This window comes from Hippoglossus hippoglossus, chromosome 4, assembly GCF_009819705.1.
Source record: "Hippoglossus hippoglossus isolate fHipHip1 chromosome 4, fHipHip1.pri, whole genome shotgun sequence".
In the NCBI taxonomy this organism is placed as follows: domain Eukaryota; kingdom Metazoa; phylum Chordata; class Actinopteri; order Pleuronectiformes; family Pleuronectidae; genus Hippoglossus; species Hippoglossus hippoglossus.
In genome coordinates this window covers 10,873,465-11,017,643 of record NC_047154.1, presented here as the reverse complement: position 1 = coordinate 11,017,643, position 144,179 = coordinate 10,873,465, and the positions used below count along the sequence as shown (strand labels likewise).

Sequence of the window (144,179 nt, the reverse complement as noted above, 5' to 3'; positions counted from 1 at the left end):
GGAGGCTAACTGAAGCCTCTCCACTTGTTTTACACCTCAAGAGGATCCTAATTGAGTTAAATCTCATTATTTATGGCCGGCTATGGAGACGGCAATCAGAGTGGCTGGTGTGTCTTTAAACAGATCATCCAGGAGCTGTGTCTGTTAATGCCAGCATGTGTCACATAAACACACACACACACACACACACACACACACATACACACACATACACACACACACACACACACACACACACACACACACACACACACACACACTGGTTGAGTTTCCATGATGCTCTCATGAGAAGATTTAGCGGTGGGAGGAGAAATGTTCTGTGGTCATTACCAGCTCCGCCACACTCATCAGTGTTGCACATGTAAGTGTTTGTCTCATGTGCATTTGAGAAAATAAGAGGAATCACATGGAGGCCTTTTAGCAGAAGACTAAATGCACCTGCAGATATAATATTGTAATAATTTAACATTTTCATAAAACAGTTAACAGATTTTTCTCTCATCTTTTATTTCTTCAGCTTTTAATGAATCCAGCTGATGCGGATCCAGAATATTCATTGCAAGCACCTACCTAGACCAGCAATTTCCCGTGTTATTAAAAGGCAGGGATATCGTTGATATGAAGATATGAAGTTTCATTGCTGGCTGATATGAGGATTATGAATGGCGTCAGAGGGCATGAGCTGGCCCTGTGTGGAGCCACTGTGCTGAGGGGTCTGCAGCTCTGCTCAGATACGATAGCAGAGGAGAAACTCCACGAGCAGTTCACATTAATGTCACACTGTTCTGGACTGCTAATAAAAAAAAGGACAGGGCTCACGATAAAAGCGGCATTTAGAGGAGAAAAGGGGAGAAATTAAGCAAGAAAGAAAACTATAGACGGAGTAAGAGGAGGAGACGGGAGTTAATAAATTTCAGACAAAAGAGAAAAGAGATATCACACAAAATGGCAGTGGAGAGAATTTGCAAAGGTTTTTGAGATGGTTGGGGTGAGGTGATGTAGAGCTGAATGCTGAAAGAGAGAGGAGAGGAGAAGGATGGTGTTTTGGGAGTATGGAAACCGCTCAACCGTATGCATTTCTATGTCGGCAATATACATGCAAATGACGGCATGCACGAGCAATATGAAATCAATGAGCAGAGATTTTTTATTTTCAGAGCCACATTATCCGGATTGATGCCGAGCTCCAGCCATCAACACACAGACGAGCACACAACAGTGGACGTTTAAGATGCATCCATATGTTTTTTCGTTTGAAAGTTTTTAAGCTAAAACGATCTCTGTTCACACAAGTTTTTGGGCTCCGTATCAGTTTTAATCCCTGTCCATACAAGTTGTTAGTTGCAGAATTGTAGCAGAATAGTCAGAATTTAAATGCAAAACAGCTAATACCAAAGAGAACAGGTTCAGCCACGCAAAACTGATTATCAATGTTGTGTTCTACACTCGCTTGTTTTCTTCTGGAAGAGGGTAATGCAATAGGAACTTGATGAGTCAGTGAAAGTTACGTCATGACCGAAAAGACAGAATCAGCAAGCTGTTGTGAGCGTCGGTGTCATCGATTCCGAACATGTCGGTTTGTGCGCCTCGATACTAAAAAGCAGCCCAGAGTAAAACGTGGCATGCAGCATTTTCAAACTTCTCCATTGTAGTGATCCAATTTCAAATGAAAACCTAATGTGAATTTAGCCTAAATCTTATATTCAGCAAGGGGGGGTTATGCACAAAAAACCTGACCCCCACCAATCTTCCTCATGGCAAACCCCAGTCTGTATTCATGACTGTAGAAAGGTGAAGTTGTTTTAACATGAAATTTGTGTCAACAGGCAGCATAGGAAAAGACATTAGATAAAAGGAGATGTAGAGCAGGGGTCAGACAAAAAACAGACAGATCCTCATGTCTGTAGGTACAGAAGCTAAAAAAAAAATGTCAGAAAAGAAGCTCCAAGAGAAGTAGTTATGTTTCCTGGTGCTGATCAGACTTCTGAAGGAGCAAAACCCACCTGAAGCAAATGTTTTTTTAGGACTTATCCTGTAGTCTGGATATGAAGAAAGCTGCAGGGTTTCAGTATGCCAGCTTAAAAATGCACAAGAAGAGATGAAAATAAAGTTTAGAGAAGAGAACAGATCTCCTCTATTCACTTCTATTCATAACAGTCACCCAGTGCGCTCTTTGTCTGTGTTACAAAGTGCGTAACATGGTAGTTTGCCATAGGATACATGCATGGATGCATTTAGGCTACTATATACATTGGTGAGTGTGGTGGTGGTCATGGGAAGGTGCTGCAGGACGGGGGTGTACAAGGCGTGGAGGGAAAAAATCGTTAACACTAAGACAAATCCTGGAGGCGCCATAGACTGTTTTTAAAGATATAGACTGTATATAAAGATGAATGACATGACAGCTCCCCAAAGGTGAAGCAAAGAGCGTCTCAATGGACCAAACTGGACGTGAACTGAGAAGTCAAAATACACATCAGATAAAAGACGGTTCAAATAGAGTTTCTGTGGTTACACTGTTCACTTCTTCATTTTAGCTTGGGTTTAATAAGTTATTTGATGCTACAAAAAGGGGGGGACACATCATGATTGATGACGGAGACTAACTCGTGATTTGCCCTGAGTTTGTGTCGACGGGACCTCGATACTGCGGCTCCATCCCCAGATCATTACTGTGCAGACTCTGGCTCAGAATGGCATCGTTCATATCTAGGATATTTTGGCTTCTGGTTTGTTGTGTGTGATTGTTTAAAGACGGAACCATCTAGTCATCACTGAGCCAGTGTTTTGACACAGCCCTGATATCCATCACATCCATACAAGTTCTTTGTCTCCAGAAGATGAATCCCCTTCACATTGTTGATCTCCTAACTTTTAACCGAGCACTATCATCAGGTCAAACTGTCAATTGTCCACATAATTTGCCTTATGACCAAATACAAATTCCCATCATCCCCATCTTCGCTTTGTGTTTCTAGTGCCTAATGCAATATGCTAATTCACCATGTTAAACCTAAACCTATTATACAGTAAAACTATCGTGTACAAAGTTCTATTTCAAACACGGGTATACCCACTGAATAAAGGCAATTGACTCACTTCCTATTGCCAGTAGAGAGTTTTTTCAGCTGTACAACATGTTCGAAATCACGAACGTGCCTGAAACTGAGCTCATCTCGCTGTCTCGCCTGTGTTGCATTTTGCATAACACGAAGAAAAACATCGCTGTTGTTCATCGCTATTAATGTGCCAAGGCCAGATGTTGAGTCTGCATCGCAATGTCGCACAGAAAAAGTCAGTTGTCATGTTTCCATCACTGCTGAACCAAGCTGGAGCCGATAAAAACATGTGTCTACTGCAGAGTCATTTGTATTCATTCCCATTGCAGACAAAAGCCAGATGGTAGAAGGTTTTTCTGAGCAGTGGAAAAGGGGCTTAAGATGGTGACCATTATACCTGCTGAACATCAGCATGCTAACATGTCACACATCCAGAACAGAAATGTGTGTGAGTGTGAAAAAAGGGGTTATATTTTGTATGGTCAGCATTTGCTGGCATGGCAACAACGTGCAGCGCAACCTGTGCTGCGAGGATGTAAATGGTTCCATGACAGTGTGTGACATGGCTTGTACAGTATATGAAGGGTCTGAGTGTGTGTGAGCGTGACTCCATAAACACAGGGGTGTTAGAACAGGAGTTTAAGAGGGCAGAGAGGTGTGGAAGACTGGGAGCCAGTGTAAATGTTTTTCTGAGAGTAGGAGCTGTAAAAGCATTAATGTGTGTGTGTGTGTGTGTGTGTGTGTGTGTGTGTGTGGCTACAGATCTACTGATCATATCTCTGCAAGTGAGCATCTCATTTTTGTATGTGTGGTAACCCGCATGTTCTCTTGTCTGCATTAGTACATACAGTTGTGCAGCAGGCGGCAGGGAGATTTATTGTTTCTCTCTATATCTGTGCATGTGAATTAGTTGCGTGCATGCATGTGTGTGCACGTCATTGTGAGAGAAGCTGGCAGCAGCCTCCTCTCTCTCCTCTTTTCTCCTGCAGTAATCAGTAAGAGTGGAGGCCCGGCCTTCTCTACCTCTCCCTGCCTGTGGTTTGTTCACATACCGTCTCAGCCGAGCGGGTAGGAATGTGTGTGTGTGTGTGCGAGTGTGTGTCTTACAAGTTGTGTGCATGGTAATGTGTTACTGCATCTTTGTGTGTGTGTGTGTGTGTGTGTGTGTGTGTGTGTGTGTGTGTGTGTGTGTGTGTGTGTGTGTGTGTGTGTGTGTGTGTGTGTGTGTGTGTGTGTGCGCGCGCGAGCTAGAGGGGACGAAGGAGAGGGAGAGATTTGGTGTGTTTGTGTGTAAGAACAGGGGGCGGGGGTTGAAGAGGCCCTGGAAGGGAGAAGACAGAAAACCTGAACGTAGTTGGTTGGCCTTTTCCCTGCAGTAAACAGCACATGATACACATGAATTCAAACCAGTCTACTGAGAAGTTCACACACATCATATAAACCTGACAAACATATGAATCAAACTGTAAAGTAGGTGGTTGAATGTTAGTCATAAGAAGGTTAATATCATAATAAAAAATATTGAAAACAGATCTGTTTTGTTTTGTGTTTGGGATTTGTTCATCAGAAAGTGAAGGAACGCACACACACAAACACAAACACCCGCACGCACTGTGAGCTGTGGTGTTTTGTAGTCAGATGAGGACAGAGGAAAGCATTAAAACGCTGCTTTGTACGCCTTGTCCCAGACAGTCTGGTCTTGGTGAGCCTCTGTGCTGTTTTCCAGGAATGGCCAAACACACACTCACACACACTTTCATGCAAAAACATATATTTCTCCCTTTGTCAAGCCACATGCACTTGCACACACACTAACACACACACACACATACCTTAACCCTCAAACAGCACTCTGAAGATGAAATGTCCTCACTCTGTAAGGTCTCAAACTGGTCCTCACAAAGATAGAGGTACAAGTAGACACACACACACTCTACTACAGAACTATCAAGTTCATTAATGAATTTCTGCTCCTGCATGAGGAACAACGCAGGGTTTATATTACAGCGGCTTGGCATGATCCCTCAGCTGATATAATCACGACGTGATGAGAGGTTGTGATGACACGTGAACAGAGAACATTCGGTGCCTCTTCAGAATATGTCACTGTTACGATAACCTACTTACCATGATGTCATGGCAATGATGCTTAGTTAGATTGTGCTGTACAATCCAACAGTAACAGATACGAAGAATAAGAAGTATATGTGTTTAAGTTACAAATGATTTATTCTACATTACACTCTTCAGAACAGTGATTCTATTGGTTATTCACTCTCTTAAAACTGATGAATCATTTGCAGCTGTTTTCAGACATGAACTCCTGAAATGTCCCGACAATTGGGTCCAGACATTGCTTTATATACATGAAGGGGGGATGGATGGAGAGATAGATGAAATTTTTTACAAGGGCCCCTCAAACAGTTTGGAAATCTCCCACCAGTCACCTTGTGCTCTGTTGCTGTCAGTGTTGAAGGTGAAGCTGAACTTTAATTTGTTACATTGGTGAAAGTCGTGGATAAAATTCTCAAAATATAATTAGTTTTTTTAAACTTGGGATGTTGCATCATTTGTCAGAAAATTTGTGTGCTGTCCACTGATCTTGGTGATTTCACTGAGTGTGGTCTGAAATTTAGCTGAAATATATATATATATATATATATATAAAAAAGCTGCTGCAATCATAACTCTTTGAAAACACATTAAATTTCAATGAGCACGCTAATTACTGCTGATCTCTGCAACCTTATGTGTGTCTGTCTCAAGTCTGTTCCTCCATTGTTTTTATATTTTTTACAACTAATAATCACAAAGCGATCCACGTGCCGTCTCTGTAATGGGATCGATTCACAGGCTGTTAATAAACTCAGTGGACAAACTCCTGAGATCTTGATAACATCCCAGATTTGCAGCTTTTATACAGAGTTGTTCATAACCACACAGGTTTAGGTTGGATTATCATAGTAAATGAGTATTAGTGTCAAATTGTCTGTGTTTTAGTTACGATGAGAGAAAGATCACAGAGTCTCTTGTACAGTAGAATTCATATGCAACAATGATCAAGCAGAAGAGCAGCACTTCTCGCTGCCCGAGTGCAGTGGCAGCAGGTCACCTGGAATGTGATGTCAAATCTATAATTCAGTGTAAAGCACGGCTGGAGTATCAGACGAGAGCTATGCACAAAGACGACAGGGGAGAGCAATGACAAGAGAGTCTGAGAGAAAAATTTAAAACTCTCGTGTTATATTAAAGATTCACTGTGTAGGAATTAGTGACATCTAATGGTGAAGGTGCATGTTGCAGCTGAATGCCCCTCCCCCCACCCTCCCCTTCAAAGCACGGAGAGAATCTATGGTGGCCTTAAGGTATCACAAATACTCAAAAGGCCATCTCCAGAATCTGTGCTTGATTTGGGCCACTGTAGAAATAACAGACTCCGTAGAAGAGGTCACATTTCCAAAGTAAATATAAAGGGTCTTGGGTAATGTAAACATAACAGTAAATTTAGCTGATTATTCATTAATGAAAACATCATTATGATTCAATCATTTTATATTCCATTTCTGCTAATAGAACCCTGTAACCCAACTCCAACACTGATCCTTTAAGTAAATTTCATTTATAATTATACAAAATCATTCAAAAAGGGAGTTAGCTCAGTTAGCTTTAAGATAGCAGCATTCTATAAACTGACAAGTTACGGAAGATAATTTAATATTGCTGGGGATAAAAATATGCACAATTAACACTGATAAATAACTATATGGGTTAATGGAGTAATTCATTTGGAAGAAAAAAAGACACCTACCCTCTCAAAGGAGGTAAAGCACCAAACGTTCTTGTACTGGGCAGGATTTCTATTGCAACAATACATCACCAGGTTAAAACCAACCTGTCTCACGATGGTCTAAACCCAGTGTGATCAATCCAACGCTGCTGAATTCAATGATTTCACAGTTTCACAATGATGTGAAGAGCGGACATCGAAGGACGCTGCCACAAGCCAGTTCTCCCTGTGGTAACTTTTCTGACAAGATAATGAACAAATGATTTATTGATTTTAGGGGGTTTTCACACCTTGTTCCAGACGGTCCATTGTTTCCATCTGATCTGGTTAGTTTTGGTTTCACATTCGCAAGTCAGGGAGCAGACTAAAGACTTGACATGCTTACTTCAACTTGAACTTTCAACTTTATTTGTCCCCAAAGTACAAGTTGTGTTTACAGCCAGGAAGTACGACACATAGGACATAAGAGAACATGGACATATAGCACAGTACGTCCTGGCGTCATCACCTACGTGGGCTGCGTCTACTAATACTTCACATTGATTGGTTTGTAGACAGCCGTGTGTCTGATGTCAGTTCGTCTATACTGTATTCAATACATTTTTGAACAAAGTGCGTATAAACAAGTATTCTTTCCAGTTAAATGAAGAAAAAGAAGTAGTCCATTGTGTTGATTTCATTGCCACTCTAATATCATTATTGTATTACTACCAGCAAAATGAGTGTCCTTGTTGTTCAAACGGATCATCAGAGGCAAAGACTGCAAGCAATCCTGCTTCTATTTCTTCTTCTATTGTTGAATTCTGTCTCAGCTTCCTGCAATAGGCCTGAAAGACCAAAATATCCCCCCAAAAACCTTTCACACTGCAAACAAACCGAACCATGGTTCAGTTTGATCTGGACCGAGACCTCCTCTGTTAGTCAGATTCCATTTTGCTCCATTGGTGCAGTCTGTTGTCTGAGGCACCTACGACACCTAAACTGAAAAGTCCGAAGGTCTGGGCCAAACAAGGGAGGTGTGAAAAGAACCATTAGTCTATTAGACTCGATTTACCTGGATTTGTTAGATTTGTATGGATTGGATTTTCTCTGGAGAAAGGCAAATAACTTGCAACAACGCGTTAGATTGGGAGCAGAATAAACCTTTTCCACAGCGGGTATTTTTTTAAATGTCATCTTACATAAAGCAAATGTGTAAATAATAAAATGAGTATGGCTGAATTCCATTTAGCTGCTTCAGTTTCAGGGTCCTGGTGCATACTGGCTCATTGTCACTCTCATTGACCCTCGATCCAAACAGAGCCACTGTAAATGTTGTCGGTAAAACCTGTGCTTTTCCTATAGTGATAAATCAAAATGTCTGCTGTGAAAAAGGCTAAAGTAAAGTGACTGTACATGTAATTTACTAACGTACAGTTTGGAGTTAACATGGATTTCCCTCCATGGCATAATTTTTGTTCTTACTGTATATAATTGGAACTTATCTAACCACCTTTTTATTGTTTGTACTATTTCTCCGGTTAATGATTACAGGACTTTAGTGATTCAGGCTCAGGTGCTTCTAGGCGCATCTGATCTCCCCAGCTCAACCCCCACTATACACACATGAGCAGTGCTGCATTCTGGGTATAAAACAACAAGGGACAGTACAATGTGCTCCCATCTCTCTGTCGTCTCTCGTCTTTTTGAGCTCATCCTAAGCCACTGCCCAGTCTAATTCCAGCCTGCGTCTCAGTGCCTGGGGAAAAAAAGGAAAACACAAAGTCATAAACACACCAGATTAGGTCAGAGTCTGTTTCATAACCACGCCATGACCTCTTTACTCTCCCTCTCTCTTTCTTTCTCTTTCCCTTCCTGTCTCTCTCACTCTTTCGTCTGTCCTCTCTTTTCTTTCTTCACATCCCCCTGCTTTCCACTTTTTTAGCCGACCAATCTGTCTTGTATTTGGCTTTGCTCTTTTCTTCCAATCGTCTCTATCCACCGCTCTTTTTATGTGCTCTTCACACTCTTTGCCCACTTCATAAGGTCCCACTGTACCTCGAAACTTCACAAGTCCCGTGCCTCTTGTATTTTCCCTTTTTCCATTTCTCAGTCTTTTCTTTTTATGTTTTCCTCGACCCACTCGCGCATAATTTATTTTCATTTTTCCAGGCTGCAGTCATCTCGAGTCTCTGCAGCACGATGGCTCAACATTGCAAAAAGACATTTCACGAGAGCAACTATACCCTAGTCAATATATAGATGACTTCCAGCAACCGTAAAGCAAATTGAAATAGCATTGTGGTTCAGTGTCATGGTGTACATGGGGAATGTTGTGGGTAAACTGTAAATTTTACACTTCCCTTGTTGTCTCTTTATGAAAATCCCTCTCCAGTAGCTTATCACACCCCCTAAGAATCTTATCTTAATCTTCCTCAAAATAAGATATTCAAACATTTCATCATGAAAATATTCCCCTCATGACGTTAAATGTACCACCAAACTTTGGAGCCTGTTTACAGCTACTGAGCTCCACCCATAAGTTGACAGGATTGGTTCCTTAGGTTTGTGACATCACAAACCCTAGCTGTTGGGATCTATATTTTTCACACTGGCATTTGTTTACTGCAGTGTTAAGGTGGAAATACTCAGCCATGATACTGACAGCTTAATTCCCTCGAAATATGTTTTTTATCATACAAATGGCACAAAGGGTTATGTTAATATCTTTAAATATTTGATTTTCACCGGCAGGGGACTTTAAATTCAAAGTAATTTTTTTTTGGTACAGTTTCTCAAATCAAGCATTTATGGGGGTTTTGGCGAAAACATTCTCTCACTTCCTTCATGAGGGTATTTGTCTGAGAAAGGCGAGTGTCAGAAGGTGGCTGAGGTGTACGGCAGAGCAACTGTCTCACAAGAGACTGATGTTTGCATCCTTCATCCTTTCTGTGGTTGGTTTAGGCAACAGAAGCACTTTGGTTGAAAGATGGTTAAAGATAATTAAGTATTCCCGGCCCTTAAACCCAATGGAATTTAGAAAGCGTCTTTGCTGGTTTTAGACTGACACAGCTGTAATTTTGCCGACCAGTATTCATTGTGCTTAAATTGCAAATGCAGCTTCTTCCATCTGAGCACCCATGGGTGAAAAGATATCTACCCCAAGCTTGAGATTGGTTAAAAAGGTTTTCTGAAAACTCCTCCTTTTACTTGTTCGTGCTTTCTTTTTGTCTTCCCTTGCACACTTATCCCTATTCCTTCTCAACATCTGGATTCAATCTCGGCACAAACGAGGGACATGCCCACTCCAACACGCGGCAATCTAACACAAATTATTGAAGAATGGCAAATGATTAAAATGTAAAAACACGTACAGACTGAGAATTCTACAAACTACTCCAATCACACACATTTCTAATTCAAGGCTTGACACGTCACTCAGAATGAACCAGACCAACCATCTGGAGCAATCGATGTGAGGGAATGAGGGATAAAACCATGGGAATAAAACCGTACAGCGTAGGCTAAGCTGGAATAAGACAGGTCAACTAATCTATATGTGGGCCAAAGGACAACATGTACTAAATCAACAGATTGAAAGGAGAATATTGGAACACACACCTGCAGAAACCACAGTGCTCCTCACTATTTAAGATCTTTTTAAAAAAAAATCTTTGTCACTATATCTAAACTCTATTTAAATGTAACACAAGAGCAGGGATGAGCAACATGGAGAAGTATGTATGCAATGTGCAGTGTATATTTCATATTATCATGAGCATATGTGGAATTTCACAATCGAGACCATCTGTATTGCATCATGTGTGCTGACTACTTGGCTACACTGGTAGATGTTTGACTACTGAGGGAAATGTATCGAGGAATTCTTGTGTGAATGTGTTTTTAAAGCTTGAGGAATGGACCTGGAATGATTTATCGGCCATAAAATTCATTGATCGCAGCTTTTCAGAAACAAGTAATCTGACAACAAACAGTGAGGACCGCTACGGGCATGTGCTCGGCCAAATATTCTGTAATCTGTTGTGGTAATTTAATTAGTCAAGAAAGAATGTGATTAATCAAATCAATTATATGGCACCATGAAACATAAATCATGTTTTCAGAGTCTCATTATCAACCTGGAGGTGGACGTGTGTGCGTGCGTGCGTGCAAACATATATGTGTGACAGTGAGAAAATGTGGATCTCCTTCCATTTAATCTGCAGAGGGTTGCAGCCTCAGTTTGTGTGTGTGTGTGTGTGTGTCTTTGTGTGTGTGTGGCTAGTGTTCACTAGAGACTCGCTGGAGAGGAGAAAGAGAGGGGATAAGCATTTGCAGGCTGCAATTATGGGTAATTTTCCAACAACAGCAAAATTAAAGCCCCGAAAACAAAACAAAGAGGGCAAATTTACTCCCTGGACGAGTCTGTCACTGATGCACAGACGACTGTTACACACACACACACACACACACAGCTTCAGGCAGCACCTACAAAACAAATATTGACAAGTGATGTTCGTCATGTTGTCGTGTCACTTTGGTTCATACAAAGACCCGGGCAGCTTCCTCATCTCTCTTTGGATCCAATGGGCCATGATGAGGAGGAACATTTCTCAGTTGCTATGGCACCACCATTGTGCCGTATACACACACATCCACATGTCCTCGTGTTTGTATAACAGGGGCATTGTTTTAATCAAACATATAGATTATGTGAAGTTCTAACAGGCTGAATACCTTGATCACGCATGTAGTGTATGAGCTACATAGATGTTTTTTCTTAAAACTGTTTATTAAAAAAATTGTATGCATTTCTGACACGTACATTTTAACGTGGTTATTGTCGTTGTCATGAGCTACTACTTCAGGGCTATGAAACAAGTAAAAAACACAACATTTACAAATGGTAAGCCCATGTGAATTGTTTTTGTTTCCATAAGTCAACATGAGGAGGGAAGATTTGTATAAAAAAAGTAGCCCAATTAAATATTATATATAATATGAAATATTTGGCCTTTAATGATGAGTCTATGAGCAAGTCAAGGATTGGCAGCGTATTCGGATTCATCCACAATGACAATAAGACTTAGAGAAACAGATTGTTGATAGTTGAAAAAAATAGAATTAGAAGCGAGTATATGGAGTTATAATGATATAAATGCCTGTGCTTTTTTTGTATTTGTCTTAATTGTATGCTTAAAAATGAATGATTGTTAACTTTGTTTATATTACGCTTCAATTTAATAATTTTCTACAATCATTTATTATCTTTATCTTTCTATATGGTATGGTAGACCCCAGGAGCACTTCTCATTTTTGTCAAACAGAAATACTAAAATAAGAGGCGGTACTGATTTATTGAACATTTTTCTGAGCTTTCTGGCTGATAACAAGGGTCTGTTACATCTGGAATTGACTGATGGAAGCAGAGTTTCCAGCTGTAAAACCAAATCATTGAGGTAAAAGACTAAAAAGCAGACATGAATTCTGAAAATATTCGGAGTTTGCCTTTTAATATATGAAGAGCGCAGCAGGACATTGTCTTATTCAGACACGTTTACAACAACAACATTTAGGCGAGGGGTGAGTAGAGCACGCAGGAGGCAGAAGAGAATCTATACATTCTGCTGCGGACACAGATGTCGGCCCTTCTCAACAAAAGCTCTTGAATATTGTTGACATCTTCTTGGTGTCTTCTACATGTATGGCACCTCTTTTTCATCCTGAGGTCTTTATGTTCTTTTTGAGGTTTCACTCGAAACACGATGCAAATTCCCATGTTGCTTTACGTAAGTTTGATCATTTGTGTTTAGTTCGCCGGTATTTGCATGTTCTCCACTGGAAGAGAAGAGAGGAAGAATACCGACTACAGCGTTGTACCTGAATCCATCGCCATCGTGCGAGTGTCCACATCTGGAGGTGCACACAGCTTTGATGACCTGCTAGCTAAGGTCGGTGCCAGGACCTGTTTCCGGTGAATGTCATTCTCAACGCTGATTGGCTTTGGCAAAAAGTGATTTTTTTCACTGGAGCAAGTGACGCAAATAGCGAGAATTTCGCATCTATTGCATCTTTACATTGACTTTGTATGTAATCTCATTGCGTGAAAATGTTGCTTCAGGTTTGGTGCAAACACAGAATTAATAAAGTCAACAAGTCCACTTACTCGCTGTAAATTCTCCAGACATTCTCCAGACTGTTTTCTCAAAAGGGCTCAGTTGGACATTTATTGAGACAATTTACTAGGGAGCAACTGACTCAGACATTTGCACACACATACAATTTCAGAATGTAATATTTCTTGATTTCTTTGGATCAAGCGTTGATATCAAAAACACAGATTAGTGGAGCCCCATGTGAGCGTTTGTTGTTGAAGACAGAGAAAGGTTCCAAACTGGTGTTCGGGTTGAAAACATTTAGTTAATAGTTTGTCTTCTAAGTGCTGTATAATTCTGTCTCAAGTTCTCCCCGCCGAGCTCAGAGAAAGAAGAGTAATAGAGGGTGAAGCCCGGTTGGTGTGACTCATCCTGTTCTGAGAATCACCAGAGCTGAAATTATAAGCTGGTATGCATATCAATGAGAACTGAGCTACCATGACACTCCCGATGAATTTTTCTCACAGCATGTATATTTTTCTCTCTGGTGTGGCTGTCGCACTTTGTTGGTGAGGGGGATGTCAGTGCAGGCTTTGTGTTAGTATTCTGACAGCGGTGTTTTCAGTGGAACATCCCTTTAATGCTACTTGTGTTTCCCAGAGAGAGGTGATGACGGACTGAGAGCAGTTTAGGTGCACAACAGAGGTTAATTAACTAAATCTCACAGTCACTGCACATCTCATTTCCTCTCCTCTCTTCTCCTTTCCTTTCCTTTCCTTTCCTTTCCTTTCCTCTCCACTCCTTTCCTCTTCTCTCCTTTCATTTCCTTCCCTCTCATTTCAGTTCACTCTCCTCATTTCCTTTCCTCTTCTCTCCTCTCCTTTCATTTCATTTCCCTTTCCTCTTCCCCTTTCCTTTCCTTTTCCTAACATTTAGTTTCCTTTCCCCTTTCCTTACATTTCCTGTCCCCTTCATTCTTGTCTTTCCCATTTTCCTTTCCCTTTCTGGTTTCATTTCTTTTCATTTAATTTCCTAAAATGTCCTTTCCTTACATTTCCTTTCCTTTCCTTTTCCCTAACATTTCCTCTCCTCTCCTTTTCTTGCCTATCCTAATTTCCTATCCATTCGTTTCCTTTCCTTCGTGCCGTGGGCCACTTTATGGCTGGTGTTGTTTTCTGATGACAGCAGAACGACTATCATTAAGAGCCAGCCAGTGTGTAGCCCTCAGCATAGTAATCCCATCAAAAGGAAACAGGGTAACAACCTCTGTCTAATCCTTCATTAGCCTAGCTCCTCCCCTCACATCCCAGCTCCCCCCTCTCCTCCGCCATAGCACCACTAATTAGCTTAGCACTAACGAGTCGCCAGAGGTAGCAATAGTTCATCTCAGCTGCTAGAACTCATGTTAAAGTTCAAAAACACTGCTGGAACAATGGTTCAAGTCTTTTACTCAGTGTCACGTACTCCCCAACAGGAGCTACATATCTTTTACACACGGCTGAGTTCAGCTGAGTAACGACATCATAAAAATTAAAGGCAATATTATGTCTTGTTATATTGATCTTTTCAAGTCGGTTTTCCAGACTCAATGTCAGCTGCTCAGTTGGAGGAAAAATGTTCATATATTTAGGTATCAACAAATTGCTAAATTACAATAGTTTAATGAAAAAGGCTTTAATAATTGCAAGGAGGTATTAAATTGCAGCCATGGATGCACCGTGGCTCTAGGGAGGTTAGCCTATCGTGTTTTGTACAGATATGCATGGTCCCCAGAGCACGACTCCCATGGGGGCCCACTAACGTTGGATGTTGGATCGACTTGCACCTCGCTTGCTTTTGAATCGCTGCATCCATCCATTGTGTGTTCTATTACATCTGCCACGTTATGCTTTTGTCTGTGTTTGTTTGTTAGCGAGAGTGGAATTGGTAAAAACTACTCAACGGATTTCCATGACATTTTGTGAAGGGGTGGAGCTGGACCCAAGGACAAAATGTTTGATCAATAATTGTTTTTAGCATAGAGAGTAAACATTTACATTGAAGGCATGTTTAAGGGACTGACATTTATGACTGTGTACAAAGTTGTGATCTAGTAAATCTTTATATGGTGTCATAAGGCGGCATGGGCTCTATTAAGTGCATTTCTGTTTTCAAAAGTAAAACAGCCTTTTAAGTTAGAGGGCAATAATGCATTATTTATTCATATAAATACTTTAGTGTATTAACTTTATATATATTTAGGTTTGGGAAGGCCATGCAGACTGGCCTGTCGGTCCACCCCTTTGAGTCCAGACTCAGTCCATCTCACAAAATACTGTTTGGCCATGATTACCATGACATTCTGTACAGATATGCATTGTCCCCAGAGGATGAATCCTATAGTCACTCACTGACCTTTCCTCAAGCACCACTACGAGGTTGATAAGGGTTTTGAGTCAAATTTTGGATGAACGTACATATGCTTGCTTTTGAATTACTGCATTCATTCATTGTGTTTTTCATTTTACATTCATTTGTGCTTTAAATGGAACCTGGGGAGTTCTTGCCAGTGATTAATTAGCCTGTAACTAGAAGCAACACATGCTTAACACATATTAACTCTGATACCATCAGTATGGCAAACAGTGAAGTTTAATGTATTGATAGAGAAGCCATACACTTGCACCCTGAGAACATACCGTTCAGTATGGCCCCAGCCACTCTGCAGTCTTTTTCTCTTACATGCATCACGCACAAAACACACACACACATATAGTCACACACACAAACAGGTTGGACTAGTCTCACGCCGTGAGTTGAGCAACTGAATGTGACAGATCTGATGAGAATGACTCAGGTGCTGCTGATGAAAAATTGACAGGCCTACATTTAAGTGTCGGGTCATATAGTGTTTAGTGTGTGTGTTCTTGTGTCAACACACACTCAGTCATGAGCATGAATAGAAAAGTGTAGGCGTTCACTCTGTTGTGCAGCAGAATGATGTTTTCATAGAACAAAAAAAAACCTACAGAAACACAACTTGTCAACAAATGAGTTCAGCTGAAGGGGAGAACAGTAAACTGAGCAGTAAAACACTTTCAGTGGCCGAGGTTCATCACAGAGAAAAATAATTATACTCTCACATTTATAATTATGAAGTTTAAAACTGCATTTAAACGACCATCTCATTGAAAAACATTACTGATTTATTATGTGCATATTCTTCAAAATATTCCCAAACCATAAACACTCTTGCATAAATAAATGTATTGTGAAACGTATTGAGATTTAAAAAGCTGGAATGTATTCTTTCTGTGTCCATCCCTCAGACTCGCGAAAACACCCCTGTTGAAAATGTCCCTATGTAAATGTAAAATTATTTTAAATGTTAATTACTATTAGTATTAAATGACAGAGTATTAGGGCCACATTAAAGAAAAAAAATCTGGACATTTTCAGAATAAACACATTTTTCTCTTTCTCTCGCTCAAATTCTATGATTTTATGACTTTATTCTCGTAATGTTACAATTTTTTTTCTTGTAATATAAAGACTTTATGATTTCTTATTCCTACTATGTGGCCCTGATACTCCGCTGTACTAATACACAAAATACGAATTTAGTAAATATTTCATTTTATTTTTGGTATATATTTTTCATGGAAAAGTCTGTGTCCTACCTTGAAAACCAGTGGCCCATAATTATATATATATTACCAATAATAAAGTGGTGATCTGCCAGTGTATCATCACAGCCTCCTTGCTCTACTCTATTGACCTCTGCTAACCCTCCCCTGTTATTTTAAATATGGATGAGAAAAGCATGAAGGTGGCCTGTACTGTGCAGACCCAACCTTTTAGCCTGCAGGTGTTCACACTATAAATTACTCCTCTAGTAACATACACGGGGAGGATCACATCCCTATACACTCATAAATCTCTCTCTGTGTGTCTTCCTGTCTGCGTCTCTTTCACTTTGTCGGGCGGAAGCCAGCTGATCTGTTCAATCACCCAGGAGCCCTGAGCCAGGACCCTGTAAAAAAGTGATTCACTCCATTTCAGCCCCTCCATACACCATTTGCCCTGTTTCTCTCATCCTGCCGCCCCTCTGTTTATGCTTCACCATTGTTGACCCAACACTGACGTGTGACATTGAAAGAGAGAGCATGAAAAGCAATTTTCTTGCATGGATAGTGCAGTTCATGTAACTTCAAAAAGGGTGCACACACACACACACACACACACACACACACACACACACACACACACACACACACACATACGGTCATTTATTTGCCAATGTCTTTACTTCTGTTATACAACTGTCACTTAAAGTAGTTTATTCTGGTTTGTTTTCTGAGACTTATCTCTTACTTTTGAGTCATTTTTAAAAATGTTGACAGTTGAAGAAGCCTAACAGGCACAAGGTGTCTGCTACCAGCGTCTTGTTTGCAACCAATGACCGACACCAACTTATTGATGATTCCAACGGGTTCAAAACTTCCGTACATGTCATTATTACACATGAGGTGCCTGATAGGTGAGTCAGGATGAGCCCAGAAAGAAAACCTGATAAGTAGGTCGAAGAGTTCCCTATTTAATCCTTATTTGGACAAAAAGAAAAAGGAAAAACACGATCTTTGTCCAAAAGGAATATGGTTAACAGTTACCCTATGTTCCCTATTGTTTCAGCCACTGACCCGTGAAGGCTGAGAAGTGACTGATGTCTGATTGTATTGTGTCGTTGCCCTTCATCTCCACTCAGTGTGGCCAGGAAATGTCGGGAAAACGGGCAATTATTTCTGATTTATCTACTTGGACAAATCCTGGCACGCTGAGCAAGAGCTGCGGAGTCTAGTCGAGGTTTGTGTCCTCATTATCGATACTCTCCATACTGTTGGTTTACTTCGAGCTCTGCCAAGACTTCCAGTTTGTTCTTGGGGTCCATGGTGCATGACTGATTTTGAGAGGCATGATTTTCAGTCATGTAAATGAGGTTCATGGGTGAGCAGCTCATTGAAGGGGGAGGTGCTGGCCTAATTTTGTCTGAGAATTAAAAGTAACTGGCCATTGGCGAAATCAATATATTGAGTGATGGTATGGGTTGGTCTCAATATTTAGTTTAAAACCCTTTACAACAAACAACACAGAATTATTACAACTGTCAAGTATCATGAACAAGCAAATTGCTTGTTAAAGTTTGAAACAGAAAAAACCGTAAAATAACTATAATGGCACTCAGACAGCACATTACCTCCGCCAAGGACCAACAATCCCCGTTTCAAACCACATTTAAATTCACTAGATCCTGATTTTTACTCTGCACCAAATTGCATTAACTCCTAGATATCAATAGAAATCAACGAAAATGTTAAAATTACACAATGCTAAAGCAAGGAAAAAATTACCGGATCCGCCCCCTATTCTAGACCTGCATTAAAATGTAATAAGACTGATACCACATCATTCCTCCAGGTTTCGTGGTATTCCGTCCAGCAGTTCTTGCATAATCCTTTCAACTAACTGACAAACGCAGATGAAAACACAACCTCCTTGGCAGAGGAAATAACTGTATCTGGCCCATACACACCTTGTACTGACATGCCAGACCACATTCGGAGGTTGTCTGGGCCACATGCGTCCACGTTCTTTTAGCAGTGTGAATGCAAATCCGTCCTGGGCCACATATGAAGGACCCCCTGCTCAGCTGACGTCCTCTGGGCCGCTGCAGTTTCACATTGAATCAAACTTATTTTTTTCTCTTCTCGTTGATTTGCTTGTGACCACCGCTACAATTTCAACACTGATCACCACATAACGATCGATATTTTCCTTTTTTATCAAATATTTACAGCACAGCTGCAGGAGTTCATTCATACTCTACTGACTTGTCTCTCCTCTCTTTCACACACACACACAGTCACATCAGACACACTTGTGTACTCAGACTGGGTAAAAACAACATGACTTGGTCTTCTTGAACAGAAATGACGTACGTGTTTGTTTTTATAGAGCGGGGAGGTGAGATCCGACCTCCAGACGGCTGTGGGGCCACATTTTAATGCCAGGTGTTAACTAACACACTTGTCCACTTGTGATAGGATCACAAAAACCACATGTTAATACCAGATGTGTACGAGTCAAACGGAATGTGATTTTGCCGTGATCACCAAACTCATTGTCAAGTTCAGGAAACTAATAAACGGCTGTATCAGAACGGCTGTATCAGAACTGTCAAATATCCATATCTATGTATCACACAAGGTGGTTGATGGCTTGATAAAGTTACCCCACATAGCTGCTTCTTTGGATTCAGATCAGGTCAACCTTTTGTGGTGATGTGGTCTCTGAAGTTCACAGAATTCGTTATCGTGTCCATGAAACCAGTTTGAGGGCTTTGCTTTGTTACGTGGTGGAAGTAGTCATTAGATGGTGGTAAATTGCGAAGGAATGCACACGTTCAGCAGCAACAGTCAGACAGGCTGTACTTAAATGATGATTGTTTGGTAATAAGGGGCCAAAAGTCTGACAAGAAAACATTTCCAGCATTATTACACCACCAGCAGCAGCCTGGACTGTTGACGCAAGGCAGGTTGGGTCCATGGATTCATTCTGCCATTGCCAAGTTCTGACTTTACCAAACCAGCTCATCTGATCCAACAGTCATGCCAGATTCACAGTCATACCTCTTAAACTCCAAATTTAGCGGGTATACACAGGTACTTCAAACAAGGGTAAAGCCCATAAAAAATGTATGTGTAATAAATGGCGCGTTAACCCGGGTGTCTGGTTTCCATCGCTGCTGATCAGAGCCGGAGCCGATAGAAACCTGTCATTTGACCCGGGAGTGGATGCTGATTGTATCCATTCACACTGCAGACAAAAGTCAGCAGAGTTTACATATTTCCGACATTAACTGAAGCTACTCACCAGCCGCATCATGTTGCACTGCTGCCATCACAGTTAATTCACTGAATAAGAAGATGTACAGGTGTTCATGATGAAATGCTCGCTGAGTGTGGGATAATGTTGTTCGTGAATTGTTTAAGCAGTTAGTATAAAGATAAATAACCACTTGTATTATGATGTAGATAATGAAAGTCATGCAACAACATAAATCAGTCAGTACAGACAGTTTTATTTGAAGACTTAACAACCGACAGCAAAAAGCTTTTCACACACAACAGTTTATTTTACTACCTTGAGAAGCTATTAGGCGGTTTATTGTTTGAGGAGCAGTTCGGTGTTGTGTTGTCTAAGTAGATACATAACTGAAATCAAGCTAAAGCAGTCGAAGATACTTAGAAAAGGAATAAAAGAGAGAGAGAATTGAAAATAAGATTAACCTGATTGTGAGGGGAACAGACTTAGAGACTAGCAGGAAGTAGATATGCAAGTGAAGAGATCCAATGACCCATATGAGTTTTAGATATGAAGGTCACTGTCTGCAGATCATAGAAGGAGAAGTGGTGATGAGGAATTGGAGCTTGAGGCTGGGTAAAGGTGAGTGTGTCAAGTTGTAGTTGGACTTAAGCTGCTCTCAGACACGCACTGAACTCCGCAGATCCTCCGTATTTTCTCCGGAGGAGGTGCATGTGTGAACGCAAATGTCCAAGTGAGACACTCCGCAGTTCTGTCTTTTTCTTCTTGTACTGTGTAATGCTGTCTCCATTTCCTGCAATTGGTCTGAAAGTCTGAAATATAAATATTAAAAAAAACATGGTTCAGTTTGAACCAACCCTACCTAGGTGTTTGCTCCTAGTGTGATAAACAGTGAGTTTAGGATGCACAATAAAACAATCTAATTTACAGAACATTTAAATAACAAGCATAAACTGGAGTCATGGTATGAGATCACTTGCCGAGACATGTTGACATTTTAGCCCATGAATATATTATGTTGTCATTGCATCAGCTGTGGCTCAGGAGCTGGAGCGGGTTGTCCACAAGCCAGAAGGTCAGTGGTTCTATCCCCGACTCTTTTAGTCAGACTCTTTTAGTCAGACAGCACTGAATAGTTATAACTACATAGTTACATGAGTATTCAATACTCCTGGGTTGGATCACACCCATCTTATGAACTCATTGAACTCTACACACCTATGATGCTGTTGCGTTGACAAAATCTTTCCACAGTCATAGATGCCTGCCAAAATACTCCAAAGTGCGTCTTTAGTATTTCCTGTTACAGTAGTTGTTTCCTGGAGCAGGTCTTACCACCATGACACAACCACTTAAACAGTCAGAAGGTGAAAACAAATACCCGCCATGTGGTAACTACAACGCTATTTTGACTAAACAGGAAGAACTGGATAAACCTGGATCGCCCACTACGCTGACTTATCGTGCTTGATCAGACAACTGAGTGACGATAAGTACCCAGAGATGTGAGCAGTGCTGAATGTCTGCTTGGTATGTCAGGGCCTTGCACATGAGAAGATAGCGTTTCCACAACGGTAGCTTTACTCAAATATCATATGGTGACTATCCGCACACTCCGGTGTGGCCGTTTGAACAATATGTCTTAGTAACCAGCTCTTTTGGAGCCTACCTGGCCCTGAATGTGGACACAGCCTTAGCGACCTCAGCATACTGAATGGAAGTAGGCTACAGTGTCACATTAATTTAAAGTTTCAGTGTGTAGAATTTAGTGACACCTAGTGTTGAAGTTGCATGTTGCAGCTGAATACCCCTCACCTCACCCTCCTCTTCCAAACATGAAGGAGAACCTGTGGTAGCCTTCAGTTGTCATAAAAACTCAAAAGGTGTTTAGTTTGTCTAGTTTGGGCTACTGTAAGAAAAACATGGCGTCCTCTGTAGAGAGGACCTGCTCCCGATGTAAATATAAAGTATTTAAATATAAAGGGCCCATTCAGGGGTAAAGAAAACAACAATTCGTACAATTTAGATGAAACACACTAGTGAAAACATTACTAGGGTTATTTTGTATTCAATTTCTGCCAATAGATCCCTTTCACCTAAATCTTACACACTGAACCTTTCAGTCAATAACAATCAGTTTTAAGAAGTGATTTATAAGGTGAGGAAGGTTAGTCTTAACGTCACATATAGATATATATGTAATTATGTGTGTGTATATATATATACAGCTGGTTGCTTCATTTTACCAGTTCACAGTGAAAGGAAAACTGAGAATTGGTCATTTTTCATGATTACATTACATTTCATTTGGCTGACACTTTTATCCAAAGCGACTTACAATAAGTGCATTCAACCATGAGGGTACAAACCCAGAACAAGAAGAATCAAGAAAGTACAATTTTCTTCAAGAAAGCCAAACTACAAAGTGCTATAGGTAAGTGCCATATAAGTACTATTAAATTGCTACTGAGCGGAGTGAATGGGCTGGGGTGTAAGGTTTGACCATGTCCTGGATATAGACTGGACCAGATCCATTCGCAGCATGGTATGCAAGTACCAATGCTTTGAAATGGATGCGGGCAGCCACTGGTAACCAGTGAAAGGAGCGGAGGAGCGGAGTAGTGTGCGAGAACTGAGGAAGGTTAAAGACCAGTCGTGCTGCTTCATTCTGGATGAGCTGCAGCGGTCGGATGGCACTAGCAGGTAGACCTGCCAGGAGGGAGTTACAATAGTCTAGGCGTGGGATGACTAGGGCCTGGACCAGAACCTGCACCGCCTTCTGAGTGAGAAGGGGACGTAGTCACCTGATGTTGTGCAGCATGTATCTACAGGAACGTGTTGTTGCAGCAATGTTGGCAGTAAGGAAGAGTTAACTGTCGAGTGTCACACCCAGGTTCTTAGCAGTCTGGGTGGGGGCTAACACGGAGTTGTCGAACGTAATAGTCAGGTCGTGGGTGGGAGAGCCTTTCCCTGGAAGGATGATACAGCAGACAGTGAATGATTCATATCAATAGCTGGTTAAAGCCTTGTGAAACACACTATTTTTAAAGTAAAGTTAACAGTCCTCTGACTCACTAAGGCCTTCTTTTAAAGACTTTTTCAGAGATCCTGTGCCAACAGTGACCACAGTGTTCATTGTGCTACTTAATCATCGGTGCGCTGGAGGAGCTGCAAGGGGCCATGACACACGAAAACTAAGACGGTCAAACAGCGGAGGGAAACAAAATGTAGACCTGAATGTGGTATATTTAAGTCTGCATTCTGCGTCACTGTGGTAGAGGCTGTTTACAGAGGAGCAGAATATAGATATGTGTGTGTGTGTCATTTCTTAATGTGCAAATATGTGTGTTCTTTTGAGACACTGTTTTTGTGTTTAGCAATAAATATGCATAGCACATCTACTGTTTGTACTTAGGCAAAATAGATGGCATTGCTGTTGAGCAAAACATCTATCATTTCTGCCTCTGATTAATAGTTGTCCTGGGGACGGCTGCTCTGCGGAGAGAGAGAAAGATGAAGTGAGGGATGAGAGGAAGAGAAAGCGAGTGAGAGCAGAAAACAGAGGCAGAGAAAGACTGAGAGAAGGAGAGGGAGAAGGACTCCTGCTGCCCAGGGGTCTGAAACGGTTTAACAGAGAAACAGAGAACTGAGATTTCTGAATATCTCCTGTTCTGTTGCAATAGTGTGTTCAAAAGTGTTTATGAATTAAATCTGTTAAAACAGTGGAGCCCTTGTACACAAATCTTAATGTTGTTCTACAGTTGTAGGCAGATTCATTTACTCCAAATGTCCCATTTTTTTCTCTGATTATACAATAATCTTGGAATGTAATTGGTTTTGCCTTAATGTACCTTCTACACTCTGTTGTCATATACTAATTTGATATCATAGGGTCACGTTGGCGATCATGCTCACTGGAATATGAGCATCATCGTGTAAATTGTTACAGGATTTCTCACATATTCATTAACAAGTCCTACAGACATGACAGTTTGTGATTGGCTCCCAGATTGACCCTATCCGGCGTTACAAACAGCCTTGACAAAAATGATTCAGCTGACTGTTTTGTGATCTGCCCCTGCTATGGTTAAGGCTGGGTTTGGTTCAAACACAAACATAACCCCTCCCAAGGTTGTTGTGTTGCAGTGGGTCCATTTGATGAAGGAAATCAAACCACTTGGTTTAGGTTATTACAAATTCACAGTTATGGTTCAGAGTCAACAACATTAAGAAAATAAAAAAAACAAATACTGATCTCGTTCGTCCAAATCACATGTTTTGTTGACTAACCTCTTCATCCACAAACAGGTATTGCGGCGTTAAAACCTTTCTTAAGGTACTACTGACATTATTTCCATAACCGCAGCTATTGTCTCCAATAAATAACTTTTAAATACTAATTTGTATCACAAAATAAGTTGTGAGAGAAATATAACACCACAGACATTAAGATTTATCAATAGAGGCTACATCCATACTACTACATTAAAACGATCTCTGGCCACACAACCGTTTTGGCTCGGTATCAGTTTTAATCCCCTTCCATACTAACATGCAAACGTATATCACATGACCACTGGGCATGTATATGCCGGTGTAAACAGGATTTGCTCGAACAGCAGCTCGTCTCCTACTCATGTAAGCAGTTGTATCATTGTAAAATGCAAAATTCAACTGCACAGCAGCAGTTGGCAAACCCGATAGGGTTAGCGACATTTGTAATTGATTCTCTATGTTGAGCTCCACACTGGTAACCGTGGCTGTTGCTGGTTGTTTTCTTCTGGAAGGGGGTCGTGTGACAGGAGCCTAACGAATCAGAGAAAACATTTGAATGTTGCGCATCACCAACAATTAGTGTCAATCAATCTGTTATCAAACATTGAACTTGGTGTTTCGCTGTAATGAGACGTGTCCTCTCTGAAAACATGCAACATAACACCCTGCACATTTATGTTTTAACAAAAGCAACAGTTATTAATGTGAGCTACATGGGTCATCAGGAAATATCTCATTGATCTGGGAGTATGAGCCCTTTTTGTTCTTTTGGTGTTTTACCACCTTATAACCAAAGTATTTGACTCAGGACTCAAACCCTGAATACAGCTTCTCAGCTTAGTAATAGTTCATAGACTGTAAAAATGTGAGTGAACATGGTCCAGATAGACATTACTTTTCTTTTAAAACTTTTTAACATATTAATGTAATAGTATATAACTCACACCTAACTTCTACGAGATGTAGCTGCCAAAAGAGATTCTTGTCAACAGAGCTGTAGGTCGATTTAGGACAAATTACCAATTTTACCGTCTATTTTCTATTTTTCTGAATTTTTTCAGTTTGTTCCTAATTTACTGTTTGTCTGTTTAGGTTATTATAAGTTTATTTTGTTTACCTTCAACTTTACCTTCTACTCCCTGTGGTATCACTTATTTGTTAATGTTGGTGCTTCCTCTATGTTCATGTTTATTGGAGTGTATATAAGCATCATCATGTAAATTGTCAGACAGTTCTCAAAGTGGAAATTGGTGGCTACAGGGTTGACCACACATTTATCAATGATGGCTATCTTCTATGTGCATTGCGCATATGTTGCACGTGTGTGTGTGTGTGTGTGTGTGTGTGTGTGTGTGTGTGTGTGTGTGTGTGTGTGTGTGTGTGTGTGTGTGTGAGCGTGCCATCTGCTCTGCTGATGAGACGGTTAAAGGCAAACAAAGGACACAAGGCAAATAATGTAAATAGCTTTCTTGGCTGTCTCTATGACACAAGTCACTGTTATTATCTGGAGTGTGTGTGCTTGCGTGTGTGCGTGCGTGCGCATGTAGGACTCTGTCTGTGCTATGCTAATAAGAAGCCACATGGATATGTAGGTCACGTCAACCTATTTTCTGCAAGACTTACACCCCCTTTCTGTGTAACACACATGTAGCGACGCACGCAAGCACACATGCAAAAAAAACACAACACAAACACACGAAATCCCACCTGACTTCTTAAAAACCCCAGTTTTTAGTTTGAGCCATTTAAGAGTGAAGATGAGGTAGAAGGAAAAGGAGTGAGAGGAAGTGATGCCACATTCCTGACACACACACACACACACACACACACACACACACACACACACACACACACACACACACACACACACACACACACATATTGACACATGCACACACTCGACAGAATGCTCTTCTCATATAACAAAAAAAGCCCTGGTGAGCATCTTGCTGAGCCTCCACCTCAGCGAGGAGCCTGCGGTGGCGTTCGCCGGGCATCCCATGGCATCGGCTCGGTTTTGATGTCACTAAGCTGAGTGAGCCGTCCCTGCTGCCTTCTTTTAGAATAAAATTGTTTTTTACAGTGCAGTTTCAAGCAGGAGCAGGGTTCATGTGTTAGACAGGCTTCTGTGAGTCTGTCTATGGAGATGTTTAAGAGTAAGGAAGAGCGGAGGAGAAGAGAAACCAAACAATAACCCCCCATCCTACTCTCCTGACAACACAGGCAGCTCTAAATTCATCATCCCACTGTGGCTATTCTGGGAACTTAAAAAACCCCAAGAAATTAGACAAACTTCATGCAGAGGTGTCTCCTGATCTTTTTCTCTGTGTGTCTCCCTCCCACCGTCTCTCTCTCTCTGCCAGTCAGCTGCTGTAGGTGTAAAGAACATTGAGAGTGGCTGTTTACTGTCTGTGTGGTATTATTCATATCTATGAGCCCTCCAGCAACCCCCCCCCCCCCCCTCCTCTGAGCACTGGCAGGATCACAATCCACTCGGCCCGCCCTCCCCTGAACACACACCTCCAGCTATCATGTCAGCCACTGTCCCCTTGTTGACCCCATCCTCGCATCACACGCAATTTAGCCAGGTTAGTCGAATTTTACACACAGCCGACAAATCCGTTTGGAACTAAACGCAACTGGCAACTTGTTAGTCTCACTCCGCTGCCACCAATCCTATTTCAGCATTTTTATACATCTTACCTCTCTGTTTACTGCAGATATTAATATGTGATCTGTCATTGTGAAGTGTCAAGACCCTGAATCTGAACTGCAGTGATTCCCCTAGAAATACGGTGAAATATTTAATGGGTGTAAAAGTTGCAGTTTTTATTTTTCCCCCTGTGCGACTGTTACTGGAGTGAAGGCTTGTGTTGTGTCGTGAAGCTCGGGGATTGAATGATGTTCATAATGGCACCAGTTCTCTCTTGTAGGGCACAGAGGAGCAGACAACCGTCTCTCTCTGATTCCCTGGTGTGACAACCCCCATTACCCGTCTGCTTAAACCCCATCCCCCCCCTGCCGCACACACACACACACACACACACACACACACAAGCCCTCGGGGCAGTGGGAGGTCACAGCGCTCTGTGCTTGCTGGCATTGGTGTGCGAGGGAGTGTGGGAGACATGCAGCAGAGACAAACTACTGAGATGCCAAATTTATGCACGCGCTAGTGTGGGCACGCATGCTGGCAAGCGTGCTCCTGTGCATGTTTTGGAACAGAGAATTAAAAAATGTGACAGGGCAGGGGGGAGCAGGGAAATTAAGGGTGGTATTAGAGAGAGGGGTTGTTAAACGGAGAGTGGGGATGGTAGAGGTGAAGGAGGAGGAGGCACTTGGCACGGTATGTTGTCACGGGTTCCATCGAGGCATGTTTTTGGCGTGGTGGCTGCCTTCATGCTGATGATGCAATTTCACCGCCTGCCTGCCAAGTCGCACGCGGCGCATGTTCCTCTGCTGCTGCCAAGGCCGAGGAACCTTATCGGAGTGCGGCTGCAGTTCGCCGTGGCCCCTCCAGGTCTAGCTTATGGGATGGGGGTACCACAAAGCCTGTTACAGAAACAGCTAGATGCCACTCTCACTTCCTCAGTCGCTCCGGGGTCGAACAGTGGCCCCAACGTCCTCCTCAGCACTGTCATGGTAATTTGACTCTGTCTGAGGAGGGCAAAGCCAATATGTTGTGGTGGTGGGGAAGCAGAGGATGGCAGGGTGATGCATGCAGGAGGGTGGTGCATCATGGATAATGGAAGAGAGAGAGAGAGTGAGCAGACAGGATGTAACCACATGTTTCAGTGTGGCTCTGTTGGGTCTGTAGTTGTTAGTGGTTCCCATCTAAAACTGAGCAGGAACTGGACTGATCCAAAGCAATTCTTCCTCCCAGTTATTAATAATGGGCATCAACTAGTGGTGACATTATAGCCATGTTCATCTGTGTTGTATCAGCTGGAATATATCAGTGCCGAGGGAATGAAAGCCAAGGCACGACTTTCTGTGTAGTGGCACATCTGGGCTTTGACAAACAAAAACTTTATTCATAAAAATTGTCTTTTTCATCTCAACCACACTTTAAATCAACCTTGTTTATTCTGTCAAACAACCAACCCAACTAACCGTCTCTCAGTGTCTCACTTCCTATACGCTTTCCGCTTCCTTTTCCATGTCCACACAGTATGACGGGATTACAGCCATGGAATATGGTCGTCAACACAACTCTCTCTTCCCTGATTGTGAGTGGATAGGGACTCTCACCCACACGTCCAAAAATGTGTTGCCTTCCTGTGTGTGACTGTGTGTGTGTGTGTGTGTGTGTGTGTGTGTGTGTGTGTGTGTGTGTGTGTGTGCACGGGCAGGCGTGTGTTCATGCATGTGCGTGTTAATGCTGCGGTGGGGCTGTGGCACTTCCCACAGGAGGAAAACACATGAGAGCGTTAACACCACCTCCCTCTCTCTCTCTTTCTTCCTCTCTCTCTCTCTCTCTCTCTCTCTCTCTCTCTCTCTCTCTTTCTGTTTCTGCCCTTCTCCCCAGCCTCTCTCACCCCCTCCCCTCTCTCTTCCTTTGGTTCTTAAAGGTACAGGGACAAAGCAATCAGGTAGAGAATACAAGTGAAGGAAAGAAACCACAGTTCATGCAACACACACCACTCTCTGCGCTGCACAGCGTGTTCGAGTTTAGATGATGATCTAAAGACAAACTCACTGTTCTGATCTGTGTGTGTGATCTTAAGGACCGTGATCGTGGTTTCTGTGTCTGTGCGATGTAAATGTTCTCATTTGCACAAGTCAGCAAGAGTCTGTCCACACAAAGAGACCGAACTGGACGGGTGTTACATGATCCGTATACATGCACCACGTGTGTGGAGCGTGTGCGTGTGCGTGCATGTGTGTGTGTGTGTGTGTGTGTGGGGGGGGGTGATATGTGTGTGTGTGTGTGTGTGTGTGACCGATTTTAAATAGACCCAATGGTTTGTCACCCAAAGCCCCACACTGTGATATCGGACCATCATTACCTCCACCAAAGAAGTTATGTTTACATCTGTGTTTGTTTGTTTGTTAGTTAGTTAGCAGGATTACGCAAAAAAAAAACACTGGATCGATCCCCACGAGACTTGGTGGAAGTATATGCATCAGGGAAAATACTGGATTATGGGCTGGATCCAGAAATTCATTTTTGTTAAATTCTATAGATATAATAGATTTTACTAATAGAACTAGTGCCACTATTTTTTTTTTAAATGACAGCTAAAGATTTGACCATGTTTCTCATGTCTCTTTCTGTTCCTACAGACATTAGCAGCTGCTTGTGATTAACACAGAAACACTGGTTCATTTCCAAGAGGCCACTGCACTGACGGTGCACACAGAGATGGTTGTAGTAAACCACTGTGTAGTTATTCTATATGAGAGGGCTTCACTCACCTCATCTCACTGCTGCTTGAAACTCCAAACCTGACCATCATTTCTTTATTTTATTTATCCCAGTGGTGGTAAGGCCTCATCTATCCCGGGTAGAAGGCTCCATTGATGGAGAGGTAGCTTTAGCTGCTGTTAAATCTGAGGTAATGGCACATACAAGTTGAAAAGAAAAATTGGAAAATGTAACACAGATGCGTTTCAGCCATTAAGGCTTTTGTGCTGTCAAACGCAATATGTTGAATAGTGTTTTTAAAGTTTGAAATGACTTTGAACGTTTTTACGAGGCGGCCTAAAGAGATGTAGGGGGATGGATTTTATTATTTCTTTCATGTGTGTCTCAACCGGTGTATGTGGAGGAAAGGCACGAAAATCCGCGAGTGCCAATGCGCTCCTTATTTCTTTGTCTCTAATTATGGGAGCGCTGTAGAGCACGGAGTCTTTCTTTATCGCAGCAGAGGCCCACAATAGCCGCTGGGTGTCAGATGCATGAAGCGAAGCGAAAGGGGGGGTGCATCGGGGCGGGTGCATCGGGGAGTTTGGGAATGGCACAGACGAACCTGGTGACCAAGTGGAATGATGCAAATCAAAGCAGACAAACAGACAGGAAGGCAGGCGGACAGACGTAAATACTGGTCGGTAGGCACGCAGATGGACGGACAGACAGACACACTAACAGACAGACAGGTTCATATTGGGGATAACAGAGTGAAGTTATGTAAGCAGTTGGCTTACGGCTTCAAAAATCTTTCACCAGCACTAGATGTTCATCCAGACTATTCTGTGCAGAGGGACATCATTTTTTATTGTTATGTCCACCAAGGAGTTTAAGTCTTTTTGTTGGTTTAAGCAAAAGTACTAACTAGAATGTGGTATGAGTCCGGGAAGAATCCCAAAACATTTTGGACCGTATCCGTATCTGTAGGCGGATCCAGGATTTTTTTTTTTTTTATCACTGTCTTTCACTGATCTCCCAGGAAATAATGTAAGAATCTTAATGAAAAAAAATCAGACATATTTTTTTAAGTAGTTGTGGGCAATTTGGTGCTGCATGAATACATGGAAGGGAAATGTTGGGTAGGGTTGGTTTAGGAAATCTGGTGCCAATCAGGAACCGGTTTCTCCTCAACCTATTGGTCCAAATCACAAGACAGATTACAGTGCCTCATTTCAGTTACAGACAACATAAACATCACCACGCGTGCCCAGTTAATGTGTTGAATTTCAACTTCCAATTTACCGTAGCAATAAAAGAATGCTGTATTATTATCTACCATTGTTTTGGTACTGTTTTAAAAGCATCGATTGACCACCGGTGTTGGAGAAAACCCAAATGATACCAAACCCTGCTGTTGAGGTATGCACTGTAACGTATGCCATTCTAGATACATACATTTAAATATATTCCCAGTGTCTTCTGTGAGCTTTGTAAAAATATGTAAATTTTGGAATTGAAATCTGTAAATATAATGTAAATGTCATGATGATGAAGCATCAAAACAAACGGAACCTATTTCTTCATGACATTTGACACCTATTCATTTGACAGACTGACAGCAGGGGTTGAATATGTTTCATCTTAACAATGGCTGAACAGTTTATTGATTGATGTCCCGACTCAGTTTCCTGTTTGAATTTCACACTTAAACAAATTAACAGCGATGACTTTGCCACATGAGCGATTTGAGCAACTCATTCATGCACATGAACTTCCTGCAAACTGTTGACCCAATCAGGGAGATAAAGAGGGGGGGGGGGGGGGGGGGGCAAAGAGGCATCTGAGTAAAGCCAGCCTCCCTCCAGGAATCCTCTTCACCACTGTGTATGTAAAAGTGCAATTTCTCTTCAATAAGTCAATGATGTCAAGGAGGAGGAAAGAGAAACGGCGAGTGAAAGGATGTGTGGCTGTGTGTTTTTCTTTTACTGGCCCTGGGAAGCTCCTCCACCAAACACACACGCACACACACACACAAACATTACCTACACATGCACACATGCAGGCCCCGGGGACGCCTCCCGAGGCAGGTGCAGAGAAATGGGCTGAGAAAGGCATCCATTCGCTTGGCAATGAATTATTCAACCTGTTATTAATTATAATTTGGCCTCACAAAGGCAGGGGCTGGGGGAATTCCTCTGTTGGTCTGGACCGTGGCTTATTGTGTTTTTCCTTCCCGTGCAGGCCCATGTCGGGGCGGAGCAGGGACCTGGTGGGGTTACTGGATGCCTGCACGTCTTATGTGGACCTTCGCTGCTGGTGCTGTTGCATAACATGAAGGGAAGACGCTGCATTCTGCAGAATGGCGGAGAGCAACAAGATTTGAACACACATTTCAGGTTGAAGAAAGTCAATGTGGTCGGTGGTTGCTCAGTGGTTTTACTTTTGCATTGTTTGCCTGAGTGAATGAAAGGCCACCCAACAGAGAGAAAAGATGGAGGAAACGGCTCCTGTTTCACTAAAGGTTCCTCCCAAAACTGATATGGGCTGTCCATGTAACAACACGTAATCATGTTTTCATATCTCTAACAATAATTCCTTTTGTTAACCTGACGCTGTGTAAGTACATACCAGTGATAGATATCCTTGTACAAGGTGTAGTACTTGAAATTTGACTTTTCTTGCACTTATCACATATCATCACTATTATTACTCTAGACCTTTGACGTCAAACCCGTATTACCTTATCAGATGGATTAACCTGTGGCATGTCGCCAGTATAAAAAATGTCTCTGTTGGTTGTCTTGACAACTTAGCTTCACTGTTTTCTAAATATTGTATCCAAGCACACATGTGAAAGCATAAAGCATTGTTGTAATGTTGAAGTGATTCAATTTCCCCCACAACTACTACATAATGATTCTATGTTTTCTAACCATTAACAAAATAAAAACTTAAACTCTAAACCGCATATATGAAATAAAACATATTCAGCCCCTGACTTATAGAGTTTCATTATTTTACTCTAAATTGCTGTTTGATTGATCAAGAATCTAGCCACTGATCAATACAATATCAAATACTTATACTTCAGACCACTGACTGTATATAAAGATGGACAAGGTGACCTCTACTTACAGTATAAGGGAAGCCAAAGTGTCTTGATCCCCTCCAGTGGCTGGCTGCAGTATAGGCCATAAACCCTGCCTCCTCTGTGTTAGTGGATGGGACATGGACCAAACTAAAAAGTCAAAGTACACGTCCATTATTTCAAACAGTCCATAGCAGGCCGAACCAAAATGAGATGGTCTTCTTATTGGGTCACCAGCTTGTCCCGCCTTTACAGTTGTTGCCTAGCAACAGAGCTCTGGACAAGAAAGTTCTTCGGTTGGTTAAAAACACTGAAAAGAGATTTTTTAAAGCATGTGTACTGTTAGCTGTTCGGTTGAATTCACACATTTAAAATTAATTCTTCTGTTGCCTCGCTTGCTGCCACCATTACGTATTTGAAAAACTGTGAATCGCAATGAATCATGGGATATGTTGGGCCAGGAAGGATCCACCTGGTGCAGCCTCCATTGCTCAGGGATAGAAGGACGCATTTGTCGGCTGCATTTGAAGGAGCCTTTGACTTCAACAGTCTAGTTGCACAGATGGTCTTCAAATGCAGCCTCTTAAGGAAACGGCCCCTGACTTGAGACTTTTTATGTATCATATACTGATCAGTGTGAACAGTAAACTAACCTGATGATTCAACATGCTATAGGTAATTAAAAGTCAAACACTACAAGCACGTTCTGCCTTTAGGCTGACACCAAACATAAATGTGTCTTATATTTAGGATCTAGCAGCTAATCTGAGATGCTCTTATATGAGCTGGTCCCATTCAATGATATGGAACGGCCGCTGTGCCACCTCCCTGCAGCTGTTTCCTTTTTTTTTTTAATTGGAGTCTGAGGTGTAAGAGCAGCAGGGAAAGCAGATTGCCTTCAGGTCACTGTGGTGTCAGAGTTGGAATGAGTAAGAATAACCAATCCCCTTTTAGCTGAAAAGAAATCAGCTCCAAAGATCTAATAATGACTGAGGCTTTGCGCATGATGTAAAATGTTGAGTTGAAGCTGTGCTCGAACTGTGGGGTGATCGTGTCAGAACACTGAGTCTGACTTGGCACCAGAGACGGCTGCTTAAGCCTCCTCTGTGATAACCAACAACGCCCTTGATTAACTCATCGCTTCTGGTTCCACATTCAACCTCTTCATTTTTGGATTGTTTGATAATCAGAGTCACTAAAGGTTGTGTGTCCTTTACTGCTCAGAAAGATGATTCAGGCTGCACTTGACCGGAATACAACAGTTGAAACAAATAATAATGAATAAAGCGCTGCATAAACAATGACCTGAGACACTGATTATCATCAGACAAACACCCACCAGTGGATGTTCAAAACAAGTTGTATCTGAAATTCTATTCTTAGTTTGACAGCACTTCTACCAGTGATGAATATTTCAAACATTTCTCAAGCAGCTTCAAGTGTCTGGTCTTTTCACATTAAGCATAGTTTCAGAGTTGATGAAAATGTGTTTTCCTGTGTCCATATGTACAGACAAACTCCAAGATCAGGGTCTGAGCTGTGTGTGTAACATGGGTTGTTTGATGAGCACCAGAGAGGAGACACAGATTGCCCTTGTGCAGGAAGGTCATGAAGTTAACTGTCACTATGATACATTATATCACATGTCATTTGGCGGACACTTTTATCCAAAGCGACTTACAATTAGTGCATTCAACATCTATGAGGGGCTATTTAGGGGTTCCGTATCTTGCCCAAGGACACATCGGCATGCAGATGGGGAAGACTGTGGATCGAACCCCAATCTTAATGCAATACTGAATAAGATTCCGCGAGAAGGTAAACAAGGAAGTGATGATGCACAACAAGCTGTTCTAATCTACAAAAATAATGGAAGAAGTTAATGATGCCATGGAAAGCACACGATAATGAAGCACAAAACATTACTCTCACTTGTTCTCGACAATGTAAAACATTGCACAAAAGGAAGCAGAGGTTCTGTTACACAGCACAAAGTACCTGCACTCATACAGACGTTCCTTATAGGTTGTTACCCAGCTGTCGTAGCATCTACAGGCACATTGCATAGACTGTATGGATGCGGCCTTATATCTGTATTCCATCAAATGAGCAGCAGAGGGCGACTCCACTCATTGCGAAAAGAAGTCAGTTTCTACCTAGGAAACATTCTCACAAAGTTTACGGTCTGAAGCGCTAGTTTCAAGTCGCCTTCAATACAGCATAATGTTCACTTTGTAAATTAAGGTCACATTTAGAATAAAATAGACAATAAAGCATGGTATGCATTGGGACGTGGATACCATTAAATTGACAGCCCCCCCCCCACTCCTCCAAATATGGTTACGATGGTTACCAAGATGGCTTTGGACAAATAGCCAAACTTGAGGCTTCAAAGCAGCTAACAAACCAATAGGTGACGTCAGGATGGGTTTCCACTTCCTACATTTCCTATTTGGGGCACATAGGAAAGTGGAGATAATGCAATTTTTATAAAATGATTTCTTACTATAAGATATGTGTACGGGAACAATGATGCACTTACATGTTAAACACACTTAAACTCGGAGAACGATTGTTGTTATGCTTGGCAAAAAAAAAAAAGGCATATGTGACAGCACAAACTCCATGTCCTGCATGAAAGTCAGATGTGCAGCTCATCCATCCACTAATGTCACACTCACCTTTACTTTCTGCTTTACTGTACGTGACATGCTTACTCCTGCAAAATGGCAGACACCATCTTAGGGAAAAATGTATTTGACTTATACTGAAACTGCTTTGATCTATAACGCAGCCCGCCACACGGGGGCGGAGTAGATGTTTTGGCTTCACTTATGCAAGGCTGTCATACCACCCATCTTGATATAAAGGATGGTGTCCATTTTCATTCCTCTTTACTTTACATTTCCCAACGTGGAGGAATTCCTCCACTCATGGCGGTGAAAAGTTTACAATGTCATCCATGTGATACCATGTCACATTTCACATTATTTAAAAGTTCTATATATTTTGTTAGTCTTTTTATTTATAGCTATTTGTGATAAAGTTTATAATTAAAATACCCGCCGATACAGCGATATCAGCCCCCTAAAATCGGTCAGGTAATATTTTTTACCCCACCAACTGAAGAAGTATTTCTCGTGGCCATGCTACGCTGTGAAATAACTGTTCGTTCTTTGACATGGCAACATATACCGCTTTTATTAAGCTCATAAGATATATTCGATATTTTAAATTCATGGAAAAAAGCCATGTGTTAACACATCACAGCACAACACAATATGGACACAGCATTTCCACTCATCGTCAACATGTATGTAACATGTTAAAACGACGGCGGTGTCCTCATTGGTGTGAGAGTATCATGAGTCAAACTCCTGGAATTTAAATTATTTCTTAAGGAGGAAAAACAAGTATTTTAACCGGCCTCCCGAAAAAGGAGCTGGGGCCTGTACCCAGCATGCCTTTCTTCATCTCCCCTCCCTCTATTCTTTCCTCATGTTTCTGAGGTCAGCAAACAAGAAGTGTGCGTTCCCCTTTAAGAAGCCCCCTCCGTTTGCACAGCGGCGGGAGGAGGAGCGGGTCTGCGGAACAGCGGCTGAGGAGGAAAAAAAAAAAAAGAAAAAAAAAAATCCAACAGCGGACGGTTTCAAGTCCCCCCCCGATAGAAACTGTGCCTGATTTGTGGCCAATGTTGGAGATGTAAAAAAAAAAAGAGAGAGAGAGAGAGAGAGAGAAGAGCGAGAGAGAGGGAGGGAGGGAGAGAGGGAAGGAGGAGGAGGAGGAGGAGGGAGTGAGAGAGGGAGGGGAGGTGAGGGGAGGAGAGGAGGGGTGGGGGGCAGGAAAAACACTAAAGGGGTAGCTATGGAGATGGAGCGTTTTCCTGGCTGCTTTCTTTGACAGGTGTTGAGTGGGACAAAAGTCTTAAAACAGAATCCAGCATGTACGCCAAAGGTAAAGGAGCCGTCGTCCCTTCCGACAGCCAAGCGCGAGAAAAGTAAGTGAGACCCGGACACACGGACCGGACTTTTTCCTTTTCTCCTTCTTTCACCTGCTTTTCTTTATCACTATCATTATTTGTATTATTGTTGTTAGAGTTGTTATCATCAGGCGAGATCATCATCGTGCGCGAGAGCGAGCGAGCGAGGAGGGGAGGCAACTTTCTGAAGTAGCTAGTGTAATTTAAAAAACAGCGTAGTGTACGAAAAGTGCGCTCCTGCGTGCGCTTTACCCCCCAACACTCCTCCTCCTCCTCCTCTCCTTCGACCACCTTAAAGGTGCGACTCTTAAACTTTTCTTTAAATTTTATATCTACCTCTTCATTGCACTTTTTTTGTGTGCACGGGATATCCACGCCAACACGCTGCGTTCGCGCAACAACGTGTTTTATTGTGCAGCAAAAGTGCTGCGTTTACATGAGGAGATAAAAGAAGAAGAAGAAGAAGAAGAAGGAGAAGGAGAAGAAGAAGAAGCAGGAGCGCCTTTTCCTTTTTCACTCCGGGTGAAACATGTCTCTGTGGGGGTGTCTGTGCTCGGCTGTGGCTGCTCTCGCTCCGAGGAAACTTTAGGGAGGTGAAGCTGCTGGATGGTTGGATCATCCCGTGTACATGTGTGTTTTTTAAAATTTTTGTTAGAAATAGAAAGTGGCAGCTGTACTCCGGAGATGCTCCTGTGTAATTTTTGAGGCGTTGTTGTTGTCAGCGGTGAGGGGGTAAAAGTTTTGTCCCAGTCGACAGTCCTGCAGCAGCAGCAGTGATGGTGCTAAAGTTTGTAGCATCCACTCGCCACGAAGGAGACTCATGCTGCTCCGAACATTATTCTGTTACTCATTATTCTTATTATCAAAATCCGGTCATGAATGTATAGGTTAGTGTGCGTGGAAATATCTGCAAACATGGCTGTGATGCGATTCGCAACATAATGGAGCAAAAATGCTTTATTTATATCTTAATTAAATTTAGCTAAATATTATATTGGTGTTGTATTTAGTTTTCAAAAGCATTTGTGGTGCATGCATCCTCGCTTTTTTAAAAATTATTATTAAAAAACCCTTCTAAATATCCCTCTCCCCCCCCATAGACCCCTTCCCACGCCTGCTCTTTTATTTCAATGCTGTCCTGATCATTTCTGTGTGGGACCATCCAGAGCTGGACCTCCTTTGCATCCCAGCACCACCGATCAGCACAGTCTATTATCATCGGTAGCTATTTTTAAAAGCATGAAAACGGTCTGAGGTGAGAGGAGTGAGCAGGAATCCCTGCTGGGATGAAGTAGTGATCTGAAAAAACACTGTCAGGTCCTGGGAGGCTGTGTGCGTGTTACACAGCACCTCATACATCTGTAATAGAAAACCAAATTTCTTTAGAGACTATTGCATTTGTTTTTTCTGATGCATTGCTGTGTCACATTCAATTGATTAAGCTTTGGAGACACGTTGGCTCGCTTATTTGCTTAGTGTAAGCCTCCTCAAATAGGACTTTGTACACGTGTAGTGCCACCAGCATTTAATTTCACCCTGAAATCACATCAGTTTATTGGAAAATTGAGCAGCTCTCCGTGTGTTTGCGTCTGCTGCGTTGAGGTGGAGTGTGGGGGGGGGGGGTGAATCCTAAATGAAAACAGTCCCATGTGGCTTTATGAACAGCAGGCAGCGTGACCTTTGAACCGGCGTATGATGCTTTAATATTGCATATGAACCGCAAGCACGCACGTCGATCTGCTCTTACACCTGTTTGTGTGCCTTGGCTTCATCGCTCAGTTTACGACACATTGAAATGAAATGTGTTCTTTAAACACTGTGGGGGTTTTTTTTACATTTTTTTTTGTTGTTGCCCTTGCTTGTTCAGGGAGTATGGATTATGTGCCATGTGTTATTCGGAGAGAACTCAGTGCACAGTGTATTCCAAATGATAGTGTAGGAGGATGATTAAATAAATAAATACAATTCATTAACTCATAAGAAATACAAGTCTTTTGAGAGGTGGAAATGATGAATACGTCTGTGCTGAGGCTGCTCATCTTGAATTTAGCCTTTTCCAGTTTGTTTGCATCAGAAGCTCCACAGTAAACATCATTTTGTTTATTGTATTTAAAACTGTGTATATATTTAGCAATTAGCTTGTGTGTATCGCTCTCTGTGTCTGTGTGTCACAGGCTGATAGTCATTGTCCAGGCGTAATGGCCGATGCTTGCCCTCTCCCCCTCACCTGTCCTGTCACCCTAACCTGCCCCGCAGGGCCAACACATGTTTCCTTGTAAACGTGGAGTTCACGACAGCTGCCTCAATGCATCACTGAATGAGCTCATATTCATATTTACATATTCATACGGCTCTTTACATATTCACATATTGAACAGAGGGTGCCCCGGATGGACCTGTATCCAATCTCTTGTGCTCAGAGGGCTGATAATCGAGTCGTATACTTAATTGAATTAACAATAAATTAGTAGCGTGACCTGTATATCTGTCTCTCTCGGTTTCATAAAGTATATTTGGAATCAGTTCTGGAGAGAAAATACTTACAACACTGTGTTGGAATCAAGTGTCACACTGTTTTTATACATAAAACTTGTTGAACGAAAAGAATAAATGAAAAACTGGTGAAAAAGGTAATTTGTCCTCGTTTGGTACATGAATGCATGATGATTTTTATGAACTGCTTCTTTGTGTAGTTTCTTCAATGAAGTTTGGTTGTATTAATAGTAACATTTGACAGTGCTGTATAATTTCATTCTAAACACACTTCAGACGGCGAGGGCTTGCAGAACGTGTTTCCTAACGCCACACTTATTAGTTAGCAGTCGGGTGTCGTCGTGAGTGACAGCAGCAGCTGAGGGGTTTCAGGGAAAGTGGGTGACAACCTCAATCTGGAGGCTTTGGAACAGCCAAATATACAGTATATATATTATTAATGATAATAATAAAAAACAATTCGTTTTCTGAAAGATCTGACAGCTGTAGTTTACTTAACGTATTGCAATGTTGTCAGTGTTTCAGGTGAACTCCTGTTGCAATCCTCCCCATAAAACCATAGGAAACAAAGCTACGTTTTTTTCCTTGTTATAAAGCTGTTGCCTTAATACATGTGACCTGCTGTGCACAGGTGTGCAGCTTTCGACTCTGAATCCTCCAAAAGTAAAAACCCTGTAGAACAACACATCCTTCTGTGGCACTGACCACTTAAGTTAGCCGCCACCTGAATGCTGTACAGCTGTTCTCAGGTTTAGTATACAAAATGTTCCAACATGCCGGCTCAAGTGTGTATTTAAGCTTACGACATTGGACAAATGTGTGCGCACTGTGTTTTCTTTACATTTTCTGTAAAAACCTTGAAACAAAAACTTGAATCACACCTGTTCAGAAGCACAACATAGAGGTGTCACACGTACGTTTTGCATTATGTGGATTCTTCCACACAGCCAAGGCCTCGCCATACAAATGGAATCGAGCCGCCTGCTCTCGCTGCTGTAAGATCACAGGTTTCAAACATGAGGGGGGAGTAAAGTTTTTCCTTTTCACATCCTTGAGAAGCATTATTGTGAATAAATATTGAGTTAAAAAAAAGAAAGAAAACATGCTAATAATAATTATGCAGATAGAGGAGAACCTGGTGCCCTTATGACCAAAGAAATTAATTACTCTTCACATTTTCTTACCAGTGTTTTATAACATTTAATTTGAACAGGGGTAACACAGCAGGTTTAATATTAATGTGACCGTATTATTTAGTCACTGGAACCTCTTTGAAATGTGCACTGATGAATCTGGCTTCTTAATTAAATGTGCCATTCACAGAAATATTTCATTCATGATCAAACATCTCATTTTTTAAAAGCATGTTCAATAGTTTCTAAAATAATCCTGCTCCACACGTTTGTTTTCTAATTCCCTCTTGTTTGTTTGCAGACATGTTTTATGAGTATTTCTTGATTTTCTGGGGAGGGAAAGAAACTTCAAGTGTAAAGTTAATCAGTTTGTTTTGAACATGGGCTTCTTTACATCCTCTGCTCCTCCTCTGGCTCCGCCCACGTGTTTACATGCAGTCTAATGGGGATCTTCAGCTCTGAATGCATGGTTTTGATTCTACACAGATGGCACTGCCATCTGCATTTTAGTCTTTTGATGGGAGCATAAAGGGCTGTGCACTAACATAGACAGGAACACTGCACTAAAAGTAAAGAAACCCCTGATTTAGCCCCGGCACCCTTTGGCTCACTGTGCTCTTCATTCAGACATGTCAACAGTTAATTAATGTTGCCTTTCGTCAGCCGCTTTGGGTGCATCCGCACAAATTTGGTAGTTTTCTCACTTGAAATAAGGAGACAGTCTAAATATTGAGGCTACGTGCCTGAAGTTGTTAATCAGTCTGGTTAGAGAGCAAAAGTGTGTGTGTCTTTTATTAGAACACAAAGAAAAGTATGTGTCTCAACAGACAACAGATAAGAAGGACTTCACGTTGTTCTCTTTGGACACATTCTCCCTGGTACATTACATCACATGCACTGAAGCTCAGACATTTTCCAGAATTTTTATAAAGGGGCTGTGTGAGAATGCAAATATCCGAGTCAATTTTGCCAGAAAGTTTCTGGAACTTGGAAAAAATGTAGGGGATATGTCTGAGTGAGGCCACGTGAGAATACAGCAGGACAATGTCCAAATTCACAGTGGATGCAAAATTGTAATAATACAAATATGTCAGGATGAAAAAGAGTGTGGCCCATACATGTAGAAGACAGTGCCGTCATGTCCTGCCTCCTGCCCTGTCCAGACACCGCCCTCACCTGAATGTTCTACATATCTTCCTGTTGTTGTGAACACGTCTGATAATCTCCTGCTGTTTTCTCCAAATGTGAACGTCAAACTCCAGGAGAATGTCCAGACCCAATTTTCTGGACACTTTCCTTTTCATGTCTGTAAAACGGTTACTGTAAATTGTTGTCCTGGTTGACTGCTGTGGCGATAACAGAAGTATGTCAGCTATGTCACTATAATCTCTTATCACACGTCAGAATAAATCTCTCTGCTTTGCCTCCTCCTCTTAAATAAAAGTGTATTTGTGAGTGAAAATCAACAAGTTATTGTTATTATTTGAAGTGCGAGGTCAGAGTATATTTACAGGTGAGTCAATAGGTAACGTCTCAGTCGAGCACATGTGAGAGGAGTGTTTGTGTGTGTGTGTGTGTGTGTGTGTGTGACCGTGTGTGTGTGTGTGTGTGTGTGTGTGTGTGTGTGTGTGTGTGTGTGTGTGTGTGACCATGTGTGGATTAACCCGTGGCTAAAGCCATGCATGTTTACTTGCTCATAGACACTGATTTGTTTTGACAAAGGAACTGCCATAACAAAGCCAAGCAAATATAGACAGTGTGTGCAGTGGGAATAAGCTTTAGTGCAACAGCTTCACAGCATCACAGGCGTCTCGAAGAGACACCCAACCTTTCATTCACCTCCGAGTGATACATCATTACGTTCACACCTGTTCACCGCCACTGTGTCAGTTCTATACTGCTTTTATAAGGTGTCCATAAATATTTGATATCCAGGAAAGAGAGCATTTTCTGTTTATACTCTGCGTGTTACGTTAAGGACGCCACTGAATCCATAAATTATGCATGGTATGTATCTTCATTCTTCTCTGAAAAGGCATAGATTGTATATGAAAGCAGACACGGTGACGGGCACAGCTTAATCCTCTGCCATCACTTCCTCCGCGCATACCTTACCTCACCCTGCTCCTGCTCCCGCTCCTGAATTATTGAAGCCAAGACATGAAAGTTAATTTGCTAACTGTCTGTGCTTTAGCTGGCTAAACTCGGCTGAGAGGCCCATCGTCTCTGGAGGCGGGTGAAAGAAAAGGGGGAGGCTGGATGGGGCAGCCCGGGGCGAAATGTCAGGTGCGTTTCCTGGGGACGAGGCGATGGGAGAGAGCGCCTTGATGTGTGGACATGGAGCAAAGTGCTAGTTAGGCCACATGAGGTTAGAGGAGAAGATCAGAAATGGTGTGGTAGATTTTTTTTACAGCCTCAGCTACAGAAAAGGCAGGATAACCGCTGCAAATGATCCTGTAGCTTAAGAGCGGGAGCGTGAGAAACAGACAGAAACAGATGCACCGCTCGGCTTTGTGGTCTTTTAAATGTAAACTCACACACCAGCTTTACATCACCAGCCTTGATATCCAGTCAGCGCTCAAAGCAAAGGTCAAACGCTCTTCCTCCCACTCATCTGTGTCATTTGCTCCATTCTCCGTTATTGTTAAATTTGCGGACGCCCAAGGAAGGAGAGAGTGAACTGTGTACGAGAGGAAATGTGAGATGTGAGGTGCATGGACGGCCGTGCGGTTGTGGTTTGCCTTCTTGTAAGCATCTCATCTTTTATTCCTGAGTGACACGTGTAGCGAGCGCAGGGCTGGCGGGGGGGGAAGGAATTCAGGTTTACAGTGTCCGCAGAGGGAAACGCCGCAGCCGTGACCTCCAGTTTCCCTCTGACACAGCTCTCCTGCTCTGAACATTCACCTCCATGTCTCCTTTATCTACCTGCCCTTCCTCGGGTTCTGCTCTATCAGCTTGCAAAAGAGGAAAAAGTCTCCTCCTCAGCCAAGTTACACTTACTGCTTCTGACAGAGTAACAAAAGGTGTCCCCTGAAGCCTGGATTGAATGAGTGTTTTTAAATAATGCATTGCAGCTGGGGCAGGTGCCCATCGCTAGGGCATAGAGCCCCTCAGATCACGCCAGGCTCTGCCATGAAAATTTCATTGCCGCAGTGCTCATGGGAATCTCTGTTCGATGCTGTACAGTGTGGACAGGGCGTATAGGAGCTGACGCCTGCCGCAGGGTATTTCACAGTTGTTGTTTTTTTTACATTTTACACCAACGGACTCCCCATTTTACGCAGAGTCTGGGAAAACTTAAACGCCCCTTAACTCTTCAGGGTGGAAAACGGAGGTAAATATTTACGTCAGCGTTACAGTAACAATGAAACAAGGAAAAAAAGACAAATCTTCAAATGAAGAAATGCTACATCCAGCCTCATTTCTGCAGTTTCAGTTTGATTTACTCACTAAAATACAGGAAAATACCGCTGCCAACATCCTGACGAGAGACCAGAGGACCTGTGGACACCGCAATTATTACCATGTGCTCACAGCTTTTAAGTTTATGAGCACCAGCGGAATATATGTGGACGTCTTTTGTCCTGGGTTTTGTCCCTCAGGCAAGAGGCTGCTTTAACTTCTGCCAAGAGTTTGTCGGGGCCCGAGAGAAACTCTGCAGCCACTACTTCACTACTCCTATAGGTTTTTCAGTTTAAAAAAAACAAAGTTCTTTCTATTTTCATTCACAATTAACAGTATTTAAAAGCACTAACATTGGACATCAGCAGTAATGGACAGCTACTGTTTGTTGGATACTGTTAGTTATTAGCCTTCTTATGAAAAACACATCAACCTATTTGATACTAATATGTTTTATTTTGGAAAAGTAGGAAAACTGCTTTTCTTATTTGGTTTGGAAGAAAATCCTCTGACATCACTTCTGAAGCAAAACTTTTGCAAATATCAACTTCATTACACACTGATCAGTTTCACTTGTTGATACCAGGACAACTGCTCTTTTTGAGATCAATATTAATCACAAGTATGTTATCTTTTTGTTGGTTTGTTTGTTAGTTAGCAGGATTACACAAAAACTACGGGACAGTTTACGACAAAACGTGGTGGCAGGTTGAAGTATGGTCAGGGAAGAACCTATTAAATGTATGTGGATGCAGATCAGGGGGCAGATCCAGGAATTCCTTTTCACATTCATTGTGAAATAGGGCTTTTTCAATGTTTTCTGAGTGCTGAGTTTGTTTGTCTGATTGTCTATTAGCAGTATTAGTCAAAAAAGTCTATTTCCATGAAACTTTGTGCAGGAGTCGGGCATGACCGAAGGAAGACTTTGTGTCGTACCTGGAGACGAGTGTGTGTGGATGATTGCTGGTTGTGTGGTCTGTCCAGTCTCCATTCAATTGCTTCTTTGTGCTGTCTCTCTTGTCAGAACTAATGTGAGTGAGGGGTCCGTGTGTGTCTCTCTGCGGGTTCAGTAACTGAGCCGTTGATTATTTTGTTGTAGACACAAAGAAGGGAACAATATGTCGTGAAGTAGTTCTTCAGTTCAGTCACTTCTTGTATTTTCGATCTCTTGTCTCTTGTTTACCAGAGTTAACAAGGAGACAGACATGAGAAGTAACAAGGTCCAGAGTCCTGTACTCTGTATGGGACCCGAACCGTTACCTGTCCTTATCTCCAAGTCAAATCCAGACCTGTTAACATACGACCCCTGTCCCGGCCCGTCACCCGTTATTAAACACACATACAAAGTCTCTCACATCAAATGAGTTACAGCTGCCTTGCCCTCCTGTTCTGGTTGTCGATTTGTGAATTTTCTCACCCACTGCCCACCCACGTTTAGTTCAATTTTACCATTACCTATGAATTTATATTGATATATGTTTTTACCTGTTATTCAACTTTCGTACCTGACTCTATCAAGGTCCCCAGTCAATAAATATCATACTGATTGAGAAGGAGATTGAGTGATTGTGATTCATCAGACTCAAAACAATCTTTTCTAAGCTTCCTGTTATTTTGCTTCTTCAGTTAAAGAAACCGGCCTTTGTTCAGTCTGAGCTACAGTGGGTTAAGGGAATAGTTCAACATTTGGGAAATACAAGTAGATTTCTTGCAACAGAGTTAGATAAGTATATTGAAAATCAACATTTTCATATCTTTGAAGCTATGGGCGAAAGCTATCTTAGCTTAGCATAAAGACTGGATATGAGGGGAAACGGCTAGCCTGGATCTATCCAAATGTGACATCATCACTTTACCAGCTCATCTAAAGTTTATGAATTATCATGTTGGATCTTGTTTGTTTAATCTGCACAAAACTGAAGTGTAGGAATGATCAGGCAGATATCGCTTGGCAGCAGTGACTGCATGGAGTCTTGTCATCTTGTTGCCATGACAACCAGACTTTTACCTGCTACGCGAAAACGAATGAATGAATTTTACTCTGAGTGCCTTACTCTTCAGATTTATTCATAGAGAAAGTTGTGTGTTTTATTCTTGGTCCAAATTTCGGAGAGAAATGGCAGAGTCAAAAATTTGTGTGACCTGTTTCATAATATAAGGAAATCAATACAAATTATTAGTATTATTAGCTATAGATAAGTATGATTTGTTGTCGTTATGTGTTAATTGTTAAACTTTTCAGATTAATTTCTGCTTTTTATCTAAAGTTTTCACTGTTATACTCTTTCAACTGTTTTGGGTAGAATGCAGAATAAAGAGATAAATATATACAGCATATTTTCACTGTCTACACACATCAAATGACTCCTTGGCATATAAAAGGTTTGTTTGTATAAGCTCATTGAGAGTCAACACCAAACTGCCCTTTGCGTCTTGTAGCAGCTATAGTTCTGTTGTTGTTATAGCATGTGGTTGACTCCCAGCAGTTTTCACTAACACCTTAGTTTACTGTATATGAGCCGTATTCGAGGTTGATGGACCAAGTCAGAGATAAAATGTGAGTATTTGTCAGAGCGTGAGATTTATGGGACGCTCAACTGTTCCTCTGTGTCTGCTTTTTATTTTGCAAGTTATCTGTAAAACCTCGATGAGCTGAAAATGTTTATTTTTCAGCCATTTTTCCCCGTCTGCGTCTGATGCATGAATAAGCATCAACCCCTTCAATAACAGGAATCCGGCGCGCAGCGCGGCAATACCTGAGAGTCCAACTTCAGCCACATCAGAGGATGTCTCTCGTCTCCTCTTCTCTCCGTGTTTCTCTCGGTGTCTACGCTGTTTTGTTTTCAGCCTCGGTGCCTCAACAGCACAGTTTCCTAAAACCACAGGGATATGGCCGAGTGCCACCGAGGCTCTTTAGCTCAGAGCTGCAGAGCTTTACATCACACGTTTACAACCCCTCCGCAGTGAATATGATCTTCATACTGTAAAATCTTGTTTATCCAAGCTCCGTCTCAGATGACAGAGTGATGATTTTCAGCCAGGCGAGCACATTTGCTGGACTCGAGTTGGTGGGTAACGTGGAATGAAACGAGCGCGACACCTTTAGGGAAAGACAGAGAGCGTTAATTGTGGAATAATCTTTCAAATGAGCACTGTTAAGGTTGGATCACATGAACTAAACTATGTAGACTCATAAATATCCTGTTTTCACGAACATATGAACTTTACAAAAGGGGTTAGGTTCGTTTCTGAATCAGCAGGAAGAGCTCTGTGTTTTATATAATCTGTCCAGGAAGCAAAGATCCCTGCAGTGACCAGCTGAGATCAGGTGTTTTACCTTTAAAGGTGCAAACTGGACGATGCATTAATTTAGAAGATGAAAAGCAGATCTGTCCGATGTGCTGTCTGAATGATGATGAATGGGTTTCATTTTGTTTCCTATTTCTTTTAGGTCTGTGTTTACATAGCACTTTTCTAGTCTTGATGATGACTCAAAGTGCTTTACAGTACAGTTTATTTTTGCCATTCACCCATTCTGACACACAGTTATACAGTGCATCTATGTGCAGAACATCACTCATACACTGACCAACCCAGCCGCCCCTACTACCGGTGTAATGCTCTGTTTTTAAGAGGAAAATTATTTTTTTACATATGGACGTGCAAAGACTGAGTCGGTTGTTTACATGTGAAACATATAAATCAGCCAGTTATCTGGAGAAAACCCGGGAGAAGAGGAAAAAGCTCATTATCGAGTCAATTTATTTTTAATGAGATAGTTCTGTGAATGCATTTGGAATTTCTTTCGATTTTTCCATCTTTCTTTTGTGGATCTTCTCTTTTTCTTTTCTTTTTTCACATGCTTTGTATTTATAAGAAGAAGATTTATGTGTTCGTAAATTAGGGGATGTCTTTTAATCCCCAAAAGTGTGGAGCCAAATGCATTGGCATGAAACATAAATAAAAAAAATACTCGTATGTAAGTTATCCAGAGTGACGTGAGAAGATCTGAGGAGGAAGTGGAATATAAAGATGTGATATGATAAATACGGAATATAAAGATGTGATTCTGAACACTGAACACTGACCCCTGCCCCTCTCTCTCTCTCTTCTTGTTTTGCAGGTTAGCTTTATATGTGTACGAGTATTTGCTGCATGTCGGCGCACAGAAATCAGCACAGACCTTCCTGTCAGAGGTAAGAAGTTCTTTCAGTCTGACCTCCTGTTCATGAAGGACGAGTGATTCCCCCTCTATTGTATGAGCAGGGCTGGAAATCACATTATAGGTTGTTGTGAGTTCAAGCAGCTGTTGAATAATATCACCACAAGCTGAGAACTGTAACAGTGTTTTTTTACAGTGGCTGAACAACAACAGTGTTTATTAATTTGGGACAATGTAAACATGCCATCGTTTGGGCTACTTAATGTGATTAGCCGCCCCTTGTTATAAGCTCTAATTTGTAATCATAAACTCTGTATAATTACAGCAGTTTGACATATTGTAAGCATGTGTTGCTGTTCGCTTTCCGCTGTGACATTTAGAAAAAACGAAGCCAGTCCCTGCTAAGTTAAATCGAATGCACCTTCAGTGTCTGAAACTATTCCAAACATGTCCATTTGTCCCAGGTCTGCTGGACTTATTAGTCTCCTATCAGGGCCCTGAACCGTCCAAGACGTGCAAGCTCTAATGTGTTGCATCCTCTTCCTTAATGGACATCCTCTCTGCTAATGGTCCCACGTCCAGGCCTTCCCCCTGTACAACACCTCCCCTCCCCACTGGCTTTATTCAGCTCCACTTAATACAATCCCCAACACTGAGAAAGGGCTGTAATGGCAGGCGCGGGCAGGTCTATATCATTCAACATTAATACTGAAGTCATTCATCTGCCTTTTCATCAGGTGAGCTCAGTGCAGAAGCCGCTTTCAGACATGCACCGAAGACCCCACATTTTTACAGACATGTGAGAATACAGCAGGAAATGTTGAAGACGTTTCTAACACATGACAGATGCAAACAAATAAATAATAATATTACTCTCTCAGGATGAAAAAGACAATGAGATTCCAGAACGTTTGGCGATAAGGGCCGACCGTTGTCGATGTGCTGTAAACAAAAACACGTGATATCCCTGGTAGAATTCACTCACCAACATACAGCTTTTCCTGGTTTTGTAGAAATAAAGTTCAGAGCACTGATTAGATTATACAGAGATTTTACAAGAATAGTTTGACATTTTGTAAAATATGTTTATTTGCTCTTTAGCTGAGAGTTTTAATCATTTAAAAACTTTGGGTTTGGGTTGACTTGAAAAGCCTTTGGATTCTTGCAGGAATGAGACAGACAAAATAACTCAGAAAGAACAGAAACTTGCTTTAAATCACACTTCCGGCATCAATCAGACACAATCAGACAGGAATCGTTTTGCCTTTGCTTTTAGCGCACAGGCAGGCAGGCAGTCAGGCATTGCTGCTGGAAACCAGCCCAGCTGCCAACAACCAGGAGTGGACGTCTAAAATATGAAGCAGAGATAGGGGAGCAGCACAGTGAGATAAAGTGGTCGTGCTGCCGAGAGCCTCGCTGATTTCAGAGCCTTTGTGGGTGAATCTTCTCCCTGAGATTGAGTGTTAGTGGTGAGCTGTTGGAAAGGAGTGAAGCTCCGGGTCGCACACCCACTCATAGATCCACACACACTTAGTCTGACTCAAACAGGAATTAAAACAACATCTACGCCGACAGGGATTAAAATAACACACACACACACAAACCGTCCGTGTCCACAAGGCAGGCATGCGAAGACCGAAAAGTCCCTTTGACACTATACTTGTCTCAGATGTAGCCCAATGGTTGTGTTTATTTCAACCACAGCTTCATTTTGAACCCGTTGTCTTATATGGTCAAAATCCGTGGACTCGGATTAGAGCGACAGTAACGGGTACATCCGAGCAAACACTGCAGCTTGACCTTTGACCCTTTCGCCTTCATGTGCCTCTAGCTGTAGGCTTTAGAGTGTCGAGGGGATTCCTCATGAGTATTTGAAGAAAGTTTGCAAACGGACAGATTCATTAAACTCATCTACATCAGCTCATTGTTGTGCGGCTTCTCGTGAATTACACAAGACCTGATCGCCCTCCTCTCGCTTTGATTTTTTTTCTGCTTTGATCATCACCTCTTTTTCCCTCAGTTCCCTCTCTGTACATCCTCCTCTTATACGTCCTCTCTGCTCAGGGGCTCCTTGTTTTCCTCCTCATTTTTCCGCTCCTTTCTTCTCACTGCAGTGACCAAGAGTGCTCCGTACATTTTACTTAGACCGTCCTGTAAAAAACAAACCTCTGTGCAAGCAGCTTATTACGACCCATAGTTATGTTTTATTACAAGGCAACCTCTAGTAAATTAGCCCCATAGTAACTGACAGGAGGTAAAGTGGAGTTGTGGTCGGTGATGACAAAAACGATGGGATGCTTACACACTTTTCAGCCAAACCTTTGAACATCCTTTTCGCTCCTGGTATTCTCCTATAGGTCATATCCGTGGGTTGGGACGACAAACTAATATAGACATGATGATCTCATACAAGAAAATAAAGTAAACATCTGTACCAATTTTACATCACATACTGTATGGGCCATGAAGACAAAAATTTTAAACTGACAATAAATAAAACACACATGTCAAAACACAACAGTAGGGTACACTAAATCAGGCGGAAACATCTCACAGTTAACAGGAGAGGATAGCCAAGATCACGTTGAACATATATAATATATTTTTTAAACCGATAATAAACAGTTGCAACATAGTTCCATTCTTTCATATGATTTACTCCGGCTCTGTATTGGTGAGCCTGTTTTCTGTATTTGCAGTTTGTTTGTTTCTTAATCCAACAAATGTTATTAACGGGTTGAAGATGTTTTCAACAGCTGCAGTGCATTCAGCTCTCTCAGCATCAGAATGTTTACATGTTTGTACATCTGTCTTAGTGAGGACCCTCATTGGCATAATGCAATACCTTAACCATTAAAACTAAATGCCGAACCCTTACCTAAAACTAATTCAAACACACACACACTTTTATAGTATAGACACCCCACACTTCTGTCCCCGAGAGGACTGCCACTCCATGCTCTCCTGCACAGTGCAGCACTCAGCTCTTTAGCAGCATTAAATCAACAGGCCTACACCCACATACGGCACATCACATCACTTTAAACTGCACTGGGGAGATCTATAGAATAGACACTTTAATAGAAATCTGAGGCCTGGATCTCTTTTTCTATATATATATTTAGAAATAGAGAAATCTTGCTGCTCTCATGCTGTCCTCAGCAGACTCTGGTGAATCATCTCTCAGACTGACTGCACTGAATCTGTGTGTACTGTGTACTGTGTTCCGTGTGTGCGTGTGTGTGTCGAGTCACGTTAGTAGTAGTGTGTGAAGCAGGCAGCAGGTCTGCTATCTCTCACTGGATCTTATCTCAGTGTCCAGATACAGGCAGGAGCTCTGCTGGTTTGTGAGGGCGATGGAGAGGGCCGCTGCTTCAAGACAGTCACACTGTCTTATCCACAAACTTGGCTCTGCACTTCACTGCACCGCGCTGCCCGACGGCCTATTTCTCTGTCTGACTATTGCTGTCTGTCTAAAGTTGGGGGGACGGTTGAGCAAAATGATTACATTATGCATAAAACATGCTGCGGTGTCTTAATTTTTCATTTCCTTCCTCCGTCTTCTGCCCTCAACCCCTTCTCCCTCCATCCCGCTTCTTTTCTTACAGATCCGATGGGAGAAGAACATCACACTTGGGGAACCACCAGGATTTTTACATTCATGGTGGTGGTATGTATACATTGATCCTCTCTCTCTCTTTTTCCTTTACATGACCACACACACACACACACACACACGCACATGCATGTTTTTTCAACAGCTCACATTCATACTGGAGAAGTACACTTGATGGTCTGAAAGAATGTGAAGGGGTGGAGAGGCACAATAATTGCAGGGAATGCTAAGTGTATCATCTCACACGTGTTTAAGTGCTGTACTCCTGGCCTCCCTCTGATTGACAAGTGAGCTAACTTCCTTTTGCTCTGTTATTTAAACAGTAAAGAAAATCTCACATTGATGTGTGCACTGTCCAGTCAAAGTCAAAATCAGGGTTTTAAAAAGTTTTAAATCTCAACACATGCACTGCAAACCTGAACTTGTCGAGACAGTGCCCAGAGGAGCTGTGGGTGTGAACGCAAATGCCACTGTCAGGCCATTGTCCAGAGAATATACAGAGGCTACATTCAAACTAATGTGTTTTCTATTTTAAAATGGCTTTTTAAAACCAAAAATAAACTCTGTCCACAGAAGTGTTAAGTGCACATCAGTAATTATCCCCGTCTATACCAACACCTGAAAAAAGAGATTTTCCAATACTTATACCAGCATTGGAAAAGCCTCAGATTCTGCCAAAAATACCAAGTCGGGCATCTGCAGACTTCTTTTTAAGTTTTTTAGTTACACCTTGATGAAACTGCAATTTTCTGTTGCCAGAAATCCATTCTTCTTCACTGCTCCAAAACAGCAGTTGTTCTGTCCTGCCACAGTGCATTCTTAAATTAAAATGTAGTAGTCTGGATGAAGCCGGGGAGTTTGTCTGTATTTGTAAATTGGCACCATTTAAAGCATTCTGAATGACTAATTACCAATTCTTCTTTGCCCTGTGCCTATGGTTGTACTGAAGAAAACCTCAGTTAAAACGTAAAGACTCTCAACCAATATCTGGAGAAATACGTAGCGTCTCTTCTCTATGATTTCTAAGAGGATTTATGGGGATTAATATTTGCGATGGACATCAGAGATAGTGACTCTCTCAAAGTGTAAGTCACATTGGATCTAAAGATGTGTGTTTCATGTGCGACTGAATTGTGATGATAAGGAGCGGCAGTTTTGATGTAAATTGCAGCTCTGAGGTTTTTAATGTAACTTAATTGCAGCTTGAAACATCTGCACCACTGTAAAGTTTTTGAGACTCTTTTAAACCTGATGCTCCTTTGACTCTGATGTGGGTTTTCCGTCGTTCCCTTCAGCATCGACATTCAAATCAGATCTGTTAATGCTAGACACAAATACAAAGCAGTGTTTTCTATCCTGCTGGAAGAATGACGTCAGTGGGCTTATTGCCTGATACATACACTGTTTTTCTCCATGTGTGAATAAGAGGGAAGGGGAACACCCAAATGTAGGATTCCCCCCGTTTTTCTTGTTGTCAGGCCAAGAACTAGAAAAAATCCAACTGGAAGTCAAAGAGAGGGGAGCAGAAAGGCGAGAAGGAGAAAGCTGGGCAGCTGGGAAGGATGGAGACAAAGAGACAAACAGGCAGGCAGACAGGGAGGCTGAGACGCTGAATCCTTAGCAAGGCAAAAGCATGAGAGGCAACGAGAGCCGGGATAAGAGGTTTGACAGGGCCCGCTTTGTTTGTCATTCATGCTATCCCCCTCATCCGCAAAACCCCCTGGCTGGCCCTGTGTAATAAACCCGGACATGCGGCTTCGCTCATTCATCCTCTGTGGCCTCAGCATGTGTTGTAATTGTGCAGCCTGTTGACACAGTTCATAATGGTCCTTTAAGAGCCTGGCTTCTTTCAACCTGACAGCTCTCAATTGGACAGCTACCAGTAATACTGACAGAATGACATACACAAACATACAGCGGCGTGTACGTCTGCTCTCGTCTCCTACCCAAAACCTCGGGGAGTGTGTTTGTGTGTGTGTGTGACAGAGAGAGAGAGAGAGAGAGAGAGAGAGTGTTTGAAATTGAAAGGGAAACCATTCTCGCTCGTAGTGTGACTTCTGACTGTATTGATGTACCGTATTTCAGCAGAGAGTGGGAGATGACCTTGTGTGTGTGTGTGTGTGTGTGTGTGTGTGTGTGTGTGTGTGTGTGTGTGTGTGTGTGTGTGTGTGTGTGTGTGTGTGTGTGTGTGTGTGTGTGTGTGTGTGTGTGTGTGTGTGTGTGTGTGTGTGTGTGTGTGTGTCAGTTGGAGAGCAGGCTGATGATTAGCCAGACTGAGCAGGGCAGGGCTCCAGTGTAGTATGACCTAGCTGAGGGGCGTCTGTCTGGGCCCATGCAGCACGTGGACGGGAAGACTCACTGGGGGGGAGTGGGGTCTGGGGGTCGGCTGGGAGGAGCGGTCCTCTGTCCACCCCTATGCCACCCAGCAACCCACCCCCACCGCCCCCCTTTCAACCTCCAGCCTCCCCCAAAACAAAAGCTCCAGATGGTAGGAAAGCCACCAACCTCCCTCGTCCCTCACCCTTTTTCGCTCCCCCCCTCCCTCAACCTTTGTCTGGAGGCCTGTCCCTTTGTTTGCGGAAGAGAGAGACCCCCGAACGGATTAACTCTTTGCATTCCAGCTTTCTTTTGTGTTAAACAGCCTAAATGTAAGACCCCGACCCCTCCACACCCCCCCCCCCCCCCCCCCAGCCCCACCACCCCTCCTCAGCACCTCACTTGGGGTTTTTCTTCTCCCCTCCTGTCTCTGCCTCTGCGGCTGCTTCCTGTAGGACGCCGTTGGTAGGTGGTGGAGGGGGTCTCCAGAACAAGACCGTGGCTGTAAGGGGGGGAGGGGGAGGCAGGCTGGCGGTGGGGGTCACTCATCCACATCTGTTGTTATGGGTGGAGGGATAAAGAAAGGGCTCAGCGAGGACTGCAGGTGTTGATTGTGTCATTAGCTCCCTCTCTATTGGCTGCTGCTAGTTGTCTCCTTATCCCAAAAATCGATTGCCTTAACCAGTTTTCACTGGATGGCCGATGAATCCTCAGCACCCCCACCCCCATCACGGGAAAACATTAACGCGCACATGAAAACCTCAGCACAACAACAGTATGTGGAGGGATCCTCCTCTGTGTGATAGCCTCTGGCTGAAATTCTTGTTTGTGAGGGGGAAAGAAAACAGTGAGAGTGCAACCACCCTCCGCTCCTAAATGTCTGGACTGCTCTTTGTAAACACAGGCATCAGACTCTTCTCCACCCTTCTCCTTCTCCTTCTCTTCTCCTCGTCTAATTTTCCTTCTTTCTTCACGTCATATCATTCAGATCATAAATACGAGCGGCCGAGTTGGAAAAACCATTCACATCTGCCTCCTAATTGTAAATCAGAGTCGGAGACGTTGGGGATTTCTGACAGAGACGATATTTCCCACTTGGTGAGAGGGAGGACAGTGTCAACAACATTGACTATAAATATAATCCAACATTAATACAAATACAGTCCGCTCTGCTGATTCAAAAAGAGCGATACACTGACTGTACCTGGTTTCTGTTGTTAACGAAAATTTATACAAATGTACTTAATACACATGCATAAAAAATTTAAATGGTTCATTTAGACTTATTCTCTGGTGTGACTTCAAGGCTTGCAGTGGACATGGTATCTTGGATTAGTGCTTTCAAAATTCGAGTCTGAACCAAATTAACAGGTGTGAAAGGTTCCTCCAAACCATTGTCTGGACCAACGGACCAAAGTTTAGAACCATGGTTCAGTTCATTTAACAGTGTTGGATAGTTCGGATTTCGAACGAATGCGGGAAACACTGATCTTCATTTCAGATGATATAATGTTCAAACAATGAGTGCGTTCCTTTGGCCCATTCGTACTTGTGTTGAGTACTGAAGGTTGTGATGGTGGTAATGCAATAATGATAATACATTGGCAACGAAGTTATCAAAATGAACTAGTTCATTAATTTTCTCCATTTATAATGTTATTATTTTTAAAAAATGCGCTAATGCTGATACAACAGCTGAAATGATGACACATTGATGTCAGGTGCCCAAACCAACCAATGTCAAGTATAGGTCGACACAGCGAATGTATGTGATGATGATAGGATGTATAGGATAGTTCACCCAAAAATGAAAATTCACTCATTATCCACTCACCGCTATGCCGATGGAGGGGTGGGTGAAGTGTTTGAGTCCACAAAACACTTTTGGAGTTTCAGCATAGTGCATAGCGGCGAGAGCTTGTGCGATGTGTGCGCGTGAACGAACACGGCTCTGAAGGAGAGTAACAGTGGACATTTAGGCTGAAAACATGGTGTAAATTAGTTATTTGCATGTCGTGCTTACGGACACTTGGAAGACACCACAGGAGCAGTATGGAGGCATTTTATGTTTTTTTCTGTTGTTTTTTTACGTTTGAAGAATCAGTCCCCAGTTACTTCAATTGTATTGGATTTGGCTGCAACACTGTTTACCCCTGAAACTCAAAAAGTGTTTTGTTGACTCAAACACTTCACCCACCCCATCCATCCTCATAGTGGTGAGTAGATAATGATTGAATTTAAATTTTTGGATGAAATGTTCACAAAGAATGATCATTGGACTTTTATGTGTGAAAATGCTCTCAGTCTTTAGGTGTACACCAATATCCTAATGCAGACATCAGGTACTTTCTGAAATGGCAGACACCAAACAACTGTAAGTGGTTGAGTTTAGAATGAATCAGACTCGTTTAAATCGCCAGTCTTGGCTGTGTAGTTTCAGATAAGAATCTTTTCAACTTAGAGCTGTTGATGTGATTAATGGGTTAGTTTGCAAACACAGAATTCAACACGCAGAGTTCAACGAGAGATTTTACTTGGTCGACCACAAGCCCTCTTGTCACATTGATTGAGGGAGTGGACACCCTGAATGAAAGTCAGCTGCTGTGTTGCACCTTTATGTCACCTCTGGGATGCGGCAGGGTTTGTAGTCAGTCATGAGCCCAGAGAAGATGGTGCAGGTTTCTTTGCAGAAACAACACACGTTAACTCAAGATGCCAGCACTGCCTACGCTGGAATTAATTTTCCTCTCCCACTTTCTGGCTGTCCAGAAAGTCTCTCATGTGCAGTGTACCTGAGAGCAGGAGTACACTCCACCTGTATTATACACACGGTACAACTTCCTTTTTTTGTTTGTTAAGCCGTTCATCTTCTTGCAATGACAGTTGCTGTATTTATTAGCCACAGTCCAAAGGGAGTGTTCCTGATTTACATGGCACAGTGATGTTGTTGTCTCCTCCTGCTCGCTGAACGCACTGCTGCTACCAGGAGAATAGCTGCTACTTGAGTCAAGGTAATAAAGACAACTGGAAGGGTTGTGCTTCTCCGCCTCCGCTCTGTGATTGCAGCATTTTGTCCCATTAAGAAGAGTCTGTTCTGATAAGACGGGGGAAGACGGCACGGTGGGCCTCTCGGTAACTTTATTTTTCGGACTCTGGTTCTTTCACTGATGCTCTGCGAGCCCCCTCCTTATCTACATTCGTCTCCATATCTGTCTTAATTTCTATTTCTTCTCTCTTCTGACCGACTTACAGGCTGGTTAGATGTACGACCAGACACACGCGCAGGATTATCTTGTAGACCTGCCATCAGCAGCCTGTCTTTTCCGTCCCTTTGTTTACTCTCCTTATTATAATGGAAAAGCACATTGTAACCACTGGCTTTGTCAAACCACAGTTAATTGCAAATAATTATCATGATGACATTTAAATTTAGTAATTGTCTTCTTCTGGACGGCTGGACGCTAATCCTTCCCTCTTCTGTTCTGGATACAAAGTGCGTGTTTGTGTGTGTGTGATTGCGTGTGTGTGTGTGTGTGTGTGTGTGTGTTCTGACAGTGCAAGCTCGTGTTTCTTTTAGCCTTTTTTCTCATTTGAGTGGATACAAAAAAAATACTTTGCACGACTCTGAGCTGAGATTTAAATCCCTCCTGTGACCACTCAAAGTAAGAGCAGTTAAAAGTTTCCCTCTTTATGGAGTTGTGTGGCTCAAATACCACCAGTTACTCCACATAATACCATAAAGAGCTTCCCATGATGAGGAGATTAGATGGAAACGATTAGATAATTGGATAGAAAATTTACTGTGTGCAGAGAACAAGATTTCCCGCAGATTGCTGCTGCTAATTAACCGCGTTTGTTGACTTCCCAGATCTTTTCTGAAGATTAATCTGAAAAGGAAGCGACAACAACTCTGTCACAGGCTTTCCCTCTTAAAGTGGGTGGGACCTGCGCTAACAATGGTCACATCCAGATTTTGACGAACAACACATGAGATGTTACAGTAGAACAGATAATTTCCCCCCTGACTTCATCCGGACCCTGAAAATTTAGTTTGAAAATCTGTGTCCCTATTCAAACGTGGTGTTAATGTCCATCCTGAGACATCTAATCACGAGTGTTTAATTAGTCTGTTCATACCTGGAATTAAAATGTTTCCTGAATGTGTGTCCTGTGACCTATTGTGATTGGATATCACTTGCCTGCTCTATATGCAAATAAACAGGGCCACCATTTCTGTCCACGAAGACCAAATTATGTTTTTACCAGGTTTAACATTTATATCCAATGACATTGTGTCTGTTTTGTAAGTGTGAGCGAGAGATAAAGGAAGCTTGCAGAGATAGGAGGGGCTGAATGAATCAATGAGCCGCACCCAGATCTACTCTGAAGAAAGATTGTACTCGTTTGAAAATCATCATGTGGTGCTCCGTGTTGATATTGTAGCGGTGAGCACAAACAAATCAAGTATTGTCACTGAGAAGCGTAAAAACACATTTAATTCATAGTGGAACTGTAGCGGGTCAGAGAACATCAGCTGAGTAGGCGGCCAAGGACGCATTTGTACGGCAGCCGAGACGATTCACACAAGAGAATTAATAGAAAACACGAATGCAAAAGCCGCACAACAGAAACAAAACAAAAACGAAAATGACAAGCAAAGACAAGTATTACAATTTGATGCTTGTCTATTTCAGGTGTTGCGGTACAGGTGCGTTCTTCCTTTTTGGGTGCTCCAAGCATGTTTACCGTAAAACCTCAAATAGACAAACATCACATTTTAAGCAGCGACTGGCTTGTCAGGGTTGCACACTTCTGTTGTGATTGTGTTTCCGCTGTTTGACTTTTGTAGTTGTGCCTTGGCTTCTGCGGTTGTGTTGTGGCGCTTGTAGTTGTATTGTTGCTCTTGCATTTGTGTTTTCCATTAATACGCTTGTGTGTGACTTCTCGGCCAACATAACATGGGTTTAAGCAGAGAAAAGAATGTGGTCCCATGTGTCCCAGACCACCCCTGAATGTGGTTGGAGTGATCGGATCTGAGGGTGCGTTCAGAAAGCATTTGAGTGCGCTCAGACCTGATCTTGTGATTGGATCACTCAAGGGTCTGTGATTAATTAATATTATAGAATTACATTTTGCTCTTGAATGAGTCACCTGTTGACACCTGGCGGCCTGTTTCATTTCCCTTTCGTCACACTCTAACTCCATGCAGAAACATGCATCCTATGTCATCCACCTAAAATAATATCAGAATAATGAAAGTCTTTAGTCCCGCCCACCTGCGATGCTGCCTCCGATTATGCAGAGAGACACAGAATGAGATTTCCCTCCGCGGCTCAGACGCAGGTCAGCTGTTCAAATCGCAATATATTTCAGATGTATGGGGCCAGGAGATGTTAGATCACCTTGCTCCCCCCCCTGTTCCCACACCTGGTTGTGTGTTTTCGTAACAAACTGTAACCTGCGTCCCGTTTCATTTCCCTGAGAGCTGATTGGATTTGCGATGGTTGTGCCTTCTCGCCGTCGTCGCTCCTCTGACGGAGCGGCAATCTCTTTAGTACCATCCGATAGATATGATAATGTACACAGGCTTTATTGTCAAGTGACAGAAGGGCAGCACAAAACACACACACACACGCCATATGTTTTCTGCGCCATCTTTGCCCTCCTTGTCTAGAGGGGACCCCAGGGCTCCCGTCGAGGCCTCGGGGCACCAACTCTGTCTTTTAATCTTTAAATACTTTAATAACACATTTCTATTTGAGCTCATGTGCTTTGAGAGGTTGGCGCTGTGAGCTGCTGGGTTGTAATTTATTGTTCTTTTTATTTTCACATTTATTGTCGCACTCTTGTTTCCTTGATGCCCAAAAAGGGAGAGTGTACATCAGCGATCACCAGTGTTTTATAATAACCGTATTTAGGGGATAATAACATTAAACCGTGAAATCAAACATTTAATTGTGAAGGGGAAATGACCGACATTTGACAAGGGGGCTACTGAGCCATTCTCTGACAGTTCTGGGCAATCAGCTAATATTTTCTGCTCCATTTCGCAGACTGTCATATCAAGTATCACGGCTGCTCCCAACATCAGCACAAAGAATGCATGTACCAGTTTATTTGCACCTTTAAATGGCAGCAAGAATTTCGTCTCATGAATTCAGCAGTTTGCTTTTTTTTTTGTATGCTGCCCATGAAATCAATAATCTCGAAGAAGGAGAAGTCCTTAATGTGGACTGGCTTACCAGGTACTTAATTTCAGTGCAGTAATTAAGGGCCTGTTTGGAGTGGGACCTAGTGGCCCCTGCTGCCCTGGAGGAGTGGGGGATTGGTCTAATTAACCAATATGAGTATGGCTGATTGGGCAGTAAGTAACATAATCACAGCTGATTGGTCAATAACCTGCAGGTCAGCGGGGCCGGCTGAGAGGAACATTTGGGGACAGCTCCTTCCTGAGCTCCAGGCTTCAGGCTGGGCTGTACAGTGGAGTCTGCACTTAATGTGACTGGAGGAGCTTCTGGGTTTTACACTGTTTTAAAAAAAAATCTCACTACTTTGTGGAAATGTGTTAAAAACAGTAAGTTAAGAGTGTTTCCTTGTGTATTTCAAGCTGAAAAGGTAAAGGCAAGGCAGTTTTATTTATTAACTACATCACGTAGTTTCAAGGTGCTTTACAGATCATCAAAAGAAATTAAAATAAATTTTAAATCAGAAAGCACAATTGTCAAGCAAAAAACTGAGATTTATTTACAAAAAAAGGAGTAATACATTGTGCAAAACAATAAATTCAAAATAAAATATAATACAATGATGGTATGACCTTAGATTTTGTAAAATAGTTTAAAAAAATCAGTGGTTCCTGCTTTTTGATGTCTTATGAAATACTGAGGGGTTTATGGACAAAACAAGCAATTTAATGATGTAATCTTAGTGTTTTGGAGGCAGCATGGTTGACAGTGGTTAGCAGTGTTGCCTCATAGCAAAAGGTTCCAGGTTTGAGTCCCAGCTTGGGACTACAAATTATGTGTTGCAGGCCTTGTTTTTGTGTTTTTAGATCAGATAATTCCCAATTTATATAATAATTTTGCTAATTTGTGTGTTTTATGAAGTAAAGAAGCTTCATGCATGGTCTTACGTTGAAGACATTTATTACATTTGTACATCAAACTTCTGTTTTGCTCTCAACAGACTTTTCCAAACTTATAAAGTCAAATAAAGTGGTTGTGCTGCTGCTTATGTTAAGATGCCATTAACCTCAGCTGTCACATTTGTACTTGGACTTGATAAATAAAACTTAAGAATGAAACTGACACGAGTCTCTTAGTGTGTCATTATTCACTTCAGTTTGGTCCCTCAATGATTCTTATCATCATCATTCACAAAAGCTCTTCACGTGAACAATGAGAAATTCTTATAAATGTTGTTTAATGTTTGTTAAAGGAACAAAAATATGTGTTTTTATTACCTCGAAATATACTGTATATAAAAAGAATGATATCTTTTATTTCTACCATTTTCATATCACTACTGAAACATTCCAAACACAACCTGCTTCAGCTGACTGTGCAGATTTGTTCATCATTTCACACAGGCACTCAGAGCACTCAACACAAACTTATCTCCATCAGATATTTGCAACCTTGTCCACAACAGAAACACAAGAACCAGGTGATGTGTGTTTGGATCTTGCAGCAAAGTGTCTAACCAATGTCGCTCTGTCGTCCTGTGTGCACAGTGTATTCTGGGATCTGTACTGCGCTGCCCCGGACCGGAGGGAGACATGCGAACATTCCAGCGAGGCCAAGGCTTTCCATGACTATGTGAGTGAACTTAACCAACCCTTGGGTTGTGTGCGAGGGACGCAAATACACACACACACACACACACACACACACACACACACACACACACACACACACACACACACACACACACACACACACACACACACACACACACACACACACACACACACACACACACACACACACACACACACACACACACACACAACCACACAACCACACGCTTTCACACGTGGTTACGAGCGTATGCGAGCACACCAAGAGTGTGTGGGACGTTTCTGACTGTGATAATGCTGCTGGTTCTTGTTTTGACATGTTTCTTACTGTCTGCGTGTCTGCTGCTGCAGCCTCTGGTTGAGGTGGGACAGTCTCTGAGGTAAACATCTGAAATAGCCTGCTTTTAAAAATGCAGCATCTATGACCACCAGTTCTATATTTTATGGCGAAGCCCATTGACTTCCATGTTTAAACTTTTAACGTCTGACAGAGCTCTTCATGCCATTCTTCCTCGTTTCACACAATCCATCTTGGTTGCTTCCCTCGACTCAGCTGCCGGCCGCACTTCCTCAAACGCCGACCCCCTGACCCCTCAGCCAAATTGTCAGTGTGGGGTGAAAGGTCGCGGTGCTGCCTGGCTATTTATTGGTCCACTCACTGTTTCTGTAAAGGTCAAAGCACATAAAGCAGCTGGCTGATAACATGAGCACATTAACACACACACATTCGCACACAACGCATACAAACACACACACACACACACACAGGACACTTTTGGAGCTGGGCAAGCTTTGCTGGTTGTGGCTGCAGGGGCTGGACGGGGTGATGAAAGGTAATAGTCTGCAGACCCCTTGACCCTCTCATCTTCTGAAGGGCTGAAGTAGTCGATCAGTAACCTACTACACACACACACACACACACACACACACACACACACACACGCACCAGAGCTGGCTGATGGCTGGCTGTGAGAATAGAGTCTTTGTTGGCTTTCATTATTGCAAATGACCATATTGATGTGAACATGACCCTCGCAGACCTTACCTTAATATGTTTTAGAATTGATTTATATCCTTTACTATGTTAAATACTGTGTATGTATTACATTGTTTGATTCTTCTATTAACTCAGTCCTGCAGCATCACTGTAAAATACAGAATTTAACTGCAGCAGTTAGCAAAGACAACAGAGTAATAACACTTGTATTAGATTATCCATGTTGGGTTCTACACATGTAGCCGAGGCTAATGCTGGTTGTTTTCTTTCGGGAGGGGGTCATGTGAAACGAGCCTGACCAATCAGCAAAGGCTAAGTTGTGACCTAAAAGACGCAATCAGCAAGCGGTTGTGAGTGTCCATATAACTGTTTACAAACTTCTTCAGACGTATCGGTAGAGTCGTTATGATTTCAAATGAAAACATGGTAATGTGGATGTAATCTGTAGCAACGGCGGATGGACCATCCATGTAAGTCGATCATGACAAAGGCAATGACAGCTGATTCCCGGGGTTCTGCATGCTAAGTCGAGCTTCACTGAACCTTGAATTAAACAGGTGGACAGCTCTTTGTGCAGCAGTGGGGGTGCAGCTGCAGGGTTCTGTGGGCTGAGTCCAGCAGCAGGTCTTTACTCGCTGCGCCTCAATTACTGCAGGTCACTTTTACAGTTCCAGAAACAAAGCTGCAACCAGCATCGCCACAGTCCGAGCAAATAGCCCATTCCAAAGGTAGGTTTCGAATCTACCTAGCACTGCAGTACCTTTTAAAGAAAGGTTACTGGGACAGGAAGTTGACTGGACAGGCCGCTCCAGCTACTAGATGATGGTTCCACCTGGGCAGAAGTGAAAGCTGAAATAGATTAAAGTTGCTATTCTTACCATTCCATCATTTCATTCAGGCTCTTTTAGCCCGTAGCCACTCGCCCATTCAGTTGAACCCTCTTATGAGGTTTGACAGCAAAAGTGTGAGCACTTGTCAGCCGTACAGATTACATTTGTTGTGCATGTACTACGCACATGTGTGTGTGTGTGTGGGCACGTGTTGATGTGTGTGTCTCCGTTCCGTACCTCCCTCTGTGTGTGTGAGTATGTTGGACAACCATAAGATTAATTACATGGTTAATTAAACCTAGTAGTTAATTAAATCTGACAACTGTGTCTAATTAATCTAAATGCCATATAATTTCCTACACCTTTCTCCAGAGGTAGGCCAGCTGGATACCTGCGTGTCAGCTCTTTAACAGCTCCGCTCTGACAGGTCTGGTCAATGTAAGGCTGTGGGAGGGTTTTTCAAGCTGCAAACTCTTGCCACTGTTAAAGACGCGTTTTAAAAGTCCATATGTTTCAGCCTGTGGCGACGTAAATCAGTCGGGAGCACTAATTCTAATGGGGTGTTAATGAAATGAACTCCAATTGCAGTGCGATATTTGAAGTGTGGGAGTAATGGGAGGCTACGAGGTGTTTTTTTTTTTTTAACAGACAAACACATGACTTTGTTCTGGGCCAATGATTCAGAAAGTGTGGTTTGACCTGGCTTTGAGCTGGCACCAGTTCAGAGAGCGAGCTGTCAGACGAGGGCGGATTTGTTGTTGACGCATCAGGAAAGAAATCTGAAGAAGACTTTCACTTTTGACTCCCTTTATATTGTTTTAAGATTTAAAAAATCCCTTTCTTTTCATTCTTTATTGACGCTTTTTGAGTTCTTACACTGAGTCAAATATTCAAATCAAACACTTCAGATATTTCAGTTGTCTGGTGCATCATTTTTATACAACTCAAACTCGTATGCTCTCTTTTTGGAAAATTTGGGATTTCCACTAGACTTTAAAATGAAGTCTTTCTAAACAGTGTTTGGCTACACTACAAGGAATAGTATAAAATGTTCTTTCTTTGATTTGGTCTGTTGGTGATTATAAATGTTGGAACTTCAGATTCAACCCAAAACCAGAGTCAATACCGCAATGTGTGTGCGTGCACAGAGGGTGTGGCCGGGACTAAGACGAGGTAAAATGCAGGACTAGGTGTGAGTGAGCACATGTGCTGTTAGGACTGTTACTGTGTGTGAGTGTGTGTGTGTGTGTGTGTGTTTGTGCGACAGTAGAAGGAGAGAGAGTGTCAGGGTCAAAGTGTGTGATTCCCCGGGGGATGAGGGGTCTGTCTGTCTCTGATTAACTGTGGCTCCTCGGTCCCCGCAGACCGACGGCCCGATCAAGTCTCTATCACGGCCCCTAGCTGATAACGGCTCCCTCATTCCCCCGAGTCTCCCCGGATCACAGAGTGAAAAACAACACGGCTCCCAGGAGTCACACACACTCCGCTTTGCGTGCTGCTCAGCAGGAATAGCGAAAGAGGAATCTACGAAAGATAAACCAGGATTCTTTCGTTTAGACTTTATTTAATTTTTTACATAATTTATATTTTTTCTCTAGTATCTATGCCGTCAGTTTATTGTGGATAACTGCTGTAAAATTAATTTGAAAGAAAAACAGTTTGCTTATTTGTTTCCTGGAACTAATTAGGTTGCTAGGCAACATTGAGCCGGAGTCGAGTCTTAGTTACAGATTTGGTTTGGCTTGGCTCAGTTTGGCTCAATTTGGCCCAGATTGAAGGCAGCTCTTACTCAGCCCTGTCCTACTGGCCCTGTTTGAGAGCGATGATGTAGACTTTGTGGACTCTCCAGTTTGGGGAAGATAATGGAATATAATGTGCTAATCCTCAGATCTGGGGACTGGTTGACAGCTAATCCAGGGGAATGTGGTGGGATTGGAGCCCTGGCCGCACTCCCAGAACTGGAGGTCTCTGACTGGCTGGATTGCTGGTTGGCTTCACCCCTGGATGGTGAATCTGCTATCATAGCCAGGCATAAAAAAAAACTCGCACATGCCGACACATTTGTGTGCATATCACACACCCACACTTGTATGCAAATGAGCGGCTCCCTCTCAGAGAGATGATACTGTATCATAAAGAGACGGAACAGCCTGAAGTCTTGTACCTCTGTAAAGTAATTTAAGTTGCCTTTCTTGTCGTCTTAATTGTCTGAGTTGTGTTTCTGTCCTTCCTCTTCACATTGCCGTTTAATCATGTTTATTCCCTAAAAGAGATCTGCACATCTCATAGTCGTCTTGTCTGCGGGAATGTGGATGTTCCTCAAAAGAGCACTTTGTTGAGGGAACGTGTTTGATTTGAAGAGCACGGCACATCTTTATTATCTCAATATGAATGATTAAGAGACTTGAGCTTTGGGAGGAAGAAAGAATACATATTGCACACACACACACACACAAACACACACAAACACACACAAACGCATTCTTTAAATTTAAGGAGATATAAGAATGAGACTGTTTTCTCTGTGTCTCCTTCTCTCTCTCTCTTTCTCTCTCTCTCAAACACACACACACACACACACACACACACACACACACACACACACACACACACACACACACACACACACACACACACACACACACACACACACACACACACAATCACCCTTGCAATCACAGACAAACAGTCTTTCAGGAAGTGATACACTCCGGCCTTGTTGTCGCAGACATTTTGCTTCGCCCCAGTCAGAGGTCGCAACCCTGAACATCTGCGTTTCATGCCAACCCGGGTTCACTGCCTGCGGAGTGTCACAGATTTAGTGCCACAAGTGCGTCATTCATCGCAGTGCTTCACTGACTCCCCTCAGCTCTCGGCTCACTGATGACAACTGTCACGGCGGTGGCTGAGATGGAGGAGTCAAACATGGGCATCTGACATTTTCTATAGAAAGTCGCACCTTATCCAAAAATAGCACGTTAACAAAGAGAAAAACCAAATGGATGTTTTTGTGAATTGAAACATTCTTTGCATTAGTGTCTTAAATGGGAACTAATGATTCTCAATAATTTAGTGCAATTTACCCATCACAGTTTCCCTAAGACCAGTATAGCAAATCTAAAAATGTCTTGTTAGTCCAAAACCAAATTATATTAATTTACTGTCATCCTCGCATTTGAGAAGCTGCAACAAGCAAACGTTTGTCACCTTTGCCTGATAAATGACTCAAATAATTAATCGATTATCAAAACAGATGCTAATTAAATTTTGGTCTAATTGTTTGAGCTGTGAATCTATTAACCCACTTAAATATATAATGAAAAATAAGTGTTGCAGCTTTAATCTGATGTGTTCCCAGCATGCAGTGCATAGACCATAGATGGACGGAGGTGCACTGTTGGCTGTTGCCCGGGGATTCTTTGAGAGGGTTAAACATTTGTTCGTTTGGACCACAGTAACAGGTGGCACGAGGGGAGGAGCCGCGCTCTGTAAACAACCACTGATGGCCGAGCCTTTGTCTGGACCCTCGTGTGTGATTTCCTCTATGTTTTCCATTCTCTACAACTCTCTGCGTCGCCATACCAGGTGCTCACTCGTCTAATTTAAGGCCACACGTCTGCCGGAACCCTTCCTTCCCTCTCACGACCGTCTTTGTCTCTGTCCTTTTTCAAATTTTTTTTTGCAAAGACTGAATTTACTCATCCTGCACAGTTTCTCCTGCTTCAATTCCTCTCAGGTCTTTTTCACCACCAACAACCCCCCTCACTCCACTCCCCCTGCCGCTCTTTCTTTCCTTTCCTCCCCTCCGTTCCACGCTCTTACTCCCCCCCCCCCCCCCCCCTCTCTTTGCCTCCCTCCCTCCCTCCCTCCCCCTCTCTCTAGAGGAGATTGATTGGGTAATCTGGCTGGGTGCCAGCGGTGCCCGCTTTCTTGCTCGGGGGAAGGAGAAAAGCGGGGGCGACATGACGACATGCAGGAATAATAATAACATCCATAAAATAGGCAGAGTAGGTATGGATGGAGGGATGAGGTGAGAAAGAGAGAGTGAAAGAGAGAGAGAGTGAAAGAGAGAGCGAGAGCTGGGGAATGGAGTTGGCGTTGGCACGGCGATATCTTCTTCATACAGATTTTTCTGGCCTCTTTCAGTAAACGTAGCCTACACACACACACACACATGGCGTGCCTAAACATTTAGCGTCTCCATTTCTGTCCGTCTCTATCTGTCTTCCCATCTTTCTGTCCTCCCTCCCTCCCACCACCACCTCCGTTTGCACCCGTGTCGTCTTTTAATATCAAACAGCGTGTGGAGTGCAGACTGCAGGCAGATGGGCGTCGAGCGAGAGGACGCTGTCTTTGTGTGCCGTTTGTTTACCGTTGTTGCCGTCTAAATGAAAAAGGCCAGTAGGCTCCTCTGTCTGTGTATACCTTTCCTGTATCTGAGGGAAGCAACAAAGCCTGAAAGTGCTGCCCTCAAGCTGTGTGTGTGTGTGTGTGTGAGACTGGAGGTCTGGAAGTGACAGAAGCAGGAGGATCAAATATTGTTTATGATTCCTCTCCTCGCAGGTTCATTCTGGGCAAGCTTAAACTGTGCTGTGGTTTTAGCATTTGATCTCATGTGGAGCACGGGCTCCTGGATCTGTGTCTGACAGAGACAGACATGGAGACGGACAGATGGAGACAACAAACCGGGGACAGAGTCAGAAAGACGAGTGACAGCGGGAAGAAGGAAAGTGGGGGAGACGGCAAGCAAGAGGGAGTTAAGGAAGGAGGGAGGGAGGGAGATGTGTCGGTGTGCAGGAAGAAAGAGGTGTCTGAAGACACTGGGGACTTTTTTTGAAGTCTGCGCTTTTCATAGTTTATCTTAGTTTTGGTTCTCGCTCTGCGTTTGCGTCCTGCTAGCCGGAGCAGGGAAAATGCCACAAATTCGCCAGTGCAAAGTTATTGCAGAAGTCAAACCCTGCAGCGTTCACTTTCCCTCTTTGCATGCAGATTTCCAACCCAGTCCCATTTAATTTCCCTAACCCAGTTACCCATGAATGCCCTCTCCTTTGCAACATCATCATCCATAACATTTAAACCAATGCCTTAAATGAATACTACATTCTGGGAAATAGTGGCATCTCCTTGGGGCATTTGTTCGTCTCCCTCGGCGAAAACTATGAGAAAGCTGGCAATTTTATTTCAGCTTAGCCATTTTCAGGAAATTATGGTTCAATAATTAGAAAAACTAAACAAAAACAACCTTCATCACTTGTTTGCCTCAACTGTAACTGGTTTACTGTGGAGGATTGAAGTGAGCAATTTGTCGGGGGTTAGAAGTTCGAGGGCGACCTTCCATGCCAGAGGTGTTTATGTCTGTTGTCTGTGGTCTTTCTCCTGCCAAGCTCATGTCTCCTGACTGGGCACACACACACACACACACACACACACACACACACACACACACACACTCTCTCTCTCTCTCTCTCTCTCTCTCTCTCTCTCTCTCTCTCTCTCACCATCTTTGAAGTTCCCCAGTGACTCCCAAACCACATCCACTTATCCATTTATCTATTGTGTAAAAAAGACCCTGTCCTGCACAACACAGCATAAATTACTGCAATTATGATCCTTCTGCTGTGTTTGCGTTTACTTGAATGGAACTTTCCTCTGGCAACCTGTGCTGACTTGGTGTTTTCCTAACTCTGTGTCCCACGTTCAGGTGGTGAGGGCAGAGCAGCCTGGTAAAGGTTAACACTTTTGAAGTAGCACTTTAGTGAGTATTTCACTGTTTCACGCTGTAAGTTTTTTTCCCTTCAAAGTGAAGCGACGCTGCTCATCTCCTTTTCCAGCTGTGGTGCTCCCTGCTCTGTCCTCCCAGAGCCGGGCTCGGAGCAGCACTCCATTACTGCCGCTCCTCATTAGGTCTAAAACTGTGACGATGGTTACAGGGATTGTCAGGCGGGTCCCAGGGAGTGAAACCTATCTTTAAACATACACTCCCGTTGGTTAAATCAGGCAGCTGAGGAGCCATTTCCTACTTCTTCGCCCAAGTCCGTAAATTAGATCAGCTCACACTGGAGCTGTGGTGGATGTTACACAAGAAAAGTTAGATTTTTAAGTCAAGCTTGATTGCTCGCTGTTGTGTAGGTCCACACGTGCACATTAACTGTCAGCAGGGGAACTGTGTAAAAGTGTGTGACACTGTGTAATTATTGATTAAATGAGATTCAAAATATTTGATATTTAAGTCACAAAAAAAACCCCCACACATCTGTATATGTTTGATCCTGAGTTGTGTCTGCAGCTGTTCCTTTATGCAAGAGTCTAAACCATCACTCATTGCTTTGAATGCACAGTCATAACTGAAGGCTCCTCAACTCTTCTCTCTATATAACATATTTATACACCAACAAACCATTTAGATTGTTTCCTTGTCGCTATCACTTACATGGCCTTGAGACATGTATGAATTTCTCTTGACTCTTGTGTGTCTTGTGTAAGGTGACATTCAGTTTCCCCTTTGAGGGATTGATAAAGTATCTTGTATCGTACGATACCGTATCATATCTTACCTTACCTTACTGTATCGTATCGTCACGTACTGTACAGGGCTAGAGGATGTTTGTTTTATGCTTGTATTTAAATACAATACAACTAATCATATCAAAAATAGAGATTATCAGTTTTAGGAATAGTTTGTTCAAATCAGATAAAAAGATAATAAAGACAAATACATTTTGTGTGGTAACTTTACTTTCACTTCGCTTAGTGTGGAGCTGCTTTTCACCTTTTGCAGTTTCATCCTCCATAACAATCCTTTTTCTGTAAGTCACTCCTGCCTTTTCCCTTTTTCCCAGATGTTTTTGTCCACTCTAATAATCTTTCTCCTTCTCTCTCTCACACACACACACACACACACACGCGCGCGCGCTGTCCTGCCCTCTCTAATTCGCCCCTGCTTCTCTTTGTGGCACTGGTTAGGCTTGTAGCTGGCAGACGTTTCAGCCTGGCACAGTGTTCCTGGCACAGCGTGTGTGTGTGTGCTGTCTGCGGTACAGCTCTGCCAGTCCACCAGTCTCAAGTACCAGCTGGGCACCCAAACTCTCCACCAAAATAAACTGGCCACGCTACCATTGAGCCCATGGGTGGAAGCGTGTGTGCATGAGAGTGCGATTGCTCGTGTTTATGTGTGCACGCACAGGTACATGTCTGCGTGCGCTTGTGTGCTGCTGATCGGACACCACGCTTATTAAGTCCCATTGAAGCGAGTGGTGAAACAAACACGGTCTTTCCTCAGATGAATGCCTGAGATGTTCGCCGGTCTCAACTTTGCATTACACTGAAGCCCTCCCTGCTAGGATTAAGGACTAAAACAATTACAAAGACTTATTTGCAATTTAAATTCTCCTAAATGCAGACCTAATCCCCGTTTTCCAAAGGCAGCAATACTGAGAGGCAGAATAAATGTGTGAGAGAGATCCAATTCAAGCCTCTGCTGGGGTTTCTGTTGCTAAAATAACACTTTAAGTTATAGGGGGGGGGATAATGAATGTGCTTTGAGCTGGTTGAGTTATATTTGGAGAACAGTTTGTTTCTTGTGTTTGCAATGACAGGATGAACACACAGAATCAGCAGGGGAGTCAATTATTTTCACATCATTTGTATGAAGAGATGGACACACATCTTTCAAAATGTTATATGATGTGCATGTGTGTGTATTTACATATTCACATGTGGGTGCGTTAAGGTGTCCTGATGGCGGGGGCCACAATGAGCGTGCTTTACTGCTGCCCAGGGTATATTTACCGACAGTGACTTTAATGCAGTGTAATGATTATTTTTATTCCAGGTACTTTGGCAGCCCGCTCGCTCTGAGTGGAATGACTCCCCATTGGCTCACTGATTACCTCTGTGACTGCTGCCACACCTGGCTCCTTCAGCTCTCCTCTCTCTCCAACATTACACCTTCACAACGTCCTCCCCTTTCATTACAGCACCTTGATCAGGCCGTCCCTCTCTCTCAGTATTTACCCATCTTCTAAATTCAACAATGGGCTCTACCTTCAGTTTGTTTGGTCTTACTCCTCCTGCATCATCTCTTCATCTCTTCTTTGCCCTCCATCACTCCATCAGTTACCTAGTTTAGTGCAGTGATTTCAACCTGCCGACCTTATCTACCTTTGCACCTTCATAAGTCGCCTTTCTCACAGCCTGCTCAAGGCTGTTGTGTGTAAAAGATACACCATTACGCCTTAATGCCTGCCGGGGAGATAGCATAGACTGTATTTAAAAATGGAGGTACACTTAGGGTCTGAAAATTAAAGAAATTTGAAATGCCTGAAACCTGTTTCCTGCAGAGGGCGACTCCACAGGTGGCAAAACAAAGTCAGTTTCTATAGAAATCTACGAGAAAATTTGTGAACATTTTCCCAAGGAGTTTATGTTCTTAATCGCTTGATTCAAGTCTTCTTGAATATGGCATGATGTTCATTCGGTGCAGGTGTAGGTGGGCGTGCATTGTGTCAGGCTCATCAATATACATGTATCAAACCAAAACTTCACGCCAACAAAGCAGATTTCAAAACAATCAAAATCACTTTTTGCTAATTCCTTTGTAAACCTCTGCAAGAGTTACCGTAAAACCTTAAAACCTGCTCAAAGTGCCCTCCCTCAGTGTAAACCTTTTTTTACTTAAATTACTTTGCTAAGAAGAAACACTGCCGATCACCTGAGGGCCAGTCGAAATCCAATGTTTCAAATCAACATGTTTTAATCGTCTCAAGTTCTGGAAAAGAACGAACCCAATTAAAATCAGCATCTTCCTCTGACGCTTTCTCCGTTTTACTGGGATTTCTCTCAAGGCTCCTGATCCATGTGCTTGTCCTGCTCACTTGGTTCCTTTTGCCATCCACCCTCTTATATTTTCCACTCATGGATGAAGAAAACTCACATCATTATATTCGGACTACTGTTAGCCGTAACGAGATTTAAGCTTGTTCTCCTACTAGTGCAGGTTACACCTAATCAAGAATGCGTCTAATGAGGTCAGTCATTAATATCATTCCTCTGAAGATCTCTAAAAACTGCTGACTATTGACTATTAGGAAGGAGTAATAAGTTAATAACTGATGCTGCACTTCTTAACACGTCTTTCACTGACATACAAATGAACGATAAGCGTTGTGGCTTTAAACCGGTTGCTAACTCTAAAACTCTAAGTAGAAGAGCTAGTGCTCTGTACACCTGAGCAGCCAGTGGCCAGGAACACTGTGATTCCTATGGAGAGGATTTGTGTTTGAACCTGTGTTATCAAGAAGCTGCTCAAGACAATGGGCGTTGTTGTGGAACAGTGTGTTTTACTAAAAACTTAATAAAAAATGGATGCATTCATCTACAGTATAAAGACAGTTATTGTCTTCATAGAAATAATTCTCTGTAATAGAAGATAGATGGTGTATTAACAAGGAGTTTGTTGTTGAAACAGACTGTGAATAGTTTGTGTTCACATCACTGTTCATGCCTCTCTCTTGGCCAGGGTCACAGGCAGAGTTTATCTTTTGTGTATTAGACAATAGAGCTATAAATAGTTGTGTTTATGTATCAGAATATCTGTGTGTGCTCGTGCGTATGTGACTGTTTGATGTTTTTCCCCTGAGCGAGCTGCAACGCGGCTATTAACCAACACTTAAGGTCAGCGCCGGGTCAGAGGCTGCCCCCGCTGCCGCTTACGGTTAATTCTTCTGAGAGGAGCGGAAAATCCCCAAAATCCACATCGTGTACTCGGTAACAATTGTAACGTGTGAACTTCCAACCTCAAGTCCGCTGTCTGGTTGTAAGCCTTCAGATAGAGTATTTATATCTCTTATGATTAAGTTCAGTGTATAAATAGGGAAATCCGGTTCATCACTGACTGGATGTTTGGGCCTATTTAAGTTTGACTGTATGTTCACGTGTGCATCCAACAAGAAAGAACTAAACGTCACACAGTGTTTGTGCACATGCTCACATACAGTTCCTGTGTGACTCCTGTTATGTGTCCTGTCTGCGCCGCTTGATCTGGTTTTATTACATCAGATCTTTTCTTGTAAAAGTGACATTTGGAATAGAGAGATCCACTACACTGCGCTGCACTCTGAAAAGGTCAGCTTTCACTGAAGGAGTGTGTGCGACCAGCCGTCACTCTGCGAGGGTGAGAGAGGGAAGAGAGAGAGAGGTCTCTTCTGAACGGTCGGACCAGTTCAGTTTGGTTAGATAGACCCCTGCTTAGTTGGCAGGGGTTGGGTGATGGTTTGAGTTTCTTCCTCTCAGTTCTGGACTGAGTTGTTCTCTTCTGGGCTGGATTGTTCTGCTGGATGCTGTAATCTCCTCAGTGCATGGCCAGATTACCGTCTGCTCCATATTGTGCGGTGGCGGGCTGTGGGATGGAGGGATGGCAGGAGGAGGGGAGAGAAGGGACAGAGGGAGGGATGGAGGAGGTTTTGCTCTGATCTGCTGCTACATAAGGAAGATTACCTTTTTATTAATGTATCCATCTGGACGTTTACTATATTTGGTTGTTTGTTCAGTGTGCTTGTTTGCGTCTAAGAACATTATGTTTTAACCTTATGAGATTTCAATCTCAATAAATCAAAGCTGAGATTAGACATATGTGTTATTTCCCAAGAGTTGTCAACCCAATGACTGAATCGCACTGTAATACAATTATGATTAGATATACTGTACATATACACAGTATGTATTCCCTTTGTGGGTAATATCGTAAATTCATTGTGCTATTTATCCAGAATATTATTATTTTTCTTAAATGGAATGATTTTCAGTAAAGAAAAATGAAGAAATTTGAGTATTCATTGTGCCCCCTCCCTTCCCCACCACCCCCCCTCCACACGTCTTCCTCTCCATCTCTTTCTGTCTCCTGTGCACTCCGTGCAGAAATGATTTCCATTCCTGCTGAATTAATGAGGTTCTGCTGAACTGAGAAAAGGCAAGGGGAGTGTACACACACACACACACACACACACACACACACACACACACACACACACACACACACACACACACACACACACACACACACACACACACACACACACACACACACACACACACAGACGGAAGCAGGGAGACACACGCACACACTGGCACATTCTACTACAGCCATATTTAAGGATACAGACTCACATTTGCACACTGTGATTCACTGAAGCTTGGCCACTTTTTGCCATTTCAGAGCACAAACACTATTTTGTTTCAGAGTAAATTTCAGGAAATGCAGACAAAGATTTGGCAAAACAATCAAAAAGCTCAACCGATTCGGAGGCTCAACAAAATCCACATGCAACTGGTGTATGTTCAAGTGCGCACAACACACACACACACACAAATATAACACACATAAACGTAAACATGCAGCCTCATGAGTCAAACCCCATAGCTGGGCCCAGTCGCCATGGTAACACGCTGCTGTGTGTATTAAACACTACAGTGGTTTGGGACTGCTGAAGGTTGTTAAACACATCCCAAACCCCAACGCAATCCTCACACACACATTTATTCACACACACATAAATGTTTATCTATATGTGTGTCAATTAATGACATTGCCTGTCTACTTGGACCAAAGTCTGTCTGTCTGTCTGTGGAGAAACCAACTGCACTTTGTTCCTGATTCTCATTTTTGTCAATTTCAATACACAGATTCCACATGTGAATATGCAGAATCTGTAGGCTACTGGTTTCTGTTTCTAGTTTGACCAATCACGTTTGAGAAGGCTTTGGTTGCCCACAGGTAAACAGCCATCGTGTCAGGCCATGCATTGGCTATCGGCTTTTTAATTTATCTGCAGAAAAAACACCTACAAGATGGGTTTTACGTGGATAAAACCTGTGTAATAAAAGAAACCAGTCGCACTGAAGAAAGAAGAAACAGTGTAGGGAGAACAGAAGACGTCTTGGCCCAAATATCAACTGTCTACACCAGAACACCCCAAAATATTGGCCGTTGCCCCCAAGCGGCTGCTGTTTTTACCTTTGGGCTCCGAGATTTTATTTTTCATTAACTAAAGAACTCGCACAACAATCAGGTGAACACCCAAACCAGTCACAAAGCTCGAAGTCTTCTTCGTGGATCGCACAGACACACACAGTCGAAACGCACGTGAAGGAGCACATAGTCAAAAGGACGTAATTGCGGTGCAAGTGGCTGTTGTTATGTGCCAACTTGCGCGCCACTTGAAAGCTCCATCAAGGATTGAATGAACAAAGAGAGGAGCAGAAAGCAACCGCTGATTCTGGTGAGGCTCTTCCTAGTTGAGCTGATTTTTTATTTTTTATTTTTGCTAAAGCAACACTAATGTGCAGAGTTTTCAGGTGTGTGTGAGGAAGAGGCGTGAACACGTAGATACACAGAGATACAGCCTGAAACAAGTGAGAGCCTTCAGACAACACTATCTGTACACAAACTGAGCTTTCTTTATTTCCGTGTTATTTGCTTTTTCTGTCTTTCTTGCTTGCTTTCTTCATTAAATGCACATGATCAGGCACATTCAGGCGCACACCCACACACACACACACACACACACACACCCACACACACACCTCTCCTTATCCCCGCTCTCTGCTGTCTCAGTGTTTTTCTTTCCCATTTATCATCACTGAAGCAAAGGAACCGATTCCAATTTCATGTGTTTTCATTCCATCCCTCTATTTGCTTATTTCTTCACCCCCCCCCTCTCTATTTTGATCTCAGGCAACCAGTCAGCAGTCAATAATCTGTTAAATAGTATTGATCGCCACCATTTAGTTTCCTGGCCAGCTACTTAGGTTGTAAAGCTGATCAATGGCTCTGAATGGGAACCACCTAGATAGCGGATTGACTGCTGGGACACGCGCTGCAATCATATCATTTGTCTTCATTTGCTGTTCAATTATTTGTTGTAATAGCTGCTGTCAAAAGCAGCCCCATGCTGGCCCACGACGGCACGCAGAGCCTCAAACTGTAGAGGCTGCGCACGCATGCTCGACTTGCTACGCTCACCTTGACTCTGTGCGACCCCCCCCGCCACCGTCGCTCGCTCGCACTGCTGCTGTCTGACGGCAGAGGAAAGGCATTTTATAGTAAACAGCGTGAGAGGAACAGTATCACATGTCGAAATAAGTATAGGAGTGTGTTCCTGTGTTTGTGTGCGCTTGTGTGTGGGGGCTGCTGGACTTTTAAGTGAGTGTGTGTGACTTGTGAGTGCATGCAGATGGTGCCCATGCCTGGATGTGTAGGAGTCTGACCCAGACTGGACTTCCTGTGCCCAAGAGCACCTTCCTGAAATCATCAATCACTTCTCGTGGGACACGGACACAGCAGTGGGTGTCCACGTGTGCGTTTGTGTGTGTGTGAGAGACGGCAAAATCTGTGCCCTTAATTGGGCCAAAAGCTGATTTTGCGGCCTGTGGTTAAGGTTAGGGTTAGGTTAAGGGTTAGACTCAGGGTTTCGGTTAGAGTGGTTATGGTTAGGGTTAGGCTCCAGGAAATGAATGGAAGTCTATGTAATGTCTCTAGAAGTGACCTGAGTCATCAAAGTTTCCTCTTCACTTTGTATCATTAGAAACATTTCTGAACTGTGACAGAAATATAAGACCGTGTTGAGAGTGTTTAAGTGAACGCCAGTGGTCAGCAGATAGAGCCCAACAGATTTTTGATATATCAGCTGATATATATTTAAAAAAGAAAAAAATGGCAATGAAGCCTAAGATGCCGTTATGAAAGCCTTATGAAATAAGTACAGATAGAACGAAAACACTCATACAACCAAGTATATCGCACTTGAATTAAGAAAATTCACATGAATATTAACATCATTCTTTATTTTGTAAAGTAAAACTTTTCATATTGCTACATATCAGCAAACATAAATGCTGATACTGAAATATCTGTTAAAGGCTCGTATCATGATTATATCAGCCAGATCAGTCGGGCTCTTCTCAACATTTTCTGTAGAAGGAACCTCAACAACATTTGGATGCAGTTAGAAAATTCTGATTAAAAACGTTAATAAAAATGATCGAATTTTCCTCTGAATATTTTAATATGCCTCCTTGTAAAATGAAAACATCAATATCAGATGCTCATGAGAAGCCACATTTCAAGTTTAAGTGTTTTTCTGATAATATAAAACAAGTAAATGCAAATGTGTCTTAGTGGTTGTGAATCTAGAACTAGAAATATGTTGATGTGCATTTTTTTCCTCATAAATTAATGTGAAAATAATAGTTTTAGCTTTGGTTATACGAGCCCATGTATTTGAGTTTTCAGTCTAATTTAAATATGAAGATGTCCTCCTGGAGATTTGTATCAATAGGTCGCCACACTGCCGACTGGGCCTGGTCAGCCTTTTGTTTTTTTATTAGGCTGCTACAGGGGGGGTGGACATACCACAGTCCTTCATTTACATCCACCCTGACTTATCTGGCGTCAACTTCCCTCCAACTTTTCCTTTTTCTACTGTACCTCTCTATCTCTTTCTTAGCCTCTCCTCCTCCTCCTTTTGCCTCCCCTGGTTTTATTGGAGTAGGAGTGTCCCCCCCTCCCCCGCTTATTTGAAATGGCCTGCTCATATATCATAGTCTTTCCTTACAGGATATCCTCCCTCTTCCTGTCTCTCCCTTCTCTTTCTCCCTCTTTCTTTCCCTCTCTCATCACCCCCTCCTCTGTCAGCTGGGGGGAGGAATACCTGTTAACTCTATTTCTTTTCAGCACTTCAACACTCTTCCCATAATCCCAGAGGACGCACTCCCACGCATCACACACACACACACACACACATAGACTCGGATGTCTGCACTTTACAGCATGGAGGAGCTCAGCCTCACATGATTTAGAGTTGGTTTGGTTAATTAGATATCAGTGGTGATGTTGATCGTTACATTTACACAAAGTCATTAAATCCTCTTACTAAACTTAATTTTGTTAGGGAGATGAGACTTAAAGGTGCAGTAAGTGAAGTTGATGTTTGAATTTAAAAAGTGTATCCCGCCCTTCAGTGCTTCTACAGAGGCTCTGCCATCCAAAAATTCATGTTCATCTTTACAAATGCTACACAACGGCTGGGCTAGATGACCACAAGTGAAATGTGGTGTTTTACACAACTAATAAATACTCATTCTCATAGCTAAAGAAAAACAAACATTAGCTATAATATAAAATAACTATAGAGGGCTGCTGGGTAATAAAACAATATCAATAATTTGTAATAATCAATATCAGCTGATATCAACTGAACATTTTTATCTGGATGTAAGTTTTGGCCTTATCGCCCAGCACTAAAACAGCATACACACAAACAGAGCATCCAAAACTCAACCGAGCAAACCTCCTCCATAGAGGAGATGGCTGTAGGTTTGTAGCTAAGGTAACCTACATTTAGGTTATCTTAGGAATTATGTTTCCGACCAAATAGCAAACTTGTGTTTTACATTTAGAGCAAACAATAAGATAGCTGTGACAGTTGCTGCAGAGAGGACATAGCCAGTCCACCACCTGAGGACAGCGATACTTGTACCCCTCCTGCTACTACAGCTTATGTTACCAACCTACAGAGCAGCAGAAATAGAGCAACCTCCACATCCATCTGGCATCTGCATCACACTGGCCGTTGGGCAAAGAAGGACAAATCCCAGTGGGCAGCCATATCAGTGGACCATCAAAAAAATCCATAAAGATTTTACCTGCCCCATCAGTCTCTTCACTGGCCCACTCTTTGTGCCTGTCATTCAGGTTGAGCATGAGAGGCTGTTGCCAATCACAACCAAGTTCCAACCCCTCCAGTCCAGTTCCAGTAGGAGTTCCTCCCAGTCTATAGTTGATATAGTATCATATACTACATACACTTAACTTGAAGTATACTTAATGAGTATACTAAATGCACTGTGCATACTCAGTGCATTTACATGCAATTGGACTGTGACTAGGAAATGGCACCACTGTGGTTATTGAATCTGCCATGTACCAAATTGACTTGTTTATCTTATTTGCATTAGGGTCATAATTACATTATAACCTGATTAACATGGCTTGGATGCTCATTGAGACGTTCATCAGTGTCTCAAATGACTCCTGGCATGTGTTCAGCTTTCTTTGTTTTCTCTTGTTGCTCTGAATCTGCACAAACACAATTTTCACAGTTCAATACAAAGTGTTAAAGGTTTGAAAAAAAGAGCATCAAGGTGAGTGGTGGCTGAATGATGAAACGTTTTTTTCTATTATGGATATTTTCCTATTATTCACACCGTATGAAAGGGTTTGCTTGTAAGTGATGAACCTACAGACATGGCTGTATTAACCTTCGAGGGGTTTCATTGGATAAATATTTGTTGATGGGCCCCTGTTGACCCCACTATAGTCTTGTTATTTCCCCAGGCACCTGCAAACCAACCAGTGCTGTTGAGCTGATATAAGTAGTCGATTCATTGAATAGATGATTGACAGAAAATTATCTGGCAACAAGTTTATTATAATGAATGGATTTCTAACAATTTCTCTATTCTTAAATTTCTCAAGACATTGCTTTATGACGATAAACTCAGTTTTGAATTGTTGTCAATGTTGTTTTTCATCATTTTCTATTCACTGTAAATTTCCTTTTGTGTTAATAATAAAATATAATTGCTGCTTGCTTTAGGATTTCTGTGTGTTTGTCTTGGCACAGAAAAATATAAGTAATTTGATAAAACACAACATGAGCCCAATATAAACTAAAACAACTGATGCGTCACATCACGGAGGATAGAAAACCTGTTGATATTGTTCTACAATTGTCCACATTCAGCGACATTTACAATCTTTCAAGCCCTGAGTTTTGGTGCCTCTGGGTGGTTGCCCATTTCAGAATAAGATGACGGCTATGTATGGAATGGCCGTGAGGGATCCTGTGTTATTTCCTACAAATTTCCTACAATCCATTACATGAATACGAGGGCGCATTTCAACAAAGTGTCCTGTTTGGTTCATTTTATTCGTCCTTCATCACCACCTCTCGTGACACCGTTTATTTCGCTGTCATTCGTTCTTAATATCTTTCCTTTATGAGATTTATTATTCCCTTCCTCCTCTTCCTACTCCTTCTAATTCAGCCCTGTACTGCCACGTCTCTCTCTCTCTCCCTCTTCTCCTGCTTTCTTTCCTTTTTTTCTCTCTCTGCACCTTGTTTTTCTCTCGCCGTGCCCTTGTTGTCATTTAGCTACTTCACCCAGCTCTGCCCTCCCTCTCCTCTCTCTCCCTCCTCTCCCTTGGTCTGTCCTCCTCCTCCTCTATCTCACATTTTCTCTCCCCATCTCTTTCTCTCTCTCTCCATCCTTCTGCCCTTTTACTACCCCCCCCCCCCCCCCTCACCCACCCCTCCCTCTCTCTCTCCCTCTCTCTTTGGTTGAGGACAAGGAGGTGAAAGCCAAGCGGATTACAGTGGCAGTTTAATCTGGCTGACCCACCAAGGGATTGCTCTCTACTTTGCTGTGAGGCTGCGGAGCTGGAGGGCAGTGGGACTGGGTGGGTGTGTGTGTGTGGGTGTGTTGAGGGGAAGAGGGGAGAGGAAGGGGAAGGGCACCAGGTTGTAGGGTGGGGGGGTTCGGGGGGGCATTAAAAGGAGGGAAGGGAGAGGAAGAGAAGGAAGAGGGAGGTGAAAGCATGGGAGCGGTTGAATTTGGAGAATTTTTTCCTGTTTGTGTTGAGTGGAGCTGAACTGCTCTCCAGGACAGGACTGTTTGTGCACACACACGTACACATGTTTATGTGTGTGTGTGTGTGTGTGTGTGGGTGTGACTGTGTGAAACCCGAGGTGGGGGAAGGGCTTCGGTTGTTATTAAGAGATGGAATATTAATGCTACTTTGCCTCTAAATTCTTTCCATCTGTCATCAAGTTGTCCTCAGTGTGTGTGTGTGTGTGTGTGTGTGTCTGTGTGCGTGTGCGTGCCTGTCTTAGTCTATGAATAGCTACTCTTCAGATATTAACAGACAATTAGTCTGTTCTGCGTTTCAAAGACAAATTAGAAAAAAGAACGTCCTTGGTTTGATTTTTGCTTTTCTTTATTCTGAAAACATCAAAATCTCATTTTACTCCATCTCGTCAAAGTCCTTCAAAATCACGCAGCTTTCATCCGCAGTTAACGCCCCGACTGAGGTCGCGCCAAATTTATCAGTTCAACGAGCGCCGCACCAGATTCTGTCTCCGTCGGCTGCAGGTCATTCGTGTTTGGTCTTTACTGCTATTTTTAATCTCTTGAAATTTGAACATGAAGAGGGAGGATAATGCGGTGATTAACAGTAGGGGTGCACACAAGGACTTTGGTTTGGTTTCAGTGGTGGGGTGGTGACACATGAAGTTCTCAAATAAAATCAAAACAAATAAAAACCCTGAAAACAAGTGTGTGTTGTTATATACATACAAATATATATGTAGAGATGGTGTGAATACTGGGTTATGAAATTGGTTATCAGGCGATTCAAATTAAGGTCAGACTCATAAACGAAATATAAATGCTAGGGCTATAGAAATCTACTATTAACTTTAAATCACATGGTTAACAGGGCTTAACGATAAATATTGTTTTTGCATTTTTTCCAAGTGTTTTCCTTAATAGCCTGTTCTATATGATATGTTCTATTTGACAATACAAAAATATTGATTAAAGGACAAGAATGACATATTTGCAGATGTGTCCCGGTCCTTTTTCTGCAGTCTACCTCCACCAATCACTGGCTGGGACAGTAGCCTCTATTGGAAACTGAGACACAATAGTTGCTCTGTTTCTTGTACAATAAGACAATCTCGTGTTTAGGGTTTTTAGTGAATAAACTGAAAAAGCTGAAGTTTTTGAAGCAGGACACATCTACATATCCACTCATGCTCCTGTGTTGCTACATGCAGAATCCCTCTAGTTTTTAACCACTGGACTTTGTTGAAGAGCACACACATTCTCTCCTGGGTTTGCAAACCTCCTGGGCCCATTTTGGAGGCACCTTTTCACAATAAGAATAACATAATTAAACGTATTTCAGTTTGGTTGTTGATAGGTTGATTGGTCATGCCAAAGAAATCATTTAGAGGTGTTTTGGTCCAATAGAGGCTCATTTAGTTGAGACAGTTCATTGACTGTGAGCAAAATGTGATGTTCCAGTCAAGAGGTTTGGCCTTGAGCAAACAGGATGTGGATTGTCAGAACACAGTGTGAACACAGTTTAGGCATGAAGTGCCTTAACCTGTGCATCAGAAAAGCCAGAAAAAAGTCCACTCAGAGTAAAGTTGGACACCAGCCTTAAGCCTGAATTATGAAACAACTCGGACAGTGTTGTGCCGTTTGAATGTCCTAAATGGCTTGTTGTACAGTGCTGAACGCAGCATGGGGGTCTGAGGCAGGCTGTGTCTGCAGCTCTGTTTGCCTCCACAATGCCTTTCATGTCCCTCATATCAGCCTCCCTTTCATCAGTCCACCCCCGCTGTGCCGTTTCGGAGGAGGGGTCCAGTCGGCGAGCTGGATTAGCTTCCAACTGGTGCTTGTCCACATTCTGATTCTGAAGGGGGGGGGGGCTTAACCAGCCTCGCCTCAGAAAAAGACGAGAGGAAGGAACAGGAGGGAGGGAGAGCAGGAGAGGAGAGGGGCTCCTGTAGGGTGGGGGGGCTCCTCTTCAGTTGTTTACCTTGCAATTAATGGGCTGGATTGTCCTGTGAACGGTAAGAAAAAGTCAAGTGTGTAGACTACAGAGCAATAGGCCACCATTGATACAGATACAGGAACTGACAGGGTTCATTGTACAGTAGGGAAGACCCAGGGTGCTGCTCCACACCTGCGCTGTTGGCATAGTTATGTATGCTCGTACACACACACACACACACACACACACACACACACATGGTATAGCATTAAAATGTATAAAAGCGAACCCCCATGCTGAGAGAGTGTCATGGCCAAGGCACAGACAATGGCATCGACCAATCAGCAACAGATCCACCCTAGAGGTAAATGATCTAGACTGTGTGTCTGCATGTGTGTGTGAGTGTGTGTGTTGGGGGGGTTCAATGGCACAGTGGTTAACACAGGCCCTCCGAGCTGCTGTCATCGTTGCACCACCCTGTGACATGGCGGCAGCCCGGGGACCTTTTTTTAGGCCACACCAGGTGCAAGTGTGTTTGGGGCTGGTTACATGATCTTGGATGAATGTGTGTGTGTGTGTGTGTGTGTGTGTGTGTGTGTGTGTGTGTGTGTGTGTGTGTGTGTGTGTGTGTGTGTGTGTGTGTGTGTGTGTGTGTGTGTGTGTGTGTGTGTGTGTGTGTGTGTGTGTGTGTGTGTCTGTTTTGGGCATATAAAGAGCTGTGTGCTGGGTCAGGCCTGTGTGTGTCTGCGTGCTGGACTCCAGGAAAGGTCAGAGATTGGGTGGAGGTGCCAGGAATAGGAGTGTGAGATGCCTGGGTGTCTACAGGGTCATGTGAGACATACACACACATAAACACACGCACAAGCACACACATGCACGCAAGGCCTTCAAACCCGAAGACACAGCAGGACAAAGGCTGGTCAAAGCAGAGCAGTTTTCTCGTCCTCCCTCCTCCATCTCCTTCTCCTCCTCCTCTACTCTGTCTCTTACGTCTATCCCCAGCACTCTCCTCTTCTCTCCTCTCCTCTCCTCTCCTCACGTAAACACAATGCTGCTTTCTGGATCTGGGATGCCTGAGGGATAGAGCACAGACAGGAGCCCCGTCACCATGACAACAGCTTCTCTGAGCTGCCTGACACCCAGACACCATTGGCTGAGGGCTGTTGGGGGAGGGGGAAGTGGAGAGAGAGAGAGAGCGCGAGCAAGAGAGGGAGAGAGCAAGAGAGAAGCTTGAGTAAGTTAAGCAAGGGGTAGAAAGAGAATAAGGCGGGGGGGCAGCATAGAGAAAAGGAGATAACGGAGGCAAACGACTCCTCATTTCTCCTTGTGGGGCTGTGCAGCCCGTTCGTCTTGGCGTGCAGGTTTGATACAAAGAGCAGAGGAAGAGGGGGGGAGAAGGAGGTGGGAGAGAGGACAGAGAGGAGGGGGGGGGGGGGGGGGGGGGGGGGTGAGGAAGAGCAGGAGGCCAGTGTGTTTTAAAGGCTGTAGAAGCATGTGTGTAAATTACCTTCTCAGGGTCGTATAATTATGCTGCTGGTCCTGGTTGTGTGTAAATGTGTGCACACATCTTTGTGCTTCTTGTGCAACCATGCTCTGTGCATATGTGGCTCCATGTTAGAGAACCCCATAAGCCAGAGTCTTCACTTCCAGTTCATATCAGTCTTGTCCTCGGGCTAATCTCAAATCATATTAAAATGGCTTTACACATACTAAACCCCTTCCCTTATGACCATGTTGAATTAAAGCTTGGGTTTGCGGCTTCTGGGTCATGACATGAGTACTAATATTCTTGAGCAGTTTGTTTACTACTAAACAAGACAAGAGTCCTATTTTACACCTGGTGAAAAGACCACGCCACGCACAATACAAGGGTCTTTGCAAGTTGCAGATGGATGCAGTTGTCATTTTTCCATCCACATTGTTAAAATAACAAATGCACTTCCAACCCAGCCTCGCAGCGAGCTGCGACATCAGACATTACGAAATCTTAACCCGAATCAGCTCAAAACTCATCATCATGTCCAGTGTCTTTAACTGAAATGATTTCCTGATATATATATTTTATTGAATATACATGCTTGGAAAATCCTCTGTGGAGGGAGAACTCCCTTTTCTGAGGAGAAAGATACAAAACTTCTTTAAAGAGAAACAAGGGAGAAGAAAACAGAATGTAGGGCAGAGAAATAAAAATAAGGTGGGGCAAAAAGAAATAAAACTTCCTTTTCGGTGATGAAGAGCAGATGAGGTCTTTGTAATGACGTTTTGCCTAAGAGGCTACAGCACTACCGCGCTAACAAGCTAACTTGTAAGTTAAAACCATTAACATGTTTTATAAATTCCCAAGTTATTAATAATGAAATATAATCTGGTTCTTTGCTCTGATTTGAACCAGAAAGGCGAAACATAGCAGCCAATATTTTATCCTTTCCCGTTTGATGGTAAAAGCATTAGAATTAAAGACGTCCTGGTCCAGACTGAAAGCGAGAGAGACGCTGATGTGGCTTCAATATTTCCCAGTGTTTGCACGCTGTACCTGCAGAAAGGCTGTGAAATGCAATGCACCATGTTTATGTGCAGCTTGGCAGCCTGCCGGCACGGCTCACAGGGGGGGCCGGCAAATGAAGAGTGTGTGCGTTTTGGAGCAGAGAGAGGGGATTGTGTGTCTCTGTGTGTGTGTGTGTGTGTGTGTGTGTGTGTGTGTGTGTGTGTGTGTGTGTGTGTGTGTGTGTGTGTGTGTGTGTGTGTGTGTGTGTGTGTGTGTGTGTGTGTGTGTGTGTGTGTGTGTGTGTGTGTGTGTGTGTGTGTGTATGCGTGTACAAGGCCTTTCTGACATTCTGTGATCACTGGCATATTGAGACTAATCATTGAAGAGGGTTAGCATGTGTCTCCATGAATATGAGCTTGAACACTGCTTGCTGTTTGTGTGTGTTTTTGTACTTGTACTTCTATCTGTGCAGGGACCAGTTTGAGTTGAAAACCTGATGGAATGAGGACATTTTGGGAAAGAGGACATTTTAACCTTAGACTCCAACAGTTTTAGTCTTAGTGTTTGGGTTAGGGGTTTGGAATTATGTCCTCATGAAGACGTGTTTGTGAGCACGTGTGTGCGTGTATGTGTGTGAGTACAAGTCCAGCAAAATGGATACACGAACACGTGTGCATGCAAAGCCTGAGACATTTATGCCCCCGTGTGAGTTGTGGTCCCACATGCACACGCACGCACACACACACACACACACACACACACACACACACACACACACACACACACACACACACACACACACACACACACACACACACAGAGAGGGAGGGGGAGAGCAGTGAATGAAAGGAGGTTGTTTCTAAATCAGAACCAGAAGTTGAGACTTAGATTGATGGAGTGTGTGTGTGTGTGTGTGTGTGTGTGTGTGTGTGTGTGTGTGTGTGTGTGTGTGTGTGTGTGTGTGTGTGTGTGTGTGTGTGTGTGTGTGTGTGTGTGTGTGTGTGTGTGTGTTCGCATTTGTGTGCGTGCGTGTTGCAGCGCAGCACAGTCTGGTCTGGTCTCTCTGTGGGGATGAGGAGGTGAGGGGAGGAAGGAGGGAGTCGGTCTTGGCTGGGGTTGGGGGGGGTAAAGAGGGATGTGTTGCGTTCAGTATGTTAGAGAAAAGAACCCCCTCTGCCTGAAAACAGGAGTGAACAGTAAGCATTTTTCACCTCTGCTGTTCATCCTTTCTACTGACTGGAGAACTGGACCAACACAAAGAGCCGAGGCACCATCTCTCCATTTTCTCCCGCTCTCTCTTTCTCCATGCTTCCCTTTTTTACGTGCTCTGTTTCCCTCCGTCTTGCTCTCCTCTGTGTGTTGCTATCTTTCCCAGCCTTTATCTCCATGTTTCAGTCTGTGTGTGTGTGCGCGTGTGCCTGTCGTCCCCTCTATGGCTCTCTCTCTGCGTGCCAGTGCTGTGCTGTGCTGCCTGAGACGATGCTGGGGATATTTCTGTCAGCCTCTATTTATTTATTGATGGCGATGCTGGTGAGACTCCGCCTGCCTAGTGCCTACATGCTTGCTTGTGTGAAGAGAAAGCGAGGTGCTCTCTGGACATTTTTTCTACCTCCTCCTTCGTTCCCTCCGCCAGTGTAAATATTTGTCCACCTCCGTCCTAATGACAGTGCGTGGACGACCCAGGAAGTGTTGGCTCTTTGAACTCTGTACAGCCCGGATGTTGAACTTGCTGCTCTGCGCTCTCTGTCTTGTCTCGTGCTGAGGATGAAAGGCCAGTGTCACCGTAATGGAAGTTTAAATCATCCCTGAAAGAGCAGCTCCCCCGACGCCGCTGTCTCCGACGACAACCTATCGGCTCTGCTGCCTGGCAACCAAAGTAGTTCCTGGAAGCAAGAATGCAAATAGAGCACATTTAATGTCAGATCTCATTTTATGTCGGGGCCCTGTTGAACTCTGGGAACCTGTTGACTGGTGGTCCAGAGGCCAGGGGGTCCTACCATGGTAGTTTATCTCCCAGTGTGTCTGCGAGAATGGACAGACGGGGGGAGTGAGGTGCGATGGCAGGGAGGGATGAGGCAGGTATGGTCATCGATCTTCCGATAGATGGGTTGCCCTTCTGTTCTATCCAACCTGGAATCTAAAGCTGGCAATGTGAGCAAAATGAGGAGAATTGGAAAATGTCCCACTAACTTCTCGTTGTTGTGACCCAAAGCGTTGCCCTCCTTGGTTGAGTTAGATATGATGTCTGATGAGGGTAAAGCTGTGAACAGGATGCCATTGTCTTTGGCTTGTTACTGAAGAGGAGACTGCTTTACAAGTCCTATCCCTCTGTTTACATTCATTCTGTCATAGATTCCTCAACTTTCTCTCTGTCGTCTTCTCCGTCAACATTGACTGTGTCCATCAGAAACGGGAGAGAGAAAACACAAGTAGCAGTTCTTCCCACCTCCCTCTTGTCTCCGTAGCTACTATAACCCTCATGTGTGCTTACACTTTTGAGGAGGTGCTAGTCAGCCATGGTGCAGCCTTAAGCAAATCTGATGCCAAACAACCCTCAATACTAACTACTAACTATAAATCCAGCTTCAGGGGAAGCACAGACTGGAAAATACTTTGATGTCATATTAACATTATTTCACGATGATCAAACCTTTTGTTCACACCACAAATTAGTTTGATTCATGTGCATATTAAACCAGATTATTTTTATAGTATTTTATAGTATAGTATCGTATTTTTATTACACTTTTAAAATCAGCTGACAGAACTGTGATATATAGGGCTTTGGACGCAGATTTCTGTCCAAACCCGGAGAAAACGAACCAAGGCATGTCGAGTTCGGGTCGAACTCGACACGCATTCTGTTTTTTGTTTCCTGAACCCGACCCGAACCCGGGTTGGGTATCCACACCACTGTGCTAGTGTTTTTTTTATCGCTGGATGTTATTCACACAGTTTGCAGCTATTTTTACTTCGACAGTTATTTTAACAAAATGAAGCTGTCAGAAAAATGTCACATCTCCTACTTTAAATAACAACTACAGGGATTCCTGTGTTTTTTTTAGTAGAGACAGGAGAGACAACCTTCACTAACTATGATACAACATTAATGCAACTTTATGACACAAAAGATCAAACTTCCAATAAAAAGAGCAGTGGCCCTGTTTCGACAGCAAAGAGTGAGGCTGTTAAAGACGTCAGTTTGACTTGACTAATGCTTTGACAGTTTTCTGGGGGAAACCCTGGAATAAGAGGTTGATATAAAGGTTTTTTCTCCCTCCTGGCTGATCATGTTTATGGTTCATTTGATGTGACATGAAGGTAGCATAAGTTCACACCAGAAGAACTAAAGTAATAGCAATAAAAGTCTGTTTTTCCCTCCTTCTCTGTCTTGGTCTTTTTTCCTTGTGTTACTGGAAGGTCCCTCTCTGTCCCATTTCCCCATATCAGCCTTTATCAGTGCCAGTACTCCCTTTCTCTTACACCTACTCCCTTATTTTGCTTCTCTCTCTCTCTCTCTCTCTCTCTCTCTCTCTCTCTCTCTCTCTCTCTCTCTCTCTCTCTTTTCCTCCTGCTTTTCTTTCTCAATTTTCTCTCCTCCTCGCCATGCCCCGGGGCCTTCAAAGTCTCGGCAAGTCCCACAGACTGTCCATTGTCTTGGGAATGTGGTTTGCTGTCTCCCCTCACCTCCTCCACCTCGTCTTCCTCCTCCTCCTCCTCCTGTTGGGCAGGAGACAGGGTTAGGTGCTGTTTGGCTCCTGGGTCCTCGAGGCCACTGGGTTTAAGGCTGGTACCTGACTAACACCAGGACCAGCTGAATGGACTAAACTTGGCTTTTAGAAATCTGAAAAGTGTTTTGAGAGGACAGATGCTACTTAACATGTCTATATGTCAACTGTGGCAAGCATGTTCAATCTAATGTGCTTATTCTGAGCGGCTTTGTACGCTGGGGCGTGGAATCGCTGGATTTAAATGTAAAAATGTTTTGGTGTGCATGCGTGTAATTGTGCATTTTTTGTAGTATGGGTTAGTGAAGAAGACTTTAAATTTAGGTTTGAATCCGGATCAGGGGATAGATAGAGGATTTTTTTTTCACTTGCATTAACATTGCACTTTCTCAGAGAAAAATGTAGATCGATAGTGAACTTAATGTGGTTTCATAAGGTATGCAGTCTACTGAGTTTTTTACTCAGATGCATAAAATCGGACCCTTTTCAATTGTGAAAATGCAGGCATCTCTGTTAAAAGTTGTGTTCACTGACATGAAAGTTATTATTTTGATTTCTGGGCACTGTAACGCAGTGCACTTGTAAAAGCTTCATGTGAATCTCTATATTTATCAAAGTAATTAAATCGCATCAGTCATGACTTTGAGGTGGACATGGTTCACATGGTGGTGCCACTGGGATACAAAATGGAAATTGGTAGTGTGGGTGAGTGTGTCTCACATGCCCAACCCCCAAATGTCTGGCACTCAGGAGGACTGTTCCTATGAGAATGCCTCTTCCTGCCTGGCTTGACACACACACACACACACACACACACACACACACACACAGACACACAGACACACAGACAGACAGACAGACAGACAGACAGACAGACAGACAGACGCACACATACACTGAAATAGAAATAGGGTGAGTGGATCAGACTGGCGTGAGATGGTTTTAAATGTCTGGTCTGTTGCTGTTGTTCGCTAAACTAGAGTGTCACACACACACACACTGGGCTCAGAGTGGAAGGGGTGAGAATCTGGACTGAATGTCAAATGTGCAGGCGTTCATCTATTGTTACAGTAGCACAGAATAAAAATCACTTTTGGCTGTGACTGGACTTTTTATTCCCTCCAGCACGGTGTTTACTCAGCTCATTTTCAATATTACCACATTCTGCAGGATAATATATGGTAATTCTTTAACTGCTAAAGACGTCTGGCTACAGCTTTGAGGTCCTCCACGTTGCTTCAGGCACTATGGAATGTGTGCATCCCGGCTGAAACTCATCCGCCTGCTCACTCCCTTTTTTTTATGTTCACAGTAGACGGCACCACCACTTCCCTCTCCTTTTCATCTTGCACCTTCTCTGCTCTGCAGAAATAAAATCCAGTTGTGTGAGCATAACACGAGAAAAAGAGAGACAGAGACAAAAAAAAAGAAGTGAGCGGGAGAATATGAAAGAATGCCAAAGAATAAGGGGGAGGTAGATATTGCTAACAAGGTTGCCAGAGACTCTTTTCATTTTTAATAGTCCCGTAGGAGGTCTGGCTGATAAAGTGTTATGTTATATTATTAAATCTTGGCAAAGTTTGAGCTGCAGCAGATTCCAACAGTAGCAAGTGTGAAAGTGAGTCTGTAGGTTTGTCAAACTGCAGTAAAACTATTGGGCAGCATCTTTCCGCCAGCACAGATACATGTGCTGTTTAAGACTTAATGTAGGAGACATGTTGAAAAAGGTTTACAACTTTAATATCTAAGTAAATCCTAAATAACTGGCTCATAGAGACACTTTCACTGATTCCTGACAGTGTGTCATGCTATGGTGCAAAACTACTGAACACAGAACATATCATCACTGACGGGATGTGACCTGGAGACATTGTAATTACGTGGTCAGTGTCTTTGCAGGCGCTCGGGCAGAAAGCAGCGTTTCATTTTGCAACATGACGTCACACTGATGTCAAAAGCCCCTTTCAAATGACTGTGACAGCTGTGAGGTTTTCACGCTGGGCTTAAGTCTGTCTGATCACAGCCAGAAATACAACCACAGGTCATATGGATGTCCCCAACGTGACATGTTTTATGTCCACAGACATGTATTGATTGATTATTGCCATTCAACATCTTATTCTATGTCATTGTTTATATTTTTAACATATAGAATTGACAAACGTGTCCAAACCTACAACAAATGAATATAAACAGATATGGGGATGTCAGCAGGTATACTCGCAATTTCGGAAAGGAGCTTAGCGGGTGTTAATCTCCGAGCAGTCTCCGGTCCGTTCTGAGGACATGCCCAAGCTATTGTTTGCACCGACGTTGGATCTGTGGCACCGCACTCCGACTCTTAGTGTTTCATTTGAGATCTTCTTGGCCAGAAGATGCTATACAGTTCATACGCACTGTGTACGTCAGTGTGTGTATGTGTGCACCCGAATCATGTGTTTAAAGGTAAATTCCACTGTTGGGTCCTATTGCTGGTATTAACCATCAGTGTGAGATGTTCTGTGTATTCTGTGTATTTTGTTTGGGTGGGTGATGAATTGTTTATATTATTTACGTACCTTTTTTGGTATCTTTCCCACAACTTCTCCCAGGATTAAACATTATTCCGTCCCCAGCTGTGAACCTGTTGCTTTCCTGTTGTGGGTTTTATACGTGTAGGTGGAAAGAGTGAAAGTGACAATGAAAGCCGCGGAGGAGGTTGAGGTTTTGTAGCTGCAAACAGTGGGCATCTCGCCTGGTTGGCAAAAATGCAACATGTCGTGTGGTGGCATTGCATGAGCAGAAGTGATGTGTGGTTCCTTTATAATGGACTTCTGCCTGTGGGATTGTTACGTTTGCTCTTTGATTCTGTGGCACTAACTTGAGAACACGTTATGTTTCCACCTTTCCTAAAAAGCAATGGAATACATGTAGAAATCCCATTTAGCTTGTCTGAAGTGTTTAAGGGTGACTCTGTGTGTGTTTGTGTGCCGTCACCTGTGAAGTGGCCTTTCAGTGGATGATCTACCCGCTCCGTCCTGATCTGCAGCCCTCTCTGACCTGCAGAGCGCTGTGGTGACTGAAGCCCTGCTGGAGACAGATCCCACTTCTTGATTCAGTGAATAAGAGCCGCGGTGGCATGACACCAGCCATCTATTTCAGAGGACAAGAGGGAGATGGAGCATGATAAAATCACATCACCCTCTTCTATCCACCTCCCCCACTCCCATCCATCTCTCAGACAAACACACCTTTTATTCTTCTACTGTATTGTCCACATTAGGTTTTGTCTCAAAGCTCTTAGCTTTTTATTATTCCCTAATTAGCAGCATTAATAACCTTCAATTAGGCATATAGCTCTGAGTGCATGTACAACACTGGGTGTGTGTCTGTGAGTGTGCATGTGTGTGTTTGTGTGTGGACCATCATCATCATCATGACACCCTGTCCTCTGGTTCTCTTGTGGCTTTCCACCCAACACCAACTGCCTAATGAGGGAGTGAAAGGCCACGGGTAGGGGGGCCACATATCTGTGTGTGTATGTGCACTCGTGTTAGTGTGTGTGTGTGTGTGTGTGTGTGTGTGTGTGTGTGTGTGTAATTAAAGAGCAGTGCCAGCAGGGGGGACCTGTGTTAGAAAGGGTCACCAGAGCGAGCAGCAGGCCATCGCCAACCTTCGGTCATTAACCACCGACACCGCCAATAAAAGCTTTTGGGATGTGTGTGTGTGTGTGTGTGTGTGTGTATGTCAGGAGGCCAGCTACTACATTAGTTTACATCAGTGTGCTATTTACAGTTTATGCATGTTTGTGTCACTTTTGTTGACTTGTTTACACAATTTCTCAGAACCAAATTCAACCCTAGTAAATTTACAACGAAACAAACAAATTTGTTTCAACAAATGTCTAAAAAGCAAAGATTTTCCATTTAACAAAACTGTAAAATCTTCAGAAGCTGAAATATATTATGTAGACACAACATTTGGCACCGTGGCCTAATAAATGACTTGATTAATTATGTTGGATAAGTTAGTTGAACAATTGCTCTTTTACACCTAAATTAGGAGTTTCTCGTTTCTGTTTTCTTTCCCCCGCTGAGTCATATTCGACGTCATGAATGAGCCCGAAGCTGAGAAGCTCTCACGTCGCTAGTGTAGCATTTTGCACGATACAAAGAAAAAACTTAATGGGCATCATATTGTTGTGGAGAAAAAAATGCAGCCTCAGCAACAAGAAGAAGAAATTAGCACGTTCACCCAGATGTTTCCATCACTGCCGATCTGAGCCGGAGTTGCTAAAAACTAGGGCTGTAAAAATTCTCGTGCCAAAATCGAAATCACGGTCCAGACGTCCACGGTTTCAGTTCACGATACGCAAAGATGGAACCGCGGCACGTCTCCCTGTCCAACCCCACACGCTGCCACAGCAGCCGATGCAGCCTGTTGCGTTTGTTCGTATGTTTTTCCATTCACACTCCGATCACAACCCCGGGAACCACAACCCCTCGTAATCTGAACCGACACACAGAAGTGACTAGTAGCTGCAGAGCAATGAGTGAGTGTGGAGGTCGGAGAGGATTCTTCAGTTTTACCTTTAAAGAAGTGCGTTGTAAAGTCTACGCCTCGTCTCTAAAGTCAGAGTCAGGAGGAAATCATCAGGTGGATTGTTTATTCCTTATGGATTTTCACTGGAGCTGCCAGCCAGTTTATGCCCGACTGACTGACCAATCTGACCATCGATGGAACCCTGTGTCCTGCACATATTGTATATAGGAACGCTGTTGTTCTTGTAGCGACACAGAAGCTTCTCCTTCTGTTTACTGTCCTGAGTTGTTGGTTTATGAAGATTTTGTGGTAAAACCCGGAACAGATTATTTTTGTTGCATCTGTTTTTCGTTGTTTGAACAGGTTTGAACTGAACTGTGTTGGTCTTGTGGGGGAGACTGAAGCAGACTTTGTAAATATACAGATTGAACTCTGGACGTTGAGACTGTGGGAGACACGCGCACACACACACCCCTTCACAATCTTTCCTATTCTTTGATTTTTTTGTTTTCGTAGTTTTATGTGAAGCAAAGTCCAACATGTTCATAAGCCTCTATACTGTACAAAATGTTGGGGTTTTAATAAAACCCAGAAATGTTTTTGTGTGCAGTTTATTTATTTCAGTGTATTTGTCTGTAATGTGTTGCGTCAGCCCACAGCAGTCGACAAGCTGAGTTGTCTGTGCTTCTGCATGTGGTTCTTTTCATCTCAGAGCAGTTTCATGTGTCTGCTCCTGTGTGCATGTTTACTATATGTGCACAAGTGTTTTTGTTTCCCCGTCTTCACTCAGGAATGTGCTATCTTTGCTGTTAGGTCCTCTGTGTAAATTGCCATAGGCTGATTGGTTGGCCTAAGAGGCAGCAGCGGGAGTTACGGCAGGTGCTCTGCGGCGGCAGAGGGGGAGAGGCAGGGCGACATCCCCCAGCCACAGTGCCTCTCCTCTGGGCTTCCAGCTCATAGCGGTGCCTGGGTAGCTGAGAGGAAGCTCCAGGGGCCCTGATGCTGGGAGGAGATAATTTGTAGGGGGAGGAGGGAAATGTGTATGTGTGTGTGTGTGTTTGTTTGGGTTTGTGCGTGTTCTGTGGGGGGATCCCAAGCAGATTTGTTTACTGGTAATTAATTCACCTGATTGACATAACAGCTGCCACACAGCGGTGTGTGTGTGTGTGTGTGTGTGTGTATAAAGTATGTACAGTACATTCCCAAGCATACTCACAGTGTGTATTGGCATGAGTGTGTGTGTGTGTGTGTTTGTGTGTGTGTGTGTGTGCATGCATGTGTGTCTGTGTGTGTATATGAAATATGTACATTCCTGCATAGTGACAATGTATATTGGGGTGCATGCATTTGTGTGTGTGTGTGTGTGTGTGTGTATGAAGTATGTACAGTACATTCCTGCATAGTCACAATGTATATTGGGGTGCATGACTCTATGCGTATGTATCTGCCATTCAAGGCATTTCCATGTGGCAGGTTTGGGAGTCAGGTTCCTGGCAGAGCAGCCACGCTGCTCTCCGTCCTCCATCGATTAGACCTGTCTGTCGGCCGGCAGGCCTGCTTACACACTCCTGCCTCTCTGCTAATCTTTATAGAGTTGACTTCACTGACAGAGTTATTGGAGCACTTGAAGCTGAGGGGAGAGGAGGAGAAGGAGGGCTGTGACAGAGGGACAAACGAGGGAGTTGGGAGGCGAGGGCGATGACAGTCAGGAGAGGCGTGGAGTGGAATTCCTGGTTTGGTTTTGGAAAATCCAGAGATGTGTGAGGCACTGCAGGCCTGATGAAACAGTTTATCTGCAAATCAGCCCAGAGAAACTGCATGTTTAGACACACAATGGAGTATTCATTCATGCATGAACACGTTTCATGGTTATACCTTTACAGACCACATGTGTGTGTTTTAACAGAAGAATCAGTCTTCTTACTGAATGAGCCTCACTCTTTCTCTGTAGCCCTCGCACATCAAGGACAAGTTCTTTACATCAACAGCTTCAACCCGTCTGCTTTTCAGCAGTAATCACAGTTTGTGCTTTGTTGTGCAGCTGTGGAGCAGACGGAGAGAAAAAGAGAGAATAAAGCAGAAATAAACAGAAGAAAGAGACACACATGTGAATAATGTACGCTCCTGAAAGAGATGGACAGGACCGTGTGTGTGTGTGTAAGGACTTGTTTTGTCTCTTTAGGACTTTTTAAAGCATAAACACTGACCTTGTCAGGACCATTTGACCTCATGGGGACCAGAGCCCAGTCCTAATGAGAAACAACTTCATTTCTGAGCTCCTGGTTAAAGTTCGGGCTAAGATGTTAATTGTCTGTTAGGGTTAGGCATGAATTGGTCATGGTTAAGTTAGGTTTTAAAACTTTAAAACAAGTGCACATGTATGTGTAACAATACCCTATATAGACTCTTAATTTAGCCAAATTTGGTGAATTAAGAAGTGAAGATGTAAGAGAACATTTTGAAGTACTGATGATTCAGGAGGAAGAGGAGCATTGATTTTTGTCAAATGTCCTGGGTTTGTGTTTCTGTCCCAGACTGAGCCCTTCGCTCTCTCTCTCTCTCTCTCTCTCTCTCTCTCTCTCTCTCTCTCTCTCTCTCTCTCTCTCTCTCTCTCTCTCTCTCTCTCTCTCTCTATCTCTCTCTCACACACATACACACACACACACACACATCCTTATACTCAGTGAGGACACTCGTTGGCATAATGCATGCACTCGCCCCTTACCCCTAACCTCAACCATCCCAACTAACCCAACAACCTAAGTCTTCAAACAGCCCATTGAAATTGGGTCAGAAAGTGAGGACTGGCCAAAAGGTCCTCAGTCCGTAAGTTCAAGGCTCAAAATGGTCCTCACAAAGATATCTGTGCAAGTACCCACACCCAGACACACACACACTAACAGGTTGGTATCTGTGTTGTTGTGGCCAGCAGGTAGCAGTGTGTTGGCCTGCTTGTCTGTACCCAGATAACAGCAGATCCATTACCCCCTGGAAGCCGAGGTCTGATCTCTGCACAGATAGAGCCTCTCACTCACTGTCTGTGGGCCGTCCAGTTAGCCAGGCTCCACCATAGAGCTAAAGAGGATCACAACCAGGGGCCAAAGGAGAGCAGACCCCTTCTGCTACAGGAAATAGTAATAATGAAAAATAAAAAATGCCCTTTTAATAACTACATAAGGATTTTACCATTCTATCTACACGTCACAATGTAGAAGCATTTAAATTTAATTTAATTTAACTACCCTCTGACGTTGCCGCTCTTTTTCCAGAATAGATGGATGGTTTACGCTTAAGATTTTTTGTTGTGAACAAGCAAAATCATGACATGAAGCCAGATGCCAAATGAGGATAACTTGAATAAAAATTTGTGATTAAAGGGGATGTTAAGAAATGTAGCCCTGATTTTTTCTTTAGTGGATGGTTTACGTTGGTGTGGAGAACGAGTGAGAAAGAGGAGTGTGATGTGTGACGTGTTAACACTGTGCAGGTATTGTGTATCGGGTTTGTTTGTGTGCGGGGAGAGAAAAAGAGGGAGATAGCGGTGGCAAACAGGGCAGCTATCAAAAGCCACAGGCTGCTTTAAACTCCATCTCTTTTCTTTTTGTCTCGTCTTCACTCCCTCTCTCTCTTTTCTTTTCATTTTTCTCTCTTCCATGCTCTCTCTCTGTCCCCCTCTCTCTCTCTCTTTCGCTCGCTCTCTCCCTGCTCCCTGGCCATGCTGATGATTGACGGCCTGAGGGTTTTAATGGGCACTGGAGAGCAGGAGCTGAGGTCGGGGTTGCCATGGCAACTAGGAGAAGGGGCCTTTTGCTGCTGCTTCACCTGAGTACTGTGGAGCCTCGTTGGCTGGCTGAGACACACGCGCACGCACGCACGCACGCACGCACGCACGCACTCACGCACTCACGCACGCACACACACACACACACACACACACACACACACACACACACACACACACACACACACACACACACACACACGCACACTTAGCCTACATGCCAGCACCATTTCCATTCACTCTTCCTCCTTTCCCTGAGATGCCCTGCCGTTCATCCTGCCATCTCTGGTCGTCACTCTTCCTTTTCTTATTTTCATTTCCTTTTCTCTGCTGATACAGTAATGCTCTCTGTTACAGCACGGCTGGTTAACTATGCGCATATGTTTGTATTTGTGTGCGTACATATGTGTAATAATGAAGCATTTAGCCTATTGTTTCTACTCCCCCATTGTCTGACAGCAGCTCTAAATAGGGTCCAGTTGAGGTTAGTTTTTGTTGGATTATGTGCAAAGTTGTTACACCCATCAAATTAATTTCACAGTGTTATTATGTCTATTGTATAGAGGTCCTTTTTCCAAAACTATCCAAGGCCATTCAGATAGACCCCAGTAGACCAAACTGTGAGAGAACTAATAAGCAACAATACATTTTATCCAGTGACTATTATGATTTCAAATAAAACCCAGTTGACAGGGTCAGACTCTGGTCCTGATCTGGGTCTCAGTTACACAGAATATGATGCACTTCAGAAAATCATCTTGGAATTTTTTTTACATAATTTATTAGCAGTTTTGCCAGAATTTGACAGTGGATTAGATTTGAAACATGAGCAGAGACGATGTATAGCTGAAGACCAGTGCTGGAATCAAATCAGGGCCATTGCGACCACTTTTCACACATTTCAGACCACCGTGCCACATGGACCCTCTAGAAAATGTAGAAAATCAGGGAAAATACTGTGCATCGCCTCATATCAGTTAATGTCCACTTACTCTGGTTAACCCTCATCCACCATTTTGAATTTTTTGATTACAAGTCCTCATATTTGATATATATTGAATTTATCATCATCATAACTGACAAATGTGTGGTGCAGGAGGCATTGCCTGCAAGTTGGGGGCTCCTTTCTGTACTTGCGTCTTCTTGCCTTTTTCCTTTCTACGCTTGTCTACTTTGAAGTCTGGAAGAAACTCTCTCTCTCTCTCTCTCTCTCTCTCGCTCCCTCTCCCCCTTCTTTTTCTTTCTCTCTCTCTCACACTCATCTCTCTGTCTTTCCTTTCTTCTTGCATCTGACTATAGTGGATGTCCATGTCCACACTCTGTGAGTCTCTTATGTTTTGTTCAGAGAGTCCCACAGATTCACACCCTCTTACCAGTGCAGTGCAGTGTGTGTGTATGTGTGTGTGTGGTACTGTCTCCTGGCCCCGGGGCCTGTTAGTTAGTGTCTGGGCCATGCCAGTCAGCCGAGGGATGGAGGGATTGTTTGCTCTGAAAGTGAGTGAAGCTTTAGTTACAGTGGGGGAGGGGGAGATCACAGTGTGTGTGTGTGTCTGTGATTGTTCAGTCGAGAACAGATTTTATGAAACGGATATAAAACTATTAATGCGTCATTGGTCCCTCTCTGATTGTGCAACAAGTCCTCCTCAGTAATCAACATAATGATTCATATGAGCCTTTTACAACCTGCCACGTCCATATAATATAAGATATAATACGTAACAATTCTTCATTAAAATGTCTAAAAAATGACTACACCCATGTTATATATTTTGTATACTTGTGTATATTATCTAAAATGTGTCCAACAATGTTCAAACCCAGTTCAAACCCAGGAAGCCCACCTCCGCTATAACTTCCGAGGCATACGTCATATGACGAAGGAAAACCACACAGTTAGCTAGTCGACTGTTTTATCCCCCTACAGTTTGTATTGGTCACTTGTAATGGATCACGATTATTCATTGCTATTTGCTGTAAATCGTGAATAAAACTTTAATACATGACCTCATCTGTGATCATGATTTGCTCCCGAGTCGCGTCAGGTAGATTTTCATCGGTTATGATGATGAAGAAAACAGCGGCTATCGTCCCACGCTGCTTCTCGACATCATCAAACTGGGTCTTTTGTTATTGTTTCGATTTCGAGATCCCTAGTGGCCACAGTTACATATTGTAGCTTTAAGCTGTTATGTTGATGGTGAGGGAAAGACTGTGGTCATTGTTAGACCAATGCTGATTGTTGTAAGATGTAGGATGCAAACCATTGTCTGTTCCCTCATTTGGAGAAATGTCACAGAAGATTTGCCATTTATATTCTATCGTATTGTTATTATTTACGTAAGATTTGTTAATTTAAGTGTTTGAGCATTTAACCAGTACTGTTGTAATTCCCGAGGACAGTGCAACAGCACAGAACAGAACAGGGCTGTTTGTACCTTTATAATCCGTCTCCCCCAGTGTTGGGAACATCCTGTAGCATGTAGTGTTGCTCCACACATGGCTAAAATTTGTCCTCATTGTAATTTTCTTGTTTTTTTCTCTCTCTCTCGTCGCTCTGGTCATGTGTGAATATCAAACCCTGACAAAGCAGTCATGACCAAACACCGACTGTCAGCCTCGCTGCCTCAGAAGAAAAGCAGAGCAGCGGCTGTCACATCTGTCTTCTCCTGCGATGTTGAAAATCATTATAATTGAGAGCAAGGATGAAGGAAATATTGCCAGAAATATATTTGGAGGCCAAATTCAAACAGGGTTGCAGTACGGGAATGAAGTCTGTTGTATGAATCAAAGATGGCAATATTGATTTACGTCTTTTTTTGTACATTATGCATCAATGTGAAGTGGGTCCAAAGCAGTGTTTAGAATTTAACAAAATCCAACGAGAATGGCACTCAGCAGAGCGCATACCTCCACCAAGGCCAAACAATCCTACATGTCTTTCTAGCTCTAATAAAAATAGTAAAATGAAGTATTCTGATAATCTGCTCCAAATTCAACAAACTCATACGTCAACACTAAAAGTCTGGAGCAAATTGGTTCAAGTACCTTTTCCTGCTGACAAATAAACAGACGAACAGAAACGAGTGGAAACATGAAGATCGTGGTCTCAGTAACAGACCTCACTACTTTGACCTAATGGAATTAGTCTTTTGCAGAGAGTATAATAAAATATCAAGTTCTGAAAGTTGACAGTGGAAACTTTCTAATTTGAATTAGGTTAATCTGAGATTGTAATTTGACCACAGGTATGAATGTGAGTGTGACTGGTTGTGTGTCTCTGTATGTTGGCTCTGTGTTTCGCTTGCGACCTCTGGGGTGTACTCTGCCTCTCACCCAACGTCAGATGGGATTGGCTCCAGCTCCTGATGCATCGCTCAAAGGAGAAGCGATATAGATGATGGATGGATTAGTACTTTGATGAGAAATGTCTTGTTCCAAAGTCAAGAGGAAATCCGTTGTTTGGCAGTATTGTATATTACTGCAGTGCACATTGTAAACCTGGACTGTTTGCTTGGCCTGTGGTGATGCTGGTTGCGGCTTTGTTACTCAAACTGTAAAAGTGACCTGCAGTAATTGAGCCGTGGCAAATAAAGACCGGCTGCTGGTCTCAGTCCACAGAACCCCGAAGCTGCACCACTGCTCCTGCACAGAGAGCTGTTCACCAGTTTATTCAAAGTCTGGTGTAGCTCTACTCTGTACAGAGAACCTGAACTGGAGAATCAGTTGTCGTGAATGCGCCTTTTGTTCTGATCGACAACGTCACTTAAATTGACGAGTCCCAGCCACCGCTGCTACAGAGCGCTGGTCTCCTGTTTATTCAAAGTTTATTCATACTGAACCTATCCCATGTCCAAATCGCACCAAACTCGACACTGCACTTCCCTGGGCCCTTAACAATACACATGACAAGTGTGAAGCTGATAAGATGAACGCTTCTCGAGACATGTGAGCCAAAGACAGACAAAGATTTCTGAAATTAGTCAAGAGATGAAATGGAAAAACAAGTGTTTTGTGTACAAACAGTATCAGTATTGATGTCAATATTAAGTAAAAGTTGACTTTTAACATGGAGAACTAAAATATACAGTTTGCACTTTGTCACATATGGTTTTTAGGTCAACAAACATCTCAACAAAGTAGAGCAAATGTGAACAGGTCGGGAAGCAGTTGCCCTCCTATGAAAGAACCAGGAGTGCTGTGTTTGTATTCTTCTCCCAGTTCATAAGTGTCTGCAGCTGACAGCTTCTTGCCCCATTTTCAAGCTTGTCCTGAAAAGGATCAATCCATTTGTCTGTGGCGTTGCACAAACTGGTTCACAGGAAGCAGAAGCCTTAATGTGTCTCTGAAATCTGCATCTTCACAAGGTGGTTTTGAGTCCTTAATGAAACAATAATTATTATCCCTGAGACCGGATAATCATATCGTAATCAGCTATCGATAAACATTTGTGTAATCAGGGTTGGAAGTTTTATGGCGAATAATATCTCAGGATTATTTTAACACCCCGCTGGTTGCTGTTTTGTCTGAGTTCCGCCCCCAACACTCACTGAAAATATATCTGTTTTTCTTTTTTCTTTCAGAGTGCGGCCGCTGCCCCCAGTCCAGTGATGGGCAACATGCCACCCAACGATGGCATGCCAGGGGGACCCATGCCTCCGGGCTTCTTTCAAGTAAGAAAAAGAACTTTCTCTCTGACTTTATCCCTCACCCACCCCCACCTTCACACACACAAACACACACACACACCCCGACAGCGCCTCCACCCCTCCCCTTTCCACCGCTAAGCCTATCCTTCTGTCTCCTCCTCCTTTTTTAGCCTCTTTAGCTGTCCTAATCCCTGTCCAGATGTGTTCCCTTCTCTGTCTCTCTGCCTCCGTCCCATATGTCCACGCTGGGATTGTTAACTCCTCGTCCTCTGCCTGATGCTGTGATGATGTGCTGACAGACTGACAAGGGTTTTTTTTCTAATACAATGTGTTTTGCACAAATACAAAATGTTGTTGAGGAGAGGAGAGGAGAGGAGAGGAGAGGAGAGGAGGCTATTTTCTCTGGTTTGTGTTGCTTCACTAATTCCTGCTGTCATCACTGTTCTCTGAAGGCTGTCTCAGAGGCTGAGGAGGTCACAAACACACACACTCTCCTCTCCCTCTGTGTTTCCATCACTCTCTCCTCTCAGACACGCACACGCACACACACACACACACACACACTCACACACACACACACACACACACACACACACACACACACACACACACACACACACACACACACACACACACACAATCTGCACAGCGCACGACATGCTGCCAATCAGCCGGTACAAGACAATGCAGGCAAATCGCTCTACAGTTTCACGTTGTATGTACTAATACATCAAGCATAACCAAGTAAATACCCAGTAGAAGTAAATATATAAAACACACACACACACACAAGCCTTATTTGACACTTTGACACTCATTAAACTAACTTTCAAAATTTAGGTTTTGAAACATCTGAACCTACAAATATAGAATCGCTGAGGGTGAAAAGCAAAATGTAAAATTAAATTCACTCAAAGATTTTACTTCTTTAAGTACATTTTAATGTCTCGATTGAAATTTTGCTGTCATGATGATTGTTTGAGTAAAAAAGTAGCTGCAAATCATTTGCAAATATTAAATTATTAGCATTTTTATGAATTCAAATGTATATAGCTGGCTGTGTCTGTTTTATCAGAACAGGTAGAACATTTTCTTTTGATTGTAGTGACACATGAGAAGGTGAAGGACACTACCACCATCAGCCAGTTAGCTTAGCTTAGCACAAAGACTGGAAACAGGGGGAAACAGCAAACCTTACTCTGACCAAAGGGTCACGAAAAATATATGTTAGACCCCATTTTTTGAAATGATGGGTGGTTTTATTACACATAATCGAATAAGCTGCTGTGTGTAGTTTTATATTTACTGTACCAGTGTTCTCATTTAAAATGTAATGCTAGAAAGCTCATTTGATTTCCCCAAAAATCTTGAGAGCTCTTATTTAAAATGTGGTGACAAACGTTGCAGTCCTCACAGCTAAACGTGGTAGTACTGAAATTATTCGTCACCTTATCAGAGAAATTGAGAAAATTAATAGCCCGAAATTTGGATAATTAGTTATACTTCATTTAATTTATCAAGCAAAAAAGTGTGAAATATCATGTGGCTCTGGTAAAACAAAATATGGGATTTGATGACGTCAAAGATGAGGGCTTTGTCACTAATTTCACTAAATTATTAATAAAACAGAATTATAAGTAATAATTTGTTGGAACTCTAATACCTGCGTAAATGTCAACGTCTGTAGTATAGGTTATTGTTCTTCTTATGTAACAAAATAATAACAAATTGCCATTATGCTTTACATACTGAAAATGACTGAGCATGTTTTATATATTTACTTCTACTGGGTATTTACTTGGTTATGCTTGATGTATTAGTACATACAACGTGAAACTGTAGAGCGATTTGCCTGCATTGTCTTGTACCGGCTGATTGGCAGCATGTCGTGCGCTGTGCAGATTGTGTGTGTGTGTGTGTGTGTGTGTGTGTGTGTGTGTGTGTGTGTGTGTGTGTGTGTGTGTGTGTGTGTGTGTGTGTGTGTGTGTGTGTGTGTGTGTGTGTGTGTGTGTGTGCGTGTGTGCGTGTGCGTGTGTTCTGGGGTCGCAGAGAATGTTAATGATATATGAGCAGTGAGCAGGGCAGAGAGAAAGCTATCTGATGGTGTTGCGTGAGCGACATTACTTTCCATAAATAGACCCTGTGTGCATGACAGACAGACAGATAGACAGACAGGCAGGATGGGTAGAGAGGAGACACGCAGAAGAAAGAGGGGGTAGATTCAAAGACGCTTTATTCTCTTCTCTTCTCTTCTCTTCTCTTCTCTTCTCTTCTCTTCTCTTCTCTTCTCTTCTCTTCTCTTCTCAGTAAAACGTACTGGTATAAAAAGTACACTGGGTAGAGGCACAGAGGATCAGGTTATATAAATACGAGATTCGCTGCCTCTAGGTGTCGCACTAGCTTCAGCATCTCTGACTAAAATAAATGCTTCGTCAGCCACACCTCTATTCTCCTTTCAGCCACAACAACCCCCTTCCTCCCTGCTCTCAGTAAAGAGATTTGAAGCCCAGTGAAAGTTGCATCTAAACAGACAACTGAATAAAGTGACCCTGGGAACAGGAGAACCAAAAAACTATCCACATAGCTGCCGTGCGACAATGTATTGGTGCTCCTCTGTGAGACGCCTGGTTGTGTTGTTTTTATATTGGAGATGCTGTATCCTTTTGCAGCCACAAAGTTAGCAAAGTCTCAGCGGGCATGTATGGTGGCTAGTAGCTAGTTAGCATGTCTAAAATTTGAAGCCTAGCCATGCCATGTTGTGTGTAGCATGCTGCATAGACTGGAGGAAAATAAATGAGGTCGTCATGATGGTTGGGGTTTAACAGCACCATGGTGTCAGGTGGCAGGTGACCGGTGTGTTGACAACATTTTGTTCTCTGAAAGACATCAGAGTGCTGAAAAAGGAGTGAAAAGTTGGCGTCCACCTGGTTTTCATGTTTGCCGATGTGATGTGGAGCTATCTCTCTTTATAAACGTTGGGAGGGCCAATGGTCTCACAGGGAGGGACCACAGACTGTCAATAAAGATGCCTCTCCACTGCCTCCCACTGTCCACAAATGAAGCCACAATATCCTGGATATGAAAGCTGCCGTATTGTGCATTTGGAGCCTGAGACTGCCCAGTAGTGATCAGGGGATGGAGCCACAGCAGCAAAGTCTCATCGATACACATGTTAGACCAATCATGAGCCAGTCTCCGCTGTCAATCATGACGTTTCACCCTGTTTTTTTATAGCATCAAATTACTTTTTAAAACTAAACTTACCAGAAAAAAGAGCACTTGAAACATCAGTGTCATAAGAATGACTTAAAATCACAGAAACCATTGTCGTGAAAAATGTATTTGACATGTACTTTGACTTTTTAGTTTAATCCATTTCCCATCCACTAACATGGAGGAGGGCCAGACTTTTAAATTTTATATATCTACCCTTTAATGTGTCTGAGCTATATCATATGGTATTTTTCAACTTCAACCACAGCTGAAATACACAGACTCCCGTCTTATGTAGCTGACGCTCACTCCTTGGTAAAGTGATGTTTGGAATACGCACTGAAAGGCTACTGAGTTTTCTATAGCTCATTTATAGATGCAGGTGAAGGGGAATTTCATTCAACATTCCCTCCCACAGATTTTACTTCTCTCTGCTCAGAGACACACTGGAGGTGAGGTCAGTTAAATGACAGTGTGAAATGTCCATGTTTGTATGCTAGAGATTCAAGATTCTTTATTGTCATTGTCCGGCTGCCGACGACAACACAATGAAACTGAGTGCGAAAGACTGAAATGTTTATTAATGTGAACACTGCTTTCAAGGCAGACTTATGAATGGATTGTATCTAGTTAAAATGAATTTCCTGTGTTCTTTAGTCATCTCTCATCTCTGGGTCGGCGTTCTCTCGCCACCTTTCCCTCTCTCCTTCGTACGCCTGGCATTCCTCTCCATGACATTTTCTCACTCTCTCTGTTTCCCTTGTCTTTGAAACTATTATTTTCTCGCTCTCGCACACACTGCCTCAGTGACACATGCTTACTCACCGACTCTGTTGTGTGTGAACTGTTTGCATGCACTCTCCGCGAGTGTGTGTCTGTTGCAGACTTTAAAAAAAAATTTCTTTCCCCCAGTTGCACTAGCGCTGTAATTAGGATAGGTGACCCCAACACTGTTATTGGCTACAGTCCTGGGAGAGAAGGTTGAGGAGGCAGTGAAGGAAAATGGAGGTGGAGGTAGGAGGGGATGGTCCGCTCCTATGCTCCCCTAATATGTAGCTCAGAAGACGAGCCTGACATCGGTCTCCTGCAGCGAAAGAGAAGGATGATAAAGAGAAAGACATGATTTAGGCAGGGAAAAGAAAAGAGAATAAAGGCTGCAAGTGTTTGCATTTGCCATATAAGCCATCTCTTCTCTGAGAAAGTCCATCGCTGCTGCATCATGGCCCTCTGGGGAGGACAAGCAGAGGGGGGGAGAGGACGAGGGGGGTGCTGGGTGGGTGAGGGGGGTGTTGGAGCAGGAAGAGACGGAGTTAATGACAATGAGGAGGAGGAAAAGAAAGCGTGGGAGAAGAGAGGACGACGAGATTTCGGAAAAGTCTTTCAGAGATCACAAAAATACCAGCTGATGACAAAAGTGGACAGTTGATGGATTCACCTCCCATCTGCTACGTGGACAACGCTGAAGTAGAAAACATTAAGGCTACATCCACACTACTACGATTTGGTTTGAAAACGCATTGCCACTACTACGGATACAGTTTTAGAGCGGCTAATTCCGAGAAGTTTGGAAACACTGCCGGCCCGGTTTTAGTTTGAAAACTTGAACGCTTTTAGTCTGGAGGGACAGAGATGGAGATGTTAGTAAACAATGACGTAGACACGCTGCTTGCTCATTGGGTCTTTTCGTTCATGACGTAGCCTCTGCTGATTTCGTCGGGCTCCTATCACATGAAACCTCTTCCGGAAGAAAATAACCAACATTAGCTTTGCCTATCAGTGTAGGACACAACATGCATAATAATTCCTCAAACGTATAACTATGGTTGTAGCCTAAGATTTGCAGTGTAGTTTCTTTACAGCGTCAAATGCGTGCTTGGACTGGATAGTAAGAAAATCTGGAAGAAAGCAGCATAAATAAGAGCATTAGGCTTCTGTCCAGGGAAAAGCAAATTAGATAAGATGTGCTCTTTAGAGATTTATGGTCCATCTGTCAAATAATGCCCCCCCAAAAATCCCTCTTTGTCTACCTACTGATCTACATGTGTATGTCAGGTACTCAAAAAACTTAATGTGCTCCATTAAGTCTATAAGCCAGTTAGGGTGGGACGACGTCTTTTGACTAGACTGGAATCGCTCCTCCTGCCAAAAAAAAAGAGGAGAGAATTCAAAGTCAAGGGCAGTGTGTTTTACTGCAGGTAATTGCGGCACTTCAGAGACAATACCAAAATGCACAACAAGAGGATTAGGTTTGATTACACATTTAAGAACAAGCAACTTGGGTATCAAAGACAACTTTAAGAACCTGTTAGAAGCTGACACATGGCAGCCACATGGTGAATCAAGGAGACATCTGCTCCCTGTGATCTATTTATCAAAGTTAAGACTGATCTCTGGGTTTGTTCTGGGCAGTTGTTTTACAAAGATGCAGATCATAAAGGTGAAGTGGGTTTAGAAAGGGAACGGGAGACTGAGAAACAGGCAATCAAATGTCACATCTCGATATCTGTTTGCAGACGTGATGGTTTTTGTCTTTCACATATGAAGAACGCAGCAGGAGATTGTTTGGGTCAGACGTGTTCACAACAACAGAAACATGTCTGTAACATGGAGGCAAGAGGAGGTGCCTATAGGTAGAGCATACGGGAGGCAGGCCATGATGTATAAATCACGTGTTTTTGTTTACAGCACATCAACACCAGCGTCAGCCCTTATTACCAAAAGCTCTGCCATCTCATTGTCTTTCCAAGTTGACATCTTCACTGCCATCTTCTATGTTTTTCATCCTGAGATATTTTGTTTTCTTCTAGTTTAGCGATTGTCAGGTGTTCAAAGCATCATCAACACGCCCACTCGTGAACATTTTCCTGCTGTATTCTCGTACGGGCTCACCCAGACATTTTGCCTGGGGGAGTTGGCAGGAAAAGTGCAGCAAAATAGCCAGTGCAACTGACTCGCTTGTTTGCGTTCTCACATACATTTTCTGTCTGATCAGGGTCAGTGTTGGTCCTTCAGCAGATCCTTGGTTTAGATCCAGGATGACTGAGAGTCAGAAAGATAATTATCTAAGGTGGATGTGGCCCCAAACAACGAATATACCTATTGCTTGCAGCTGAAATCCAAAGAAGTGAAACATAACTGTGACTCTGGGACCACTGGACCAAAGACATCCACAGATTTAGCATAAAAAGCTCAGTGAAACACTTATATTTCTACCATATCTGAAATTCACAGAGCTGTGAATGGGACATACAAAAAGACAAACACTTAGGGACCAACTTTTCACGTCTGTTGAAAAGGCTATGTTCATATCATCACTGCTTATCCTGGAGAGGACAGCGACTACAATTCTCCTTAACTGACAACTTGAAATTACAGAGCAAATGTCTCCTCTGTCCATTGTCTGACTGTTGCTCCTGTTCGGCTGAGTTCAGACCTGTTTGATAACAGTCCCTACTGTTAAACAGTGTTTTGACTGTAGCCTTTGTCTCCTGCTGTTCATACTTCATCCCTATCAGCAGCATGTTTCTGATACGGCATGTTTTATCTGCTCAGGGGCAGACGTGAGAAGTTGCTACGAACTGTCTAAACTTCAGGTGAACGCTCCTCCTAGCTGAGGAAGAGGGGACCACACACACACACACACACACACACACACACACACACACACACACACACACACACACACACGCACACACACACAAACAAACAAACAAACGTATATTTTACATCATTTGCTACCTTCCTATGGCTGTAAGCATTTCATGAGCGTCCACAGAGAGAATAGTGTGTTCCCATCTCTGAGCTGACGCGTGGCCATGCTATATACAGTGAGCGAGCAGGAGACCTACTGCTGCCACCGCCGCTCTCTCTGGAATGTTAGCAAGGAATGACAATGAGTGTGCAGAGTGTGTGTGTGTGTGTGTGTGTGTGTGTGTGTGTGTGTGTGTGTGTGTGTGTGTGTGTGTGTGTGTGTGTGTGTGTGTGTGTGTGTGTGTGTGTGTGTGTGTGTGTGTGTGTGTGTGTGTGTGTGGTGCTGTCCCTCCTGGCTTTGTTTGTTGTGTTCAGTGATGCAGGCTGCTTTGTGTTCTTGCTCTCTGTTTGTGTGTGTGTGTGTGTGTGTGTGTTTGTGTGTGTGTGTCCAGTAGTTTCATGGCAGTTACACACTGCCCTCTAGTGTTACAAGAGGTAAATATGAGGAGAAAACTCAAATGACTGATATTCTTCCATCCCTCTCTCTTATACACATAATCTCTCTCTCTCTCTCGCTCTCTCTCTCTCTCTCTCTCTCTCTCTCTCTCTCTCTCTCTCTCTCTCTCTCTCTCTCTCTCTCTTTTAGTGGTCCATCAGGGGCAACGGTGTGGGTCTTCCTTAAGCTGAAATGAGTGGTGGGTAGGCGAGGGGGGTTGTGTTGATGGGTTTGTGGTACTGTGCCAAGCTGTTATCTCCTTAGCCGGGTAGAAAATGATTTTATTAATTGCTTCATTTAACGCTCCCCATGTTCCTCCTCCTTCTCCCCCGCTCTCTCTCTGACACAAATACACAAACAACACCACGCAATCACACACGCACGCTTGCACACACTCTGAACCCGACCAGGCTACTTTTCAAACTCGCCCCGTGTTATACCTCTGTGACAGTTGAAATGTTCTGTCTCTGCGTCTCTCTGCAGGGACCTGTAGAGAGAACAGTGCAGCCATAAAGGCCATATGCTGGCCCATTCAGATGTAATAGCAGGAAGGCCCAGGGAGGCCCAGCCCGAGGAGCCGTGCTCCATTATGGCACATTATAGAGAAGACCAAGAGACGTGTGTGTGTGTGTGTGTGTGTGTGTGTGTGTGTGTGTGTGTGTGTGTGTGTGTGTGTGTGTGTGTGTGTGTGTGTGTGTGTGTGTGTGTGTGTGTGTGTGTGTGTGAGTGTGTGAGTGTGTGTGTGTTCTGAAATAAATCTGTTCTTGTAGACAGTTTATGTGGACTCTACTCCCGTTTTGGGACAAAGACCTGGTCCCCAAAAGATGAACTATTAAGTTTTACAGTTAAGACTTGAGTTTTGGTTATTAGGTTAAATTAAGGGTCGAGGCTCAGTAATGTAGTGATCATGGTCACAGTTAGTGTACGGCTTTGGAAAATTAATGTAGGTCAATGCAATGTCCCCTTGACTAAAACTGGTGTGTGTGTGTTTGTGTGTAGAGGGGAAGCAGACTGCTGCAGCTGGGTCAGTGCAGCCAGACCCCGCAGGGATGTCTTGTTAGACACACACACACACAGAGCGGCCTGGCAACAACAATAACCTCTGAGGTCAGACAGAGCTAGCGCTGCATTAGCCCCAGTGTGAACCTGCTGAGAGTCAGAGCGAGCCAGTACAGCTGGTGTTAACCACCCAAAACATACACACAGAGAGTGGCTGAACAACCACAGTGGCACCGCTACACACGTCAAACGTCAGCTGTGCCAACGCACTCAGAGAGAACACTGTATGTGCAACTAAATAAACATTTCCACACTGGTGAATAGATTATTGACCAGCTGCGTGTTGTCTGGCTGTCGCTTGACAATATCTCTAATGAATAGATCAATGCAGCAGAGAAGTAAACTGCCATGTTTATAAAGAACATACAAACCTGGCTGCTTCCACTGTCCTCAACACTTGTTAGACAAAGGGTTACATGAATAAGTGCTCTACTCATGAATGGCATCATTTAAACGTGTATGTACAAGCTCCTTCCTCCTGCCAAAACCTGTGTTCTTATACAGTGTACCTGGCAGCGCCGCCGCACCGTATCTGCGCCTGTGGGAACACACTTGTTTCAAGCCGTCAGTCAGGCATGTTTATTTTCCCACTGTAGCAGCGCCCACAGGTTCCTGGTGCTCGGCGCTGTCGGCGCTCCACCGCCACAGCCACGCCAGAGGAGCGCTCACACAGGGGGGAAGGCGGCACAGTGGGCAGGGTGGGAAACGATGAGGGAGAGGGCGAGCAGGGAGGGAGATTTAAAGTGAGAACGTGTGCGTGAGAGTGTGTGACGCAAGAGAGATGACTGTATCCGAGCAGCTGCTGCCTGCATGAAATATGATGCGCTCAGGTGAGGAGGTCTAGACTGTTGTGCGGTGATATTTGTGTTATTGCTGAAATAATTAATCAGGAAAGTAAAGGGGACAATTAACTCAACAAATTTTTTTTTTTTTAAGTATTTAAAAAAAATGTACTTTGGCATTCATGAGGAAGAGATTCAAAAAAATGTTGTCCCTTGCTGATCCATCCTGGCAGCAGGAATGTCTCGGGAATGCATGCAAAAGTATTTAAGCATGTTTATAAGAGCGTGTGTGTGTCTGTGTGTGTGTGTGTGTGTTTGTGGAGGAGTCTCCGTTGTCAAGCATGTCATTGTATTTTAGGTTAGGATACCTTCCGTGTTACTCATAAAAACGGTGTGTGTGTATGTGTATGTGTGTGTGTGTATGTCAGGTTATATTGCACACTGGTAAACCCCTAATCCCTCAGTTTTTCCCTGTGATGCTAGATACACATCTGGTGAAGCAGAACACTCGGTCAACACACACTCATTGTACAAACACAAACACATACAAACCAACACACACACACACACATATGTATTCAGCACCTGAGAGAAGTGGGTCCTGATGTCACCTGTGAAAAGAAAAGACAGATCTCATATTCACAGTCGTCACTATCTTGGTTGCACAACACACACACACACACAGCTATCTGTAATGTAACACTATAGCAGAGTACCTGGCGGAGGCGCTGACAGACTCGTAGATAAGCCTGGTCTGACAGTGGGTGGTCCTCTTCCCTCTGTAGTGATGTTCAGGTAGATCTCTGCTGGAGCGGCTGCTGCAGCTGGAGTCATGTGAGGTAACTGTAGGAAGAGACAGAGGTCAGAGGTCACACACTCCTCTGATACTGAATTAACCTTAATGTAATCAACCCTGTTTGTTTTGAGGGACTGGACTCAGGAAAGGGTTCATTTACTCACATTCTGACATTGCGGTTCACATACCAGTGACAGTCTGAGTGCATTTAAGTGACAGAATAATTTCAGTCTGGGACTCATTTCTCTGTGTTGTGCTGTAATGATGTTTGATTGGGTTCAAATATTTGGCCCTTCTGTGTGAAGGGAAAACCAGCAGCAGGATTAAACTTCCATTGGTGGACAGCAGCACCAAGCATCAGCATTTAAAAATAAGACTTTGTTGGAAAACAACCTGAAATATACTTTGTCGTAACTACACAATTGTAACCGAACTTTGATTAAAGTCCACCTTCTGCATTGATCAGACCTCATCTGGAAAATGAACAATTCCTGCCCATGGAAATCAATGTGAGCGTCTGCAAATGTCAGTGAAAAATCATTTTACATCCACTCCTTATTGATGTATCAGAAGAGATATTGTGTAATTAACACACTTAGTCTGGACATGCTGCATTTACTCCCCGAATGCCAATTACAGCTGCATTAAGTGACGCTGACCAATAGGGGGCAGAAATATTGTATAATACAGTAATTTACCAGAGTTCGTTAGAGCTGTTTTTCAAAAAATCTAGGTTGAATGGATTTGACATGATGCATTTTGTTCGAATGTAATCGAGTGGCTCCCGCTCTGCTTGTCTGTGGCGCCTCCTCGGTGGAATGCTGACAGATGAACCGACAGATTTGTTTGAAAAATGTAGTTTCATGGTACAAAGTCAACAAACAGCCTTATCTTTGTTTGTTACCTTGCTGTCTACGATGTAGAACCCAGTATACTTCCGTACGCTGCTTCTCAGATGCTTTGACTTCATGATTGTCCAGTATGGAACAACTTTGCTAGCTAGCGTCCTCCATGCAACAGGTCAAACTGATAGTGAGCGCCCTCTGTTGGAACACGAGGCAGACTACTTAGAACGGTCTGATGCGCTTCTTGACTGTACATTTTGAATTTGAACATTTTGAATATGAACTTTTCACCTCATGTTCCAATTAATGTTTTAATTTGGATTGAAAAGGGACGGCCCTTATGTAGATACACTCATACACTCTGCAGACAAAACACAGCATCATGATCTCACTGGACTTTGGTTTCTTGCCACATGACACACGTCTGCTCAATATTTGTGTGAGATAGTCGTTACATCTTTCCATGCAGCCATGCATTTGTCTCTCCTCAGTGTCACTGTAGTCGGGTATGATGTCATGCTGGTGTGTTCCGTTGTTTTCTGTTGTGGGGTTCATGAGAGCTGTTAGAATATAATCGTACTGACAGGCAAAACCGAATTGTGGCTAGGAAGTAGCCAGAGATGGCAGGAGTTTGGTGTTGATTCTCAGCTGGACTGGCAACTGTATTCAACCATTTCAACAACAACTACTGCAAATAGTTATTTATATGGAAGCATTTGTTTCAGTAATATTGTCAGAAACATGTATAACTGCAGGTTTCAATTTATGTGAGAATGTACTTGTGCATATTATATGAATGATGCTTTCACTTACTTTATGTGAACTAGTGCTCTCTACTTAAAAAAAGTACAAATGATTAAATTATGAATTTCTCACGCAAATTATTACCTATACTATACTTGTGCTATTTTTACAGAAGGTAAGGGAGAAAACGATTTTTTGGCATGTGGTAGAAATTTCCTTTTAAATCTCATATCCCACAGTGTTTTTAATGAATAACCCCAGTGCTCACCCTGTCAAGGGATATATTGTAAATTTGTTTAATTTAATCTTTTCTAAAGCAGATCGCCAGTATCTTTGCAGTAGATTGAGATCTCTCTGTCCTTCTCTCGTCACCAGGGTCCACCAGGATCTCAGCCTTCCCCTCACACACAGCCTCCCCCACACAACCCCAGTAATCCCATGATGGGACCTCACGGACAGGTAAGACACAAACGTTAACTCCATCCTTCTTTTCCTTCCATCCTTCTCACTCACTCAATATCAATTCATTTACATTGATTGGCACGACATTTACATGCTACAATCAAAATATCATAATAATAATAATAATGTAAAAAAAACAACAACAAAAGTTAAAGGGGAATTCTGGTGTTTATAAATGTGGGTGTATAAATCAATGATACTTACAGAAACTTTTGTCAGTGGTGGTAGTGGCTACATTGTAACCCTATGGGGCAACTGTGACAGTCCATGAAATGTCCACTTAAAGTGCTTTCTTTCACTTGAGCGAGACGTGTAATTTTACCAGACTCTTAGCAAAGACCCAGAAACAAGAGCCAGACCATTTTTATTGGTAAGTGGACTGTCGCTATTTCCCCATAATATCTCAATGTACTGTACTGCTGCCGTGTCGCAGCTGCCAGCGGATGCGGTTCAATGGACCTATTCTAAAAGTCTAAAGGTGCCATTCATTCATACACCCACATTTATAAACATAGGGCCCCATTAATAAGATACAATAATGAAGTGAATAAAGGAAATAAAATACACAGTTTGTAGTCCAGATAAACAAATATAACAACTATAACAAATAAAGAAATGGAGACAATGCCAGTAAGTTGATGATGCTAGAGTATCTATTCACACGTTTCCTACAACCAGAACGCTCACTTGCTCACTCACTCACTCACTCACAGTGTACAAACAGCGCACGGGTCGTTGTTGTGCTAACAGACAGGACAGGCAGCATCCACGATGGTAGGCTGGATGAATAATTTAGCGGTGTTGGCCCAGCTGTAAGGAGCGGAGGTGCATCTGGAGGGCCTCGGCTCTCCCTCAGCCCAGCACTCACCATCCCATAGTCCATCAATAGACCATTAATATTGCAGCACAGCCTGACACTGTGCAGCTCTTTGTGCACAAACCCCACTACAATAACATGGTCTGGAGAGGAAGAGGAGAGAGGGGGGGGGGGAGGGGGGGGGGAGAGAGAGAGAGAGAGAGAGAGAGAGAGAGAGAGAGAAAAGAAAACAGTAGTAAGTCTCTTCTCCGATCTCACCCCAAGGGGTAACTACACTTATATAACTTGTTCTCCACTTATGCACACACACACACACACACTCTCTGTCATAGGTCACCTTCAGAGAATTTACATAGACTTACATTCATTTCCTCGTCATTATCTTCACCTGTCCAGAACATAACATACAGTATATAATTACCAGTGAAAACCAGTCTCATCTTGTCATCTATTTGTGCTGCGCTTACCACCGAGTGAAGATAATAACACGAACATTATTCTGCTGTTCATGCTCCGTGACAAAAACACACAGCTCTCACCCAATCCACATTCAAATCAGCATGTTTCCCCTTGATACTAAAATATTTGCATTGACTTTTGCAATTAAATCTCATCGTCTGACAGAAAAATATGGCTCCGCGGCTGTGGGCATTTGTAGTTGCGGCAGCGCACTCTCACAGGTAAATGTGAAAACCATCTGTCCGGGGCGCTTTACATTATTCACCGGTTGTGCTCTGGCACTGCGTGTGTCCCGGCCAGCCTGTTCTCGTCCCCTCTCCGTGCTCAAACATCTGTCTCGGTGGCGTCTTCAGTTTCTCGCAGTTTGGAATCACACCATCCATGCAGGCTGTGTTTTTGTAGCACTGCTGTCTGGTGACACACATGCACACACACGCTGTGGGAAAACGGGCAGCAGCACAAAACAGGGAAACGTTCAAGAAGCAGAACAGTTCCCACTCATACTCCTTCTTCCATCCAACTGTCATGTTTCTCTCATCTTTTTCTGCTCCACCTCCCTCCCTCGCTCCCACATTGTTTTTTTCCAGGCAAAGTTTCCATCCTTCATGTGTTCCCCCTCTTATCTATCTTCTTTACCTTCACCCTAATGGATTTTGCCACCTGAGGTCTTAGCAAAACTTAGCAAGCCCCCTCTTTCAAAAAAACTTCAACAGTGCATTATTCTTCAACACAATAGCTCCCCCTGCTGATCTGCAATAATAACACACCAAGAGGGGTCAGGTTAGATACGGTGAGCCATTTATTAAATAAGGTTTTTCTGTGTTTGACTGGATTCAGATATTTGGCCCTTCTGCCGTGAATAATTAGTTTGACATGGAAAGATTTCTGCTTCTGAATTGGCAGGTACAGGTTTGGTTTGGCAGGTACATGTTTTATTTAGGAAACTAATATCATAATTATTTACCTGTACAAAAACGCCTAAATATAGCAGATCTGTAAAAAAACACAATGAATAGTCCATGTTAAAACACCAAAGAGCGGATGTACATTATATGTGATGTTATGAAGCTTGAATTTCACAATAACAGTGGTATACTGAAATATATACACGTCTATATAAATAGATATTGTCAGTATATCTTTATGCATGTTTTTTTTTCACGTTAAGTAAAGGAAATCTTTTGCATATTTTTGTGGACATAACTCTAGTGTAGAAAGTTGGAAGTGCAAATATATCTGTGCTATTATAAGGCCTGTTTGTCAAGAGTTATAAGAAGTATTTCATCCCAAAATAATTACATAAATAAATAGAACTCAGAAGAGTGCATACCACAGCCAAGGACCAATAGTTTCACCATATGTCATACACTCATAGATATCAGTCCCTTGATATGTTTTCACCAAGATCCATTAACTATTCTCTTAGATATTTGTGAAAATGTCAAAAAACACTATCTTAAAGAAACTGATTAAAAAAAAACGGACCAATACCACATCTTTCCACTAAGTTTCGTAGTAATGCATCCAGTAGTCTTGTGTATGCTGCAAACTAACAGACAAATAAAAGGTGATGAAAACATGACCTCTTTAGTGGAGGTAATAATAACTAATGATCATCCTTTCCTTCCTGCAGCCATTCATGTCTCCACGGTACCCAGGTGGCCCCAGGCCCGCCCTCCGTATGCCAAATCAGCCTCCTGGGGGCATCCCCGGGTCACAGCCTCTCCTGCCAAACAGCCTGGACCCCACCAGACCTCAAGGTAAAGTCGCACATGCAGTGTTATTTCAGAGAAGCTGCACTTATGCAGTCTCATGCCGATCTCTGAGTGAGCTGTACAATTATTGCTGATGTGAATAGTGCTGTCGTGCTAACAAGCTGCTCTCCATGTCTCACCGCAGGACATCCAAACATGGGAGGTCCAATGAGAATGAATCCCCCCCGAGGCATGGGAGGGATGGGTCCACAGGTAAGCACCAGTCATATGACTCGCTCGTACACATGATAACACAAAGGGCTGTGAGAATAAAGCGAGTCGTGACAGTGGCTCATGTCCTTTATTGTTTCCAACCCACTGCACTCCCACTGTGCAGCTGCCGCACACACAGATTTGGTCATTGACAGTTTATGAACAAACCCAATGTTTGGTTACCCTTCATTCAGAGCCACCATAAAAGCAGCTATAATGTCAAACCAGCAGCCTATAAACTGCATGCGCACTATCCGTCTCCTCTGCTGAGGAGAAGTTTTGGTTGTGCCAGGCTCATAACTTTTTGCCTTTAAATGTCAGGAGCGCTTTGATGATTAGCTTGGCTCCGACCAGAGCCAACGCCAGTTCTTCATGTGAAGTCCTACCGTCTCCCACCTAGTGTGACGGACTCAGACTGAGTGATCCGCCACCAACACAGTCTGACCACTGCTGCTTTCCTTTTATCGATTTTATCATCGTCAATGTGATTCAGCGTGTACATGAGATGCTTAAACAACAGCTCCATTTGAATCACCATCACCAGACAGCTGCTTCATTCTGCACCCGACCACCTCCTGCTCCAACATCACCTCGCACAAAGACACACACACACACACACACACACACTCTCCCTGTGCCCCCCGGCCCCTCTCTGTGCCACCCTGGCACGGTGACTTTGGCAGTTAGTGCACCAGCAGCTGGTGTGGCATCTGCTCGACAAGTGTAATCGTCTGCTGAACAAAACTCTTCCTCTTAGTGGAGCTGCTCTCTGGCCTGCCCCCATACTCTCTGTCTCTCTCACACACACACACCCAAGTTCAGGCATGTAGCACCAGCCAAACCCGCCTGCTGGGCAGCGATGAAAACAAACACACAGAGGGGAGCAAGAACACATAGAGACACACATGCAGAAACACACAACATATACAGACGCACACACACACACACACACACATACACAGCTGTCCACCGTCACACACAGCCCACTCCAGCCAACCCACACACAGCTCAAACGAGCGCATAATTAAACACTAGTTAGTGGGAGACATGATCACCACTGACCTTCATTAAGATTCAAACCTTTAGACGGAGCAGGTGCGAGGTGCCGCGCTGACTGTGTGTTCCTCTCTTCTGCAGAACTACGGTGGAGGGATGAGGCCTCCTCCGAACTCCATGGGGCCAGGGATGCCGGGCATGAACATGTTAGTAGACTCAAAACAAACTTCTATGATATTTGACAAATGTTACTCGCAGAGATGAGCCTGTTTTAGGTTTTTTTAAATTTATTGTTGAAGTCTCACTCCAGTAGCTTATTAGACAAAATTACATACTCCAAACCATCAAAGTTCACCTGCAGCTGAGGAGCCTTTTCCAGCCACTGAGCCTCACCCACAAGTTGACAGGATTGGTTCTTTAGGTTTGTGACATCACAAACCATGGCTCTGGGGGTTTTTTTTGTTTCCTGCAGTGTTTAGGTTAATTGTCACGGCGTTGACAGCTTATTTTACTCTAAATGTTTCTTATAACATAAAAGACTCGGGGACATGATAACTGTAATTAGGGAAAACATAAAGCTCAGGTTTGGACACAGAAAAACAGAATGCTTTTTCGTGTTTGGGTCGGACTCGGTCAGAAGATTGTGGCCCCGAGCTGCACTCTAGTACCAGCTTCTCATTTCTACCTGTGTTTGCATTTCCAGGGGTCCTGGTGGAAGAGGTCCGTGGCCGAACCCCAACTCAAACTCAGTGAGTCGCGCTCTCTCATGTCTTAGTCGTCCGTATGACTGTGTTTACAGTAACCGTGTCTCATGTTCTGTTTCATCTGCTCTCTCCATAGATAGCATATTCATCTTCATCTCCAGGCAACTACGTGGTAAGTATCGGAATCGTGTCCGACCACGGGCAATAAATTACCTATCACGCTGTGATATCTCACAGGCACGCTGCCATCTACATGCACTCAGCGCTCACTTCTCTCCTTTTCCTCTCGCTTCTTCACCCCTCAGGGCCCTCCAGGGGGAGGCGGCCCACCAGGAACTCCCATCATGCCTAGCCCCGGAGGTGAGTTACACACTTCACTTTCCCTTCTGACTTCTGCTTTTATCCAGCGTTCACTGAAGGAGGGCTCTGTCTCAGAAACATCAAACCCGTTCTCTGTCAGATACACGTCTCTCTTTGGGAGACAGGCAGAAATAGGGCTTTAAATACTGCAGGAACTGAGCCTTTAGGAATATTTTTCAGAGTTTAAAACATAAAAAAAAGGTAAAATATTGCACTGAATGTGACATTATTCAGTATGTGACATGCATGAAAAATTTTGATTTGGTATCAGACTTTTTGTTACTATTCTCCACTTAAGGGACATTCTGCAAAACATGTTTCACAGTGAAGACAATTACAGCATGAAAGGGAAGCAGAGGCATGTCTGTCGGCAATCAACTGATCCGTCTCCACTTTGACCCGTCACTCTCATGTCTCTGTGGAGGATTCGCTGCAAACAAAGCACTGTGGGCAGATCGCCTGTAGACGCTCTGTTTCTGTCGGCCTGCGGAGAGCTTCTTTTTGTATCCACTATTTATTATTTATATACGTACCTCTATTGTGATCCGTTACCGGGGCAACCTTTTGCACAAAACGCTGCTGCGCACACGTACACCGGGAGAGGAAAACATATTTCCACTGCAGTCGCCAAGACTCTGCGCGCACACACACACAGACACACACACAAAAACCTCTCTCAAAAATGCACACCTCCCACTCAGTATTGCCCCCCCTCCTCCAGTCACGACATAACAAGTACATTCAGGGAATCTAACAGGCAAATTTCATCTGTTCACACCGGACATTAAAATGTGTCCTGAATGTGTCTCCTGTGACCACTTGTGATCAGATCTCACTTCTCCGCTCTATGCAAATACCAGGTCTTCTTCTCAACTTACTACCTTTAATGCCTGATCAAGGACAACTCATCCCTCTTACTCTTTTGAGGACAGACACATGAGGAGTGACACAACATGTACTGTTTGATAACTTGGTCTAATCTGCTGGTTGGTGAATTAAAGATATTGTGTCTCTTTTATTGGACATTGCAGCGAGTGTTGTGCAGATGGACTGAGAGTTAGATTCACCATCATTTTGTCCTGGCACTTAAAGTAACATACAGTTGTTCTCTGTCCTGTTCTGCCAAAAAAAAAGAACATTTCTGGGTTCTCTCTGGCTGTAAAATAAACAAACTACCAAATTACACTGAAACAATGCTAAACACAGTGAAAGACAGCGCCCCTCCAGTGGCCTCAGCTCATTATTTCTCATTTTCCCCCAAACCAACCGGATTGTTTGACATTTTTAGACCAATTGGATACAGACAGAGATCAATATAAGTATTTCTGGAACAAGATGTGTTACATTTGCCTGATTTTAAACATCCAATTATTTTCTCTTCATAGATTCAACAAACTCGAGTGAAAACATCTACACAATGATGAACCCCATCGGCCCTGGTGGAAATAGACCTAATGTGAGTCACATGGGTTTGATAATTTTTGAATCATAATAAATTGCATCAGTTTTTTTATTTGTACGTTTATCTAATTCATTTCCAAGCATGAAAAGAGCAAAAATAAATGACCTCCATGAATTTTCTTGTTATTTGACTAGTTCCCGATGGGACCGGGTCCTGACGGGCCAATGGGTGGAATGGGTGGTATGGAGCAGCATCATATGAACGGGTCACTAGGTGAGTAGTTGAATATAATGTCCAGTGTGTGTAGCCTGTACGGAGTTTGTTCAGAGGCCTTTGGAAGTAAGACTCTGCCCCCCTGTGACTGACGGAGGAAGTGTTCTCGCTCCTCTTAATATTGATCACAGCTAAAACAGATTAGTGGGGCAGTGAGGAGGGCAATTGATCCTGTAGATGGGTGAGACGTGGCCAGTGAAGCCAGCAGAGTTGCTGCTCATCTGTATCTGAAACAAATGGCTCAATTAAAGGCCATTAGCAGTGAGAGGGCAGGGTCTTTCTGTTTGCACTGGATATCCTGGAGTGATGTTAAATTAGCAGCTGAGGATCTGCTAACAGTTATAATCACTCAGGTTCCTCTTGTTTTATTGTCTCACCACAGGCTCTGGTGACATGGATGGGTTGCCAAAGGTAAGACGAACTAACCGATTGGCCGTCTTATTTGTGCGCTGGTTTGTGAGTTCTGCTTTCTTATTGGTTTGTTTCCCATGTTGTAGAATTCTCCCAACAACATGGCAGGCATGAACAATCCCCCCGGCACTCCGCGGGATGACGGCGAGATGGCAGGCAACTTTTTAAACCCATTCCAAAGTGAAAGTGTGAGTGTCAACAAACATTTTAAGCTGGGAACAAACAGAGAATATGCTCTCTAACTGTGATGAGGCAGAGAGTCACATACAGTATTGAATCACTTACTTATGCAGATTACAGTATCTGCACAAATGTCCACTTGTATCAAGCAGCACATTCAGATGTATCCACTCACAAGAAATCAATATACTTGATACAGTTGTGATGGCTCCAAAATGAAATCCCAAACCACTGCATTGTGTGCCAACTGTCTGTGGTGAGTCTGGTTTCTCAAAACTAGACTTTGACTGTGACTCACATCAATCTAAAAGGCATCCAGCCGACATTCAAATCCTACATTTATCCTTTGCACTAAGCTGTCTGGTTCTTGACTCTCGTAAATAAAACTAATTTGCCAAGTATTCTGGGTAAATGAAGGCATATTTCGAACTAAAAAAAGAACAGCTGACTGTGTGGAACCACTTCTTCATTTGACTCCATTAGAAAATATTAAACCTTTGAGAACAGTCCACAGTTACAAGGTCATCTTTCTTTGGAGATTTAGCAAATATTTGTGTGTTTGTGATACAAAATCTTTTGGTAGCTCAAAAATCTCCCCTCAGTGCAGATCTGTAGCAGAGCTGAGAGGCCTTGCTCAGGAAATCTAATAGATTATCCGACATATTTCCTTTTTGTAATCTGGTGCCACTGGTCAGCAAGTGGTAACGATTGTTACCGTGGAAACCAAGGATGTAGCGTGGAAAACATTTTAAAAGTCTTAAATATGTTAAAATAGCTCTTAATTATGTTAACGTCCATTTAACGCACAAAATCTGATCTTTAAATCAGCCTCTGTGGCTAAATTCGGTGTCATGGTCAGTCCTGTAGTGTCGTGTTCCCAGCTTCACCTAACTCCAGTACAACAACATGCATGCACACGAGCATGGAAGAGAACCACATCATATGCTTTCTCTGACGCATGGAGAGATTGTCATATCGTGATTAATGTGAGACTGACATTTTGCCACAGTATCTTCACTGTGATCTGAAACCCCCTAACATTTTCTCCTTGGGCTGGACTCTGCTCTGCTTGCTGCTGGTTTACTGACATAGGCCGTAAATTAGAAAGGGTTGTTTGTTTAGTGTCATGGCTGCTGATACTGGACATGGCATTTAGTTTAGTTAGAGGTTCATGCTTTCATCTGTAACTGGGTAGTGAACGAGGTTTAATATAGTTTTGGCTTATCTTTTCTCCCCTCCCTCTGTTTTTTCTCTCTTTTTACAGTATTCACCCAACATGACGATGAGTGTGTGATTTTTATTTTTTATTTTATTTTATTTTATTTCTTTTTCATCTCCCCCTTATCCCAATCTCCCTCTCCCGTCTGCCCCGGTGCATCTTGCATTACCTTCCTCCCTCCATCCCACCTCCTCCTCTTCTTCCTCCTCCTCCTCCTCCTCCTCCTCCTCCTCCTCCTCCTCCTTGTGGACGGTGTGCTGCGCCACACAGCACCTGAGGATACCCCTGGAAAGCAGGACTCCCCATAAGGCCCCCCATCCCAACGCCTGCAAAATGGGTGTGAGAACATGAAAACGGCGTCCAAGCAACATGAAGGGTCTCCTCTCCGCTTCTCCTCGGCTGCCGGGCCCCAACGAGGGGCCCTCGGACAGTGATAGCTCAACCTGCTCCAAGCCCATCTCTCCCAAACGCAAAGCCTACCCCTATGGGTGTCATGACAGCCCAATCAAGATGCCCCCATTGCATCTACCACCACTCTATTAAACCATGCTGATCATCACTTATGAGGGCATGCAGTAGTTGACTGACAGGGCGGGGGTGTAAACCCTCGTGCAGGAATGATATTAAATAAGAAAAAAAAAAAGATGAACTGATGATGTTATTTTGGGGCAAGAATGGTTTTCATTAAATGTTTGTATTTTGTTGTTGTTGTTGATGATGATAATATTATTGTTATAATTTTCATAATTGATTATAATTGATTATTCTACTAATGTAGTTATGATTTCCTGTAAAGGGCACATTTTATCTCAGCAGCAGCATCAACAATGACAGAATAAGCACACACTCGAAAAAATGCACAATGATTTTCTGTTTACATGATTTTAGGTTATTTGTTGTTTGTTTTTTTGTCACCGTCTCATTTGACGTACCTGTCCTTTAAAGTTCCTTCCGAACTTGTAGCTCGTGTCTTTGCCTTCCAGATATTTGTAGCAGCATTTTCCATAAACTATCAAACCAAGAGAGATTGTGATAATTGATTATAATTAAGAAGTTTTTGTATCCCAGCTAAAACGCTCCACACAGTCACAACAAATTGCTGTTTTCTGGTTCAAGGTGTCTGTTGACAGGTGCCAGCATTTTGTGGATCCTCTCGTCTCCTCTGTGGATTTCGTCTCGTCTGTAAATACAACAATAGCTTGTATTGTGGCTGTTTTATTATTTGTTATTTACAAGTTGTCTGTGAATCCTGAAATTTGGTTCCTTCCCCCTTCATCACGTCATTTGATTTCAGCCATTTAATGTGGACTCGTTCGAGTGGCACTGTTTTCCTCCCAGGACTCATTCTGGTCTCTCCTCAGTTTTTTTCTGGACTGTCAGGGAGATAATCATGAGGCTTTCGTGCTTTGAGTCTGGGTTGAACTCGCAGATCCCTTATGATCCACTTTCTGAACCCAGGCTAAACAACAGTCTCCTCGGAGCTCCCATCGAACTGTTCCCTCAGCGAGTCTCTTGCGTGTCGGATAATGGATGCAGAGGATTGGACGGCTGTAGCAGTGCTGCTGATGGGAGCAGAATGACGTCCCTACGGGTGTTAACAGGCCATTCTGCCACATTATTCTAAAGAAGAGGAACAATTATCAGATACTATTGTGGTGGATTTATTCCTATTTTTTGTGGATTTTTTTTTTTTTTTTTAAATGTATACAATTTAGGAAAAGAAAAGAAACTTAAAGCCCATAAAATCTGCACACAAAGAGAAGCCTAGCTACATGTTTCACTATTTAATTTGTTTCTTTCTGTTTGTTTTGTACTCTTGGCCTGATAAACTCACTGTTTCAAGGAGCACATACTGTGTTCAAACCAACAATAACTAAACAACCAGTGTAGCCTCTATGGTTGATGGGGGTGTACTTATCAATTTTCTGATATCAGCGTGAACAGATTGAACCCAGAGTTCAACAGGGTGGTCTCCAGGTTTTTGGCTGTCAGTGGCCCGGGAACTCTCTCCAGTGTTCCTTCAATTTAGTGACACACACCTGCCTTCTTTTCCTCTTTCCTCCCATCCCTCACTCCCTCAAAACCTCTCTCCCTTTCTCTTTACTTTCTCTTTTTCTGTAAATACTGTATAATGCATTTTGATATCATTGACATGTTTTGATATGTCAGTCACTACCAATGAATACAGCTGAAAGTAAATTATAAATAAAACTGTCCATGTTTTTCACAGAGATCGGATGCGGTGACGATTTGGCTCGCGTGGCTAAATTTCCATTTTAAAAAATGTATAGAAACACAGTAACACAATAAATGCAGACTGTATGCTAAAGACTTGTTTGGTTGGGGGGAAGATGGGACAGAGAGAGGACAGGACAGAGAGAAGCAAATGAGCTGCGGCGTCCTCGCTCTGCCCTCGTCTCCATACGCTTCAGTTTAAATGTTACTATTGGCTGCGATTGATCGGAATCGTTTTTCTAAAGGGCGTCTTCTCACAAGAAAAAACATGTGACCTCATATTGCAGTTTTTAATATGAAGGATTTTTATCAATTTAAGAACTTTTAAAAAGGAGAAAAACACTTAAGAGAACCTAATTTTAAATTAAGAGTAGATTTAAAAAGAAAAAAAGTAATACTTATGGGGAAAAACTGTGTCCTTTGCTATTTACTCCTGTGATAGCTTTGTATAGATTGAAGCTCTCTCACTGATCCTCTCTCAGTCCTCTGTGTATATCGATCGTTGGCCATCTCTGTACTTCTATTGTGATGTATAATACTGTACCATTAGGAAGATTTGCTGGTCGGGTGGGGTGGGGGAAGGGAATATAAATGATGCTCCTGTACCATTCATGGTCCTTTCTGATGACACGGCAGTATTCAATATGAAGCAGTCTGTCTCTTGGGTTTGCTTTGTATTTCATGGTAGGATAGTTCAGAATCTTGTCTTAGGGACTTAGGTGTCTTGTGTAGGTAATAAAGATGTTCTTTGTATGTTTCTTTATATTGTAAAGTTTCTTTAGACTGAAAGAAAAACAGATGATTTGCTTATCAAAAAAGAAACAATGCATCAATAATAAATGTCATTTGATTTTTCCTTGTTGTTTGAATCTCTTCCCCTGAGTTCTTATTGAGCTTTCAGGCCCTGATCTAGGCAGGGCACACAGATAAGTTATATACAATGTAACAAGTGATCACTTTAGTCATGTTCATCTATAAAAAATAACTTCCAGTGGAGGCATCCTTTTCAAAATTTTGAAAATGTGAAAGTATATTGTTTTCCGTTAGGCTATATGATGACTCAAATTACTTTACAAATCAGTAATAATAATTATCTGGGTGCATTAATTGAAGTTGACAGCTTCTGCCAACGACGAAAGGGTTTCCATGGAATGACCTGCTGCAGCTACATGCCTGGAAAGGATTTGAGTGCATTGCACAAAGGTCCATATCTATATAAAGTAAAAAATACACAAACAAACATAAATACAATCATAGCAGCCCGCAAATCCAAAATAATTAGATTATTGTTAAGACACATACAGGCATTTGTTCCAGTGTTTCTAGAAACGTCTATCTCCTCCATTCTAAGCATTGGACCTATCTGTGCACAAATTAATAAATTATTAAATATTAATCTTTGATATAGGCTGGCTGAGACTTGTATCTAGCTCTAGTTTGGGTTTAACCCACATTGCACAATTCTGTCACCAATGAGGAATTTGCTAATGGATTTTCACATCTGCATAGATCTAATCTGTTCATGATAAAGTCCTGTTGTTTACATTCAGGAGCGAAATCATCAGTGTCATAGTATTAAAAAAAACATTTTTTATTATTTAACAGAGATCAACGGCTCTTTGTATGACTACTATTCTACATGTAGGTGGTTTTAAATTATTTTAGGAATAATAAACATTAATTTGTAATCATAAATCGTCACCCGGGAGGAATACTAATGATAAAAATAACAAACTTTATTTATATAGCACCTTTCAATGAATTAATGGAGAAAAAATAAAAGCAATTTTATGATCGCATTACACTAGAGAACAATGTTACAACTTAATAATAAAAACAATAATATTAATTATAATACTTTACGTTTCAATAGTGTATAATATACAACCTCTCAATAATATATATTATAATTTTTCCAAATAAAGTAGGATTGTCTACCAACCCTGTTTGGATAGAGTTCCTATTTTCACTAACGTTTCCTGACTGTGGAGTGAATGTGTGGTTGTTTACAATATGAATCCATCAGGTGAAAAGGTCACACAGAGGAACAGGAGCTCAAGGTTAACCGGAAGTAGTTTATTGTGACGAGGTCGACACCGCGCCAACGAAGTCAGTTTGACGTCGGTATCATTAAAATACACAGTCTTCGACGGTCCCGTGTTTGGGCCAACATCAAACTGACTTCACCTCTGTAAGCTGTTGGGGGAGACCGCTCGGGACCAAAACAAGCCTCCGCATAACAACTCGTGTTTGAAGGTAACCTTCAGTTTACTCTCCGCATGATGGGCTTTACCGCGTGCGGCTGACTAACTCTGTCTGACGTGGCTTTGCGCAGTCGTTCACTGCTCAAATAAACACGGAACACGCACTTTGCGGTCTCTAACATTAGCTAGCTGGATACACAGCTAATGCTAACGCCTGTTAGCAGCCAGTTAGCCGCCTGAGGAGGTGGCAGCACTTTAACTTGACAGAAACTTCTGGAAGCGCGAGGTTAGCTGGGTGTTTCTTACTGTTGATCACATTGTACTGTCGCAGCAGAAACACCGAGCAGGCGAGTTGTAGTTTTAATCATGTTTTAAACTGTGATCAATGAGGATTGTAGTCGACTCAGCTCTGTGTGGTTTTTGGATGACTTAGATACTGTGTTAGCTTGGTAATAAGCTCAGTGATATAATATAGCAGGAGTGAGATACTTAACGTTAATGGTTATTGTTGTCTTCCGGTTTTGCTCTATATTCAAAGTTGCTCACCTTGGTTCTCAGAGTTGTGCTAATGGCTGACAAAGAGGAGACGATGGACGCCCCTGAGAACCATGACAGTTCACCAGCAGCGAAGAAGAACGGACGAACCTCGTTGCTGGACAGCGGGGAGGACTTTGAAGTGTTGGACGAGGAAGACATTGACGACGACCCCCCTCCTCTGGAAGATGCTGGAGGAGGCAAGGGGAAAAGCACAGATGTGTCTGACAAGAGAAATGAAGACACAGATCCGGATCCCCCAGGCCAAGTCGATGAGTGGCTGGACGTTTTAGGTATGTTCTAAAAACACCTCAGTAAAATGCCCCTCTATACACTCTTGTGCAAGGTGTCGCAGAAGTTGTGAAGTCAATATTGATGATGGAATTTTAGCTGGATCAGATTCACACATTTTCCACATCTGTAACAAAGGTTTTATGATGCACTTGAGTCAGGCTACTGACATATGGTTGTTCTACAGTCACTGGACAGTCACTAGTGCTGTAGATGTTATGATTGAGATCAATCAATCAATCAGTCAGTCAAATAATTGACTGATGAGCCAAAGAATGGACAAATCAAATAAAAATGTTGATAAAGAGATTCCATAAAATAATTTTTTTTTAAGTTATCAAAACAAATAAACTATGAAAAGCTATAGTAAATAGAAGAAATTAAAACCCTTAATTGGATAAAAAAACGTACAAAAGATGTTAACAGTCAGATACAATGTAATGAAATTTCAAACATATATTCAATAGAATAATGTGTTAAAACCATACTTACACAAAAGCCAGGCTGTAGAGATAGGATTTTAAGCTTGCGTTTAAGTATTTCAACACTTCCAGTTGTTGTCATGTCTTCAGGTAGAAATTCTTCCAGAGGCTTAAAGTATAAAAGCTTAAAAGCTGCCTCACCAAAGGTTCTTGTCTGACACTTCTAACTAAGATCTAACTGACCCGTACCAGAGGACCTGGGAAACTTCACTGATCAATATCTCTCCCTAGGTAATGACCAGTTAAAGAAAAAAGTCCTGGAGGCTGGGCAAGGGCGAAACAGTCGGCCACAGAAAGGACAGAATGTGAAGATTAATCTGAAGACCTCCCTGAAGGATGGGACACTGGTAGAGGAGCAGTCTGACGTAGCTTTCACTTTGGGAGACGGTGATGTTTTCCAGGTAAAAACGACTTAATTTTTCTCTCAATTATTCTCTCTTTTAGCTGCAAATAGTATAGGAAAGTATGTAAGAGTTGTTTTACCTTTTTATCTAGGTTATGCATAAAGTACATATTGGTTTTTCTTTTTTCAGGCTCTGGATCTCACTGTGCAGCTCATGGAAATGGGAGAGAAGGCGCTCATCCAGACAGATGCAAAATATGCATATGGCCCCCGTGGGAGGTTAGCAGTGTGTTTTAATGTAATTTTGGCCTTAAAGGGGACATAGCATGCAAATTCCACTTTGTTAGTGCTTCTACACGTTAATGTGGGTATCTGGCATGTCTACCAACCCCAAAACTCTGGAAAAAAAACACTCACGCGTTTTGTTATGGTTCCTCTAAGTCAGAAACGTCATGCTTGAGTGACTCGAATGAGCTTCCTGTGTATTGTGTCGTAACAATACACTGGATGTCTCCCTACATGGCCTTGGCCCACCCCCCACCTCATCCCCCCCGCCCCCCCGCACTCGTTACGCCGGGTTTACACCGGACGCAGCAAGGCTGCGAGGCAGCGCAGCGCCGTTCCCAAGCGCGCAGCGGCCTGGCTGTTCACACGGGACGCGCATTTCTCCGCGCTGGTCAGCCCGCGATTTACTCACATGTGGCATTTGTCTGGATCGTTGGGACTGGGAGGCTGCAGCAGTTGCTCGGGCGCGACCGCTCGCTCTCCCATGCGTGAGCTGGAATTTGTGTCAACGCCACACAGCCAGCAGTGTGGAAGACTTCCGCAGTGTTCAGCACTACTGTAACACTGGCACAAACACACAGAGCCCCCCCACTCGTTACGCCAGGTTTACACCGGACGCAGCGAGGCTGTGAGGCAGCGCAGCGCCGTTCTGAAGCGCGCAGCCGCCTGGCTGTTCACACGGGACGAGCATTTCTCCGCTGGTCAGCCCCATAGACTGTATATATAAGGTCAGCCCGCGATTCTGCTTTCTCCGCTTGTTGTTGTACCCGTTGAATGTTGGGGTTCGGGGGTAAATGATGGTCTTCATAGCCCCCCCCACCCCTCTCTTTCTCTCTCTGTCTGTCTGCTTGTGTGCTTGTAGTGGATGGGCAGAGGGGGACATTTAATTATGTGATTGGGAAAATTAAAACTCCAGGACAACAGAAGGGGAATACAAAGTATGGGATGCATATTTGATTATTTATATCATATAAAATATGTAATTTATATTGTTTAAAATCATGGGGGGAGAGGGGGGAGGGAGGAGCTGGCTCATTAGCATTTAAAGGAACAGGCACTCAAAACAGGTCACTCTGTGGAGGGCTGTTTTAGACAGGGTAAAAAGGGTGCTGTTTTAAATGATCCTTGTGGTATTTTGACCAAAGTATGTTACAGACATTTCATTAAGACCCCAAGGAACCATATCAACTTGTGGTAAAATGGGCATGCTATGTCCCCTTTAAGGGTTTAATATATACAAAAGCTGTAGTTTCAAAATTGAGTTTGCTTTTAAATAATAAGATATGAACATTTGCTTCGTTGAATTTGGCTAAAGTAACATAGCTTTACTTACAAGCTCTGTTCTTGACTTTCTTGTGTGTTATCCAGTCACTGACATCTCTGAAATCTACTGTGTTTATTTGGCTTGCCAGTCTTGAATCCAAGGTCCCTCCCAATGCTGAGCTGTCCCTAGAAGTGGAACTGCTGGAATCTACGGATGCTCCAGACGTGGAGCTGCTGCCCCCTATAGAAAAGATTGCCCTTGCCAGCCTTAAGAGAGAGAGGGGCAATGTTCATTATCAGCGTGGGGACTACGCCTTTGCTGTCAACTCGTATAGTATTGCCCTGCAGATAACAGAGTCTAGTTCCAAAGGTGAGATGCAGGTCAAGGAATCATGAGTCACTGATAAGTTAATTACAGTACATGTCTTTTTAAATACTTGGCATTGGGATTATTGCTTTAGTACCTCACCAGTGGGAAATGGTAGGCAGGGAAAATCCTAATGATTCAACAAATTTTCAATCATTTTATTAATGCACAGATTTTTATACTCTGGTTACACTGGTTTTATACTCACAAGCTTGTTTGTCTGTGGTCCTTTTTTAAAACCTGTTTTGATCTAATTTTGTTGTGGATGCTTCTGCTGCAGTTGACATTACTTCTGAGGAGGAGGACGAGTTGATGGATGTGAAAGTTAAGTGTTTAAACAACATGGCTGCCTCTCAGCTGAAACTGGACCACTATGACGCAGCACTTAAATCTTGTGTCTCAGCTCTGGCCCATCAGCCAGAGAACATAAAAGCACTTTTCCGCATGGGCAAGGTACACGTTCCTGGTGTTTTTTTACTCTTTCTCCTGTTAGTCTCTGGTAGATCGTTTTATTGACGTGTATTTTCCCTCAAGGTATTGGCCTTGCAAGGTGAATACACAGAAGCCATTCAAACTTTGAGGAAGGCACTGAAGTTGGAACCAAGCAACAAGGTACTTTTCTGCCTCTTCCCATCAAGTTTTGGTAAAACAGGTCTTATTGTAGAGAAGTTGCAGTTCATTATTACGACCAGTAGATGGTGCGGTGAGGTCAAATATCTCACCACTTAGTTTGTATTGCAAGGTCAGGTGGAGTGCTGATTCATCATTTCAGAGGATCTGTTTTCATGTTGTTGCTGTAAATAGGTTTGCCCTGTAGCTCAGCCATAACTAATGCTGAGCCTCTGTGCCTGTTCTCCTGCTTATGGAGTTGGGTATATGCAGTTCTTTGGCAGAATTCGACAAAACTCAGCTGAGTGCGTGGGCCTCTTAGATTAGCTGTAAGCTGCAGCAGCATGGCGTTCATGCCCAGAATCCTCCACTTCAGTCCCACACCAATCTGTCAACCTGCACATGGCTTGCCCACCACATTTCATCCAACACACGCAGTACAAATATATATATATAATGCACTATTATGATTTTGAATACTTCATCTTCTTTCGATAGCTGAATTGTTGGCCCGTGTGTAGTTGGGAATCTTTTGCATACCTTTACAAGGATGTATATTGACACCGTTGTTTACGGTAATCTGTGACGCATGTGTGAAAGTTATTTTTCATAGTGTGATTGCAAAGACCACCTACTTAGCTGACATCCTCTGACCGACTACAATTAAAGTAATGATCTGAATGTTTTTATACACTCTCAGTGTTGATCATTCATTGAGTTATTTGTAACCATCGCCACAAAACAACACTGACCTCCACCTTTTTATTTTCTCGATTTTTACAGTAGTAAAATTCACACACACATGTATTGAAAACAGGCCTTTCTGTCAACAACATAATCTGTTCTTTACAAACTTGAGACACATTCTAATACCAGATGTGAACTGGGGTACTCAGAGCTGATAGGCTCACCGGTGGCAGAGGTCACCACCAGGTCTGAAGAAGGCCTATGTTTACAACTTTCTCAACACATTTCTAGGTTCTAGGTTTGTTGTTTTAAAGTTAACATGAGCATGTCTCTTTGTGCTAAAAATAATTAAAAGACTCCAAGTGGAACTGCATGTTCTAACAGCAAGAACCGTGGGTGTGCTTCAGTGACGATACAAAAACGCTCCCTTTATAATCAAAGAGGCGGTCTTAATCTGTCACAGGAGTCTTGGCATGACAAGATGACACACTATCTCTCTTCTCCAATCACTGACAGACGTGCTGTCTGCCTTTTTACATTGGTGTCAGCTGTTCGCCCACTATCTTCCACTCTGATGGGAGACTTATTTTATCTGTTGTTTCTTGACTGTTTGATATGGCGTGCAGAGTTGACAGTTCCAGTATAGACAGCCTCAGACCGCCTCAGCACAGAGGCTGTTAGGACGGGATGTTTAAATGTTTGTTTATCCTACTTTATTCCAGCCCTGAGGACACAAGTCAGTGTGGTGTCATTTTGGTCATTATGGTGGGTAGCTGATTGCATAATGTATGTTCCAACTCGCCAAGGGTTCCCTGCTCGAGCGCTGTGCTGTAAATGTATCTGTTACTCTTAGCAGTAGATAGGAACAGACAAATCCTCAGGGTACAGACTTGTACAGACTTTCACACCGACTCTCCACTCGTCACTGAATCTCTCCCTCAAATATGAAACGACTTTTGGTTCAACATTATTGTGAATTGTATGTAATGGTGCTCCGTCAGTCTTTTTGAAGCAGAACTATTTTAGTTTTCTCTGAAAGCAGTTTTTTGCTTAGTCACTTGAAAACTTAAGGGCAATGAAGTGACTCAGATCTGAGAAATTTGTTATAACAGTAACCGAACCCATATCCTGGAATAATGTGTGGAGTCGTGGGCTAAATGGCAGCTTGATTTTTGTCACGCAAACCTGTGATTTCCTGTAAGACGACAAAAGAACAACAAACACAAACATTGTTTTGATGTCGGCATTTAATCAAAGCTTCATCCATAGTTTTTTTTAAGCTCTGATCACTTGGTGACCTTGCGTGTCTAATGAAAGGATATTGTCATTCTCACATTTCTATTTGGAAGTTAATCAGTCTTTGGTGGTTTTACAGTTGCAGGATGTTATTTTCTTCATGTTGGGGTGTTTGGGTTGTTCGGGGGGGAGTGGGTATTTGTGTATTGGAAGTATTACTCATCATTTGTCTCTCCTGTCTAGACGATCCACGCAGAGCTCTCCAAGCTGGTGAAGAAGAACTCCGAGCAGAGAGGAGCGGAGCAGGCCATGTATAAGAAGATGCTGGGTAACCCCACTAGTAGCAACAGTGGCACACAGAAACACCGGGCCAAGTCTTCATGGGTGAGACACTCAGTCATTCCTTGAGAAAAAACATTTTAAAGTGTGGGAAAAAATGTAGCGTTTGAATCTGTGGCCATCATCACATGATACTAGGGATGTAATCCTCAAATTACACTTTGTGGTGAAAATGGTAGCTGTGTTTGTGTGTGTGGTCTTTTGGGGGGTGTTCTCTATTGTTAAATAAGTAATTTCAGTTTTATTATATTTTAGAAAAAAAACTGAATAACGCTGTTTCTCGTTAAGTCAGTGTTTCTCTTGCGCGTACTCAGGACGTCTTAAAGGGCTGCGTGCTGTTTACCATGCTGCTGCTGATAACGTTAGCTCATCTAGGATTCCTTCAGTGTTCATCATTCAGAAGGTTTTTACCGGTAGCCGAATTTTCCTCTCCAAAACAAACAGACCCTGTGATTGAATTAAATGAAAAGTGAAACACAGAAAGGAGCAGTTAAAGGATAAAACGTCAGGAGGGGCTATTTCCTCTGCTTGTTTCTCTGAAAATATAAGATCTGGACGTCTGATGACGGAAATCCCTCATTCGGTTAAAGCTAATAAAAAGTGGCAGTGATGCAACTTAAAACAATAGGAAAGTAGTTGGCTGATTATCCGGCTGACAGCCAGCACTTACTTGCACTTTTCACTGTGTCATGGTTCAATATTTCATTATTCGAAGTACTTAATATGCACTCTCTATTCTTTCTGTCCTTTATTTCACTAGGGTCTCAGCTGGAAATGGCTATTTGGTGCCACTGCGGTAGCCATCGGGGGTGTAGCGCTATCCGTTGTCATAGCTGCTAGAAATTGAACCAAGCCTGTAGTGAACGTCTGACCCCTGCAATGTGAGAACCAATACACAGAAGCACATCTGGCAGTTCCTTCTTAGCTTTGCTCAAAGTGGGTGGAAAAGCCAGTCGGGTCAGTCACCTCTTCACTGTCACTCCTTTCTCTGCTATGTTTGAGAAGTTTAACGTGATGAATAATTAAACATCAATGTTTGCATATGGGAAATGTTCTTTCCAATCGTACGGATGTTCATGCATATCAGTCACATTGCCAGACACTGTTTTTTTTTTTTTTTCTGTTGCTGCCATTGTTGTTGTCTTTGGTAGTTGATGTTGGAAATTGAAATATAGTTTACTGTAGATTCCACATAGAAGCTATTTATACAATATTTTCCCAGTAAAGTTATGCTATAGTTTTAAAGCATCAGATAGTGCAGTTAACACTTAACATTCAAGGGGGAACACATTTCAAATGGTTTTAATTGTGGTACAAAGTTTTATGTCAATTTGGTGTAATGAAGATGGTCTGTTTGAGGTTCACACACTGGAAGATACTTTGCTTGTTTGTCACATCTCTTAAAAGACTATTCATACAGTGACAAGAGAAACAGAGACACCTTTACAACTGTCAACAAGAATACACTACCTTACTTTAAGTTTTCGGTCTTTGTTGAGTTTGCGTGGTGGGTATTTTGGCTCTGGAGTGTGTTGTTAGACTTGACCTCAACACAGCTAAATGGTAAATGGTCTGTATTTATATGGTGTTTTTCTAGTCTTGATGACCACTCAAAGCGTTAAGTGGCCTGATAGAGCTCCATGGAACTGAGTCATCAACACCTATCTGATTAGAATCCAATGCTTTTATACTCTCAGTCCCTCATGTATAAGTACTTTAAAGTGTCAGCTAGTGGAGATGTACTGTACTGAATGTTCAGCATTCCGAAATGAGTCATTTCATGTTTGCAGCTTTAACCTTTAAAACCCAGGCAGAAAATGGTATGTGAAGTTTATCTGTATCATGACTGTTATTGATACTGAAGGATAGTTTATTTTTATTATCCAATTCCATATTAAATTGTTGCTGAGTAGGACCAAATGCTGAAGGATGACCCCTCAAGTTCCATGTTGGGTGTTTTGTTTTTTTCCTCTTTATGCTCTTACATTCTTCTGCCTGTGGGCTTTTTTCCTTAAATTATAATCCTTTGATTGTTTATTTATTAGACTGTTTTTGCTATTTGCTTTCATACATTTAGTAAATGTGATTTCAACCAAAGCTGTGGCTTCTTCAGTGTACAGTCAGTTCTACAGAGCCAAATGTTGCATAAAACTAAGTGATCATGATAAAATCCCTTGCATTCCCTGCATTTGTTAATTTTATATTTATCTCAATAAAAAAATGTTTCTGTTCTCAAACTGTGGTTTTCTTTTTGTGTCATTTTATAATTTGTGATTTCTACACAAGCCTAACGAAGAAAAAGTTGTGGTGTGGTCACAGAAGTAATCCGACTTAATGTTTATGACCCCAGCTTTGCTTGGACAAATATGGTCGTTCCCCTTGACCACTTACGTTCGTCGACGCTGTTCCAGGCCAGTGTGACGTAGCACAGCAGCTTTGATCAATTGTGGACTCAAGCTCACAAAATATGTACGCAGCAAGAACTGTTAGGCTCTATTTGTCAACAGACTTATTGTGAAGTCACTACTATGATACTTTATGATTTCTTTATTAGCAGAGAATAACAAACACTCAACAAACAGCAAAACATTGTACAAATATGAGGTTGATCAATTATTATTACACCTCTTCACACCTTTGCAAAATGCATAAGCACTATATTGGTATAATATATAACTTATTTGATCCTCTGTAGAGGAAATTGAAAATTGACACATGGACAAATCTGTATACAAACAGAAGCCAGTATAAATCAGATCAAATTAGAAATACTATGTACAAGACTGTTTTCTAAATGTGCAATCAAAGTTGTAATTTGTCCCAATTGTTTTGGAATATAAAATATGCGCAGATAGTTATTTGACTTTTGTTATACTGCTATTGATGAAAACTACATTGTGATAATTATTGATATAGTTGTATTGCCCTACAAGGAGCTTTAATCTATATCGGCACCCAGTGGTAATGTCTGTATGAGTCACACACATTCTCTATTATGATCCCTGCATATTCATATTTGTTTTTGAAGACATGAAGATAAAACCAGTCCTTGACATGTCTCGGCTGATCAGTGTTTACAGTTACACAGTTGTATGTGTTTACACTCGGACATTCCCGAGGTTGATGGATGTTCCCGAACTGTGGGTTTTTTTCCAGACATTGACGTATCGCTGACGTAACGAGATGACCTGTTTCCTCCTTCCTCCGCATTACTGATGAGCAACGTTTTGTTTCCAAATGACTCGAGACGCGTATGTTGTGTCCTCCACTAATAACTACAGCACAATCTTCACAGAACACGATGGGGATATAATGGCACCAGAAACACATTGACTCACGTGTTGTCTAAAATGTGAAGTAAAATTATTTTCAAAAAAAAGTCGATGACCTGTCGCGCTGAAATAAACCATTTGACTGTGTTGATATAGAGAGTATATTCTCTAAGTATTGATTTTAAAAGTGTGTCTAACGCGTGTGTGTGTGTGTGTGTGTGTGTGTGTGTGTGTGTGTGTGTGTGTGTGTGTGTGTGTGTGTGCGCGCGCGTGCGGGGCCACATCATTGGCGCTGGGCTGCTTCCTCATGAATATTCATTGAGGAGCGACGGGACTTCTCGGTTTACAACAGAGCGCGTCCGTGCGCGTGGTGGGAACGGCAGCAAGATGGCGGCGCTGAAGGAGGAGCAGTGCTACGGACTGTCCTGTGGAAGAGTGAGCAACGGCAGCAATGTCTCCGTCTTCCACGTTAAACTCACTGACAGCGCGCTGAAGGCCTTCGAGGGCTACCAGAGCGGCAAGGTAAGCGGGCTGTCCCCGGCACCGCGGCGTCCCGGTTCTGCGTGTACAGGTCTGTCCGGGCGGAGGACTCGGTGACAGGCAGAGCGAGGTCAGTCAGTCCCCCCCCCCGGCTCTCAGGCTGCCTCCCTGCCCGATGCGGCTGCCGTCACGCCGCCGCACACAGCCCGCAGCAGGCTGCTGGAGGCTGGGGGTAGCGATGGCGTGGTGGACCGTCTACTGGATCCGCCAGCTACTGGATCTGGCCGGGTGACTTGTTGGATGTTAGGCGGCTGTTTCACGGAGCTACACCCAGACTCGCTCGCTCCGCACCGACTCGGTCATTTAACAAGAGCCCGAGCTCCACTCGTTATTTCACTGTGTTGCTGCGTTTGTTTTCGTTGTTAGAACAGTTCTAACTCCTCACTTGACTCGTGTGAACGTCCGTGATAATTCCAACAGGAAACATGGAGTAACTTGTGTTGGGAGGACGGATGTTTCCAGAAAGTTTAAAGCTGTCAAAAAAGCAGGCAGACCTTGCTAGCTAACGTAGCCTCACATAGAGGGTAACTTTAAATGCCTGAGCCATACCCACCACCTCACTAAAGGTACATGTCTACGGTCCAGTCTTTAATTCAAGCAAAGCCTGATGACAACGTGGTGAATAATTTGGAAAAGTACCCAGTATTATTCATCCGAATCCTGTCTCCCAACCCCCTCACTGCCACTGGAGGCTCAAGTTCACCTCACAGCTTTACAACTGCTCCAAACTTATTTATCTGGAGATCCAACTAATTAACTCACTACATGTCCAGCTCTGATCTCTGGGCTGTTGCTGCTCCTGGTGGCGTTGGCCTGGCTTGTTGTGTAGAGAGCTGTAGGTCTGGTGATGGCCATCTAACATTTCAGCTTCTATAAATATTTGACAGGGAAAACCTGGCAAGCCGTGCAGGAGGAAAGGGCCTTATCCCCCAGCTCCAGTGGCTGTGCACAGCCCAACTGCAACCAATAAACCTGAACAATAAAAGTGTGACAGGTAACTGTGGAGCTACGTCACACGGGCCGAAATTGTCAATATTGGGCGACCCCTCGACTCGTTAAGCTTTTGTCATTCTAGCTACAGTTAGTTGGCAAATAACTGAATGTTTTTTACATTTACAAAGGGCCTTTGTCCTTTAGAGATGTAGAGCGATCTGACATTTTGGCGATGGCACATTATGGCATCATGCTGAATTGTTGCACATGTTTAATTTATAAAAAGAAAAAGGTGATTGTTATTATTATTATTTTTTACTAAAACACAGAGCATACAACCCAAGAGGTTTGTGCTGCTACATCCAACTAGCATTGTTTATAATTCAGGATAGCTTCTCTTCAACAATTTTGGCAAAACATTTTAAAATCATATAGCAACAGAAGGGTTTATACCAATGTGTTATCATTTAGATTCATTGTAATTCAGCGCAGGGTCTTCTTTTCACGAGGAGGCAGGACAACACACGCAAACAGCTCAAGCATCTCGGCCTGTACAGAGTTAAATATTGTCACTTGGGCTTTCCTTGAGGGGTAGATCGCTGCCCCACCCGTAGCACCATTGTTTTCTTTCCACAAAGGAGCATTAAATGCACATCCTTATGAAATCTCATTTTCAACATATGCTAATGTAATGATTACTGCATTAACGACAAGAAATGTTGCTTGTCGGCTCATACACGTAGGACCAAAGAGGCAAGTTGTGAGATCATGCTAAAGGGCCAAGATGCACCTTTTTAAGAACGTTTGTATTAAAGAGATGCAGGCTCGCTACCTGGTCTAGTTGTTTTGCACTCTGCATCATTTCCCCTCTTATTCCGGTTAAAGCCCTTACTCACTATTTGATAAGATCTTAGATGTTGGATTATCAAATGGATGAATCAGGATGGAATAGAGGCAAGTGCTTGTTTTTACGTGTGTTAAGAGCAGTAGATCGACCTTAGCTGGCACAACTGTTAGAATCACATTTTGTCCCTTTTGTGGGGTGGGGGTGTTACTGTGGTTAAAACTTTGGGAGATCTGTTATCAAATCTCATGGTGCTGTTTTTTTGATATAATAACAATACAGGTTATGTTTTTTTATCAGACACACACCAGGAACACACAGGCATAAACACCATGATCACAACAGTTAACAGCTTTCGTTGTGACCCAGTCACATTAGCTTCACACACTGACAGATGATGAGCAGACATCATACCACCCACCTGACCCAGTTAGCATGTGGAGGTGTGCCACGTGTCTAAATTAATTGCATCTGCGTATACATTACATTATGGGAGCACACACTCCTTAGTCAGCCCCACTCACGAGTGCTCAGAGCCGTCTAAAGTTAAAGGTTAAAATTGACACAATGGTTAAATGAAAAACATCAGTGACATGGAGCACATTTGTGCAAAAATAGATTGACAAAAGATATTATGTTATGCTTTCACTCAAAAAGTGGCTATCTGTTGCTTGTCGGTGTGAGATCTGTACAAGCTTTGAGCTTTTGTGACAGTTTTGTCATTTGCTCATGCTATATCTGAAAAATCTTCCCTCTTCTAAACTAAATGCCAAACTGCTTCACCAGAGAGGTTCAAGTTATGTGTGATGTTCTGCCATTTTCCAAGTTCAGACCAACTTGGATAAGCAACTAAGTTGATGATCTAATTTAGTGGTTGGGATGTAATTTATCAATCAAATTAAGGGCTCAATTATTAACACAGACACCACACCACCCAAAACTTGACCATATATTGTTTTCATTCTGGCTCTGGTAACTTCTAGAGAAGCTGAGGCTTCCTCATAACTCAAACACTGGCTGGCACCCAAATGTAGGGGTGAGCTGGGAACTCGATAAAGGAAGCGGAAGAGAGCTACAGAATGACACAAGCCTTCCGAAGAAAAAGTTGTGGTGTGGTCACAGAAGTAATCAGGCTTCATGTTTATGACCCCAGTTTTGCTTGGACAAATATGGTCGTTCCCCTTGACCACTTCCGTTCATCGACGCTGTTCCAAGCCAGTGTGATGTAGCACAGCAGCTTTGATCAATTGTGGACTCAAGCTCACAAAATATGTACGCAGCAAGAACTGTTAGGCTCTATTTGTCAACAGACTTATTGTGAAGTCACTACTATGATACTTTGGAGAGTAAGGAACAAAATGTTCACAGACTTGTTCCAATGTAACATGACCGAATGACAAATGTTGGCTCAGCTGCAAATCTGTTTCTGCCATGTTAACTAGTTCCAAGAATCTTATTATAACTGAGTCATTCTTACTGTGTTCCTGTAGTGGAACAGCAGTCAGCCACTAGCAATAGTTGAGCTTCCTGTATGAGACGTGACTGTCAGCCGGTTCCTCCGTTGGTCGTCTGAGGACAAAGTGAACTGGAGCTACTGCAGTGGGACTATCAGCCCAGAGACTCATGTTTTTTGTCTTTTTTTTTAACAGGCTGTGACATAAGCAAGGAAATAAGTAAAGCTACTTTAACGTCATCAAGCTGAAGGTTATGGGGAGTGCAGATATAAGTTTATAATTTTGTCTCTGGATGTCTGTTGTTGCGACACAGAATTGGACCTGTCATTTGTTCTGAAAATACAAGTAGTCCCATGTGATTGTTAAAACTTTTAGTTAGCCCATGTCACATCTTTTGTCTTGTGGTGAGGTAGTGGTTGTAATTGTTGTTATAACCTGCATAAATTCTTTAGGACATGCATCATCTCTTTGTGAGCTGTTAATTATGTTTCACATTAACATTTAAAGCTCTGGAAGAAATGATCAGTGTCAATGAATATTGGGATGCATTTAATGATGCTGGTTTTAATCCAGTTATTTTTAATAACAAGCTCTTGAAGTAAACCAATGGCTAGTTCTGGCTAGTGTAGTTATATGTTACATAATGCCAGGGCCAGCAAAACAAGGAAACAATAAACATGTCACGCCTGTCGAGATCTGTCATTTTACAGCTGCTGAAAGTGTGAAATATTTAAATTGTGTGGTTTAAGAATGACCTCAGAGAGTTTTTTTACCTGGAAGTCGGAACAAGCGTTAATGTCTTTGTTACATTGAATACATCTGATTTGGTAGTTTTTGTTTCAAATGGCATTGAGAATATAGGACAAGATGTTAAATATCCCTTGTACGTTTGAAGGTCTTCTGCACAATTTAGGTTACCAACTACCAGTAGATGTTAGCAGGTGTTAGTGGCCACCAGCGGATGGTAGGGACATAAACTGTGCACCTTAGTGCCATCAAGTGTTTTGGGTTTGTAATCAATGATACAGGCAGAACTTGAGAGTACTCTTAGGCTAAAGGTAAATCTGACTGGCTACTGGCTTGTATTGTATTTAGGGAGCGCACCAAAGACTTTTGTTTAACATACATTAGGTATGTCCTGTCTCCACTAATGTTGGCTCCTTTTACCTAAACCTGAAGTTTTGGGTTTGTAGACGGGTGTACATCTGACTTTGGTGTGTTATCAGTTCGGCGGGTAGTATAGATAGATAGATATTTGATTACTGACATTTATCTGTGTTTATGGATGAAACATTGACACCCTCTTGAAAATCTTATTTGAAAGCATCCAGTTTTTAATTTGAGAGTTTAAGTTGAATGCCAGAGGTTTACATGTAGATATGGATCAATACTTAGTCAAGTACTTGCGGTGGCAGGCTATAGGGTTCATTGAGGAGGTCAGCTTACAGTGCCTGGCTCCTGGCTACCCCCTGCCTCTGCCCGTATGGGAATGGTATGGGAAGTAATGGAGACTGGGCGGGGATTATGTTGCTTGAAGCTGGTCAGGCTGTGCCAGTGCGATGGTTATTTAAGGAATGCTGACTCCCCAGTTTCAGCAGGTCACAGGACGCTGCAAGGGATGACCATAACCACTAAGGCCAAATATGACTCCAAATGTCATAGTGTTCCTCCGTCCTGTGGCAGCGTTGACACATGTGACCGTGTCAAGCTTGTGTCACTGCACGCGGAGCAGACTCCTTGACCTGCAGTTCCTTTTTCAAGAAATCGGTCAAAGCATAGGTCATGGTTTGATCTTTGGTCTACAAACATACTTTTTGTGCCCGTGCTAGTTGACCAGTATTGAGCAATATTATCCCTGAAATCAGGTACAAGTGTACAGTATTAACTGGAGCTTGTACATATAGCTGTTTTTATACCTGAGCATTCATCAGTTAAAAAATATCACTGAATATTGACTATGAATCAAAGCCCAGACATGATGGCTGAATGGCTGCTTCATCAATTTATAAAACTTGACAGAATCCCATGACCATTGAGCTACTTTTGTTTGTCATGAATTTCAGCCATCTATGCGACTATATGTCGTGCTCCTACAAAATGACAGATGGTTGAAACTACTGTTGGCTACATTATTTATTTTAAGTCCTGTAGCAATTGAATATTCAAGCAGCACGAGTCATGAGGCAGAGTCACTGTGATTGTGGGAGTCTTCACCGAAAGCCACTGGAAGTGCCAGTAATGAAACTGGACTTCTTTGCTTGGATTATATGCTGCTCTCTTACATTAAAAGTATATAAACAAGACATTTTTTATCAACACTTTGCTTTTGAACATTTTTTTGAGTTAATAGATTTTTATTATGTCATACCAGAAAATAAGACTCCGGAAAAGCTAGCTTTATGTATTTATACCAAAAGTGTTTTTGTCATCTCATAGAGGTGTGTACGAGATGTAAATGGCAGTTTATCAGCCAATAACAAATCATGAGCCAAGTTGTAATAACAACTGTAATAGGGAACATAACATCTGTTAAATCCAGGTAACAAATGGTGGCAATGTTTGTCTGACCAGAGGAAGATAGCTTTTGGAAGAGCCTGTGCTAAAGACTGTAATGAGATTCTTTTTATATGATGGAAAAAAGTGAAACTCACTTCAGTTTTCTGCTAAATATCACATTTTGTGCTTTTTTTAATTGTACTGGAGCTGATGACAACATTCAGTCATGACACATCCAAGTGAAACCATAATGTTTTGTCCACACTCTTTGGCTTGCAAACACAGATAATTGTGAAAACAGTGGTCTCATGTTGCATTTTGGATGAATCTGTTAAAACAACAAAGATGTAGTCCTTCACAGACATCAGGTGTCACTTAACAGAAATGTTACTGTAGCCAACAACACCATACAGTGGTTGGCAGTTATTTTGTGAGGGAACTGGGCAAGCATAATAGTGGGATTTTCAATTGATGTCTCACTGCACAGTATTGCTATACATAAGCCTCATAAAATAAACCATCATGACCTAAGGTTAACCCAAGAAGACCCAATGGAGTAACTGGACAAATAATGGTTGATCTTTGCTGACGCAAAAAGAGGAAAAAATAGTAATTTCCTGAAATCTTTGGGAGGAGCTCTATGTGAGAATGTAAATGTCAGTTACTCCAGACATTTAATAGAACTTTTCCTGCCTGGCCCCTAGTACAATGTCTGTGTGAGCCCATGTGAGAATACAGCCAATCTCTGGAAAAGAGAGTGGGTGTGTTGTTGAAGTTTCTAACACCCTATGGACATTAAACTGGAAGAATGCAAATATTTTTTAATGTTTCAGCAAGTATAAATATCACAGCTGACTCAGTAGCTTCCCATCAACTTCAATGTGCTATAAA

The 144,179-nt window shown here is 42.8% G+C and overlaps 3 protein-coding genes across 5 annotated transcripts in view; all 3 read left to right on the top strand.

Annotated features, from left to right (window-relative positions):
* The first annotated feature begins 36,267 nt into the window (after nt 1-36,267).
* Nucleotides 36,268-125,964, top strand: ssbp4 (single stranded DNA binding protein 4). Of its 2 annotated transcripts, none has more exons than XM_034584280.1 (17): nt 36,268-36,491; nt 47,625-47,697; nt 51,272-51,333; nt 61,328-61,412; nt 101,934-102,023; nt 114,000-114,083; nt 116,996-117,122; nt 117,262-117,329; nt 118,467-118,531; nt 119,029-119,074; nt 119,166-119,201; nt 119,335-119,389; nt 120,775-120,845; nt 120,986-121,064; nt 121,447-121,475; nt 121,562-121,663; nt 123,145-125,964. In XM_034584280.1, the coding sequence occupies exons 1-17, from the start codon at nt 36,436-36,438 to the stop codon at nt 123,223-123,225; spliced, it is 1,209 nt and encodes a 402-aa protein (XP_034440171.1). In that variant the 5' UTR covers nt 36,268-36,435; the 3' UTR covers nt 123,226-125,964. The 2 variants fall into 2 exon arrangements, with proteins under 2 accessions (XP_034440171.1, XP_034440172.1); XM_034584281.1 differs by having other exon boundaries at nt 36,269-36,491; nt 122,920-123,286.
* Nucleotides 125,965-127,198: 1,234 nt separating this feature from the next.
* fkbp8 (FKBP prolyl isomerase 8) lies at nt 127,199-135,986 on the top strand. Of its 2 annotated transcripts, none has more exons than XM_034584278.1 (9): nt 127,199-127,365; nt 127,872-128,140; nt 128,852-129,021; nt 129,154-129,242; nt 130,661-130,881; nt 131,159-131,331; nt 131,413-131,490; nt 133,654-133,794; nt 134,510-135,986. In XM_034584278.1, the coding sequence occupies exons 2-9, from the start codon at nt 127,882-127,884 to the stop codon at nt 134,594-134,596; spliced, it is 1,218 nt and encodes a 405-aa protein (XP_034440169.1). In that variant the 5' UTR covers nt 127,199-127,365; nt 127,872-127,881; the 3' UTR covers nt 134,597-135,986. The 2 variants fall into 2 exon arrangements, with proteins under 2 accessions (XP_034440169.1, XP_034440170.1); XM_034584279.1 differs by lacking the exon at nt 127,199-127,365 and adding an exon at nt 127,451-127,599 and having other exon boundaries at nt 134,510-135,983.
* Nucleotides 135,987-137,336: 1,350 nt separating this feature from the next.
* Nucleotides 137,337-144,179, top strand: part of ell (elongation factor RNA polymerase II) — a 35,356-nt gene continuing 28,513 nt past the window's right edge. The window contains exon 1 of the mRNA XM_034584277.1: nt 137,337-137,543. Coding sequence (XP_034440168.1) covers nt 137,409-137,543 — 135 coding nt within the window. The 5' untranslated portion in view covers nt 137,337-137,408. The remainder of the gene's footprint in view (nt 137,544-144,179) is intronic.

What these genes read in the sequence shown, in the direction of transcription:
- ssbp4 (XM_034584280.1), top strand. Translation starts at nt 36,436, where the DNA reads ATGTACGCCAAAGGTAAAGGAGCCGTCGTCCCTTCCGACAGCCAAGCG. An exon ending in TGCCTCCGGGCTTCTTTCAA is followed by an intron (nt 102,024 to 113,999) that starts GTAAGAAAAAGA and finishes TCTCGTCACCAG; the next exon opens with GGTCCACCAGGATCTCAGCC. An exon ending in GGACCCCACCAGACCTCAAG is followed by an intron (nt 117,123 to 117,261) that starts GTAAAGTCGCAC and finishes GTCTCACCGCAG; the next exon opens with GACATCCAAACATGGGAGGT.
- fkbp8 (XM_034584278.1), top strand. Translation starts at nt 127,882, where the DNA reads ATGGCTGACAAAGAGGAGACGATGGACGCCCCTGAGAACCATGACAGT. An exon ending in TGAGTGGCTGGACGTTTTAG is followed by an intron (nt 128,141 to 128,851) that starts GTATGTTCTAAA and finishes ATCTCTCCCTAG; the next exon opens with GTAATGACCAGTTAAAGAAA. An exon ending in GCATATGGCCCCCGTGGGAG is followed by an intron (nt 129,243 to 130,660) that starts GTTAGCAGTGTG and finishes TTGGCTTGCCAG; the next exon opens with TCTTGAATCCAAGGTCCCTC.